Source organism: Ochlerotatus camptorhynchus, unplaced genomic scaffold (genome assembly GCF_037179485.1).
Source record: "Ochlerotatus camptorhynchus isolate MF236.1 unplaced genomic scaffold, CSIRO-AGI_Acam_v1.1 ptg000129l, whole genome shotgun sequence".
Lineage (NCBI taxonomy): Eukaryota > Metazoa > Arthropoda > Insecta > Diptera > Culicidae > Ochlerotatus > Ochlerotatus camptorhynchus.
In genome coordinates, this window is record NW_027040619.1 from 257,272 (window position 1) to 369,432 (window position 112,161).

The following is a 112,161-nucleotide window of genomic DNA, read 5'->3' on the forward strand; positions in this document are numbered from 1 at the left end:
TATCTTGAAGAACCTAGCGATGACGCTTGGCGCCTCCTTTACCAAGACCTTTTCCTCCTTTGCCACAACCAGTCATTGTTGCTTGTTGGGTACACTACCTATCCTGTCACAACCTTCCTACTGCCCGATTCCGAAAATATCCATATTGAAGGGAATTTAGCAGTATTTCCCACTTTTTTGAAACCGGAAGTCACCATATTGGATTAAAAAATGGCGCTGGACATCGATTTGCAATCTCAGACGTCATCCAAATTCCGAAAATATCCATATTGAAGGGTATTTGGCAGTATTTCCCATTTTTCTGATACTGGATGCCACCATCTTGGATTTCAAAATGGCGTCAGACATCGATTTAAGACGTCATCCCGACTCCAGAAATACCCATATTGAAGGGTATTTGGCAGTATTTCCCACTTTTTCTTATACTGGATGCCACCATCTTGGATTTAAAGATGGCGCTGGACATCGATTTTTTGGTGTCTAGACGTCATCTCGATTCCGAAAATATACATATTGAAGGGTATTTGGCAGTATTTCCCACTTTTCCCGATATCGGCAGCCGCCAGCTTTGATTTCAATATGGCGCTGGGTATCATTTTCGGTCTCTAGACGTCATCCCGATTCGAAAAATATCCATATTGAAGGGTATTTTAAAGTATTTCCCTCTTTTTCTGAAACCGGAAACCGCCATCTTGGATTTCAAAATGGCGCTGAACATTGATATTCGGCATCTACATCTCAAAAAATCTATATTATAGGGTATTTGACAGTTTTTCTGAAGTCAATGGCCGCCATCTTGCATTACAAAATGGCGTCAGACATAAATTGTAGTGCTTGTTCCGAAAATACCCATAATACTCAGACATCAATTTTCAGGACGTGCACGTCGAACCAGTTCCGAAAATATCCATATTATAGGGGCTTGGATTACAAAATGGCGTCGGACCAACAATCAATACGAAACTAACGATTTTAAATTGGCTCACTACTTGACTAGCCTATTGATCCCAAGTAAACGATTAACGTACCCCATTCTAGTCGAAATTCTAGAACTACGCAATGTTTGTTTTGATTCGCTATGAATGTTTGACAGATAAAATGAGGGGTTAGTGGATTTTCCTATGTTTCGAGGGGTGAATCGATTAGCTTGGGACCGAACTGAGTACCAGAGCTGAGCCAAAAAGTTGAGCACGTTATTTCGGGACCTTCTAGTCTTAGAATTACCTCTATGGTCGGACATTGATTTTCGGCATCTAAATGTCGTCCCCGTTTCGAAAATATCCATATAATAGGGTATTTGATAGTTTTTCTGAAGTCAATGGCCGCCAACTTGGATTCAAAAATGGCGTTAGACCTCGACCTCGATGTACGCGTAGTACTTGTTCCGGAAATACCCAAATATGATAGTTTTTCTGAATCTGAGAGCCACCATTTTGGATTACAAAATGGTGTCAAATTTATAGTTTCGGGATGTACACGTCGAACCCGTTCCGAAAATACCCATATTGTAGGGTATGTGACAGTTTTTCAGAATCTGAGAGCCGCCATCTTGGATTACAAAAGGGCGTCGGACATCGATTTTCGGCATCTATCCGTCGTCCCCGTTCCAATAATACGTATTAGGGTGGGACAAAATTCAAATTCCAGTATGATTTCCGGGGGCCTTCTGGGTCCTAGAATAACTGTGTAAAATTTCAGGTCGGTCGGTGGAACTATATTTTAGCGCCAGCGGCTTTAATTTTACATAGGATTGTCTATGGGAAAACTTACATTTTCAAATAAAAATCTGGTGAGGAATACACTCAAAAAAATCCACACGTTCCATTCATGTGTTTTCAAATTTGAATTTTGCCACTTGCCAGTCACCATGATATCATGTGAATTACATTCGCATTTCATGGCATCAATGTCCAAAAATCACATGTCCTAGCTGTTGGTGAAATCAAAACAAACTACACCATAATTTCATGTGTTTACTTATTGAAATTTATGGGACCTCCGTATATGATCTGTTCTAATGTTTTCTACTATCGTATTTATCGTGTATGGCACATGGATCTCATCAGTAGCAGGACGAGGGTCAAAAGAAGTATCAAACAGAGTAACAATCAATTCCAATGTTGCTGCTACAGTACACTTACGAGAGATTCAAGGTACCCCACAATATTAATTTACGCTTTAATTTACTGACAATAACTGCTTTTCCCAGCAGCGAGACAGTAGTAGCAACAATCAATACGAAACTAACGATTTTAAATTGGCTCACTACTTGACTAGCCTATTGGTCCCAAGCAAATCGACTAACGTACCCCATTCTAGTATAAATTCCAGTACTACACTATGTTTGTTTCGATTCGCTATGAAAGTTTGACAGATAAAATGAGGGGTTAGTGGATTTTCCTATATTTCGAGGGGTGAATCGATTAGCTTGGGACCGAAGATAGTACCAGAGCTGATCCAAAAAGTTGAGCTCGTTTCTTCGGGACCTTCTGGTCTTAGAGTTACTTCTATGGTAGAACTAAGCACGTATCAGCAGAATCTCGATCACCACCATCTTGATCCTTGGAAAGCCCTTATTTTAGCAAGCCTTTGGTTCACAGAGTTTGAACCGGTTTGTAACGAGGGAGCTTTGCTCGTTCCAACATTATCCGTTCCAGCCTTGGAAGAATCTTTTGTCCGCTTTGCGAATCAATAGAGGTAGGCTTCGCCTGAGCTAAAGCCATTTTACGGACTTCCTGCTTACCATAGCCACGTTTGGGTCCATTAATGGTTGCTTTACAGTACTTTTATTAAAACTTCAATGTTACAGCATTAGATGAATACATTTCTCCAGTTCGAGTGAAATCTCGGACCTTCCTCTTGATGGAGCCCATCAGCGCCCGTACAGTAGAAATGGACACAGAATCAGCGCATTTCTTCCATTTTGCCCGCATTTGCTGGATGTCCTTGACTGCTCCGCCACTTCGTCGAAGTCGCTGCTTTGAAATTGCCCAGTATTTTTCGATTGGTCGAAATTCCGGGAAATTTAGAGGATTCATCAAAATCGATCTTGTTGGCAGCATACTACTCCAGAACCACCTTGGAGTAGTGGCAGCTGACCAAATCAGACCAAAAGATGACTTTGCCCCTATGCTTGCGGATGAACGGCAATACTCGCTTTTTCAGGCATTCTTCGATGTAAACTTGGGATGTCATCATCGAGGATGTGACGAATGGTTCCGTTTTCAGGCCACAACTGCAAATCGCTTGCCAAATCATGGCCTTCTTCGCAAACTTGTCGGCAAACACGAACTTGAATCTGCCCGGCACATCCTCACGTTCAGTCGCGATGTCAAACGTTTGACAGGGAAGCTGCTTAAAATCGAGTTTGACGTATGTTTCGTCATCGATCAAAGTGCAGCCCTTGTGTTTCACCAAAACACGGTCGCACAAGAGCCTTGCACGCTTTTTGGCCACGGAATTCTGCTTCATGTGCTAGTTCGGATGTTTGCTGGCTTTGTACGACTTGTATCCTTCTTTGGCAAAGATCTTGAAAGTTGGCGTTGTACCTTCTGACCACATCTCGGCTCGAAAGACCGGGGTTGGCTTTAACGCATCTCAACACCTTGCTGCGCAGCTGACGATCCCTGGTTCCAGTTTTTTCGTAGGTCCGCTAATTCATTTCCACACTCAGGGTTTCCTTGTAGGTTTTGAGCACTCGACAAACTGTTCAGCACTTTAGCCAGCTTGGAACCGGACCACTCCGGGTTTTCCAGGTGTTTGCGCACAATATTTTTTCTTCTTTCGAGTTCCATTTGACGTTATTTCTGAACGCAATCGACTACTTTGATCAAACTTGCACCACTTGTTCTCAATAGAAGTGTTAACAAACCACTGTCAAAGATTTTCGATTCCCAACACTAGGGGCGTACCAATTTAATTTTAGTCAGCCTTTCGGAAGGTTAACCAAAAATAACATATTTTAAAACGCTTTTTATAAACAATGAAATTTTCGGTAAAAGTTCTGGAAAAACCTGGAAAACTCAGGGAATTTTATTTAGCAAAAGTATAAGAACTGGCTCAAATCTAACTTGAATTTCGAATAATACTCGTCCGAACATCATCAAAACATATCCGTCCATAATCAACTTTCCCCTGTCTGATTCTGAAGACGCTGATCCGCAATTCATCTTTTTCCCGCATTCAATAGAAGATCGGATTATCACCACACAGCAATCAAACCAATTCAATGGCCAATCTAATCATCTGTCGATTCTTTCTCTTCTCTTCATCATCCAGGTTCAATCGACGGAAACATCCCTGCTGCGGTGATACAACCAGCAAAGCTATGACTGAAGACCGGCCGCTGCCGTCGCCATCATTCCCGGCAAAGGTGAACGTCCCACCGCCGACGCCGCCGCTGCCGGACAACGAGACCGGAAACCAGAAACTGCTACTGCTGCCGCTGTCGCCGTCCCAGGTGGAAACAGTGGAATTCTGGTCGCCACCGCTGCATTCGACAGATCCAACGAAGATGGTGGTGTTGGTGACGGAACGACAAATCCACCACCTGGGCAGCAGGCAGACGGTCGCATCCGCTAGGAGGAAATGCTCCGGGCGACGGCACACGGACCAATGGTTATTCAATAAGAAGGACGAAATCGATTTGCGTGAAAAATTACTTAAAATAAAAATATATATTTATCAACAATGTGAAATTCGCCACCTGGAACGACGGTATCGGGATTGAGTCGCCAAACCACCCGAAGGCGAATGCGTCGTAATTTATGATCGCATCTGCTACGTTAAGCGCCGCATATCAGGATCAGCAGCTGACAAATAGAGTGTTATCAATCATTTTCCATCATTTGTAAAAGGTGGCTTGGGTGACCGCCATTGGTGGAAGCGAAACAATTGTACATATAAGCATATTTGTTGCGTGTGCGTGTGTGTCTGTTCTAGGTTAGGTTAGATTAGGTTAGACTAACGAGAATCGAGGCAACGAATTTGATCCCAACTCATTGGGGAAACGAATGGCATACGCAAAGATGATTGTTTGTTTTGCTTCCAATCCCCCGATTCGATTCGTTTTCGCTTTAGGTTTATAATGACGTCGTGGAAGGAGGGCTGGGAGCTTGCAAAAAATGGGATCCGGATGGTGAGAGAGAATCGATCAAATGAAACTGCGCCACTTGCCGTCCGGTTGCTGACAGCCAGCAGAGTGATATACTGACAACAAAGGATTTCGAGTCCGGGTTTTGAAATCGGTCGGTAGGTCTCCCGGGGGAATGGGGCGGGAAATATGCGTGACGAAAGCCAATATATCATCACAGAACTCCACTTGGGGAGGACTTCCTGGAAATGGAGTGGAAAATGGCAGGGATAATTTGCTTGAGTTGTCGAGAACGGCTTGTCTGAGTGGGAATCGGGTTTCGAAGACGGATAAATGGCACAATTTGTTCGGACGCACATGCTGTGGATTTAGGGATGAGTGGTATGGGAGTCGTGCTTTCGGTCGTTCTAGTTCGAAAATCGGGAGATTGATTTCGTTAAAGATAAGAGTGCACAGTGATGCTTTTGAGGTATAACAGTTTATCACTTCACTTAGAAACGGTAGGGACTTTGAAGCAGAGCACTTTCAATCATTGTCTGACCCAAAGCGCACCTAATTTCTGATTTGCAGCTATCCGATTCAGCAAAATGTTACATTTGGCTCCCTCATTTTGATATTCTATGGAAAACAACATCAATAAACATTTAACCTTCGTCATCTACAGTTGGTATAATCCAAAATAAGTAAGAGGTTGTATCCAAGACACGACCGTAGATTTGACATAGAATTACGTACTTGGTATGAATATATTCGATGACTGTGTTAGGGAAACCACTTTTCTGCAGGAAATCGGTGATAATTTTGATCACCATTGCAACAGCTCGACATTTGTGTAATTTTCTATAGTGACATATTGAAAATTGATTGAGTGTTCATTTTAGCAGAATTTTCCAATCGATTAGCTTGTTTAGAATTAAAATCCATCCGCTATTGACAAAGTTATAAGATGTCAAAACCTGACCACATTTTTCCGTCTCCTGTTTCCAACTCGCGTCCTCCCGGCCAGCTCTATCCTCCTCTCTCCTCCCAGCCCCCCTCTCTCTTACTCTTCCCCAGCACAAGGTCTTTTCTCTTTGAGGTGAACTCTTTATCCTCAGGACCCTACATCCCACCTTATTTCTAATTTTAATATGATACATAGGATTCAAGCTTCTTTGGTTCCAGACGCCTTCGCTTAGCTTTTAGATCTGAATTTAATTCTGGTGTCTCGTAACCTCACTCCTAACTTCCCGTTCTTATCTCCTGTCCACCGACAGATAAATTGTCGTCTTTAGCTTCAGGATTTACTAACAGTTCCCTCGCCTGAATTTGTTGCTTTCAACTGAATATCTGCCTTCTTCAAATGTGTAACATGCCGTTGATATTCATTTCCGGTTTCCAACGACTTGACTGTCGTTTCTAATTCCGTACGCTACAAATCGTTCAGATGAAAAATCCGCGTTCAGCTTATGATCTTTCCTCGTCCTTTTAGTATATACACGATATCGCCTTCTTTTATCAGGTTGTCGCGGGCTTTTCGTTGATTATCTGCATATTCCTTTCCCTTTCCCTTAATTAATTTGTCGCGGTCACGAACTTGTTCATCCTCTGTGCAGTATGTCATTGAAGGCAATTTGTTCCTTATCCTGCGACCGAACATCAATTCCGATGGTGACCTCCCAGTGACCGGATGATTTGTGGAGTGGTATGCCAACAAGCTCAGTTCCAATCGCCAATCCTTGCCTAAATTCTGCGCTATTCGTAAACGTTTTAAAATACTCCTATTTTGCGGCTCCACTTCTCCGTTTCCGTTTGCCTGCGGCTAATAGGGAGTCGTGTTGACCAGTTCGATGTTCAATTCCTGACAAAATTGTTTCAACTCCTTACATTCACTTGCTTAGCTGTGGCCCATTATCAGCCCTCATAGAGCATGGGATCCCAAACCTGCCAAAAATCGTTGACAGCTCTCGTATTGTATCACTTGCAGTGATTTTAGCCATCTCAACGACTTCAACAAAGCGGCTGTAATAGTTCACCACTACGAAGAGCCATTGACCTTCTGGTAGAGGCCCTAGAAAATCTATCGCTATTTCCTGCCACGGCCCCGCTGGCATTTGCCTTCGTCTCATCGGTTTTGGAGCATCCGGTGCTGACACAAGTATACAACCTCGACATTTCTTCACGAAGCCTTCCACCTCTCTGTCCATTTTGGGCCACCATACTGATGAACGAAGTGTAGATTTCATCATAGAACTTCCCAAGAACCCGTCTCAGGGCTGGTAGCAATCACTGCTGTTAAAAATAGTGATTTTAGTGACCATTTTGATGAAATAAGTGACCAAATAGTGACTTATAGTTGTAAAAATAGTGACTAAAAAGTGACCTAAAAGTAAATTTTAATGAAAACTCTTAGGAATTTCTGAGGAGCTTCAGAGGAAAATTCTAAGGGCATTCTGAGCACAAATTTAAAAAAGTTTGTGGGAGAAAACGAATCCGGAGCATAAGTCCTTGGATTTTGTTTTTTGAAAATACTAAAGGAGGATTACAATTAAATCTGAAAATAACTCCAGGACATCTTCGAAGGAAATCGGAATTATTTCCTGAAGTTAATGAAACTGCCATGAAGTTCTTTTGCAGTGTGAGAAACTAGCGTGAGACTCACAATACTTCTCATCAAATTCTTAAACTTCCCTGAACTTTTTAGGACTTCCTAAAGTTTCCTAAATTTTTTCAATGATCATGGATCTCCTGTAAACGATTAGCAATTCGCTGAAGTTCTCTAAACTTCTTTAAAATTTATGTGATTTCTCTAATGTTAACGGAACTGCTCTGAGGTTCTTTGTTTTTTTTTCTGAAATTCTCAAAACTTCTCTAAAGTTTTAACAGTCCTCATGAATCTTGTTGTATTGCGCTGAATTTAATTGAACCGCCCTAAAAATGTTTAAGCTTCAGTGAGCTTCTGAACGTATGCAAAGACCTCAATTAACTTTTTAACGTCTCTGAAGTTATCTGAAAATCTGGCAACTGCTTTAAACTTCACACTAATTTACTGAAACTACAGGAACTGGCCTCCCCAATGTTCATAAAAAATCCTGAAGTTCGCGGATCTCTCCTTAAGCGCCATAGATTTCTATAAAGTTCTCGAAATGTTTATGAAGACCACAGTACTTCTGTGAAGTTTTCGAAGTTTTTCTAAATTTCTGGAACTTTTGTTCTACCGCAATTTTCATGGGATTAGAACGAAATAATTAATAAAGTTCTATGATTTTCATTGAAGTTCTCAAGATTTTTTTTTTTGAAGTTCACTTCCCTTAAATTATCGACACTTCTTTAAAACTTCTTCAATAGTCTAGACTTTCCTGGTGGTATTTAAACTGCCTAAACGATTATTGAATTTCCTTAAAGTTCTCAGTTTTCAGTATTTTTTTAAGAACCCACAACTTTACTGAAATTCAATTATTTGCCTTGAAGTTTCGGCAATTTCCCTTAAGTATTATAACCATTATAAACGGTCCCTTATTTTCCCTGAATATAATCCGGCAATTTGTTTGATATAAATATATTCATAATTCCCTGACGCTGCTGAATTCCCTGAGTTTCTCGCAATTTCTTTAAGGTTTTTACAATTTTCTTGAAATTGTTTGAACTGCCCTTTGATTCTATAATCTGTCTTGATGTTCTCGAAGCTTTCCTTAAACTGCTCGGAAATAAATGGAATTCCCGTAAAAACCTTTAAATTTCCCTGAAATTCTCTGGTCTTCTGTGAAGTTTCTGAAATATTTCTGAAGTTTTCATAAATTCTCTGAAGTTTTCGGCATTCGTTTGAACCGGTACAATCCCCAAGGTGTCAAGAACACCATTGCATCCCTTGAGGTTTAATCCAACTCGACTTGCAAGAAAGAATCCTTCACGTCTAGTTTGGTCCGAATCATATTTGAACCAATTCTGGCTAGAAAGTCGTCGATCAATGGCATTGGGTGCCTCTCTCTCTCAAAACGGCTTCATTCACTCTTCGCAGGTCTAGGCAAATCCTCGGTTCACCATTCGCTTTACCTACAACAACCAACGGTGATACCCAACTCACAGGGCCCTTTTTTTTCTTCAATGATACCTCTTTCTATCAGCTCACTCAACTTGGTATAACCAACAATCAATACGAAACTAACGATTTTAAATTGGCTCACCACTTAAGTAGCCTATTGGTCCCAAGCAAACGATTAACGTACCCTATTCTAGTTGAAATTCTATTACTACACTATGTTTGTTTTGATTCGCTATGAAAGTTTGACAGATAACATCAGGGGTGTGTGGATTCATGCAGAACATGCAGGGGTGAGTGAAATAGCTTGGGACTGCTTGGGACCGTTGTTCTGGTACTGAGTGAGCCAAAAATAATAATGATTTTCTTCGGGACCCAGTGGTCTTAGAGTTACCTCTATGGTATAACTGCCTCCTCCAAAGCGACGGGTACCCTTCCCATTGGCTGAAAAATTGGTTTATAAACATCCTTGATCTTGGAAAGCGGCTCCAACTTTCCCGTTACCAGATCAATACCCAGACCAACCTTCAGTATACCCAGCATTTTAGCGGTTTGATCACCCAAAAGGGAACGTTGGCCTCCTTGAATTACGAAAAACTCAGCTACATCAGCTCTGAAGGTTACTAACACTGTTAGTTGAATACTACTAGCATAGCTCTTCAACACGCGATCACTGCCCTTCCCGCAGCTTCGAACGCGAACCCCTGCTGATTTGAATGTTTCCCAAGCTGTATCGGTAATCAAATTTGCTTCTGCTCCTGAATCGACCAACATAGGATGTAGCACTCCACCGATCTTGCAGTTTATTACGTTGGACTCCTTACCCGAATAAAAAGCGTAGTACGTTTTCAGGGGGTTGTGTGTTGGCGGCTCTTCTGCATCCACCGCATTTGATTCTCGCACAGACGAATCACGACTGTACACTCCACTTCTCTAATCCTTCGTCCATTCCACTACACGAATTTTCTTAGTTTCCGGTGATTGGCCTCGAGACTGTTCCTTTCACGTGGACGAAGGTTTGTTCTGTAGTCGGCAACGTGACTCAAAATGCCCTATCTTCTTGCAGCGCTGGCACCATTTTCCTCTGGCTGGACATCTACTATCCGTCGAAATGTGTCCCAGGAATCCACATTTGAAGCATTTTGCTTCTGCACTTCCAAACTTGGATCGAAAATCTCCGGAAAGATTCTGTTTTGTAGACTGATATCGACGCTTTGTTCTAAACTGCACACCATGCATCCGCATCTGCACCTTCCAGCGACTTTCCGATTTGTTCAATATCCTCTACTGACCGATCTTTCTGCAAAATTTGCTAGCGAGGTTCCTCGGATACGCAACTTTCCACTAAGGTGTCCGTCAACATAATGTCAGTAAGAATATGGCGAACCTCCGGTTCATACTTATCCACGCCACAGTCGCTAATTTGCTGTCGAATTCTGATCACGAATTCAGCAAAGCACTCACCTTCTAGCTGTTTCATTCGTCGCAAATGATGCCGTTCCAAAACATCTTGCCGTCCAGGTTGGAAAAATCATCAAATTCCTGGACTGCCACATCATAATACCAACAATCAATACGAAACTAACGATTTTAAATTGGCTCACTACTTGACTAGCCTATTGGTCCCAAGCAAACGATCAACGTACCCCATTCTAGTCGAAATTCTACTACTACACAATATTTGTTTTGATTCGCTATGAAAATTTGACAGATAAAATGAGGGGTTAGTGGATTTTCCTATGTTTCGAGGGGTGAATCGATTAGCTTGGGACCGAAGATAGTACCAGAGCTGAGCCAAAAAGTTGAGCACGTTTCTTCGGGACCTACTACTCTTATGGCGGTAAGCTCCAACTCGGATTAACTTTTAATACCGTCCCTGTTTGTATGATCTGAAAAATGTTTGCTCAGAATTATGTTGATTAACTCTGATGTCGACATCAAACCAGCCGGACATTCTTGATCGGGATTTAATCCGAGGATAATACCGGTTGGAGCTTACCACCATTAGAGTTACCTATATGATAATACCATAGAGGTAACTCTAATACCACTGGGTCCCGAAGAAAATCATTATTATTTTTGGCTCACTCAGTACCAGAGCAACGGTCCCAAGCAGTCCCAAGCTATTTCACTCACCCCTGCATGTTCTGCATGAATCCACACACCCCTGATGTTATCTGTCAAACTTTCATAGCGAATCAAAACAAACATAGTGTAGTAGTAGAATTTCAACTAGAATAGGGTACGTTAATCGTTTGCTTGGGACCAATAGGCTACTAAAGTGGTGAGCCAATTTAAAATCGTTAGTTTCGTATTGATTGTTGATAATACTGCTTCTCCACTGACACAACTGAAAACTTCGCACTGTTCGGCAGAGATTGGAATAAAGCCTGTAATTCGGGTCCTCTCAGGTGTAACAGTTTAGGCCGTTTCTTCTTCTGATCGGCGATGTTTTCTGCAACGAAATAATATTCCAGTGATCTTTTCCAAATCTCCCACTCCTTGTGTAACTTTGTTTTTTTTTTTCAATTTCGTGGCACCTGAAGGGTGGTATGGCGCGAGACAAATCCATCTGAAAACAGCATAAAAATATATACGAAATTATCAGTATAATCGTTATAATAACTTTCCCCTGGCACAATTTGCTCTGGACTCATCATTTTAACAGTTTTCCTAACCATACACAACAACAGATGCATCAAATACTTTCGATTCCTAAATCGGATATCACCTCAGTGTCATCGATTTCCCAAAATTGACTTCTTACACCGATTCAAACTATCGTATCATAATCATCAACTATCATCTCAACATCTTTTAACCACCTATTCCCAAATCGGATCACTTGAGCATAACTGGCTTCCCAAAATCATAGCTTCAGATACGCACTTTCCTATTTCAATTCACAACTTAATCAATCACTTTTGTCTCATCCACTTTGCCATTTAACTTGCAAGTCTCAATTTTCGATTCAACACCCACTTACCAGTTCCCAAACTGGATACTCAAACAGAAACATTCTGTATTAGCTTTTTGATTCCCGAATCCAATATGTAGAATCTGCACTCCGATCAATCTAACTCAATCATTTCATGATTGCAGCAGCATTTTACAACTCAAAACTCGGTGCACTTTACTCATTTATTTTCTTTTGTTTACCATTTCCATTCTGCAGCTCAATTTTCTCTCTTGTTTAGACCACGCAACGAAAACCAAAATCCCAACACAAACATCGTTGACATAATGGAAAACGATTCACATCCCTCATGGCCACGGCCAACACCTTCTTTAGACACCAATGACTTCTTACATCTCTTTGCAAGGGCGTAGTCAGGTTTAGAGCTAGGGAGGGACGAAATTGTTTTTGCTATGTATACTCAGATAGATGCAGGCCCCATAGCCCTTCTCAGAGGCGTCACAGAAACCGTGTATGTATTTCAATTAATATGCAAACGGAGGCGGGTACTGCCCCTTTTTGGAATGGTGATCGATGTTAGTGCATGTAAACTGTTGCGAAAGTCCAACGAATGCTACTGTTGGAGCTCGTCTAATGGATCATCCCAGGATTCAGACATTCGCCAGATAGATTGCGTAGGTAACGGTGGTTAGTTCCGAAGAGTAGAAACGCCAGCGAATACGATGCAGTGGAAAATCAACAGAGTGAAGACGAATCTGTTAATACGTTTTCTCAGCATCGGCAATAATCGCAAACCGGTGCATCCTAAAGCGAAGCGATATATCCTGTACGTCATCTTGCAACACAGGACCAACTATCAACGCTTGATTAAGGGATACTCCACTGTCCGTCCGTAGTTTGGTAGTCGTACAATCCTTTAGCAACTATCAAAATTGTTTACACATGAGCCCCTTGAAAAGCACTGTCAAAAATGACGTTTGACTTTGATTTAGGTGGGCTACATCCCAACTAACGGGAGCTCAACTAAAACGTAGCCCACCTTAACATAGCCAACGAGCAAAATTTGACTATATTTAGATGGGAAAATGTTCTCAGTGTCGTCGATTTCTCACATTAAGTTGAGGTACAAATACTCCGAAATAAACGCAGTATACACCTCATTGAGCTTAGGGTTCCCATCAAGTTGAACGCAGACTTATGCAGGGCAAGAAACCTTACTTACTTACCAATCAGGCTAAGGCCTTGTTGCCCTCTGCTGTCCGAAGAAGTCGCCTCCACTCTACTCGATCCATGGCCACAGTTCGCCAGCCTCATAGTCTGCGAAGGGTCCGCAGGTCACCTTCTACTTGGTCGATCCACCTTACCCGCTGCGTGCCTCTTCTTCTTGTTCCTGTTGGGTCGCTTTCTAGAACCATTTTCACTGGGTCGTCGTGCGGCATTCTTACGACGTGCCCAGCCCACCGTAGTCGCCCAATTTTTGCAATGTGGACGATGGATGGTTCTCCCAGCAGCTGGTGCAATTCGTGGTTCATTCGCCTCCTCCACGTTCCGTCATCCATCTGCACTCCACCGTAGATGGTACGCAACACCTTCCGTTCTTAAACACCAAGGGCGCGTTGATCCTCCACGAGCATAGTCCAAGGCTCGTGGTCGTAGAGGACCACCGGTCTAATCAGCGTCTTGTAGACAGTCAACTTCGTGCGGCGGTGAATTTTATTCGACCGGAGCGTCCTCCGGAGTCCAAAGTAGGCACGATTCCCTGCCATAATGCGTCTTGAATTTCTCTGCTGGTATCATTTTCGGCGGTCACCAGTGAGCCCAAATACACGAACTCATCGACCACCTCGATTTCGTCACCGTCAATCTGAACTCGGGGTGGGAGGCTAACATTGTCTTCCCTAGAACCTCTTCCTTTCATGTATTTTGTCTTTGATGCGTTGATGGCAAGTCCAATCCGCCTAGCTTCAGCCTTCAGTCTGATGTACGTTTCCGCCATCATCTCAAAGTTCCGTGCCATAATGTCAATGTCATCGGCGAAGCCAAGGAGCTGGATTGACTTCCTGAATATCGTGCCACTCGTGTCTATCCCAACTTTTCTGATCACACCTTCTAACGCGATGTTGAACAGCAGACACGAAAGTCCATCACCTTGCCGTAACCCCCTTCGAGATTCAAAGGGACTCGAGAGTGTCCCCGATACTCGAACAACGCACATCACTCGATCCATCGTCGCCTTGACCAATCGCGTCAGTTTATCCGGAAATCCGTACTCGTGCATAATCCGCCATAGCTGATCTCGATCGATTGTGTCGTATGCGGATTTGAAATCGATGAACAAATGATGTGTGGGCACGTTGTATTCGCGGCATTTCTGCAGAACCTGCCGAATCGCGAAAATTTGGTCCGTGGTAGCGCGAGCACCCATGAATCCCGCCTGGTATTGCCCCATGAACTCTTTTGCAAATGGTGACAGGCGGCGGCATAGAATTTGGGAGAGTACCTTGTAGGCGGCGCTCGGCAGTGTGATCGCGCGGTAGTTGCAGCAATCCAACTTGTCGCCCTTTTGGTAGATTGGGCATACGACACCTTCCATCCACTCCTCCGGTAATATCTCCTCCTCCAAATCTTGGCAATTACTCAGTGCAGCGCTCTAGCCAGTGCTTCACCACCGTATTTTAATAGCTCACTTGGTAGTTGAGTTCTTCAGCCGACCGATCTCCTCCTCAACTTCTTGAAGATCAGGGGCCGGTAGCCTGTCGTCTTTTGCGCGTGCTCCAAGGTCTGTTGCCGTGCCACCTTCGTTTTCTGCTGCTTCACCGTTGAGGTGCTCGTTATAGTACTGCTTCCACCTCTCAATCACCTCACACTCGTTCGTGAGAAGTTTACCGTTCAAGTCCTTGCACATATCGGCTTGCGGCACGTAGCCTTTGCGCGAACTATTTAGCTTCTCGTAGAACTTCCGTGTGTCGTTTACACGGTACAGATTTTCCATCGCCTCGCGATCTCGGTCTTCCTGCTGACGCTTCTTCCTTCGGAAAACCGAGTTTTTGTCTGTTCCGCGCTTGTCTGTATCGCTCCACATTCAATCTCGTGCGGTGTTGCAGCATTCTCGCCCGTGCTGCATTCTTCTCCTCTACTATAAAGTTTGCATTCGCCGTCAAACCAGTCATTTCTTCGGTCCGGGATTGCAGTACCTAGTGCCGCTGCAGCAGTACTACCTATGGCTGAACGGATTTCCCTCCAGCCATCTTCAAGAGAAGCTGCGCCAAGCTGCTCTTCCATGGGTAGTGCAACTTCCAGCTGCTGCGCGTAGTCCTGGGCAACTCCGGCGTCCCGTAGTTGCTCAATGTTGGGTCGCGGCGTTCGACTTCGACGTGTGTTATGCACCGTCGAGAGTTTTGAGCGCATGCATACTGCAACTAGGTAGTGGTCCGAATCCATGTTCGCACTGCGGTACGTGCGGACGTTGATAATGTCGGAGAAGAATTTCCCGTTGATTAGAACGTGATCGATTTGGTTTTCTGTGTGTTGGCCAGGTGGCTTTGTGGATATCCTTGCGGGGGAAAAAGGTACTTCGAACTACCATACTCCGAGAGGCTGCAAAGTTCACGCATCATTGACCGTTGTTTGGCCCGATTGCCGGTCTATACATTGCCTCCCGTCCTACCTGAGCGTTCATGTCGCCTATGACGATTTTCACGTCCCGTTGCGAACAGCCGTCGTACACCTGCTCCAGCTGCGCATAGAACGCTTCTTTCTCGTCGTCGGGTCTCCCTTCGTGTGGGCAGTGCACGTTGATGATGCTGTAGTTGAAGAAACGGCCCTTAATCCTCAACTTGCACATTCTCGCGTTGATCGGCTGCCAACCAATCACGCGTTGGCGCATCTTACCAAGCACTACAAAGCCGGTTCCCAGCTCGTTGGTGGTGCCACAGCTCTGGTAGAAAGTAGCCGCTCGATGCCCACTTGTCCATACCTTTTGTCCCGTCCAGCAAAGTTCCTGCAGTGCAACGACTTCGAAGTTGCGTGTACAGCATGCACAAATGAGTGCGATCAACCCAGTCACTGAATAGCCTCAAAATAACATGCAGCATAAATGACTACGCTGATATAGTTATGCTGTTTTTTACCTCCCTCTGAAATTCAGTTGTCTTATCACCGTACGTAGATTTTCTATTGTAGTTTTTTTTTCTATAGCCGTTAAAGTGCTTTTCCTGTTCTACACAGTAAAAATCACAGTTGAGACAGTTGAAGGTGCAATAAAACCACGGTAAAAGGAAAAGATTGCGAAACCATGTCCTGAAGGTAAACGGCACAACCCATCAAAGTGTGTAGCTAAACATTCCAATCTATTCTCGGGAAAAAAGGACCGAAAACAGATTGATTGGATAATCCCTCTAACCTCGGATTAAGGCACCTCTTCTATTCTATCGTCGGCTTCGGCGATGAATACCAGTCCCAGGTTTTCCTAGAATGATATCTCCCCTTTCGCCGAATCCCACCTTTGGGCGAATTCGAAAAATCCATTACCAAGCCAAAATAAAACGCCATTCCCCGTCGTCATCATCATCATAGTGCGGAGTACCTACCTACCTGGAAAATGGAGCCCGAAGAAAAGAATGCAATTTCGTCCGAACCATCGGGCAACAACCGTTGAAATGCGATTATGTAGCTCCTTCCGGGAATTATTCCACCACAATTGACTAAAAGGGGCCGACGGTGAGAGATAATTGCGGAACTTGTCATTGTTATAAAAAATAAATCGAATACATAGGAGCACACGTACCTTAGATGTGACAATTTTAGGAAGACGCAAGCTAAAGAGGCTTAGGTAAATTGGGGTAATTTAATCAAATTGTAAAAAAAAAAATTAAATGTTTTAAATGCATGTGATCGTTGAAGTAATTGCTGAAGCTTAAACGGAAATCTACTACTATTTAAAAATAGATGAAGAAGGGCAAGCATAAAACTTAATATTGAATGTAAATTGGTCGGAATAAAGCAAACGATGAAATATTTTATAACGGATTCTGCCGCTCCCGCAGTTGGAGGTTTCTATTGCTAGAACGGGTGTTTTATTTTCCAAGCGATGACAATCCCATCCGGTAAGGAAGTTCGGATACTGAAAGAAAACGACACTGCGGTAGCTAATGGTTTAATGGTAAAATGTTATTCCGTTCTCTGTTTTGGTTATAAATAAATACGTTTCTATTTACAACGCTTCCGGTCGATTAAGTTCATCTAAAAATATTATCGCTATTTAGCAAAGTTTCTTCCCCGTTCGCTATTTGCCTTCCTGTACATTTGGAATTGTTTCGTGATGCATTGATATTGCTATAAATTTGCTTTGTCTGGTAATTGGACTTTCATGCACTGCTAAAAACTGCGTCGATTACAATAGTGTTTCCTTTATTCTCTAGTAAGGTATTTTACGTTTCGCGTACGATGGTTAAAAATGTGTTTGAGTATGAACTTAAAATTTAGTTGCCCATTGCGACTCACTGAATTCAACCAAGCTGGGCAGAGGCGCGTCAGCATTTATTATATCTTTGAATGGATTCTATTCACAACAAGCGTGTTTGTTAGTGATGTTTCTGGTATGCTATTTGTCGATGAGTTAAAAACCTTCTTCCTAATGGTATTTCCTATTGTGCCTTGGTGATGTATATTGGTTCGTGTCTATTTAATAAGCATCTAAAGGTGATTAAGCTATGTTAATTTACCTAAAAATCTTTTGAATATTTTGCATTTAAATTGCATAACTAGTGTCGGAATTAAGCAATAGTAGAAGTAACATTACTGATTTAAGCTCATTGTGTGATTCTATCTGCCAGTGTAATATATTTCTGTGAATCTTTTTTTTTTTGGATTGTGATTTTCCAACTACGATGGCACTTTTGGTTCCAGTCCTTTAGTATTATAAGATGTAATTTCTATCGGTATTTGAGAACATAATAATAAGTAACTAAGTGTAAAGACAGGTTTGGAAGGGTTTAGAAACAAGGATTTCTTCAAAGTCTCTGCTAGGTTCGTATTTCAATGCATTCAACGTATCAGCTCTGCAATGCATTGCCGAGATTTGAACAGCCGAGTGCAACATATTTGAGTGAAATCTCACCAAAAGTGACGATTGCTTGCTGACATTATGTTTGCACCATCGTACAAATACGGTTCCCGTTTCACCTGTGCATACAATGCCTTGGTTTTCTTTGCATGCACGTAACCTATAGCTCATACCGTAGTAGGCTGTGTATAAAAGAAAATGATTTACTTATAGCGAATTCGTTTATTATTCAGTTCCAACCTGGATCGGGTATCAAGATTGGGTCTGCTTGTTTTCTGACAAACGTCAGTTTGCTCGTTTGTTTTTAAAACCTAGCTCAGGTTGAGGTTCACACTGACAAAAAGTTCGGTTTCGCACTGGGTTGGAACTGGTGTTAACCCCGATAATAAACGAATTCGCTATTAGTTTGACAGCTGCACCATGACGAAGTGGCAGCGTATTCGTGATTTGTCCCACGCGCAAATGTCGTAAAAAGACATTTCAATCGCCGTGGGAGTGTCCCGGTGGACCGTCAAAAGTGTTTTAGACCGCGAAGGTGGCCACAGGTCAGCTCAGGTTCCGAGGGTTATCGCTGCTATCAAAAGGAAGATTCGGGTGAATCCAATGCGTTCAATAAGAAAAATGGCAAAGGAACACGGGATCAGTGACTTTACGGCACGGAAGATCGTAAAGGAAGATTGCGGGGCGAAGTCGAGGGCACGAGTCGAACGATGCAAGAAAATCTTGAACTTTCTTAAGCGAAAAAATCCGGTAATCCTGTTCACCGACGAGAGCATGTTAACCGTCGATCCCGTATCAAATTCCAGAACCGACCGGTATATTAGTTCTCTTCCTGTAAAATACGCGGCCGACGAACACAAGAACGTGTATCTGACCAAGCATCCTGCTAGCGTTATGGTGTTTGGATTGGTGGCTTCCGATGGTAAAAAACAAATGAACCCAGTGTTCATTCCAGAAGGCGACAAGGTCAACACGGAGGTCTACATCGGGATTTTAAGTAAGTATGTTCTTCCGTGGATCAAAGAACAGTACGGTCCGAAGCCAAATGTTGTATTTCAACAAGATGGGGCTCCGTGCCACACCTCGAACCGCACTCAGAAGTGGTTGCAGGAACATCTTCTGTTCTGGGCGAAGGATATGTGGCCGCCATCCAGCCCCGATTTTAATCCGCTGGATTACTCAATATGGCGCGTCATGAAGGCCAAGGCCTGTTTTATGCGCCACCCGAGTACAGCAAGCCTCAGACAAACATTGACCCGTACCTGGAGAGAAATGGATCCAAACTACATTATTAGAACCTGCCGTGCATTCCGGAATCGTGTGGAGGCCGTAATTGCAGCAAGTGGAAACTCGATCGATGATTAACATAGTTTAAGACTCTGAGAAACATCCCCTCTTTGAATAAATAAAAAAAAACCCAAAAACGAAATTTTTTAGATTGTTTTAAATTTTGACATTGCTTAATTGTGGCTCGGTTTCATGGTAGCAGGGTGGCCACTTAATTTAAGTAATTAGAGTTCCGGTTTATCCCCGGTGAAAGCTTGAGTGCATAGTTGTTATATGTTTTCAAAGGTCTTATGAGAATTGAAATGCTAGATGTAAGTATACGTATAACATTTTGCTAACCCACATGTATTTAATGTTCAACAATGTCGACATTCGGAACGGTCAGCGCTACTGGAGCTTCTAGAACGTTGTGGTTGACCAATTTTACAAACAAGGCCAGAAGATAAGTTTCCTTCTAGATACACATGCAAGATGAGACTATTGAAGTTTTCCCATTCTTCCCCAGGTCCCAGAGCAACTACGGTTACTTTTCCCAAGAGCCAGAGCAATTGCTCCTGTAATGACATCGAACCTCCCAAGTAACTACCAGCAGCTACTTGGCATCCACTCTGATTTATGATGGTTTTATAACGGAAATGAACAATCCATTTAGTTTAAATACACAGCATTTCAAAGTGTAAAACATTCCTGGTTAGTAATTCAGTCGAGAAATTTAAAAACTGTCTTGTTTTAAAAATAAATTTAAAGCAGCTCTCAATCCCTCCATAAAACTGTTCTGTAATTCAATCATAAACTGCATTAGCAATTGTTTATTATTGCCTTGATAAAATACCTTTTAAAGTTGTTCTATCATTATAAAAGCAGCAATAAAATCATTTGGTTTTAAATGAGAGCAAAAAGCATACATTGTTGTTGTTTGGACTTGTTAAAGTGTATCATAAAACCCCAAATTACTCTGTTTACAAACTGAACTTAAAAGTTGGATCCTCATAGTGAATAAAAGCAAAACTTGTGACAATGAAATCTCGACGGGTACACGAAGTAGGATGAAAAATTCAAGCGATGTTAACGACCGAAGGGAAGTCAATTTCAGCAACGACTGAGCAGTCTAAAAACAGACCAGCCTTCTCCAGATCGGGCGATCGAAATAACTTGCATTTGTACCGACAGCAAACCACTGAAACTGTCAGTAAGTGGAGATTGGCTGGTTTCCGATTCATAGCAGTGATTTTACTCTACGAAATGGTCAAAATTTCATTCAAGTGTACTTAATTTAAACTGCATCGTTTGATGGTACACTTCAAGAACCATCCGGAAGAAGGGGATCTTCTACAGGAACGATTGAGCTTCCAGCTGTACCATTATATATGCGAAATGTTGCAAAACAGTACCGCACACTTCCTGAGTAACTGCTCAACGCACACTATCGCACAACGCAACTATCGAAAGATAAATAAACTTTGACGTGTAACTTTTTGCAGACGACTTTGCGTGTTTCAAATGATCCTCAATACGTTCGTCATACAACCTTTTTGCAGTAAATCAATCTTGAAGAGCTTCGAAAATACACCCTTCAGAACCTTCTCCAGGATGGGCCAACTAGAAAGATTCTAGTCTTAATGAGGTTTTGGCTGATGCATCAATGGCAAAGCAACTTAGACTAGGGTTTTATGAATGTTGTTTTATAGTAGCTTTGTATTACTTAATAAAACTTAAAATGTTACTTGGACTGGAAGGTCTACGAAGCCAATATCAATCTGCTGAATAACAAAATCTTTGGCCCTCGGTTGGCTCTACCCCGCCATCATCATTCGTCTCTCAAGGACCCAGCTCAGCTATCACAGCTTGTAAATAATATAATCATAAATAATTTGTAAAATATGACTTGATGTTTTTCACCTGATTTTCATCCGAAATTCCATCATATAATTTAATTTTATTATTAGTTGAAAATAATACGATAATCCTATGATTTTATGTTTGATTTGGGATTACTTTGGTTTTCGAGAATCGATCTAAAATAATTCATTTTATGGATGATTGTCATCTGATTTATTCATATTCCAACAGGTGATAAATCGAATGACGATCATCTCAAAATCATCTGATAATAGTTATAGGGCTTGAGTGAGCCAATAACCATTCGATGTCAGGATGATGTTTTGGTTCAGTGTATTCGAGTCGTTTGAGTTGGGCTTTAGTAGTGTGCGCTGATTAAACGTCAAATGGAATCCACCCTTCAGGAACAAGGAATAGAAGTCAACTTTCCAGACGAAGCACTACAATTCGTCACCCCCAAAATTGCAGTGAAGAGAGGAGACCTGCTTTACATACTGCATGTCCCCCACCTGGAAAACTCAACATCAACCGTCATCAGAATCTTTCCACTCATCGTAGAAAACCAGATCATCAAGTCATATCTAAGCCACCTTATACGGCATGGGAACAGGCTATTTACAACAGATACCCCCGGAGATTTTGTACAAAAATCATCAAACATCAAGGAATTTGAAGACAAATGTATTCAGAACATCATGCTGGGAAAACGGTCCCAATGTAATTCCATCGCAAAAAACGGTACAACGCAGCAGCTTGCTAACGAGAACACAGTAATTATCACGAAGGCAAAAAACCACACGTTAAGGACAAATTGCGGACCCGAAGATAGAACCATTACCGGGAATTTCATCGTCATATTTCGATACTGTACAATTCACTTCAACAACCAGTCTTTTACCAGCTCAGAAGTAACGGTTGATACGGAGGTCATCCATGGCGCATTTCATAACAGTTTCATCGAATGGAATTTAACCCGTCAACATGATATCGCAGCAATCAGCGAAACAGCAGTTAACAACCGGCAGAAACTAAACCACGTTTACCTGCTTCAAGATAGACTTCATTTCAAATTATGGACAACGTTCGGAGGATTTTCATTTTCCACCATTGTTGGCTTTATCATCATTGGCGTACTCATCAAAGTTATCTACAAAAACAGAACCAACGGAACGGGACGTTCCTCTCTTAGGGGCGCACTAGTTACGGACGTAACCAACCATCAAAACCTCGAGGATGATAGTCTTGCGGATATTTCTATCAGACTCCAACGACTCCAACAACAATTACAACGGTTGCCAAATCCATCAGCCGCAGCAGCACCATTATCCAACACCTTAACCCCATAGTCAGCAGGTCCAACGTCCATCAACCAGCAACCGAATACCAACCGACCAACATGTGCTGAGCTACACAGCATACATCAGCAAAGTGCAAAGGTGCCGTGACCAGGATACCGGTCATCTGGAACGAGATCTCCAATAACAACGTCGGAAGGACGAGCCATCATCAGCCTAAAGCAGTGCTCGATCAAGATCTAGACGCAACCGTATCACCGTCATTGAAGTCAACAAGATGGTATTCCTAATTCCTCATCCTACGACACTTTACCCTGATTGAATCACAGCAGTTATGGCTCACTGGCAAAGTGATCATTTTTGGAGCTTTGTCCTCCAAGCTCGATTCAATCAGATCCTAATCCCTTTGCTACCTCCCGGGAACTCAGGCCTTGCACTTGGCATAGTCAGGCCAGGGTTGTCTAATATGACACAACCGCCACAACGAGTCTCCCAGCGCCAGGATCAGCATATACGTTAGTCCCATGTCGACTATTCCTATTCCGAATATGTTCCCTTACCTGCGGTTAATCATATCGAACGAAGCACTAGAAGGATGCCATTGCGATCCAACATCAAACTCGATGAGAGCCAGCCACCACTACCAGAGAAGCTAAGGACAAGCTTCCATGGAACCGGCATACATTCAAACAAGCACCATATCTATCAAACCAAGAATAGAAGCAGCAGCATGAACGACCATTACAACAGAATGAACAGAAGGACGCTCAACTCATCAGTCACCATCGCGCATGCAGTTGAGACACTATTGTTTTTAAAATCATGTAGGTATGGATTAGATTTTTCATACGTTCGACTTACTAGTCACTAGGAATATTTTCACAAACTACAAATCGCAACACGTTTAGCTTTAATCATTTCATTACGATTTAACTAAAAAAAAATCTTTGTATTTTTTGGGGGCCGGGATGTTGTGATTCACAACACTTTTGTTCTCGATTCCATGGAAATGTCATATGAAGGGCAAATCCTATGAAGCATCAAAATAGCCATGACGAAATGTAGCAGTGAAATATTTCACCACTTTGTTCCACTGAAAAGAATTGAATCTGTATTTTGTTTCCACTTTGTTTCAAATCACAAATGACGATGGTTTAATTATTATCTAGGTATTATATGAAACTGTATAAAAGGCCAAAGATTTTAAATAAAATATTCAGTAAATCAAAATACTCCGAGTAGGCACGCTGCCTCTCGGAGGCAAGAAAAATCATTAGTTTTGATTGGATTCGCAATTCGAGTTCACTGTACCACCGCCGAGCAATTGGAGTCATCCTCGTTAACCGAAATAAATACAACGTAGGGCCTCATCATTGGATGAATCATACCGGATATTTCAGTAGATGCAGTGACAATAATACTTTTGATACTAACACACAGCTAGGGCGCATTCCTTTCCCCACTAGCTAGGCCTCTGTAATAATTAATTTTGAATACAATCGTCATTCTCAGTTGAGTTCTCAACCCGTGCAGTTCAATTTGTATTTTTTTTAAAAACTTCCTCCGAAGACCAAAGACGTAACTTATATATGAGTGGAATAGGAAATAAAGATGATTCTGTGTAGAGTTACGCTAGAGGTAACTTCATGTGTATCTCTTTTCAATATTCGAAAACCCATACTTAACTCCTAACTGGCGCAGCCAATTTAGGTTTGTTTCAAGTGTCCACGAGGAATAGTTCTTTTGTGCTTTGTGAGCGTTCGCAAATGAATATCGCGAATTAGGGAAGAAACTTGACGGAGCGGAGACGAAACGAGACAAGGACCAGCTCGATAAAAACAGAAAAATGAACAATGAAATTGTATTGCAGCAGCAGCTCGAAGAAGCTGCTCGGCAATTACATGGGCGCGATGCTCAAATAGCTCAGTTACGCGAGCAATATTTCGCAACGAAACATATCAGTGCTCTGCAACAGCAGATGCAGGATTTGATGCTTGAAATGCATAGTAGAGATGCACAAATTGCTAATCTACAAGGGCAAACGCGTCAGCATAGCGAAAATTGACCGCTGTTTAAAACAAAGTCAGATTCCGGACACAATTAGGCAGCTTCCAACATACAATGGCGATGCTAAATTGTTGGCCACCTGGCTAAATTCGGTTGATAGGGTGTTAGCACTTTATGTCAACGTAAAAAATACAGAATCTTACAAAATTTGGTTAAGCCAGATTAGAAACAAAATTACCGATAGAGCCAATGAAGCCCTTCTTAAAAACCACACTCCTTTAGTGTGAGAGGACATTAAAGAAACGTTAAAGTCATATTTCGGCGATAAACGTGATCTATCGACGATTACAGAGAAAATCCCTAACATAAGACAGAAAAACAAATTGCTTGACGATTACTATCACGAGGTGGAGGGCCTATTTGCGGATATTAACGCAAATATTCGTTTAGATCCAGACAATGCAGGAGATTAGGCCGCAATAATGAGAATCTTGGAAGTGAGCATTAGAAATGCTTTCATCGACGGACTCAACGAGAATATCGGGACATACACAAGGAGTGGAAGGCCCAAAGACTTGCTCCAAGTGGGGAATGAAAACACTACCCCAAAGCCACCAGTGCACGAAGATGTAATCCACATTATTAATGCAAACATTAGACAAAGTGCTCACCTGGAAAGAACGGTGAACGCAACAACAGTTTTATCGTACGTAGCACTAGTGATAGTATTAATAAATGTTCTGTACGTAGTATATCACGTAGTGACGAAATACGAAAGAATGAAAACAGAAGAGAGAATAAAAAGGGCCATATCAGTGCCATCTATAGTGTAAAAACTACCCGGTTAGTGAAAAAAAGAAGATGGCAGCAAAAAGAGAAATCTCGGAGGTAATAAAACTCTAAACAAGGGACTTAATGCTAAAATCCCTGTGTTTATAAGGCCGTCAGCAAAATCTGTGAATCAAATATTGGAAATCTTGAACAAAAACAATTATATTCAAATTTTAAAAGTGAGGAACGCATCGAAGAAAATTCAATCTGCACCAAAAACAATCTCTTGGATTATACATTGGATACATGCTTTCCAAATCTGTTAAGAGGTTTACATGGTAACTGTACGTTTAAAAAACATGAGGATGCTAACATAATCAAATCTGTAACAAATAACCATGTGCTAATCAAATCAAAATATGATTCACATGTAACCTCAACCTGTGGTTTCACCGAAATAAACATATCAGGAATATTTTTGATTGAATTCCATAACTGTTCCGTAACAGTAAACGGAACCACTTTTACTAATTTGGAATACATCAAATCAGAACAACCGTTTATTTTACATGGCCTAAGAATTTCAGAACAAAAATTCGATCAATCATTTACAATCGAAGATCTACAAATTGAAAACAGGCGTCAATTATCGGACTTAACACAAATCCACAAGCGTCATACAATAACAACACTTGACATTTCTACATGCAGTTTCATCCTTGGACTCATAATCATAACTTTCTGGTTAAAAACCAATTTCAGAGTAAGGATGTGTAACCGGCATTTAAAGAATATTCCTCAGGATATTCAATCTAACGCAGATCCAAATAATAAACCCAAGCAAACACACCGAGACGTCGCGTCTTTCCGAGGGGGAGTAGTTACGGACAAGATAATCCCTGACATAAGATCTTCTACCATAGTAGCTCACGCATCCGATCAGAACATCATTCCCACATCAGTTCATAATGTCAAAGTATCCCCAGTAACCTACACAACAGATCAACTCATTTTTAAACCAAATTGCATGGGAAAGCAGATTCCCGTAACAGCACCAATTACCCGCACAGCAAATTGCATCGTAGAACCACATCCTGTAGGAAGGAAGCCGAATCCAGTTACATGAATCATCGTCATACTTCAGTTGATACGTTTTCTGCAACTAAGCCGTTCCCACCGATCCACTTAGTAATCAGTTTCACAAGTGAGCTAGAACAGTGCAAATTAGTTATCCAATCCAATAAATTGAAACAATTTTAGTGCTTTTAGGATTTTTTTTAAGTGAGTTGTTGTGTGTTTCAAAATTACTAGTGAAAAGTATTTAAAAACATCTCGTGTAGATTTCTATTATCAAAACATTATGATGGAAGACGAAGAAACGAAGGCCCGCCAAGAAGAGGCATTTGACCACTTTTAGTGGTAAAAGAACGTCTGATCTTGCACTTTGGATATCAGACGTAGAGGGCATCCTGTACCTATACAAGGATCTGCCCAAAACTAGTTATCAGTATGGCCTGCTCGAAAGGACCATTTGAAGGAAAATTGTAGGAGGTAGGAATTCTAATAATATTTTATATAACTGGTCTGAAATTAAGAATTGTCTCATTTTATACTTAATAGATAAAAGGGATTTACAAACCCTTGACTACGAATCGACTTCTGGAAGCACTCAAATTCAGAATGGGTGACAACCCTATGAATTGTAAATCCAAGCGTCAGCAAGAAACGCCTGGCAACGACCAAAGTTGCTAGACGCACATCATCAGCAGAAAATATGCCACCAAATCAAATGATTGAAAAAATGAATACAATTTAAAAAATTTAAAAATAAGATTTCTACTAACAATCTAATACATTCTATAATTATCTTTGTCATTAATAGATGAAAATATCACTCATAGGAACACTAATATCCAAATTAGTAATATACAGTCAAGATCTCGGAATCAAACATTTGAGCAACGATCCCATCCTTATAATGAAAACTGGAAAATGCAAGATACAAACAGGAACAATAAGAATTATACACCCTATAAACCTAACGGATATAGAAGTAACCATGCAATTAGTTACCACACTAGTTTACGAGAAGATTACTAACCCACTTACCCAAATAGTGAGACAAAAACTAAACGAATTATACAGTAATTTTCATAAAATAAAACCCACATCAACTACTAGAAGTAAACGGTGGGACACACTCGGTACGGCCCGGAAGTGGATTGCAGGAAACCCCGACGCACAGGATCTACGCATCATAAACAGCTCTATGAACGACCTCATTACTGAAAACAACAAACAATACCAAATCAATTCACAAATGAACTCAAGGCTACAAAGTCTAACAAATACCGTTAATAAGATAGTAGAAAACTCATACACTAACAAAATAGTTCTGAACGAAATTGAGACACTTATTACAATTCTAAATATCGACACAATTTACAAAATTTTACTGGACGTTCAGGACACTATAATCTTATCAAAAACGTTTACCGTCAACACGAGAATATTGTCTATGAAGGAAATCAACACAATAAGGACGCTACTAGAGGAACAGGGAATAAAAGTGGACCTACCCGACGAGGCATTTTATTTCGTAACGCCGAAGATAGCAGTCAGTAAAAACTCGCTTCTCTACATATTACACGTACCACAACTGGAACCGGAAGAAGCTGATATCATCCAAATTTTCCCGTTAAATATCAACAACAATATCATCAAGGAACACCCGAAGTTCTTAATCAAGTACAAGAAATCGCTTCTCACAACAAGCAAACCAACCGAATACGTGCAACGACATTCATTCATTCAAGAATTCTCAGACAACTGCATTCAACCACTCATACTGGGTAGAGTTGCTCAATGCATCATCAAGACAGATCATCGTATAACACCATTTTAATAACAAACGCCTGAAACAGCACAATCTCATCAACTTGTGGAGCAGACAATAGAAACCTGACCGGAAATTTTAAAGTCACATTTTCACGGTTAAATTTGGGAACACAACATATAATTCAAAGAAAGTAACATCAAAATATCAGTTCATTCAAGCAGCTCTACACAACATTCCAATCAACAGCTGGTTACAGAACGATTTAAATATTACAATCATAGACAACCGTACACTGATCAACAGGGAACTACTTCATCATGTGTCTCTAAAGCAGTTCAATAACGAGACGCGAATTTGGAGTCTTTTTGGAGGATTGTCAGTAACAACAATCATACTGATAATGCTCATCCTTATCTATCTTAGACGGTCAACCGACAGAGTAGCCAGGAGAATATCTAAATTAAGGAGACGAAAACAGAAATCAAGAAAAGAGGAGCTTGAGGAAGTTCAAAGAGTTGAGGATAAAACCCTGAAGACGCTAAGTGCCGAGGACGACACTTTTTCACCCCCTACCAATTGGACACCATATTCGAAGCTATTCAACTATCCCGACTTGGAGTAATTTCAACGACACTGTTGTATCCCGCCGAATTAGAGTTGGCAACCCAAATGTTGAGATCGCAGGGAATTGAGATCACCAGCTACGATCAAACGTATGAATTTCTGGAGTTGGCAGCACTTCATAATGACTCTTCTATCATATTCTTAATCAACATACCAAGGCTGAGGAATGGCAGTTACCAATTACTTCGAATCGAACCCATACCAGTTGATCGAAAGACAAGTAAGATCAACAGCAAGTTTGCTATAATTAGCAAGAACGAATCATTCCTATCAGATGAAAAATGCAATCAAATCGAAAATACTTTCTATGCAACATCGAAAATCTGGACAACGTAACCAGTAACCAATGTTACCACCAGCTACTTTGTGGTAATCCAAGCAAATGCGTGTTCATCAGTGACCCAAGTTCATCAGAGCCTACAATCATCGAAAAAAACGGCATCTTGGTGAAGAACGCTATGATCCCAGTACATCTTCAAAACACTCGTGGATATGGACCAAAGAATCTGACTGGAACGTTCTTCGTAACGATCTAAAACCCGACATTCTTCCGTTACACTCCGTCACGGTTAACAAGACAGATGTCATCGTGGAACCGAGAGCGGAGCTACATGGCCTACAAGCAAACAACCGTCACAGGATAAACCACCTTAGCTACAGCCATTTTCTCATACCTTATCAGAGAAATATGGAGGATTAGAAATTTCATGCGAATTCAACAGCCCAACTCATCGCAGTAAGTTGAACCGGGACGGTTCAATCTAAGAAGGGGGAAGTTAAGTACAAACGCATGCTCTACCTATGATCATCCGATCATGGCATAAATGCAGAATCATCAATACAGCTGGTAGCAACATCGACCAGCTAACAACACACCAACCATCGAGCCAACAGCAGAACGGACGCGGTTCTCCTGACTCAACAAGACGCCTGGCCGCACCCAGTTCTCCTGACCCAGCATGACAACTGCACCGCTGACGACGACGATGCAGAGCGAAGGGCAACGGACGTGGACTCCTGACGCAGCAGCTAATCGACCATCGATCGGTAGGAACAATTTATATTCCAAACTTCAGCATAAGAGTTATAGTTTAAATCAAGGCTAAGGCCCATACATTAGGCATTTGCAAAAAATATATATGTATATCAAGAAGAACCTAAATAAGATGTGTGCATTCATCCCTTTTTTCCTCATGTTGCTACCCCTAATGTCACAACCGGTTGAGTCTATAGTAACCTATGATTGTGAGGGTGAACAAGTGAATAAAACAACAATCTCTCTTATCGACTTGTCGAGTTGTAACCGAAACAATACATTGCCCCAGACACAGGATGTTCAGGTCATCATTACTCAAACATCTAGCCAGGAAGATCTTATGGTCTACCGATGCTTTGTTCAGGCATCACATGTCCTCAAGAGGTGTGGTAAATGACTGGGAGATGACAGTGTTGTTGGTTTCTACTCACAAGTGGTGAGGGTTGAGAACGAGGAATGTGTCAGGCTTGTTCAGCAACGGTGCTGCATCGACAATGTTCCGGTTCCCAGACGTAGGTTCCTATGAGGAGTCCTTTGTTAGTTACGGTGGTCATTCAGCTGATGGTAGTTGTTACCCAGGGGGTGATCTAAGCTATGGAGGAAAACATTGGGAAAGGGTTGTTAGATATACAAACCTTAAAATAACGTTTTCTTCAATTAAGGCTGCAGTAGACTTTGAGGAAAAAGTTGTAATTTTCCCAAATGGAATACGGTGTGAACTTAACAAGGAGTCTTGTGAGCAAGCTGACTATGGTTGGTTATATTGGAAAGTCCCCACACCTAGGTGCAGCAGTGAGGTGGGCAACCAGGCTGTCCTCTACCGTGGTCTAGCCCAACTTGTTACAGTATCCTCAGAAGGTTTGCAATGACAGTTTTATTCAGCTAAGCCATTCGGGTTATGATTTTCAGATAAAATTGGATGAGAAAAGAACCAGCATCTGTGGTTTTAAATCATTCTTCACTGAGCACCCGAGATTGTTTGTAACCATGACTACAGAAATGTCCCCTCCGTTTCCTGACATCAAGGCAGTGGATCCCAAATCTGTCAGCATGATTAATTACATCAACTCAAAGATAGTGTACTCATTACGCCACACAAAAAACCAAGTTGATCAACTCTTCCAACTATTTGAAAAGGACGAATAACTAGCAATATGATGGCAATAGCAAACATATCACCCATACAGTTTGTCTTCGCATATTTCCATGAACCAGGCTACACTGCAGTGGTTCGAGGGGAGGTTGCCTACGTGGCAAAATGCACCCCAGTTCTAGTAGAGATTGAACAAGGGAGGCTCAAACACTGTTACAATGAGCTGGCTGTGTCACATAACAATGTGACCAAATTTATGTCTCCAAGAAGCAGAATCTTAGTGAGGATAGGATCAATAGTAAGTTGTTCAAACGACTTCGGTCCAATGTACAAGTTACACAACCAGTGGGTCATGCAGACACAGATTGGTGTAGTGCCTGAGTTAACAACCCCACATAGCAACGACGCGATATGCTGACGATGGCATCGTTCATGTGGAATATCGTACACCGCCGTTGGCAACAACGATGATGATATCGACGGAGGATTGTTTATGAGTAGACTCGACCGCACGTAGCTAGGAATCGACAAGCAGAGGACCATAATGTAATTTTAATATAGCAATAAAATCAGTTCTAGTTTAGCAGTAACGAGGTGTAGACCTTTTTTAAAAAGAATTCCCGCTGGCGAATTACTTAACTCGCGCATGAGCTTAAGCCATCCGAGCGCACGAAAGAAAGATGCAAAATAACAACCAATTAGGATCGAGACCGATTACTCTCTCCGATACATATCCCGCTCCATTCATTAGAATGGTGAAGAACTAGATTATTTGAACAAAACATTGTAAACATAAAAACCGTTTGGAATAAAGAAATTTACACAGTCTAGAGAGAGTCTTGACAAAAGTCAAAACGATGTTTATGATATCAGTGGATGATGACAAACCCCTTTAAAGGAGAACTTAGTGAAAAAGTAGTGAAGTTTGATGTGGACAAATGGTGCCACAAATAGTGATACGGAAAGTGTCCAAAGTTCAGTTCGGTTTTAGCTAGCGAGTAGTTAAGAAGTTATTTTTTTAAAAGTTTATCACATCCGTATAAACTTAACTCGCATTCCTCTGTAAATTCCGTTCACAAGAAATTACTGCTAACAATATGTCAACGAAGAATTTTACCACGTATAACAAGAACACTAATCCTTCAACGAATAAACAAGAAAAACCAACTAATTTCTCCCAATTTAGCCCAAAAACTAGTAACGACGAACCAGGTATCAAGCCCTCAAGTAGACCAATCGATTAGAAGCAGATTGACACTAAACAAAAAACTCGTCAACAACAACGAATTAGAAGAAAATGATGCTGTTGCCTCAGAAGATGAAACAGAGTTAGCTATAAATTGTTGGCAAACGACGAGCAAAAACCCCGCAACATGAACTTTCTACCATACATCCTTTGCAAAAATACAAAAACCAACACTGAAATCAAAGTGTCATAAGACAATCTTCATTCCCAAAATCTAACACGTTTCCACATTCTTAAACAAACATTCCTTTCAAGTGTTTCTCACGAACCACTTTGACTAAATTCGTTTATTATGCAATTTCCCAGAACCATCAATAAATCAATTGCACCATTCTGTGTGCATATTACCGAGCGGTCCCACGCTAGCAAGAAGATCAAATTACAGACCTACGTGCAGCCTGGGACTCTGCTGCGAGAAGCAACCTTTAGCACATGTTGCACTCCGTACATTTACATAACCAATCATATACCGATCGAGGAGTCCAGACACCTTTTCCATTTATGCACTTTTGTAGAATTATGTAGAGTTAGGAAATGCATAGCTAGAAATAAGTTTTCTTAAATAAAGACCAGCAGTTGGTATCTGACCACCAAACCGTAAAGTTATTCTTTTCGACATGATGACATTATCATGAACAGAATCCGGAACTCGTGAAGAGTTACATGGCGACCGTGACAGGACTTGAACCAAAGTATTACAAGTGTTAATATTTGTTCAAAAGAAGTCAAAAGTGTCATGTTAGTAGCGAAGAAAGCTCGGAAGAAACAAGCAAATTAAAGTGCAAGTGTTAATAATGGGTAAATCACAATCAAAGACCGTATCTTCTACCGGCGATGCCCACGTGAATATTATTAACGAACTAGAAGAAGAGAAATTCTAAATCTTATAAATACCCCCACCATTTTAAAAAAAGATGTGGACGAACAAATTAATGAAATGCTACAAAACGGCATAATTAGCCCTTCTACAAGCCCATTTTCATCTCCCATATGGGTCGTTCCCAAGAAGCCAGGGAAACGAAAAGTGAGAGTTGTCATCGACTATTGTAAACTCAATGAGAAGACGATAGATGACAAATTCCCAATTCCACAAATTGAGGAAATCTTAGACAGGCTAGGAAAATCAGAATATTTCACTACGCTTGACCTAAAAGCTGGGTTTCACCAAATCGAAATGGATTCTAAAAACACAAACTCAAGACAGCTTTTTCAACGGACCAAGGCCACTTCGATTTTACCAGGATGCCGTTTGGTCTAAAAAACGCACCAGCGACATTCCAGCGCGCGATGAATAACATATTACAAGATTTCATTGGCGTAATATGCTACGTGTATTTGGATGATATTATTATCATCGGATACAATCTAAAAAACCATTTAGAAAATGTAGGCAAAGTACTCAAAAAGGCTCTCTGAATTCAATCTCAAAATACAGCTTGATAAATGTGAATTTTTGAGAAGAGAAACAGAGTTTCTAGGACACAAAAATCTTCGATTGGAAAATTGCAACCACCCAAAAAGAAATTAAACAATTTCTGGGACTTACCGGCTACTACAGGCGCTTTATAAAGGATTACGCAAAATTAGCTAAACCCCTTACGAAGTACTTGAAGAAAGACAGACAAATTAATTGTAATGACGAAGATTACAAAAAAGGTTTTGAGAAGTTAAAGGAAATTATAACATCCGATCAGATTCTTACGTATCCGGATTTTACCCTTCCCTTTATATTAACCATTGACGCCAGTAACTACGCGAGTTAGCAACATCGTCACCCGACTTAGCAACATTGCCATCCGGCTGGTAGAACAACAAGTGCAAAGTCCTCACCAGGTGTCAACGAACGTCAGCAGAATTCGTGGGACTCGGCCGCTGGTTAATGAACGACATCGCACCGGCAGCATCGAGGCGCATCAGCAAAATTGACCAACGTGGACGACAGTGCATGGACTCTGCACCGATGGCATGAGGTGCTGAGTAGACATAAAGTTCACCTGTAGCATTAATCGATAGAAATAAAGTTAGTCTTAAGCAGGGTTGCTTCCACTCACTTGCTATAAAAAAATATTATTTGGAATTGTGCAATCATTATATGCAATAATGCTATGTTGTACTTGTACTTGTACTAGTAACAAGAAGAGGTAGTAAAGTATGTGTTTGACTCATAAAACCTATCAATTTCGCTTTGAGAGCGTCACAATTAGTGATCTTATGATTCGTGAGCGTTCACTCAGAGTGAGCGCTCACGAGTCGTAAAATCACTGATTCTGACGCACTGAAAGCAATTTTGACAGATTTTATGTGTCAAACATATACTTCATGACCTCCTCTTGTAACTTACAAGTACTAATTAGCATTATACTATATCATGATTTCATAATTCCGAAAAATATTTTTTTATAGCAAGTGAGTGGAAGTAACCCTGGTCTTAAGTGAGTGTTGAAGTGGGCTAGACGTTTAATCTTTTTCAAAAGAAATCCGTTGTAAGATGGTTGAGAACCACTGACATAAAACAGAACCATAAATTAACCTAAAGGCCATCCGCCTCAAAATATGCTTCGCATCCAATATGCATAACAGACAACTCAATTACAAACATGTGACACTGCAATAGCTATCGTTCAATTCTTTCACTCGTCACCTCCCGCGTAGGCTCCGTCCTCGGGTGCACTCGAACAAAAGGGTTTCAAATTGCACTATCGAGTAGGGCCAATGCCATCCAAATTTCTCTGACTTTGCAGTCTTGTAATTGGTTCTCCAGCCGTCTCTTTTTCTCTTACTGTTAATATAGATAGGCAAACATTGTACGAATCATATATAAGTAAGAATCTTTCAATAAAGAAAATACACTTCAAACTTACTTCTTGACAAGCAATCTACTGCGAGTCATTAGGTCCGTTCTGGTGGATACCGCTCTGGTCCACCATAGTCCGGATACCTATTCGTCTCCGAAAAGACCTTCTCCAAGCAAAGTAAATGAGAACTTGCAACACGGTGAATTCGAGGGATTCAGTGACATGGAGTTGCCACACCTCGGAGAACCGAGGCGATCCACGCGTCCAACGAAGGGCGTCCCGCCTCAACGATTCGGCGACGTCACCGGCGTAACGAAACATATCAGCGATAAACCGCAAAGCTACTCCGACGCGGTCGATGACCCTGAGGCGGCGATCTGGCAGGCCGCGATGCAGGAGGAGATCGCAGCTCTCCAGGAAACCGGCACTTGGGAACTCGTCCCCCTACCCCCTGGGCGCAAACCGGTAGGCTGCAAGTGGACGTATAAGAAGAAGGAAGATGAAACCGGGCAGGTAGTGCGGCACAAGGCGAGACTGGTCGCGCAGGGATTCTCCCAGAAGTTCGGCCAGGATTACGACGAGGTGTTCGGCCAGGATTACGACGAGGTGTTTGCCCCGGTCGTCCGTCAAACGACCCTTCAGACCATTCTCGTACTGGCCAGCCAGCAGCAAAAGTCAGTCACCTGGACATCCGAAGCGCTTACCTGTACGCCGATCTGGAAGAGGAGGTGTATATGAAGCAACCACCTGGCTTCGACCGAAACGATGGTATGGTATGCCGCCTCAAACGCTGCATTTATGGGCTCAAGCAATCCGCCCGAGCCTGGAACAGGAAGATCGACGGAGTGTTGAAGTCCATGGGTTTCAAGCCAGCGAATAGCGACGCGTGCCTGTACATGCGAAATCGCAACGGGGAGCAGAGCTACATCCTAGTGTACGTCGACGATTTGCTCGTCGTCTGCAACTCCGAGGCCGAGTTTGAAGAAATTCGTCGGCAGCTACAAGACAAGTTCAAGCTTTCCTGTCTCGGCGAGCTTAAGCAGTTCCTGGGATTACGCGTCGAAAAGGTTGGTGACCACTACACTCTCGACCAAGCCAGCTACATCGAGAAGATGGTACGCCGATTCGGACACGACGACGCGAAGCCATCAAAGGTACCAATCGATCCCGCGTACCTCAAGCAAAAGGAGGAGACCGAGCTGCCTACAAACGCTTCGTTCCGCAGTTTGGTAGGAAGTTTGCTCTACATCACGGTGAACACACGGCCGGATATCTGCGTGGCCGTCTCCCTGCTTGGAAGAAAAGTCACCCACCCGACCAACCGAGATTGGACCGAAGCGAAGAGGGTTCTCCGCTACCTCAAGGCCACGAAGAACCATCGTTTGCACCTGGGTTCCGGATCCGGCGAAACGGAATGCTTTGTCGACGCCGATTGGGCCGGCGACGAAAGTGATAGGAAATCACATTCCGGGTTCCTCCTGAAGTTCGGCGGTGGTCTCGTCGACTGGGGCACTCGAAAGCAGTCGTGTGTCGCCCTGTCCTCGACGGAGGCAGAATTCGTCGCGCTGGCGGATGGTTGCCAGCAGCTCATGTGGTACCGGAAGTTGCTCAACGACATCAAGCAAGCACCGCCCAATCCGATCATCGTTTGGGAAGACAATCAATCGTGCATAAAGATCGTGGAATCGGACCGTCTTGAACGGCGTTCTAAGCACATTGACACCAAGTATGCCTACACCAAGGACCTCCAACAGCAGAGAATCATCAAACTCCGCTACATGCCAACCGAGCGCATTGAGGCGGACCTCATGACGAAGCCGTTGGACCGAATCAAGCTGGAGAAGCACCGATCTGCCATCGGCGTTAGAAGCCATCGGAGACATCCAACTGACAACGTTGAGGAGGAGTGACGGGCTACACAACCGTGTGGCACCGTTGTCAATTTAAACCACACAATTTCTTTGAGTGCAACATTTTATTTTATCTCATTTATCTCAGTTATCTACACTCGATGTAACGCACACACTGACACGCACACTACTTTGCTACCACTCTGCTACGAATCTAAAACTGAATAAAGATCATTCCATAGTTGTCACCCTTGTGAACCGCACGCGTATCTTTTCTCCGCTGTCCGAGCCAGCTACTCTGCATCAAATTCAAGGAAATACACAGCATTTTCAACAAATTCTGGTCATTATCAATTTAAACGATTACCATTTGGACTAAACATTAGCCCAAATAGTTTCCAGAGAATGATGACAATTGCTATGGCTGGATTCACTCCAGAACGAGCTTTTATTTATATCGACGATATAGTTCTTTGGAACATCATTTGAAAAATTTGACAACAGTCTGTGATCGATTGAGGAAATACAATCAAAACTGAATTTAGCTAAATGCAAATTTTTTAGAACAGAAGTAAACTATCTTGGACATAAAATAACGGACAAGGGAATATTACCTGATGACTCTAAATTTGAGACAATCAAAAACTACCCTGTACCAAAGAACGCAGATGACGTGCGGAGATTCGTTGCTTTTTGCAACAACTACTACCGTAAATTTGATGAAAATTTCGCAACTACTGCTAACCCATTGAACCAACTTTTGAAGAAAAACTCTACTTTTGCTTGGACAAACTAATGCCACGGCGTTAGAACACAATTATTTACACTCTCTCTCTCTTCTCGTGTTCGACCGTTCGACCCATGCCAATGCAGTCTCGATACCGATAGGTGTCATATTGCACAACTTGGTAAGACCACCGGGCACCGAAATTGCCGACCTAGCGAAGATGCATTTTTCAGGCACTCTACTCCAGTTGTCTCACTCTGACTAATAGGTTAATTACGTTAAGCCAAGAACTGTAAGAATTGTAAACCCTATATAAACAAAACCGAAACCAAAAATAGAGATTCATAACCAATCATTTGAAGACTCTTGACTGTAGTCCTTACTGGTGATAGCTTTTCAGCTCACCATAGTTTGGATACTACTAAGAAAGAAAGTCCTTCTCCATTGGAATGATAGAACCTGTCACACTCCAGTGGCTATGCCTTCTTGGCATCCCGTTCCCACTGCTGCACCAAGGCAACCCATTGCATTACCCGGATTCAATCCAAGAAAACTAACAGAAAGACCCCCTCGTCAGCACCCATCTCATTTCACACAGCCGAAGATGTCACTCTTGCCTCCACACCGAAATTTCCAAAATCAAAATAGTTTACCACAACCAAATGTATTTGCTCCAAACAGGACCTTTGTCAAACCACAGCCACGTCCTGAGCCGATGGATACGAGTACAATCCGTACCCATCATTTAAATTACGGAAATCGTCCAGCAGCTCAATGTAGATCAGCAAGTGAATCGATGAGAGCCCACGATCCACACGCCAAAAGAGTTTCAAATACATTGGAGGAACACTTAGATCCATCTGAATGCGAAAAGTGGTACGAGGAACAAATGCAATTGAGCGCAGAATTCTTCAATGAGGAAGATTATTTGGAACCGTTTGAAAAATTTAAATATCAATAATGACGAAACCGCCGAGGAAATCATTGAAACAAAAGAAGGCGAGGAAATTTTTTTAGAATAGATTAGGAACCAAGAGACATAAAGGCAAGATAAAGAGGCTAAAAGGACGTTGAAATTTTTGTTATCATAACTTTCTACCATGAGTAAACTATTTAGAACATTTTTATATTGATCCATAATTCAACTTTAGATTTTTGTATTGTTACTGATGCTGACAAGGAATGGAAACACTCAGAACATGTCCATTAAATACCTACACAACGATCCAATACTAATGCTCAGATTAACCGATTGTAAGATACAAAATGGCTTTGATAAAATCATTCACCCGATCAATATACAGGGCGGACTCGATTATCCGGAGTCTTGAAAAAAATTTCACTCCGGATAATCGAGCCCTCCGGATAATCGAGCGTTCAAAAAAACATTTTTTTTTTGGTCTTATGTGGTCTCATTTAATGTTTTTAGTGGTCCCATTGAACACTATTGAAGGATTATGGAATCGGACCACTGGTTGTGTAGATATGGCCGGAACAAGTTCCGGCGTTTATGGACCATGAGGCTAAATTTAACTTGAAAGGAACAAAACCCATTAAGCGACACATCAAACTAAATCAAAATTTGATATCAAGATCAAAGGTGGAAAAAATTAAGTACCTTGGACCATATTGGCCACTTCCGGACAATGTGAACAGAATCGGACTTGGATAATAACCTATCATGAGGCACATTAAAATCTCGAGATCCTGACCAGATAGAAAACTACTGTCTTCGGCAAAGTTGTTCTAGAGAACATAATCTTTTCGCTGGTGGAGAGCAGTTCAGAATTTTCTCGCTACGTGTTTTCTCACTAGAATACATGTGAAATTATCGCATGTGATATATCTCGAGATCATGACCAGATAGAAAATTACTGTCGTCGACAAAGTTGTTCAGAAGGTCAAGGCCTTTTCGTTGGTGGACAGTAGTTCAGCGTTTTCTCACTTTCACGTGTTTACTAGCGTCGCGTAGTGAGCAAATTCTGAACTATTGAGCACCAAGCAATAGGCTTTGATCTCCTGAAAACTTTGTGAAAGACAGTAACTTTTTATCTGGTCAGGATCTCGAGATATATCACATGCGAGAATTTCACATGTATACAAGCGCTATGTAGTGAGAAAATTCTGAACTACTGTCCGCCATCAACAAGGTTATGATCTCCTGACAGTAACTTTCTATCTCGTCAGAATCTTGATATATTCCATGTTGTAATCAATTAAGTCAAATCCCACGTAGTATGGTCACAGTTTTCGCGGTTTCTATTTACATTTTCCCTATTATCCGCATTTTTTAGGTGTTTACTGTAATCAAAGTTTAGCTTGTTTAGATCAAAACAAGTTTTTTGAGGAATACTCGTTGGTTTCAGATCTATTGGTAACTCAGCAACAAAATGGCAATGGAAAACTCATGTGTGTTGTACAAAGTACAACAGCGCGAGTAACGGAGGGTTAAAGGCCCTTTGGAAATTTTTACCGATCTTCAAAAAATTTGTTCGGTTGCCATTCTCCATGACCCCCCCCCCCTCCCTGATACGTGACGTTATTAGTGAACGGACCATCATGGGATTCAGTTTTTGTATGTTATTGTGGCACATGATATGTTTGATTCCTTTCAGGTCAAAGTTAATCCAAAACGCCTTTACGCCGGATTTTGTAACAAAGGCACACAAACACTTAAAAATATAATCATTTCCCGATCTTGTCAGACTGAGTCGAACGATGAATGTTACTCGTCCTCGGATCGAAAGACGGTTTTCCAAGCGGTTTATGAAAAATAATTTGCAAGATAGGTAAATAAAAATATGACTCCGGATAATCGAGCCATTTTCTCCGGATAATCGAGCCCCGGATAATCGAGCCTCCGGTTAATCGAGCCTACGGATAATCGAGTCCAGCCTGTATTATCAATCGAAAGTAATGTTTTGTTGATAACTAAAATAACTAGACAGTTGGATAGCACATTACCCAGAGCCCAATTAGCAATAGAAAAATCTAGAAGGATGCGGCACTGCACTGGGACACCATTGGAACGGCGTGGAATTGGCTCGCAGGGACCCCGGATGCGGACGATCTTCGACTCTTTAACACAACAATCAACGAACTAATCCAACAAAACAGCCAACAATTCATCATCAACAAAATGGTAAACGAAAGGATCAATGACATAACACAAGCAGTCAATAATTTAATCGGTCAGCAAAATATGGAAAACAAAATTCTGCTAAAGGAATACGACACAATAACTCTGCTACTATACATGGACACGATAAACAACGTTTTAGAAGAAATTCAGGATACAATTTTACGAACCAAAATCTCTCTTCCAAACAACAAAATTCTTTCACTTAAAGAAATACTACTCATCGAATCTGTCGTGTTACGATGTTGTAATATGATACATCTCAAATTACCACACAGATCTTTTCATAAATCACCATAATAAAGGAAACATTTCCATTTCCTTATCCCACTGTTTTAACATAGATAGAAACTGCCAAAATTCATGACCTACTGAGAAACTGCTCAGTCAACTTCGAAACAGTAAAACCTTTTCCTTTTCCTTGTTTACCAACCTACTTTAACTGCTACGATATGCGCGCAATAAGTCTTGCGCATATGCACAGCAAATGTTTTGGCAATAAACCTACCACGCCGCTTCGCTTTTTTTTAAGGTTTATAGTTTACATTCTTTCGGCCTATCCAAATACCAAATAAGAACCTTCCTGATCCGAACCTGCAAATTGAATAAAGAGTCTATTCGTACATGTCAACCGAAAAGCATCTTGAATAATCCGAAGTCCGTATGCCACATGGCAGACCGTGACAGTAGGAAGAACTTGTGACTTGTGAATAATTTTATCAAGAACAGAACAAACCGAACTGGAAAAAGTGTCTAACTACTGAGTTCTAAGTTCAAAGAAAAGTCTAAGTGCTGAGTTCTAAGTTCAAGAAAGAAACGAGTTTAAAAATGGGATCGGAAGAATCCAAACCCAAAACCGGAACACCTCAAGTGACACACGAACAAATAGTCGGCATTATTAATGCCAGTAATGCAAAGTCTACCGAACATAGTGAAAAAACCGCAGAGTCAATTGAAGTAATCGCGTACGTATTAATCGCGGTAGTAATAGCTGGTGTCGTGTACCTAGTGTACAAACTCCTAACAAATTATGAGCGTATGAAAACACAAGCCGCTCGGGTGGATAATGTGAGCAGTGTGAAGAACAGCATAGTTTAACTGCAACCGAACCGGTCAGCCCAAAGTGCGGGAAGTGAGTAGAGAAAAATACCCGCCGGAAGAAAAATAGAATGTGCTAAACGTTAATAATGAGAAGCCAAATTGAAGAAGTTGTCATATGGGTAGTGATAGTGAGTTACAGTTGTATAGTTAACCGTCTGAAGGGTCAATAAGCTAACCATTCCATATGCTGACTCCGTATTCTGTATCCGTCGTATAATCTTCTTCGTTTTTTTTTCATGACAAGCAGCCCGTGCGACACAATTCACTCAGGGCGGTAGAAGGAAATGAGCAAATTGTTGGCAAACTGCTTCACGAAGTAGAGCCGAAGATGATACACGTGTGTTAATGGGAATTTTTTTGTTTTGTCTTTTCTCGATTCATATCAAGCTATGTCCTCATCCGCGTATATTGCAACAAAGTAGGCAAGCAATATATCATTATCCTTTTACCACTCGGATCGAGCTATGTTATAGAGCGAGTTTGTCATGGTAGTCGTAGCAACCGTTTTGTCTGTATCGTTGGTTGCTTTATGTGTTTGGATTCGCTGGTCATAATAGCTGTATGTTGTGATTCCTGTGGTTTTTGTTGAACTCTCTTTTGGTTGGGTAAACGAATTTTAAGTACTAATTTCCTCTTCCTGTTACTGTCGAAAGTCCACTGAATATGCTCATAATCCAAACGTGTTGTTCGCTCTGTTTGAAACTGATGATATCCATTTTATCCCTGTTCCAGATGGCTATTTCATTTTTTAACATATAAAAAGTTCTTTCTCTGCGACCCTGCTGGATCCCTGCAGCCAGGCTTCACGTCGAGTGGAGAAAGCAAAGTGCACGTGCATTTGTAGGCATCAAATGTTAAAATGCCAAACAGGCAATTAGTAGATGTTAGCAGATTTATCAAACAAGCAAGATTCAATTTAGACATATCAGTCGATTGGCAACACATGCTGCACCTGCACAGCATCATCTTCAACCTGGACACCATTGGCTACCAATTGGACACCATATTCGAAGCTATTCAACTATCCCGACTTGGAGTAATTTCAACGACACTGTTGTATCCCGCCGAATTAGAGTTGGCAACCCAAATGTTGAGATCGCAGGGAATTTGATCACCAGCTACGATCAAACGTATGAATTTCTTAATCAAAATACCAAGGCAGAGGAATGACAGTTACCAATTACTTCGAATCGAACCCATACCAGTTGATCGAAAGACAATTAAGATCAACAGCAAATTTGCTATAATTAGCAAGAACGAATCATTCCTATCAGATGAAAAATGCAATCAAATCGAAAATACTTTCTATGCAACATCGAAAATCTGGACAACGTAACCAGTAACCAATGTTACCACCAGCTACTTCGTGGTAATCCAAGCAGATGCGTGTTCATCAGTGACCCAAGTTCATCAGAGCCTAAAATCATCGAATACAACGGCAACTTGGTGAAGAACGCTATGATCCCAGTACATCTTCAAAACACACGTGGATATGGACCAAAGAATCTGACTGGAACGTTCTTCGTAACGATCTAAAACCCGACATTCTTCCGTTACACTCCGTCACCGTTAATAAGACAGATGTCATCGTGGAACCGATAGAGGAGCTACATGGCCTACAAGCAAACAACCGTCACAGGATAAACCATCTAGAAATCATCAACCAAAAAGACAGCCTGGTAAATATAGGAAGTATTGTCATTATGGCCACCTTAGCTACAGCCATTTTCTCATACCTTATCAGAGAAATATGGAGGATTAGAAATTTCATGCGAATTCAACAACCCAACTCATCGCAGTAAGTTGAACCGGGACGGTTCAATCTAAGAAGGGGGAAGTTAAGTACAAACGCATGCTCTACCTATGATCATCCGATCATGGCATAGATGCAGAATCATCAATACAGCTGGTAGCAACATCGACCAGTTAGCAACACACCAACCATCGAGCCAACAGCAGAACGGACGCGGTTCCCCTGACTCAACAAGACGCCTGGCCGCACCCAGTTCTCCTGACCCATCATGACATCATGACTGCACCGCTGACGACGACGATGCAGAGCGAAGGGCAACGGACGTGGACTCCTGACCCAGCAGCTAATCGACCATCGATCGGTAGGAACAATTTATATTCCAAACTAATCAGTCAGTTTTAGTTTAGTTTTTGAAGTGTCCGGTTCGAACAGTGCAGTGCTCGTGTTAAATGTTCGGTTAAATGTAAAAAGGCTTAGTGAATAATAAACGGTTGAATTATTTCAAAGTGCTTTTATAAAAAGTCTTCAAGAAAAAAAAGCGGTGTGCTAAATAAAAACGCGGAATTACGCGAGTTAGCGACGTAGCCATCTGGATGTTTTGGCAACATTGATCCATGTCCACGACGTACGGAAAGGTTACATCAGTGAAACTCAGCGGGCCCGGCAACAGCTAGCTCGGTGATATGGATGCGGATAGCAACGACGGAAACCAGGTGAACCTCCCTCTCGTAAAAAGTTAGCTCGCATTCCAACCCAACTAGACGACCGGGAATATGGCCCTTGTGGGGTTCCACGTATCCGGAGAAAGGCCTGATTGTATCAGGCTTTTCTCCGGATAGGTGGAACCCCACAACTCTGCTAGTAGAGTACATAGATCATTGGAAAATTACACAGAAGCTCATCCTCTCAGATCCCCGATCCGTTACCAAATTTGTTCCGTGCCTCCCGAGCCAATGAAGATTCATTTCCCAATCTACACAGCTTCAACAGTTCGAGTAAGTTTGTGAAAACCGATCTTCTGCTGCCCAATGTTACCAACTAGAGGACAACGATAAACTCATCCCATCCCAGTACCTCAAACGTTCATAAAACATGATGCCACACCCCGGCTAGAGACGATCCCCTCGAACTTCCAGAACTTCCATGGTAAAAAAAAACCCTTCCAAGCATACCTTTACCGACCTTACAAATCCGTAACCGGTCCGGACACGTTAATCGCACTGGACGGCAGATGCATGTACTGCTTGCCGGACGACGGTGGGATGCTCTGGATCTGCGCTGCCTTCTGTAGCTTGGCGGGTGATATCGGTGCGGCCGGAGGATGAGTCAGCTGAGGGCTTGGCGAAACGTTGTTGATGGTTCGGAAGTAGTACTGTTGCTGTTGCTGTTGGTACTGCTGCTGGTGGTGGCTACTAGCCACCACCCCCATTCCAACTGGGCTCGCAGTCGTCGTCGGCGTCGGCGTCGTCACTGTCGTCCGCGATTGAATGCCGTATCCGGGATGGTGCTGCGGCATTGTGACGGCTGACGGAACCTGTTCTTTGAGAGTGCTTACAATATTTTCCAAACTGAATCGGGGGATGTTTCAAATCGGTATTTGGGTTGAATGGATCGGAAGAATTTCGAATGATCACGCGATAGGAAGTGAATGGAATGAAGAAACGGAGAGAGAGAGAGATAGTCTCATGTTAGTAAATACTGACTAGGATCTATGAACAGACACACACACACACAACTACAATGGGGTTAATCTTACGCTGTAATCCGGTTTTCCGACTCCTGCTTCGAGGCCAAAGCATCCTGTAGCTCTCGCCTCAGCATCAACGCATCCTTCTCCAACAACAACACCTGATCGTTGGAGGAATCATCATGCATTTCCTCCCCGAAACCACCACCTCCATTTAACGTCTGGCCGACAAAGCTATTCTCACCGATCTTGCCGCGCATATTGTTACTACCGCCACCGCCGTTGCTGAATCGTAGTTCGTTACTCAGGTCATTGAAGTTATTGCCGCCGTAGAACTCGTCCGTATTGCTTATTCTTCCGTAGTTTAAATGCATACTGTTTCTCCTCAACTTTGCCGCCTGACCAGCCGTGGACGACGACGAACCTGCATAGGAGTCCCGCTCCCGCAGATGGTGCTGATGATGCTGCTGCTGCTGATGCTGGTGACTATTCAGCTGAGCCCGTAGATTGATGACTTCGTTCTCGAGTTTCAGCATCCGATCGACCATCTGGTTCATCTCGGACCGCACCATGTGCATGCTCTTTTTCATGTCTTCCGATTCCTTGAGCAGCCGAAAGTTGGCCTCGTTCATGGCCCACGACCGCTCCTCGATCATCGTTTTCATGCGATCCATCATGGCTTCCTCGCGGACACGTGATACCTCACGGATCTCCCGAATCACATCCGCCACCATTCCGGGGCTGTAGCTACCTGAAACATCCAAATCCCAAATTAGATCGCCTATCTAAACACACTGTCCAAAGATACATTTAAGTTCAAATTTGCCAACTAGGTGCCCTATGTAGACTTATACACTAGATGAAATACCTTGCGAGTGATACGTCGGTGCAGGACTCTGCAGTCCGAAGCTATTGTAACGCATTCCTACTGGCTGACTATTGGTGCTCATACCGCTTATACTGTCTCTACGTTGGCTAAGGCCCCAGTGCGAAGAATGCTTCAAAGCTTCCATCTCCACTAGAAGAGGTGAACAGATGGGTCCGGGTACAGAGAACGTTGGAAAAATGGATAAACGGTGGGATAGGGCGTGGGAAAATTGGTAGGCATCGGAGGTGGTGCATGACAAGAAAGAAAGAAATCAAACAATTAGCTACTCTCACGTATTCATCTTATAGACTAGAGCAATGAATATAGGCAGTAAGAAATCATAAATATGTATAACCAAATTAGATAAAGAAAAAAAAGAATAACAAGCAGAACGCAAGCATGCTTTCGCAATAGAACAGAATCACACGCACGCACACAGTTCAGTGATCACGCACTCTCCCATGGCGGAGTCAAGAAACAGTTTACAAATCTTCACACTACGGGACCTACCTTTGGTTTCATGCAAATTTCGGCAGATTTTCTTATTCGTTTCGTGCAACTTGCTAATCTCCTTGAGCAGAACCACCACCAGATTATTGCTATTGGTGCTCTGATTGATGCCACTGGTTGCACTGGTTGTGGTGCCATTGTATCCACCTCCACCGCCCCCTCCTCCTCCTCCTCCTCCTCCTCCTCCTCCTCCGCCTCCATTGCCCGACGCCGTACTGGTGCTGCCATTATTGTTGTTGTTGTTGTTGTTGCCATGACCGGCCATCATCAAGCCACCCCCACCACCACCGCCACCACCACCGTTCAGGAGGTTCAGGTCGGCCAGCAGGGTTTCCGCCATTTCCAGCTTCGATTTGGCACAGCTGTTCTTCGATTCGTTGTCCGACGAGTCGTTGATGTACGAGTCGGTCATGCTGGAAAGGAGAAGATGAGCGGATCAGAATGCGGTCTACGCTTGGATATGATTGAAATTTCAATGATCACTTTGTTCCCGAACAAGACTAGAAGGTCCCGAAGAAACGTGCTCAACTTTTTGGCTCAGCTCTGGTACTATCTTCGGTCCCAAGCTAATCGATTCACCCCTCGAAACATAGGAAAATCCACTAACCCCTCATTTTATCTGTCAAACTTTCATAGCGAATCAAAACAAACATTGTGTAGTACTAGAATTTCGAGTAGAATAGGGTACGTTAATCGTTTGCTTGGGACCAATAGGCTAGTCAAGTAGTGAGCCAATTTAAAATCGTTAGTTTCGAATTGATTGTTGCTATAACTGCATAATTACAAAAAAATACACACCGTGCCCGGAATCGTGGCAACGACAAAACGCCGAGGACGTGTTAACATTTGTTGTCAGAAAGCGTAGACAGGTTTTGCCTCTGTCATTTAAGTTGACAGGAAGCTCGGTGTAACTTGAAGAAAGAGTTAATGTGGAATAGAAATGAGTAGAATCGAGTGAGCGTGAAGCGTGATAGACCGTATGTAAACAAAATCTGATTGGTTCGGGAATTTTGATACAGCTAGAGGAATAAATAAGAGGTACCTAAGCTCGTTGACGGCATTCTTATGACGGACTGTGGAGAGAGCGAACGACCAGCAAAGGACCACCAGCAGAAGGGATAGCTGCACTAGCGGACCAACAAAGGGAACAGCAGATTCGTGGAACCGTGACTGAGGCTGGAAACCTCGGTCCAGTCACGACAATGGCGCAACTCGGTAAGAGAGAACCGTCCTCTTTCTTGCGAGGGTGCTACTGGCGCTCCCTGTGAGGGCAGTTGAAATTCCCCTGAGGGTAGATGAAATTCCTCCGACAGGGTAGAAGAAATTTCTCCGAGAAGGTAGAAGACAATCCTCCGAGAGGCGAGAAGAAATTCCTCCGAGAGGGTAAAAGAAATTCCTCCGAGAGTGTAGAAGACAATCCTCCGAGAAGGTAGAAGAAATTCCTCCGAGAAGATAGAAGACATTCCTCCGAGAAGGTAGAAGAAATTCCTCCAAGAGGGGAGAAGAAATTCCTCCAAAAAGATAGAAGATATTCCTCCGAGAGGGTAGAAGAAATTCCTTCGAGAAGGTAGAAGACAATCCTCCGAGAAGGTAGAAGACAATCCTCCGAGAGAAGAGAAGAAATTCCTTTAATTAGGTAGAAGACAATCCTCCGAGAGGGTAGAAGAAATTCCTTCGAGAAGGTAGAAGACAATCTTCCGAGCAGGTAGCAGACATTCCTACGAGAGGGTAGAAGAAATTCCTCCGAGAGAAGAGAAGAAATTCCTTCGATAAGGTAGAAGACAATCCTCCGAGAAGGTAGAAGAAATTTCTCCGAAAAGGTAGAAGACATTCCTCCGAGAGGGGAGAAGAAATTCATCCGAGAGGGTAGAAGCAATTCCTCCAAGAGGGTAGAAGAAATTCCTCCGAGAGGGGGAAGAAATTCCTCCGAGAAGATACAAGACATTCCTCCGAGAGGGTAGAAGAAATTCCTCCGAGAAGGTAGAAGAAATTCCTTCGAGAAGGTACACTCGGCTTACTGATTATCAGCAAATGCTCTGACATGTGTCTATTTAACTGGATTTCGGTAATGATAAAAATACTAATACCAAGAGGTGGTCGTAACTCTACACACTTATTTTGTGCCAAATTTTTTCTAAGTGTACCTAACGTGTGCCGAGAGTGCCAGTCATCAGACTGACATGGTTTGTTTGTGAAAAAATAAATGTTTGGTAACCCGGTTCAAATGTTTTCTTTTGACAAAACAACACAACAAGTAGTGGAATCCGAACAAAACCAGAAGATCTCCCCTGGACAAGCTGATACCGGACAAACTGGCTCTCGATCGGCTGCTGGTTATGTTGCAATAGCTGAAACGGGCTCACGTTATCGATGCCGTTTGTGCGATTCTGTTCTACAAAATTTGGGATGGCAAGATTGCTAGCAACTAAATTGACGAAAGCGTGATCGTTGGTCATCGATCGGGGATCTGAATTGGCTGCCGAGATCAACGTTGATGCACGGTTTGAGATGGCCAAGGACATTTCCCAACTAGACGAGAAAAAAACGGGACGAAGCGTTTAAGTTGCTCACACCGGTGGATTTGAAGACGGATACACTGGAGAATGCAACGAACGTGTTCCTGCTGCTAAAGGTTACTTCTGACAGATAAGAAGTTAAATTTTGGCAACTTAGACTAAGTTCTTCTCGAAAACCGGTCGATCGACAGCACGGGGATTTTCGAACATAGAAAATAACTTTCGAAATGTCACTTTTAACCACGAGTTAAATTTAACTCGGCAAATGGTTCACAGCCTTAATCGACTTTCTCTGTCTGTCTCCTAGCGGAGATGCTAGTTTCTGTTTCTCCCCTTTTTGGTTCCATATTCCGTTCATCCTACTCACACTTACTTGTTATGATCCGGAACGGGACTTGATAATCGAGCTTCTCACTCTTGTTAATGTTTTTGAAGAATGCCCTTCGGAAAGTTGTGCGTGGTGTTTGACGGGGTTGACCAATGATGTCAGAAATGTAAAATATTTTTTCTATTTTAATTTTGATTTTATTCGGAGTTTTTACCACAGTCCAGCAGCTTGTACATCGATTTTACTCAACACAATAAAAACAACCATAAACAAACAACAATATTCATCGCTTAAAACACGCAGTGCACTAAATTTTTCAACTTTCCTTTCGCAAATATAAACAATTAACAACACCATTGACGACAACATTGATTCCGGCATCACTGCCAGCCAGATTGATGCGATCCCTCTGTCCTTTTTATTCCACGATTGCTGCTGTCAAATCGACCAATCAGATGCTGGCTCGGATTTGACAGCAAATTGGCTCGAAATCGCAACCCGATTGTCAAGTCCCGTCCCAGGTTATGATTAGACTAGAGTCGGTGTCAGGGGCCTGACTGGCGGCCATGTTTTTGTTGCTATCATCTGCTCTTGTCTTTCTACTTATGACGCTATTTTCCGTCCCTTTCTACCATGTATACGTCAAGCGGGCCGTATTTAAATAAGGCCCGTGATGTTGCCTACTACGTATAGGATTGATATGGGGTTGCCAGTCTCCTGGTCGGTGTATAATGATTCACGTCACGAGAAAAACAGTTGAACTCGCATTACGGTTTTCGAAAGATTCCTTTTCTTTTCACTTAGCAACAGATAACTTCAACATCAACTTCAAATGACTTCTAGAGAGGAAAAAAAATAACGGCTGTAGTTAATCATTACCTAGGGGAAATGTCGGCCTCGGCACTACCTTAACCTATTATCGTCAGGGGGTAGACAAAGTCCTAGAGCACTCAAATGTGGCCAATAGATGCTCTGAACCACAATGTGGATACATGCCAAAATTGAGCTCTCAAGGATGTTGTTTACCCCCTGACGATAATATTTAGGTTATAATACCTTGCCGAAGCCAACATTTTGTCAAATTATCTTAACAAAAAATAGCAGAAATTCTCATTACTGATCGTTATCAAACATATCCCATGACAATTTAATGCTGCGTGTTTACGATCATTTCAAGCATAACTTTTCAAAAGGACGTAAGTCGTAAAAATAAACAAATCGATATTTTACATCTAACCGAATTTAAAATACATGCTTTTCCTACGAGTTAATGAAGAACAAGGTTTGAAATTGTAATGCATTATGGAAAATATATTTAATGAACGCCCTATGTGACCTTCTTTCATTGTTTTTAAAATGGTGTTGATACACCCTTTTATTGTCAACATGACTTAACTGTTAAAATTTGATGATAACACAAAAACTGCAGATACGCTCACAGTGAAGCGTCGTATGTGAAAAAAACAAAGCAACCACTATCAGTCAGCAAATGCGTCAAGTTTGTTTGTTTGTTTTTGTATTTCCGGGAGCAACATGTTTATTATTTCAAAAGTTAATCGTAAAGAAACGTATAACATCTGACTGACCCTCTCATCTCCGCTTTTAACATCGATTATTTCACAACTCTGGGTAGCAGTGATGGAAAAAATCAAGAAAATCCAAAATCAGGAACGGTCGAAAATCACTGCTGATCTTGAGATCAGCAAAATCACAAACAGAAAATCACGGCGGATTTTATCTTAGCTGATCTTGAGAGTAGCAAAATCACGCAGCAGAAAATCAAGGCTGATTTTAACCTTAGCTGATTTTGCGGTCACAAAAACCAAACGGAAAATCAATAGATTGGAATTACAGTCAAAGTAAAAATCTGACATCCACCGCCATTTTGGAATTCAAGATGGCGGAACAAAATCCAATGTGACCGCCCCGGACAGGGAATATTCATCTAAACCCATGCAATATGGGTATCTACGGAATGGGCTCGATGAGGGGAAGCGAAAAATTGACATCCACCGCCATTTTGGAATTCAAGATGGCGGACCAAAATCCAATATGGCCGCCCCGGACAGGGAATATTCATTTAAACCCATGCAATATGGGTATCTACGGAATGGGCTCGATGAGGGGAAGTGGAAAATTGACATCCGCCGCCATTTTGGAATCCAATATGGCAGACCAAAATCCAATATGGCGGAACAAACTCCAATATGGCGGCCTCCAGACTAGGAATATGCATTTAAACCCATGCAATATGGGTATCTGTGAAATGGGCTCGATGAGTGGAAGTGAAAAATTGACATCCGCCGCCATTTTGGAATCCAATAGGGCGGACGAAAATCCAATACGGCGGCCCCCGGACTAGGAATATGCATTTAAACCAATGCAATATGGATATCTGTGAAATGAGCTCGATGAGTGGAAGTAGAAAATTGACATCCGCCGCCATTTTGGAATCCAATATGGTGGACCAAAATCCAATATGGCCGCCCCGGACAGGGAATATTCATTTAAACCCATGCCATATGGGTATCTACGGAATGAGCTCGATGAGGGGAAGTGGAAAATTGACATCCGCCGCCATTTTGGAATCCAATATGGCAGACCAAAATCCAATATGGCGGAACAAAATCCAATATGGCGGCCTCCAGACTAGGAATATGCATTTAAACCCATGCAATATGGGTATCTGTGAAATGGGCTCGATGAGTGGAAGTGAAAAATTGACATCCGCCGCCATTTTGGAATCCAATAGGGCGGACGAAAATCCAATATGGCGGCCCCCGGACTAGGAATATGCATTTAAACCAATGCAATATGGATATCTGTGAAATGAGCTCGATGAGTGGAAGTAGAAAATTGACATCCGCCGCCATTTTGGAATCCAATATGGTGAACCAAAATCCAATATGGCGGCCTCCAGACTAGGAATATGCATTTAAACCCATGCAATATGGGTATCTGTGAAATGGGCTCAATGAGTGGAAGTGAAAAATTGACATCCGCCGCCATTTTGGAATCCAATAGGGCGGACGAAAATCCAATACGGCGGCCCCCGGACTAGGAATATGCATTTAAACCAATGCAATATGGATATCTGTGAAATGAGCTCGATGAGTGGAAGTAGAAAATTGACATCCGCCGCCATTTTGGAATCCAATATGGCCGCCCCGGACAGGGAATATTCATTTAAACCCATGCAATATGGGTATCTACGGAATGAGCTCGATGAGGGGAAGTGGAAAATTGACATCCGCCGCCATTTTGGAATCCAATATGGCAGACCAAAATCCAATATGGCGGAACAAAATCCAATATGGCGGCCTCCAGACTAGGAATATGCATTTAAACCCATGCAATATGGGTATCTGTGAAATGGGCTCGATGAGTGAAAGTGAAAAATTGACATCCGCCGCCATTTTGGAATCCAATAGGGCGGACGAAAATCCAATATGGCGGCCCCCGGACTAGGAATATGCATTTAAACCAATGCAATATGAATATCTGTGAAATGAGCTCGATGAGTGGAAGTAGAAAATTGACATCCGCCGCCATTTTGGAATCCAATATGGTGAACCAAAATCCAATATGGCAGCCCCCGGACAGGGAAAATTGATCTAAGCCCATGCAATATGGGTATCTACGCAGTGGGCTTGATGAGGGGAAGTAGAAAATTGACATCCGCCGCCATTTTGGAATCCAATAAGGCGGCCAAAATTTAATATGGTGGCCCCCGGACTAGGAATATGCATTTAAACACATGCAATATGGGTATCTACGGAATGAGCTCGATGAGGGGAAGTGGAAAATTGACATCCACCGCCATTTTGGAATCCAATATGGCGGACCAAAATCCAATATGGCAGCCCCCGGACAGGGAAAATTGATCTAAACCCATGCAATATGGGTATCTACGGAATGAGCTCGATGAGGGGAAGTGGAAAATTGACATCCATATAGATAATAGATACCCATACAGCATTGGTTTAGATGCATATTCCTAGTCCGAAGGCCGCCATATTGGATTTTGATTTACTATATTGTATTTCAAAATGGCGGCGGATGTCAATTTTCCACTTCGCCTCATCGAGCTCATTCCGTAGATACCCATATTGCATGGGTTTAGATGCATACTCCCTGTCTAGGGGCCGCCATATTGAATTTTGGTTAGCCATCTTGGATTTGTGGGAGCCATCTGGGGTTGAAATCCACCATTTTAATTTCATCCGGAATGTTGACTTGAATTTCGGAATTGCCCAAACTGTAAAATTTCACATATCTTCTAATCCTATGATTTACGATGATTTTGATCTTGGTTGATATTGATGCTGGTTGATTTTGAGAATCGAAAATCACGGCTGATATTGGTCGAAAATCACGTGTGATTTTCGTGGTGATGATAGCTTGTGATATTGGTGCGTGTGATTTTAGGTGATCTTGATCTTGAAAGCTTGCTGATTTTGATTTTCAGATCTTGATTTTAGCCAACACTGCTGGGTAGTTATGTAAATAAACCAACCAATCGACAATTCCTCAATGCTTTTCGAGCTGCCGATGTATCTTCACTGCAAAACAAAAACCGGTGTATCTGATTTGACGTATGTGAAAACCCTTCTGTCAAATAGACGAATCATGCAGGGTGTATGTAACAATCAAGGTGTGATACCGACGAATCAATCAGGGTGTATGTGAGTAGTACACAAGTAAAAGGTGTATGATTTTGTTTTATCAAAAGTCTTGCCCGTGTTTGCAAAACTCGACATTTTTCCCAATTCTCTTAAACGCTATCCCTTTATCCAACTAATAGCACAAACAGATTTTAAAAAATAGCATTAACTTTTAAATAGCATTTAATAATCTCATATCAAGAGCCACAAGGGGAAAGTTTACCCTACCCGGTGATGTTGATGGTTTGCGTAAGTGTCATGTGGGTGGCAAGAAAAGGGCATAAGAAGGTTTGCTTACAAAAAGCTTGTATGCCCTTTTCACACGTTGTTCTTGATAATGACATTGCTATCCAATGTTTCTAATTTCCTATCCAATGTTATATCCGTTCTTTTGAAAAGTTATGCTTGATTTCTTCGATTATATCAAGACCAACAATTGAAATGGCCTTAACTCCAGTTTGTAAACAAACCTTATTAGGCCATTTTCTCGCGAACCGAAACCTTCATTCGCAAACCTAAACCACAATCGGGTAGAGGAGAATTTCCCCTACCTGTTCATTATGTTGGTTTGCCTTTGCGGACTTCGGTTCGCGAGAAAATGGCCTTACAAAGTTTGTTTACAAAATGGAGTTAAGGCCATTTCAATTGTTGGTCTTGATATTTTATATTTTGTTGCAAAAGGCCTTTTTAATGCACCAGCAACGTAGTGTGCCACGCGAATTCCAGAGGAAACATCAACCAAACCGTTTGTTTACATAAAAATAAAGATTTTTCACAATGCAAATTAGAGCATTTTTCATTGAGCATCTTTCCATCGGTAATTGTCTTTTTGTACGAGTTTCCACAGATCTGAACTGATTTGCACCTAAACTATTCACGCACAAGAAATCCGGAAGATCATAACCACTAAAGCACTAGGGTAAACGTTCCTATAGTTGCGGTACGTTAGAAGCGTTAGGTTCCTATAGTTGTGTATGGAGACTCCATACACAACTATAGGAACCTAACGCTTCTAACGTACCGCAACTATAGGAGCGTTTCCCCTATTCTAATTTTCCATTTTTCTCAACAAAAATATTCCAGAAGACCAGCAGGATCCTTGCAAAAACGATACAGAAATCAATTTTTCAACAGATCAAGTTTTGGAGCATCTCAGATGAATAAATTTATCAGGAAAAGTGAAAAGTGTTCCGTTTCCTATGCCTCACGGCAGAAATTTCTGCTCACAACACTCTTTTTGACGTTCTCCTATTCACCACCAGATGTTGAATCGATCGCTTAGTTTCTATTAAAAAGGCGTATACCTTTCGTGGGCCGTAATGTTTGTTTACTTTGCACGATAGGTTGCCGGTTTGACAGTTCAATAGGTAGACTTGGCTTCACTCTTGGTGTGACTCATTATCCACCAACTCTAGATTGGACTATCCAATGTATGAGGTTGAAGGACTGATGGCTCGGTTCGAAAGTCCAAAATTGTGCGTGATTTGTTTTAATCTTTTCCCCGCCCACAAAGGTTTTAAGCTTCGGGAAGCCTTCTTAAGACGGCCTACCGATAACTACTGATAAAAGTTTTGAAAAGCTACCGATAATGAAAAAAACAAATCTGGCCACCCAGTCCCCAGGGTTCATTTTCCGGTCACAACTTCGAATTAATTCTGATAAGACGTCTATGGGTGGTTTGGAAAAAAAACGGAGCTCTAAGATCAGTTTCATGAATTGACCAGTTTTACGGATGTTCTGGATCTTCCACAGGACCAGACTTGTGTCTTCTTGGAAACTGGATCGCCCCAAAAGGTGGCCAACTATCTTCTTAACAACTACTCCAAATACATCAGGAAGTTAGCTCTTCAAATTGCCGTACAATCAGTTTTTGGTCCCAATTAGCTCAAATCTCATATGACACGTGTATTCGTTAATGCCGGATCGACTGCACGATAGGAATCCATTGGCATCAGTACTATAGGAATCCGTCAAGAACGCATCCGCACTATAGGAATCTTGACTGTAATTATGTATATGATATGCAATTGATTCATTACAAGCAACATGGCATGTTTTATAGCCAAATTGTGGCCTACAAGACTATGATAAAACCAAACAAATGTTTTAAGTTGATCACTAGGGATCATATCACTCGAACTTTGCCGTGGAAAAATATCTTGAATTTTCTTCTAGAACCTCGAAAAAGTAGGGCCTTATCTATGCTCTCCTTAAAAAATTCAGCAAACTATCGCCTAGTTTTCTTAAAATTTCTGGTGGAAGGTCGTCCAAAAACTGCTCAACTATTAATAAGGCTTCATTTTAAATCTCAATGATCAATTTTACTGCTACGGCTTAATCTAAAATTATCGGGCAAAACTAATTTTAAAATTTTTACTAAGGCAGGTGCAAAATACATAGAAAAATAAATCTAAGCACATTGAGAGAGGGACTTAGGCGGAGAGCAATGCTTACAAAATGTAAAGGACTTTGAATGTTTGACTTTGAAACTATTTGTCTGGAGTAGGTTTTCAGCGTGTTAAGCTTGAATTATGACGTACAAGAATACTGTCCTAAAAATAATGTCCTCTTACTAAAAAGAAATCCAATTAATTGTGAATACAATCATTTAATATCAAACCAATTTCAATTGCTCAACTGAATGAATTCAACTCAAATCAAGGAAATCATCTATCACGCACCGAGAATTAACAGCCAAAACATTGATGGAATAATTTCATCGCCTTTGTCTGCCTCGGTTGTGAGTCACTCCCCCAGTGCTGGGCCGATTAAAAATTCAATCAGATAGATTCCGCAGAAATAAAACCGACTCATCACTTACTGGGCTCAACTCGCCAAAGTGAACGGACGGCCAGGGGGAGGTGCCTTGAACCAGAATCATCAGCCCGATTGCCTCTCACTTCAATTAATTAATACTCACCGCAAGCGATTAATAAATTGTTTAACCATCACTGCCCGGACTGTGCGAGAATCACAGCAAATCCACAAACGCAAAATAAAACGCACCCGATTAAACCACAACCTCGGGCTTGTTTTCTTTTCGCTATCGATATTGTTCAACGACTCCGCAGAAAACGGCTATCAATTTCGGCTCCGCCGACCGCCGATGGCCGTTTTTCCACCGTTTACCGCGAACGACAAAAAAACAACAACGGTTACGATAATGATGATGATTTGCGTACCCGAACGTAACGCACTCGCGCGGTGGGGCTCCAATCACGTTCCAATTGACCAGATTTCCAAATTGGCGGAGGCCAATTTGGCGCGGTAGTCCACGACTTATGGCTTATTTTCTTTGTTTATTCCGCGAGCTCCGCGAAAACCGAACCGATTTGATGATCGAACACACGCGAGTCCACAGCCACCGAGGAAAACACTTCTACTCACATGCGTTACCGAAACGGTAATGATCGTTCGTTTGGTTTGGGTGAGCCACGCTCACTAACGCGAGCGAGCTGCCAACCGACCCGACAGCGTGCAGTAGAAGGAGGCATCAGCTAAGAAAAATTTTATTCCAGCAGGTGATCATGGCTTTTGTGGACGGCGAATTAACTCCAATTCGATTGACGACGGGTGTCAAAGCGGTTATAGCAGCACTTCGTGTCAGTTTTCTTTGAATGCTGAGACATTTTTGGACGCTTTCGGTTTGCAAAAGGTGCTGGTCGAAATTGGAGAAGCTATACCTCAACAGAAATCCAAAACTAAACGACCGTTTTTCGAAGCAAGAAAGGTTGAATCAGCTTTTGATCGGAAAATATATGAACACCCGAAACATTACAACACCGACAAACCGACATGCAACTTAATCTTAACTCTTGATACAGAATTCGTAACGGCCGATTAAAATGTGCAGCGATGCCATCTGTCAAAACCATAGAAATTTTGTATCTAGATAAAAATAATTTGTCCGGAATAGATTGGACGCGAACCAACTCATACACTTTGTACGCGTGTTCGTGGCTAGGATAAACATTTTACGCGAACACGGTGGCAGATGTCAGATTTGTGCCTTGATAAGAAACTTCATGGTACTTTGTATGGTCATTCATGTCGGTTTGTCGGTGATTACATTATAGCTTGGTGCAGTTAAAAGCTGAACGCATGCAATCGTCTATATTAGGGTGCCAATTTTTTCGGCTTGTACACTGGCCTAATCCCTTAGGGGTGGTGCAAAATCATCAAAGTTTTAGGTTTTTAAAAGTCAAAAAAATGGCCTACATTGAACGTAAACTAACAAAGCCATTCTATAAAAGAAAGTTTGCTCTATCAGATGGTGGTGTTAGATTTCTTGGTTGTGCTTTGATTCTCGAGGAATTTGCGTTTAAAGCTATTGTTTACGTTTGGTTGTTCCGCCTCTTTCAATTGTTGGTCAAGATATCATTCGAAACCATGCCGGCGCTGGTGGTGTAATGGTAAGCGTGACTGCTCTCTCACCCTAATGAATGGCAATCGATGTCCGTCGGTGATTGGCACTAGATTGCGGAACAAAGACCGACGTTAAATAAAGGAAAGAAGATCATTCGAAACCATCACTACTGTCTTACCTGTCGCATGACGAATATACGCAGTATCCGGGAGGAAGATGAACTCGTCTAATTTTGCATTGCAAATGCTATGTTAAATTAGACGAGGTATACGTTGTATCCGAGGGACCGCAGATACAACGTATATTCTTTATGAGTCAGGCAACACACTAGCATCTAATACAAGCTACTTCAAAACCTACCGAATCTGGGTAGAGTCCACTCAGATCGGTCAAAACTGAACCTACCAAAAATTGGGTAAACTATGTTGGAATTGACAAGTTTGTCAAATGAACAACGTCGATCGGATTCATGTCGATGTTGTCCATTGGTCAACTTGTTCAGTTTTGACTGATCTGGGTGGATTCTACTCAAATTTGGCTAGTTTTGAAAAAGCGTGTACGTTATGCTTCACTAGGGTGGTTCACATATTTTTGATTAGGGTGGTTCTTTTCATATTTAAACCCGTATTGATCCACCGGGCAAGTGTATAGTACTGGACAATCTCGTTTTGATATGATCTAGATAAATAAATTAGGCCCTTCTTTTAGTTCTTGTTTGTCTAACAAGACTATCTCGTTTCTGATACTATTTTGAGAAAAATTAGTCCCTAGGTTGTGCTTTTATTTGTCTCGGTTCTAGTTCCTTCCGTGGTTCCTAAAACATGACCAGTGTGGTCCTGGGCACTTCAAATGACTACCATGGACGTAGGACCTATTCTAACATCAATCGAGATTTCTAAATAAACATTTCAATAAGGGGGGGGTTCATTTTGAGGCTCCTAAAAAGATATGAATTTCTGATAAGCCACCCTCTAGTTCGATTCATAAACACAAAATATGATCCTGGGCAAAAATTGGCAAATATTCATGAAATAAACATTGCCAGTAGCTTGTGCCATTTTTTTTCTCGAGTGAGTGAACTCAAATCCATCCGTGTACTCGTCTATAGGGAACTGCATCGTCAAGTTAACCTCACTATTTGTAACCTCTGGCAATTCGTTTACATCGACTTAGAGAAAAAAAATATATTCGCGACGCGTCAGTATGAAAATGATCTTAACACTGAAAAAAACATAGTAACATATTGACAAACTTGAATTATGTTTGCAGACGATTCATTGAAGCCTTGTTTATCTGATAGCTGCTGTGACACTTCTTCTTCTTCTTCTGGGAATTAATCCAGAAAAAGGAAATAAATCTCTGGAACAACAATATTTGGGAATTTCATTAATGGCATCTGAAAACTCTGAGAATTTATTTTTAAAAATCCGGGAAATTCCATTCCAGAATTCCGGAAATTTGATCCAGGAGTTGTGAAAATTTTATTATGAAATCCAGAAATTCTGAGAATTTTATCTGGGAATGCTGATAATTCCGTTAAAGAATTCTGGAAATTTGATCCAGTAACTGTGAGAATTTTATCCAGGATTTCTGCGAATTCCATTAAACAATTCTGGAAATTTGACAGAGTAATTCTAAGAACGACATCTTAGAATTCTGAGAATGCCAGCCAGAAATTTTGGGAAGTTCATCTGAAAATTATGGGGACTTAATCTGGTAATTCAGAGAATTTGAATCGTGAATTCTGGAGACTCCGTCCGAGAATTCTGAAAATTCCTGCGAGTTATCATGGTTATGACATCAATATATTTTGGGTATTTTATACGAAAATCCAGAGGATTTCATTAAAGAATTTTGGATTTTTGATCCAGAAATTCTTAGAACAACACCTTAGACCTCTGCGAATACCAGCCGGCGATTTTGGGAATTTGATCCTAACATTCTGGGGACTTAATCTGGGAATACAGAGAATTTTATTCGTGAATTCTGGAGACTCCGTCCGACAATTCTAATTTCTGCGAGTTATTATAGTAATGAAATCCAGAAATTTTGAGCATTTTATCCAGAAATTCAGAGAATTTCTTTAAAATTCTGGAAATTTGATCCAGTAATTCTGAGAATTTTATCTGGAAATTTTGAGAATTCCATTAAATAATTTTGGAAATTTGATCCATTATTTCTGCATACGACATCTAAGAATTCTGGGAATACCAGCTGAAAATTTTGGGAATGTCATCTGAAAACCCTGGAGACTTTATCTGGGTTTTCAGAAAACTTTATTCCTGGAATCTGAAAATTCCTGCTTGTAATCATGGTTATGCCTTCCAAAAATTCTGAAAATTTTATCCGAAAATTCTGAGAATTTGATCCGAGAATTCTGAGAATTTCATTAAAGAATTCTGGAAATTTGATTCAGAATTTTATCCGAGAATTCTGAGAATTTCATTAAAGAATTCTGGAAATTTGATTCAGAATTTTATCCGAGAATTCTGAGAATTTCATTAAAGAATTCTGGAAATTTGAATCGTGTAATCGAGAACATTTTAAAATCCTTGGAATGTCAACCGAAAATTTTGGGAATGTCTTCCGAAAATTCTGGGGACTTTATTTGGAAATTCCGTCCAAAAATTCAGAAAATTCCTGCGAGTTATCATGGCTATGACATCTAGAAATCCAGACAAATTTATCCGGAAATTCAAAGAATTGTAGGGGCGATCCCGGCGTAGTGGTTAGCATCCATACCTCTCACGCCAAAGTCACGAGTTCAAATCTCACCCCCCGACAAGTCACGAATGACCCAAGAGCGTTAAAGTGACTATAATAAAGAAAAAAAAAAACAAAAAAAAAAAAAATTATCAAAGAAAAGCTGGAAATTTTGGGAATTTCATCCGACAATTCTGGGGACTTAATCTGGAACTTCAGAGAATTCTATTCATGAATTCTGGAGACTTCATCCAACAATTCTGCAAATTCCAGAATTTATGAGAAATTATGAGAATTTTATCTAGAAATTCAGAACAATTCTTGAAGAATTCTGGAAATTTGATCCAGTTATTCTGAGAATCTTGAGAATTCCTTTAAAGCATTTTGGAAATTTGATGCAGAAAATCTGAAAACGACATCTAAGAATGGTGGGAATGAAAGCCGGAAATTTTGGTAATGTCATCCAAAAATCCTGGAGACTTTATCTCGGTATTCAGAGAATTTTATTCGTGGATTCTGAAAATTTTATCCGAAAATTCTGAGAAATCCATTACAATATTCAGAAAATTTGACGAACTAATGTTAAGAGATGAACTAGCCTACGACTAAAAATCTATCTAATCAAGAAAAAATGACCCAGTAATTCTGAGAACGACTGGGGTCTTTACCTGGGAATTCCGAAAATTTGATAGGTGGATTCTGGAAACTCCGTCTGAGAATTCAGTAAATTTCTGCGAGTTATCATCGTTATGACATTCAGAAAGTATGAAAATTTAATCCGGAAGTTCTATTAAATAATTCTGGAAATTTGATCCAGTAATTCTGAAAACGATATCTAAGAATTCTGGCAATACCAGCTGAAAATTTTGGGAATGTCATCCGAAAACCCTGGAGACTTTATCTGGGTTTTCAGAAATTTTTTTTCCTGGAATCTGAAAATTCCTGCTTGTAATCATGGTTATGCCTTCCAAAAATTCTGAAAATTTTATCCGAAAATTCTGAGAATTTGATTAAAGAAATAAAGATAAAGAATTCTGGAAATTTGAATCGTGTTATCGAGAACATTTTAAAATTCTTGGAATGTCAGCCGAAAATTTTGGGAATGTCTTCCGAAAATTCTGGGGACTTTATTTGGAAATTCCGTAAAACAATTCAGAACATTCCTGCGAGTTATCATGGCTATGACATCCAGAAATTCGGACAAATTTATCCGGAAATTCAGAGAATTTCATCAAAGAAAAGCTGAAAATTTTGGGAATTTTATCCGACAATTGTGGGGACTTAATCTGGAACTTCAGAGAATTCTATTCGTGAATTCTGGAGACTTCGTCCGACAATTCTGCAAATTCCTGCGAGTTATCATTATTATGACATCCAGAAATTATGAGAATTTTATCTAGAAATTCAGAGCATTTCTTGAAGAATTCTGGAAATTTGATCCAGTAATTCTGAGAATTTTGAGAATTCCTTTAAAGCATTTTGGAAATTTGATGCAGTAAATCTGAAAACGACATCTAAGAATGGTGGGAATAAAAGCCGGAAATTTTGGAAATGTCATCCGAAAATCCTGGAGACTTTATTTCGGTATTCAGAGAATTTTATTCGTGGATTCTGAAAATTCCTGGTTATGACACCCAAAAATTCTGACAATTTTATCCGAAAATTCTGAGAAATCAATTAAAATATTCAGGAAATTTGACCAACTAATGTTAAGAGCTGAACTAGCCTACGACTAAAAATCTATCTAATCAAGAAAAAATGACCCAGTAATTCTGAGAACGACTGGGGTCTTTACCTGGGAATTCCGAAAATTTGATAGGTGGATTCTGGAAACTCCGTCCGAGAATTCAGAAAATCCGTGCGAGATATCATCGTTATGACATTCAGAAATTATGAGAATTTTATCCGGAAGTTCAGATAATTTCATTAGAGAATTCTGAGAATTTGATCTGGGAATTCTGAGAATTCCATTAAAGAATTGTGGAAATTTCACCCGGTAATTCTGAAAAATACATCGAAGAATGCTGGGAATGCTTGCTGGAAATTTTGGGAATGTCATCCAAAAATTCCTGCTAGTTACCATGGTTATGACATCCAGAAATTCTGAGAATTTGAGCCGAGAAATCTGAGGATTTGGTCCGAGAATTCTGAGAATTTGATCCGGGAATTCTGAGAATTCCATTAAAGAATTCTGGAAATTTGAATCGTGCAATCAAGAACGACATCTTAGAATACTTGGAATGTCAGCCAAACATTTTGGGAATGTCTTCCGAAAATTCTGGGGACTTTATTTGGGAATTCAGATAATTTTATTCATGGATTCTGGAAACTTCGTCCAAGAATTCAGAAAATTCCTGCGAATTATCATGGTTATGACATTCAGAAATTGTGAAAATTTTATCGGTAAATTCTGAAAATTCCATCAAAAAAGTCTGTAAATTTGACCCACAATTTTATCCGGGAGTTCTGGGAAATCGATTAAAGAATTCTAGAAATTTGAATCGTGCAATCAAGAACGACATCTTAGAATTCTGGAAATTTCAGCAGGATATTTTGGGAATGTTATCCGAAAATTCTGGGGACTTAATCTGGGAATTCAGAGAATTTAATTCGTGGATACTGAAAATTCCTTCTAGTTACCATGGTTATGACATCCAGAAATTCTGAGAATTTGATCCAAGAATTCAGAGAATTCCATTAAAGAATTTTGGAAATTTGACCAAGAATTTTATCAAAGAATTCTGAGAATTCCATTAAAGAATTCTGGAAATTTAATCTTGTAATTCTGAGAACAACATCTTAGAATTCTGGGGATTTCAGCCGGATATTTTGGGAATGTCATCCGAAAATTCTGGCGACTTAATCTGGGAATTCAGAGAATTTAATTCGTGGATTCTGAAAATTTCTGCTTATGACACGGTTATGACATTCAGAAATTGTGAGAATTTGATCCGAGAATTCAGAGAATTCCATTAAATAATTCTGGAAATTTAACCCAGAATTTTATCCAGGAATTAGGTGAATTCCATTAAAGAATTCTGGAAATTTGAATCGTACCATCACGTTCTTCTTAGAATTCTTGGAATGTCAGCCGGAAATTTTGGAATGCCTTCTGAAAATTCTGGGGACTTTATTTGGGAATTCAGATAATTTTGTTCATGGATTCTGGAAACTCTGTCCAAGAATTCAGAAAATTCCTGCGAATTATCATGGACTGAATGTCAGAAATTCGGACAATTTCATCCGGAAATTCAGAGAATTTCATTAAAGAATTCTGGAAATTTGACCCAGAACTTTATCCGGAAATTCTGAGAATTCCATTAAAGAATTCTGTAAACGAATGGATTCTGGAAACTCTGGCCAAGAATTCTGAAATTTCCTGCTAGTTAACATGGTTATAACATCCAGAAATCTTGAGAATTTCATTAAATAATTCCGGAAATTTGATCGATTAATTCTGAGAATTTGATCTCGGAATTCTGGAAATTCCTGAAAACAACATGTAAGAATTCTGGAAATGCCAGCCGGAAATTTTGGGAATGTCATCTGAAATATCTGGGGACTTTATCTAGGAATTCAGAGAATTTTATTGGTTGATTCTGAAAATTCCTGCGGGTCATGAACATGATCATCCAAAAATACTGATAATTCAACCCTTGAATTCTGAGAATTCCATTAAAGAATTCTGAAAATTATAATCTTGTTATTCTGAGAGCGACATCTTAGAATTCTGGGAATTTCAGCCGGAAATTTTGGGAATGTCATACAAAAATTCTGGGGACTTAATCTGGGAATTCAGATAATTTAATTCGTGGATTCTGAAAATTTCTGCTTATGACACGATTATGACATTCAGAAATTGTGAGAATTTGATCCGAGAATTCAGAGAATTCCATTAAAGAGTTCTGGAAATTTGACCCAGAATTTTATCCAGGAATTATGTGAATTCCATTAAAGAATTCTGGAAATTTGAATCGTGCAATCAAGAACGACATCTTAGAATACTAGGAATGTCAACCGGAAATTTTTGGAATGACTTCCGAACATTCTGGGGACTTTATTTGGGAATTCAGATAATTTTATTCATGAATTCTGGAAACTCCGTCCAAGAATTCAGAAAATTCCTGCGAGTTAGCATGGTTATGACATCCAGAAATATTGAGAATTTCATCGAATAATTCCGTAAGTTCATCCGAAAATTCAGGGAACTTTAGCTGGGATTTCAGAGAATTTTATTTGTTGGTTTTGAAAATTCCTGCTAATTAACATGGTATGACATCCAGAAATTCTGAGAATTATCCGGGAATTCTTAGAATTTCATTACAGAAATCTGGAAATTTGGCCCAGTAATTCTGAGGATTTCAATCGGGAATTCTGAGAATTCCATTAAAGAATTCTTGAAATTTAATCCAGTAATTCTGAGAATTTTAATCGGGAATTCTGAGTATTTCGTTAAATAATTCTGGAAATTTTACCGAGTAATTATGAGAACGACATTTAAGAATTCTGGGAATTTCAGCGAGATATGTCGAGAACGTCATCCGAAAATTCTGAGGACTTACCCTGGGAATTCAAAGAATTTTATTCATGGATTCTGGAAACTCCGTCCGAGAATTCTGAAAATTCCTGCGAGTTATCATGGATATGAAATCCAGGAGTTCTGAAAATTTGATCCGCGAATTCTGAGAATTCCATTAAAGAATTCTGAAAATGTTATCCAGTAATCTGAGAATTTTATCTGGGAATTCTGAGAATTCCATTAATGAATTCTATAAATTTGATCCAGTAATTCTGAAAACGACATCTAAGAATTCTGAGAATGCTAACCAGAAATTTTGGGAATGTCATCCGAAAATCCTGGAGACTTTATCTCGGTATTCAGAGAATTTTATTCGTGGCTTCTAAAAATTCCTGCTAGTTACCATGGTAATGACATCCAGGAATTCTCATAACTTGATCCAAGAATTCTGAGAATTTGGTCCGAGAATTCTGAGAATTCCATTAAAGAATTCTGGAGATTAGACCAAGAATTTAATCCGAGAATTGAGAGAATTCCATTAACGAATTCTGGAAATTTGAATCGTACAATCAAAACCGACATCTTAGAATTCTTGGAATGTCAGCCGGACATTTTGGGAATGTCTTTAAAAAATACTGGGGACTTTATTTGGGAATTCATATAATTTTATTCATGGATTCTGGAAACTCCGTCGAAGAATTCTGAAAATTCCTGCGATTTATCATGGTTATGACATCCAGAAATTCTGACAATTTTATCCGAAAATTCAGAGAATTTCATCAAAGAATTTCGAGAATTTGATCTGGGAATTATGAGAATTTCATTAAAGAATTGTGGAAATTTTACCCAGTAATTCTAAAAACAACATCTAAGAATGCTGGGAATGCCAGCCGGAAATTTGGGAATTTCATCCGAAAATTCTGGGGATTCAGAGAATTTAATTCGTGGATTCTGAAAATTCCTGCTAGTTATAATGGTTATGACATCCCGAAATTCTAAGAATTTCATCCAAGAATTCCATTGAAGAATTATGGAAATTTGAATGGTGCAATTAAAAACGACATCTTAGAATTCTTGGAATGTCAGCCGGAAATTTTGGGAATGTCTTCCAAAAATACTGGGGACTTTATTTGGGAATTCAGATAATTTTTATTCATGGATCCTGGAAACTCCGTCCAAGAATTCTGAAAATTCCTGTGAGTTAGCATGGTTATGACATCAAGAAATTCTAACAATTTTATCCTGAAGTTCAGAGAATTTCATCAAAGAATTCTGAGAATTTTATTTGGGAATTCTGAGAAATTCATTAAATAATTCCGGAAATTTGATCGACTAATTCTGAGAATTTGGTCTTGGAATTCTGGCCATTCCATTAAAGAATTCTGAACATTTGATCCAGTAATTCTGAAAACAACATTTTAGAATTCTGGAAATACCAGCCGGAAATTTTGGGAATGTCATCTGAAATTTCTGGGGATTTTATCTGGGAATTCAAAGCATTTTATTGGTGGATTGTGTAAATTCCTGCGGACTATCATGTTCATGACATCCAGAAATACTGATAATTCAACACTTGAATTCTGAGAATTCCATTAAAGAAATCTGGAAATTTGATTCAGCAATTATGAGAATTTTATCCGGGAATTCTGATAATATCATTGAAGAATTCTGGAAATTTAATCTATTTATTATGAGAACGACATCGAAGAATTCTGGAAATTTCAGCCATCCGAAAATTCCGGGGACTTAATCTAGGAATTCAGAGAATTTTATTCGTGGATTCTGGAAACTCCGTCCGAAAATTCCTGCGAGTTACCATGGTTATGACATCCACAAGTTCTGAGAATTGTATACAGGGATTCTGAGAATTCCATTAAAGAATTCTTGAAATGTAATCTAGTAATTCTGAAAATGTTATCCGGAAATTCTGAGAATTCTGTTAAGTAATTATAGAAATTTGACCCACAAATTTAGCTCTTAGCTGGGATTTGAAAGAATTTTATTCGTGAATTCTGAAAATTCCTGCTAGTTATCATTGTTATGACATCCAGAAATTCTGAGAGTTTATCTGGGAATTCTTGGAATTCCATTACAGAAACCATCCAGTAATTCTGAAAATTTTATCCGGGAATTCTGAGAATTGCGTTAAATAATTCTGAAAATTTGACCGAGTAATTATGAGAACGACATCTAAGAATTCTGGAAATTCCAGCCAGAAATTTTGGGAATGTCATCCGAAAACTCTGAGGACTTAATCTGGGAATTCAGAGAATTTTGTTCGTGGATTCAGGAAACTCCGTCTGAGAATTCTGAAAATTCCTGCGAGTTATCGTGGATATGAAATCCAGGAGTTCTGAAAATTTTATCCGGAAATTCGGAAAATTCCATTAATGAATTCTGGAAATTTTATCCAGTTATTCTGAGAATTTTATCCGGAAATTCTGAGATTTCCATTAAAGAATTCTGGAGATTTGATGCAGTAATTCTTAGATTTTAATTCGGGAATTCTGAGGTTTTTATCTAGGAATTCAGAGAATTTTATTCGTGGATTCTGGAAACTCCGTCCGAAAATTCCTGCGAGTTACCATGGTTATGACATCCACAAGTTCTGAGAATTGTATACAGGGATTCTGAGAATTCCATTAGAGAATTCTTGAAACTTAATCCAGTAATTCTGAAAAATGTATCCGGGAATTCTGAGAATTCTATTGAATAATTCTGTAAATTTGACCCTGTAATTATGAGAACGACATCTTAGAATTCTAGGAATGCCATCCGGAAATTTTTGAAATGTCATCCGAAAATTCAGGGAACTTTAGCTGGAATTTCAGAGAATTTTATTCGTTGATTCTGAAAATTCCTGCTAGTTATCGTGGTTATGACATCCAGAAATTCTGATTATCTGATAATTTATCCGGGAATTCTTCTAATTCCATTACAGAAACCTGGAGAATTGATCCAGTAATTCTGAGAATTGCGTTAAATAATTCTGAAAATTTGACCGAGTAATTATGAGAACGACATCTAAGAATTCTGGAAATTCCAGCCAGAAATTTTGAAAATGTCATCCGAAAACTCTGAGGACTTAATCTGGGAATTCTGAAAATTCCTGCGAGTTATCATGGATATGAAATCCAGGAGTTCTGAAAATTTTATCCGGGAATTCTGAGAGTTCCATTAAAGAATTCTGGAAATTTTATCCGGAAATTCTGAGTTTTTTATTAAAGAATTCTGGAAATTTTATGCAGTAATTCTTAGATTTTAATCCGGGAATTCAGAGAATTTCATAAAAGAATTTTGGGTAGGGGAAATGTTGGCTTCGGCAATACCTTAACCTATTATCATAGACAAACAGACATAACACATTGAATATTTCTCAATGTAAAACATCGTCGCTAAAACATTACTGCCATCTGTTGAGTACACTGTGGTGGGAAGTTCGCTGATTAGATGGCGGTAGTGTGTAAACATCAAACGCAAGGAAATTGACTATGTGCGCCACAGGTGGTGGTACTACCACCTACGATACTTTTAAATTGATCGTTAAATGCTTATTCGATGAACAACTTTCGAGTGTTATGTCTGTTTGTCTGTGCTATTATCGTCAGGGGGGTAACAAAGTCCTATAGCACTCAAATTTGGCCAATAGTTGCTCTGAAACACAATGTATCATGCCAAAATTGACCTTATTGAGGTTAAGGTATTGCCGAAGCCAACTTTTCCCATTAATTCTGAGAATTTTATTTGGGAAATCTGAGATTTCCATTAATGATCTCTGGAAATTTGATCCAGTAATTCTGAGATTTTGAAACGGGAATTCTGAGGTTTTTATCCAGGAATTCAGAGAATTTTATTCGTTGATTCTGGAAACTCCGTCCGAGTCTGCAAGTTATCATAGTTATGAAATCCAGATATTCTGGGAATTTTATCCGAGAGTTCTATGAATTCCATTAAAGAATTCTGGAAATTTGATCCAACATTCGGTAGACCCCTGACATTGAAATTTTGGGAATGTCAGCCGGAAATTTTGAGAATGTCATCCGAAAATTCTGGAGATTTTAACTGGGAATTCAGATAATTTTATTCGTGGATTCTGGAAACTCCGCCCGGGAATTCTGAAAATTGCTTCCGGCAATGGCAGCAAGGAATCTTGTTTGAACCTCTCCGGTTGCCGGTGCTGTCCTCTTTACCAAATCACTCCATCGCAATGGCATTGCCTTTTCGTCATAATTGGTTATACAAAGCGTAGGTCTATCTGTGATGTGCTCTGTTCGCATACGTTTCAAGCCAAATAAAATGTAAAACAAACGTGTTGCGTGTTGATCTCTAACGAGATGGAGGCCAAATGGATACATCGAATCTACAATCCTGCCATTGAATCGATCACCTATCCTGGAGTTCTGAGAATATTATCCGAAAAAAATATCCGGGAATTACATCCGGAAATTCTGGGTACACTTCCCGGGCATTTTGAGAATTTCGTTAGAAAATTCATCCAGCTTTCCAAAATACTAAGGAATGCATGAAACGCGTTCAATGATCTCACAATATGATTTATGTTTATAAATATCCAATCAACTTTGCATGACCGCACAATCCGCGATAACTTCATCTGAACAAACAAAATGAGACTCGGTCGCAGACGCTTTCAATTTGATATTTAAAGTTTGTCACCATGCAGTCATGCGGTCCCAATCCCCCCCCCCCTCCGCCCACCCACTGCATGCAACCGCAAGGAACGTCGATAAAGAGACTGCAAGCAAATACAATCAAGAAACACTCGATATCTGTACTCACATTCTTTGCGCGTTCAGCAAGTCTTGAAACGACGAACTCTGGTTCCGCTGCAGTGGAGCCCTCCGTCCCAGCTGTTGTAGTTGTTGTTGTTGTTGTTGTTGCTGTTGCTGCTGCTGCTGCAAGCTCTGATAGCTGATCCGCGGAGGAAGGCTTGCAAATTCACTGCCGTCGTTGAGCAAAAAATTACTATTGACACCGAAGCGGTAGGGATTCTGCTGTTGAATGACACCACCAATCACGCTGCCGCCACTTAGGTCCAGCGGTAGTGTCTGTTGCTGCTGATGATGCAGCTGAGTTGGCGAAAACAGTCCGATATTCGATGGCGATGACGAGTTTGGCGCGTCAAGGTAGCTCTGTTGAGAATGGAAATTATTTTTATTTGAGCCGATGGTGACAGTTGTGAGGTGTGGCACGGCGTGGGCGGAGCGGATCATACTCACCAAATTGGGCGGAAGCGACAGTGGTTCGCCTCCCTTCAGAGTGGGACTGTCCAGCTGATCCGGCGAGTCCTGGCTGGTGGCGTTCTCCAAACCCCGGATGGCATTGGCCAGCCAAACGTCCAAGTGTTTCGACGGGTTGAACGAGGGCGGTTGTTGTTGCTGCTGCTGCTGTTTGCTGGATGATTTTTTCTCTGTTGTGCCGCCAAGGAATCAAATAACAAAAACAAACAGAAAACAAAATCCATTATTCAGCGAGGGTGGCGTGTTTAAAAACGGATCGACTGGGAGAGGGGGGCGGGGGGATAGAAGTTACGTGCTCTGGTGCTCTGTAGATTAGTGGTGGTGTGGTAGTGAACCTCTTTAACACTAAAACGCGCAAATATGTATTTTCACCTACGATACGTACAGTTGTTTTTTTTTTTTATTCGCACAAGGACGCCTGACTTCGATGTTGAGTTTTTGTTATTTCGCTGATTTTTAAAACGCCGCGGGCATGCTTTTCGCTCTGATTCTTCATTGTTGTTGAGTGCGATAGCTTTGCCAATGCCATAACCTGAACTTGTCCGTTGGCGGTTCGCAGGCAAGCGATCGGTGGATGCCAGAGGAAAATGCTCGGATAACCTGACTGGCTGGATACCTACCTTATGCATAGCATTTACATACACACAAATGGCATTGTTTGCATTCTGATAAACCATTTCGTCAACTCTTTCCCTCCATATGATCCATGAAATTTTTATGCGTGGGTTATGGTGGCGTATGCGGACCGAACGACTACTCTGCAGAATCATAAAACTTTATATCTCACACACTCGACACTCCTAAATTGGGGTGGACACTCAAAGCAGAGAGACATTTTTCCGATTTGGTGACAAATTTCTTTTGGCATTTAAATGTTTCAAACAAACTTGATGAAGATCTATGAAGCAAGTGCGTAAGCTGTGTCTACCGGTCGGTTATTTATGGAACCATTGAGTGGGTGCGTGCATACAGCAGGTTTCAATTTTTTCAAGCACGAAATACACTCTAGGAAAAATGCCGTTTTTTGTAAATGTCCGTACTAAGATTATTTCACAGCTTTCTAAGAAGTTTTACCGAAATCTCAACAGCACCGTACGGTAAACGGATCGGCGATTTTTCGCAAATTTCCACAGATAACCACAAGAAAAATCACCGAACTGTTTACCGAACGATCAGCTGTTGAGATTTCGGTAAAACTTTACAGAAATCTGTGAAATATTCTTAGCGTGTAACCTAAATGACGTAGGGTACATGTCCCTAACCTCGGTCTAATATGATGCTTTCATTTACATATTATGCCATATCCTATTTAATAATTGAGCTTCAACAGATATTTCAATGCCAACATACAAGCTTAAATATCCTTATTATTTGGATGTTACCAAGGTAACAATTTGATGCTTAACAAGTGTTGTTTAATCGTTTTTAATTCAGCCTTAGTATGAATAATTGTTGTACATAGACCACTTTAACCTTTGTTCAGCTTTTAAACATCTAAATCTAGTGAATTTAATCAGCCGAAAGCTTAACAGTTATATAAATTATAATCTTTTTAAGGCATTAAATAACAGTCTTTTCCAACCCTTGTTCAGCCTTATAGTTCTATTTAAAAATAATAATGGAAAACCGCTTCATATCTTAAATATTTTTACGGGACTGCAACAAACAAGGTGCTGAATAATTGTAATTGCATATTTATATTGTTATTATAAGTCTAAACATTACCTTTGCATTTCGGAATTCGAACCGGCAGTCGCTGATTCATAGGCATTCCTCTCATTTTCAAGTGTAGTTAATACAATGTGGACCCAAGTGCGCGATTTATTTCGATGGTCATGGGGAAGCTATTTTAGTGCCATAATTGAGTTGTATTTTTGGAATGCTGTCTGAAAATTCAGTGCAATATAGCAGTCAAAACACGGAAATACAAATGTTTATTCTCCCGACGTCGTCGCATCCCACTTCCACCTGGAGTTATTCCTAAAAACTCCTATACCTTGTCTCTACTGCTGCCGCTGCTTGGGATTAGAAAGGTAGGCAGTGAATTCAGAAAAACTAAAATGCTGGAAATACAACGAGTGAAACTGACTACATTTAACAAATCAGGCTATCAAAGTATTTGTAGTGCATTGCTGATTTGTGGAGCTAAAATAAGGCTTGTTCAATCTTTAGATCAGTTCCCTTATTGAGGTTGAATTAGGGGAATACAATTAGCTTCATGCACTACTAATCAACTATACATTCAGCCTGCCTAATCAGCTTTGTACACCTTAAATCAACCAATAACCAGCTTCTGTTCTTACTGTTCAGCTTGAATTGTTACTTGGGTGATTAGGCACGATGGAAAATTGTAAAACTCACCATTTTAACATGAAAACTCTTCAGGTACGTGGATGAATGTCGGTCTACTGTACTCAAAATGGATCTATAAATGGATGCAACTTTGGTCTATCGAAGATGACCCTCCTACAAATGTCCGACATCTGAAATCGCGCTTCTTTTTCATTCCTTATCATTCATACGTAACCACATTGTTGACGTCATCTAAACTTCTCGCGTAAGAACTGATGAGGAAGAAAGAGCCAGTGTTTTTTTTCCGGTTGATCCAGATAACATAAACCACGATGCTTTTAGAATCATCATAAAAGCCAAATCGGGATTTTCACGTCCGGTTGTATTGGTGCGATATGTGAGAGCGTGTTAGAGAAAATCCGAGGAAAATACATAAAAAATCGCTGTCAAGCTCATTTTGACAGATCTAATTTCATACATTTTTTAGGTTAGCCAGAGGAAAATAATAAACAACTTTACACGGCGATATACCCGCTAGTGTGCGTTCGTTAAACATCACTAATCTCTATAGATCATCTAACGCCCACACATATCATGAACTGTCAAGTCAATTCTAGATCAACATGTGAAATGGACCTATGTTCCAAATGTAAACAATGGCTTTAAACGTCGATTTCTCGCGGATTGAGACTCTTTCAGGCAAACCAAAAGCAGCATCTGGCAGAGTTAGTTTGCTCGATCAAAGGGTGTAGTTAATTCGCGTGGACGTGTTGTGATTCATGAGCAATCGTGTAAAGTCATTATTTACATTCGGGTCCTAGGACCTTACAACATGTTGCTCTAGAAGTAATAGCACCGAAGGGCCTAAATCGGAATTTTAATGCACGGCCGATGAGATCGACTGAAAATTGAGTGGTCTTCCACTCATAATCTCAAACATGTAGGTCAAAAAATAAATCCATTAGATTTTAACAAAACTTTCATGAGATCTCATAATTGGGAATCGCACCACCAAATCACATGAACCTTACAGGGGTTACTCAAAATAACTAGGATAGGCAAATTTTTGGTCAACTTTGGAGTATTGTAACTTCGTCAAATATGATCCGATTTTAAATCTTCCAAGAGCATTTGACTGAAAAAACTAATATTGTTCTACGGTGTAGCAACGAAAATAATCCTGGTCACCGGATACCGGAGATATTCCGCGTTTCCGGAGGGCTTGTCTAACTTGCTAAATTTTTGGTGAAATTTTATATATGATGCTGGTTAAATATAAATATTTTTAGTAAATACAACGAAAGAAGAACCATTTCTAAAGCGAATCACATACCAATAACTAAACTCGGCCTATAATCAACGGAGATATGGCCATTTCCCTGGAATCGGTTCTGGTGGAGGGTTCTGAATGCGGGCAGATCATTTAATCACTCAAAACATGCCGTGCGACAGCTCTTTCTGTATGGTTTCTCGTCATTAGACTTTCGATAAACTTTAAATGCATCATTGGTCACATTGGCTACTCTCGGAACATCCAGTATGCCCCCGGGGGAACCTCGAGCAGGGGACAATTGCATTTTTACACCAAAACATGCCATGCGACAGCTCTTTTTTCATGGATTTCATGAATATGCTTTCTATAGAATTTAAGTGGATCATTGACCACATTGACTTTTCCGCAGTCACTGGAATGCCCTGGGGGGAACCTGTTGTAGGATGCAATCACATTTTTAGACAAAACAATTGCATTGGGGAGCTCATTCAGGAACCAGCAGATGCCCCAGTATAACATGTAAGAGGAAAATTGTATTTTCACTTCACAATGCCGTTCGGCAGCTCGAACTATCTGAAGTCTTGAAATGGACCATTGACTACTAGCAGTGGATAGGGATATTAGGTCTTTAAACTCTGGTTGTAGACCAATAAAAGTATCTCTCTTGTTTTAATGTAAGGTGTAGCAAGAGCACAACAACAACTCTTTAATGAACAAAATGAATGTCGACGTCAGCTCTAGCACTTTTGTGCTAGCTAGTGACCATCAGTTAGTGCCATTTCCTGCATTTCAAATAAACAATAGTGACAGTGCGAATAAACCATTCTTATTATAAATATACCACGCTTTTAATAAATAAATAATATAATAAACCACGCTTTTTATCTGGGTTATAATAAACCACGCTTTTTATCTGGGTTCCAAAGCTATTTCCTATTTGCAAAGCTATGTATTATTAATGAATTATTATTTATAAATTAAGAATGTCATTTAAAATTGTAGGAAAATGTTATAATGGAACCGTCTAAAGGGTGTCCACGATGAAATTGCCACACACAAAATGGATTCGCAAAATTCGAGTTTTCATCCGATTGCCATCAAATTTTCAGGGATTGAGAAATAACTATTAAACTTCATTTTACCATTTTACTCGTATTTTATTTACAGTCCTTACACAACCTGTGAATCAACCGTTTTTTGCATGTAAACCCATACTTTCTTCAGTTCCTCGACTGTCTTCACTACCTTAGGTCGTTTAAGAAGGTGCTGCTTCATAATCGCCCAGTACTTCTCGATGGGGCGGAGCTCCGGAGTGTTGGGAGGGTTGAACATTTTCGGCACGAAATTGACCTTATTGTCCGCATACCACTTCAGCACGTCCTTGGAGTAGTGGCATGAGGCCAAATCCGGCCAGAAGATTGTTGGGACGTTGTGGGCCTTCAGGAGAGGAAGCAGTCGCTTCTGGAGGCACTCTTTTATGTACACCTGTCCGTTCATCGTGTCCTGGGTCACGAAAGGTGCACTCCGCTTCCCGCACGTGCAGATGGCTTGCCAAACCAGGAATTTCTTCGCAAATTTGGACATCTTCTGAGTGCGGACATGCTCCGGAACGCTGAACTTATCCTTGGCCGTGAAAAACAGGTTGCCGGGGATCTGTTTGAAGTCGGCCTTCACATATGTTTCGTCGTCCATGATGCAGCATTCAACTTTCGTCAGCATGTTGAGGTACAACTTCCTGGCACGGGTTTTGGCGGACTTGTTCTGCTTCTCGTCGCGATTAGGGGCCTTTTGTACCTTGAGCGTTCGAAGCCCAGCCTTAGTTTTGGCCTTCTGGACAAAACTTCGGCTTAGGTGCAGCTTCTTAGCCACATCCCTAACGGAGGCGTTCGGATTTCGGTTGAAGGCCCCAACTACGCGGTTGTGATTTTTGGTGTTGTACGGAATACTTTTTCCTTCACTTCTGGGCTTCCGATCGGTGGTCAACCGTTCCTCGAACCGCTTAATAACTCGCGACACCGTGGAATTCGCGATTCCCAACGTTTTAGCGATGGAACGATGCGAGAGATCCTTGTTCTCGTGATGAATGCGCAAGATTTTATCACGCACGAGCTCTTCTTTCGACTCCATTTCCGCGAGTTTTAATCACAGGACTTTAAAACTTGCAGGATGTAAATAATGCACTATGAACTAAATCCACCCAAATTTTCATTAAATTCCAGGCCTGGTAGTGGGTATGTGATGTAATAGTAGTGACTATAGTGACTAAAATTACGAAAATAGTGACCAAACAGTGACTTTAAACAAAAATAAAGTGACCAATAATGACATTTATTGATCGGAAAGATATGGTTCCAATCATCCGTTATTCCGGTATTCTTCATACTTTTTAAAAATAAAAAATAAATGATTTAAGGATCACATAAGTTTGTTGTCGAAACATAAGTATGAATTGAATAAGCAAGAGCACGTTCCAATTTTAACCTCCATTTCCTCACTCTGCAGATCACGAATTTGTTACACTAGTTTACAAAACAACATAAAAAGTGTGAACTTTAGTGGTTGACCAACGTTTCTAATGTAAAATCCTACGCTGAATTCAATGCCGTGGTCAGAAAAAATTAAAGTAGAGCCATTTTTGAGATATACAAAAATTTTGATTTTTTGAATTTTGAACAAAAGTACGATTACTAAAATGTCAATATCTTTGGAACTAGTGCACCAATTTTAAATCTTTTTTTATGAAAGTGAAGCTAAATAAATTTTCTATCGTTCACTAGAATATTATGTCTTAATTAAAAATTTAATTTTAAAGTCATTTAAAAATTTACAGCATTTTTTTTTTATTTTTCCTGCGAATTTTCCATAAAAATCTTGTTTTAATCAACATTTTTAATGGGATAAAAAGATTCAAAAAATCATTCCATAATTTATTCTTAAAGTCCATTAAAAACTGGAGAAAATGAGCCTTTAATGGATGAAATCGGTTGGACACTGTCGAAGTTATGAAATTTTTTGTAAAATCATGGAAATTGAATGTTCCAAGATTGGCCGTTGTCCCGCTCCTAGGTTCATGCACCACTTCCAGTAAGCCTTTCTGCGGACGTGTACGCATACGGTGCATTTCACTAACACTACCAGCTGTCACGCAAAATTAAATGGGATATTTTCAACAATATAATTTACGCTAGTGTTTGTGAGACCGCTCGGCGAGAACCTAACGCAACCAACTCAATTTGACAGCTTTCTTTCTTTAACATTGCTTAACGATGTATACGACAAAACGTGAATTCAAGTGTAAAAATGATCCTCAAAAGTTTTGTTACGCGTGTGGCAACTATATATTTACAAAATCGGTCAATTTCACTGCTTCGTTGCAAACTGCATACAGGCTTTATTTAAAATTGATCCTGGAGACTTTGACGAACCGTGGATTCCAAAAGTATTATGTAGTTCGTGCAAAACGTGCTTGGCTAGGTGGATGTCAGGCGCAAAGTAAATTGATTTTTTGAATAACTTTCATATAAACAATTTATGTACAGCATGGTAGTGCTTTGTTCTTTCCTGATCGACATTATCTTACCACAGACAAACAGACGTAACTCTTTGAAAAACTTGTTCTTGAAAACATAGTATCTCAAAACATATGACCTCAGTAACGACATCTATCTGGCTTCTCGCGGAAAACAAGCTTGCTCGCTAACTCGTAAACAATATTGCATAAAATTTCTATAGAATATATAGAAACGTCAAAGTGATCCGATGCCAGCGCTGCGGCGAGTAGTTCGCGGAACTGATAATATTCAAATCAACCGTTAAATGCATGAACGAAGATACACAATGAAGAGTTACGTCTGTTTGTCTGTGATCTTATTTCATCTATTTTTGATAAGTGTTAATGCCTTACTTACTAGCTCACTTATTTGTTATCTGTCAGTCGCTATTTGTCCTTTGACATGCCCACCATATGGCGTCGACCGTTTTGTCATGCAACGGATTGTTATTTCTGCTTGACAAAAGTTAAGCAACAAGGACGTCACAAAACAGTTGAGTATCCACAAGTGGCTTCTATGACAAAACCTGTTCCACATTCAAGTTCGGTCCCGTATCCTGTTTATCTAAAGCGGAAACGAGCGCCCTCTGTTGAATCGACCGTTACAAAAAGTGAGGAGGAATTCAAGGAGGAATGCGAGGAAGACTTCGAGGTGGAATTGGAAAGAAACCCAAAACTGTTTACACAATCCGAATTTAATGATTTGGTGCGAGATCTCGACTTATCGAAGGAGAAATCCGAATTGCTGGCATCACGCTTGAAAGAACACAACATGCTGAGCAAGGAGGTCAAAATTTCTTGTAACAGGAATCGTCACAAGAAATTTGACAAATATTATTCTACAAAGGACAAGGCATGTTTTTGCCATGACGTAAACGGCTTGTTTGAAGAGTTTGGTGAGCCATATGATCCAGCTGAATGGCGTTTATTCATCGATAGCAGCAAGTTGAGCTTGAAAGCCGTTATACTGCATCAAGGGAATGAGAAACCTTCTATTCCATTAGCTCATGCCGTTAATATGAAGGAAACGTATGAATCAATGGCTCTATTGCTCAATTTGATAAATTACAATCAACACAATTGGAAAATTTGTTCCGATTTTAAAGTGGTTGCCATGTTGACTGGATTGCAACAGGGATACACAAAATATATGTGTTTTTTGTGTAAATGGGACAGTCGAGCTCGTAAGGAACACTACGTCCGAAAAGATTGGCCAAAACGGGATAATTTCACAATTGGTAAAGACAACGTTAAAAATGATCCTATTGTGGTAAAAGAACGCATAATACTTCCACCACTACATATAAAACTTGGGCTATTCAAAAATTTCGTCAAAGCGTTGCAAAAAGAAGGGCCGGCATTCCAGTACTTGAAATCAGTATTTCCAAATTTATCTGACGCAAAGATAAAGGAAGGTGTATTTGTTGGCCCACAGATCAAAAAACTGCTCAATGATTCCGCATTCAATACAGTTTTGACACCAGATGAGGAAGAAGCGTGGAAATCGTTCCAGCGTGTTGTCACAACCTTTTTAGGAAATTTCAGAAGCCGTCGATGAATTGCTCAAAAATTATGAGAAAATAGGTATAAATCAAAAATATTGTGTTTGTTACGTATAATTAATTTCAAATCCTTTTATTTCACTGAACACAGGTGTGAATATGTCTTTGAAGATACATTTCCTACATTCTCACATGGATTTTTTCCCGGAAAATCTTGGTGACGAGAGTGATGAGCACGGCGAACGTTATCACCAACAAATGAAGATGATGGAACGTTGTTACCAAGGGTTTTGGGATGAAGCAATGATGGGTGACTATTGTTGGTTTCTGATTCGAGAAACAAGTTCAAAACATCGAAGACAAAGTCATTCGATTCTCAATCATTTTTAATAAAACCTAAATAAATTTCTTTTGTATCAACTCGGTTTTAAATCCTGATATGCCTTAATCAAATTGATATGTAGAGAAAAGAATCTCCCATGAAAACTTTACACGCGATTTGGATGCTTACAACGACACCTAGAAAAGAAACTCTAAAGCTGTTGTATTTCAGCAACATTTTTAAGTGTTTCACAAAAATGCTCATAACTTCGACAATTTTCAACCGATTTCATCCATTAAAGGCTCATTTTCTCCGGTTTTGAATGGACTTTAAGAATAAATTATGGAATGATTTTTTTTAATCTTTTTATCCCATTAAAAATGTTGATTAAAACAAGATTTTTATGGAAAATTTGCAGGAAAAATAAAAAAAAAATGCTGTAAATTTTTAAATGACTTCAAAATTAAATTTTTAATTAAGACATAATATTCTAGTGAACAATAGAAAATTTATTTAGCTTCACTTTCATAAAAAAAAAGATTTAAAATTGGTGCACTAGTTCCAAAGATATTGACATTTTAGTAATCATACTTTTGTCAAAAATTCAAAAAATCAAAATTTTTGTATATCTCAAAAATGGCTCTACTTTGCTTTTTTCTGACCACGGCATTGAATTCAGCGTAGGATTTTGCATTGGAAATGATCATCACCTTACCGAGTTCAAAAATGCTGTAAACTAGTGTTATTAGATCGTGAAATCGGCACAGAGAAAAATATTCAAAGTGCCGATTTTAGACAGAAATTTTTGAAGATATAGGATATATATGAAGCGATGCATTTAGCAACATGAATAACTGCAGTCTAGAATTAAATGTACTTAGATCTAAGTTAGCCATGATTATATTAATAAAAGATCCTTCTCTTCTTTGAAGTCACTATAACGAACTGGTCGTCTTTTTACTCTGCTCCATTCCTCCTCCAAGAATCATAAAGTCAGGGAGAACTTTTCTAGATCACAGTTTAAGAAAAAATCTCATTATTATGGCTTGAGGAAAATTTTCCCAGATGGAATGATCACGGACATAAAAACACAATTGAATGCGTCTAGGACTTAAAATCTCGATCGTGAAAAATTAGAGATTTAGGAATACATTTTAGAGTTAAAAAAAAATCTAAGACCTGAACTTACCTTTTTTACCGGAATATTAGTATGGAACAAATACAATACAATTTAATGGGCTTAAAAAGGAGCTCAAAGATCTGTGACATGATTTTTTTTCTCGATGTTTGGACGGATATTAAAGCTACCGAGGGTCAATGATTATTCAAATTTCTGGCCTTTGAACAAATGTTGAGAGCTTGAAAATTTTCCTAGATCATTTTTTGACATTATACATTGAACCAACGAGAAAGGTAATTTTTACCTGAAAATTCAGGTAACCTCTACAAAATAGGACTTCGATGACATGGTAATGAATTCCACTGGATTCACTGGTCCAGTCCACGTGTGATGATGGCAACGGAAGAAAGTGCGCGTTCGTCGTTGTTGGACGAGTTGGAATTCCCAGGCTTCTTCTTGTTTTCAAGCGTTTTATAATTTTTATAAATTAACACCCATTTATAAATTAAAAATAAAATTGCAGAATATGAGTAAATTTCCATTTTTTACGGGGCGCAGTGGTTAGCATCCATACCTCTCACGCCAAAGTCACGAGTTCACCCCCAGACGAAGGACCTAAGAGCGTTAAAATGACTATAAAAAAATCTAGAATGCAATCATTTAATGACTCAAATAAATCGAAATATATATCTAGAGTCTATCACCAATTCACTTTATCATTACTGCAAAATCCAGTAACATCTACTTGCTGATTCCCGTAACTTTTAAGTGATGGCAACTTGAAGATTATCGGAAAGTCCGATAAAATTTTCGTGAAAATCAATTGATTTCTATGTGAATCACTCATATGTAATCTCTCCCCCAAAACACGAAATATTCACCTGAAAAGTATGATGAAAAATATGTCCGTGCCCATTCAGGAGAATTTTACGCAACTTTTTGTTGCAGTGTAGGCTTGGATAACTTTCAAGATCTGAGTGTAAAATAGCCAGAATATTGGGTCTAGAGCTTTTTTAGAAATCTCTGAAAATTTATGATAGGTCTGACAATTTCAAAATAAAAATACATAAAATATTAGATTTCGTGAACAGTACACGTTTCCATATGTTCACAACTCTTCTTGTCAGTCTTTACTCTGAGTTTTTAAAGTCAAATTATTTACATTGGTCGTAAAAAAGTGACTTAAATGACTAAATTTTAAGGAATAGTGACTTTAGTGACTTTTTGATGAAAAAAGTGACTTTTTAGAGACCGACTTGAAAATAGTGACCAAGTCACTAAAAAGTGACCTGCTACCAGCCCTGAAATTCCACCCAACGGTTAAAAAGTTAGAGAAATTTCATAGTGTGGCAATTTCATCGTGGACACCCTTTAATATGATGTTGTACCACCATTTGGTTCAATAACAGCTTGGATTCGGCTGGGAATTGATTCATAAAGTTTTTTGGATGGCTTCTAGTGGAATGTTGTACCATTCTTGGATCAGAAGATGTTCAAGCGTTTTCAACGACTATATTTATATTATATTTAAATCCGGCGACTGTTCTGGCCATGGCAGGTGTGTAAAGTCCTCGCCGTGTTCCGCACTACAGATTCCCCCAGGGCATTCCAGTCAATGTGGTCATCCCACGAAAGGTCAATGTGGTCAATGATCCACTTCAATTCTATAGAAAGCATATTCATGAAAATCCATGAAGAAAGAGCTGTCGCACGGCATGTTTTTGAGTAAAAACGCAATTGTCCCCTGCTACAGGTTCCCCCCGGGGGTATCCCGTGATTTCGAGAGCTGCCAGTGTTGTCACTGATCCATTTGAAGTTTAATGAATGCCTATTCATGAAAAACCATGAAGAATGAGCTGTCGCACGGCATGTTTTGGTGTAAAAATGCAATTGTCCTCTGCTCCAGGTTCCCCCGGGGGCATACCGGAGGTCCCGAGAGCAGCCAATGTGGTCACTAATCCATTTAAAGTCTATCAAAAGCCTATTCATGAAAAAGCTTGCAGAAAAAGCTGTCGCACGGCATGTATTGGTGTAAAAACGCAATTGACCCCTGCTACAGGATCCCTCGGGGGTATCCCGTGATTCCGAGAGCGGCCAATGTGGTCAATGATTCATTTGAAGTTTATGGAAAGCCTTTTCTTGAAAAACCATGAAGAATGAGCTGTCGCACGGCATGTTTTGGTGTAAAAATGCAATTGTCCTCTGCTCCAGGTTCCCCCGGGGGCATACTGGATGTTCCGAGAGTGGCCAATGTGGTCAATGATGCATTTAAAGTTTATCGAAAGTCTATTGACGAGAAAGCATGAAGAAAAAGCTGTTGCACGGCATGTTTTGAGTGATTAAATTATCTGCCCGCATTCAGAACCCTTCACCAGAACCGATTCCAGGTAAATGGCCATATCTCGGTTGATTATAGGCCGATTTCAGTTCTTGGCATATGATTCGCTTTAGAAATGGTTCTTCTTTCGTTGTATTCACTAAAAATATATATATTTAACCAGCATCATATATAAAATTTCACCCTAAATTTAGCAAGTTAGACAAGCTCACCGGAAACCCGGAATATCTCCGGTATCCGGTGACCAGGATTATTTTCGTGGCTACACCGTAGAACAATATTAGTTTTCCAGTCAAATGCTCTTGGAAATTTTAAAACGGATCATATTTGACAAAGTTACAACACTCCAAAGTTGACCAAAAATTTGCCTATCCTAGTTATTTTGAGTAACCCATGTGTCCAATGAATTTTATGTGATTTATGATATGAATATTATGTGAATTTCAGATAAAAATCAATAATTTTGCTTTTGGAAAAATATCATGTGCATTCCCAATGGAAACTATATGAAAACTTTTTTCAGTGTACGCAGGTGTGTGGAAGCTGCCTTCCTGCACATTCGATTGCCGTCAATGGATGGCAATCGATGTCCGTCCGTGATTGGCACTAGATTTCGAAACAGAGACCGACGTTAAATAAAGGAATGAGAAGAAGAAGAAGAAGAAGACCGAATAAGATAAAACCATGTTTCACGTATCCAGTGACGTTTTCTTATCGGATTCCCCCATCGGAGCTACAGAAGCTTTGTAGACGCAAATTGACGTACCGTTTCGACCCGTTTTGCCTTCGGGACTTTTCAGTGGAGTGAAAAGGTAAATAAACTATTCGCAATGTTACTGGAAACTGACGTTTGATTATGAGATTTTCCTACAGGAGTAAAGAGTTGCAGACTCGTCGTCTACGCAAATGTTTTCACCAATACCAATATAAAGTCATCATATAAATTTCGTAGGCCATAATTACTGGAGTTTATGGACAGAAATGAAGTGTGAAAGTTGACGACCTGTCCAGGGCTGGTAGTGATCGCTGCGGTCAAAAATAGTGATTTTAGTGACCATGTTGAAGAAATAAGTGACTAAATAGTGACTTATAGTTGTAAAAATAGTGACCAAAAGTGACCTAAGAGAAGAAAAGTAGTCGTTATAATGGCACACCATATAAATGTTTGATGTTTTAGACTTATTTAATTAGAATCTCAAAAACACTTATGTCCGATTAAACCCTTTAAAGCGATAGATTAAATAGAAAGTTTATGGCTAAGCCCACGGTATTAATCAGGGTGTCTACTAATTGCAAAAACCTTGAAAACCTGGAAGTCTCAGAGAATTTGATAATTTTATTACTAAGGATATTGAAATCCAAGCATTTAATTTTTCTCGTTATTTTCATTCACACTTTGAACTTTAAAGCTCCACAGGGGATAAATCTTCAATAACAAATAAATTGAAAAAAAAAACAGTGGCTTGAAATGTTTTTGATTTTTTTTTTATAACTTGCATATTTCCTAGAAATTTTAAATTTGAACTAGTTCTGGAGCTAAAACCCATAATGCTTCAAGAAATTTTCAAGAATCTTAAGTCAAATTCCATGCACAGTTTTAAAGGCTCGTGGAATTTTATTATAATTTCTAAGGACCTCATTCTAAGGGAGTTCTGGGAAAAAAAACATCAAATGCAATCTGCTTTCAAGGTAGTTCTGAGGAATTTTAGATTTCATGTGAAGCCTGATAGTTGTGAGTAGAATTTCAAGAAACCCTGAACTGAATTAAAAATACATTTTAATGGAAACGCTTAGGAATTTCTGAGGAGCACAACTCCTGCGAACTGCAAAGGAAAATTTCAAGGGATTTCTGAGGATAATTCCATAAAGTTTTTAGGAGAAAACAAATTCGGAGCATAAGTCCTTGGATTTTTTTTTTTGAAAACGCTAAAAGGAGGATTACAATTAAATCTGAAAATAACTCCAGGACATCTTCAAAGGAATTCGGAAAATGAATTCAGGAGAGGTCTTCAGAACAACTAGAAAGTTTCCAAATTTTTCCTGAAGTTAATGAAACTTCCTTGAAGTGCTTTTGTAGTTTGAGAAACTAGCCTGATGCGCACAATACTACTCGTCAAATTCTTAAACTTCCCTGAACTTAATAGGACTTCCTAAAGTTTCCTTAATTTTACTAACGATCATGGATCGCTTCTAAAGGTTTAACAATTCGCTGAAGTTCTCTAAACTGACTTCGCTAATGTTAACGGAACTGCTCTGAGGTTCTCTGTTCTTTCCTGAAATTCTCAAAACTGCTGCAACGTTTTTGCAGTTCTCATGAAGCTTGTTGTGCTGCGCTGAATTTACTTTATCCGTCCCAAAAATGTTTAAGTTTCTGTGAACTTCTGGGAATCAGGGAACTGCTTCAAATTACCCATTAATTTTCTGAAACTAATGGAACTGACCTCTCCATGAAATTCCTCCAATTTTGGTAGCTTACTAAACTTCTTTCAAATGCACCCGCATTTTGCTAATGCTTATAAAAAAATGCTGAAGTTTGCGGATCTCCCCTTAAGCTCCATAGGTTTCTGTGAAGTTCTCAAAATGTTTCGAAGACCACTGTCCTTCTGTGAATTTTTTCTAAATTTCTTGAACTTTTGTGCTTCCGCAATTTGCATGAAATTTTAACGAAATAATTAATATAGTTCTATGATTTACTAATTTAAAACTACCCTCCCCTTGGCTAGTTTTTTAACCTGGACGTTGGTGGGCGGGCCTAATCTTATGCTTCATAGTGGAGCGTTGGAGACGGTTGGTTTAGGTCCGGCATCGTTGGCTCATGCCGTGACAGAATAGCGTCATGAGCATGCGATGAGGACTACTGAGCTTCCCCTCTCTGATGAACCATTGCATAAGAGAACCAAAGTTCTAGCCTGAAGTGATAGTATCACACTTGTTACTCCTTTATTTGAAAGCCGCGTTGTAGTACGCTTACGTATAGGCACTGACGTTGGGTGCGATACTGGCGGGTTTTGCCGCAAATCACTCTTATTTTATTTATTTTTACGCAGATAGATTTATTTGGGTTTGCAAGGGAATTATACTATTGAAATATTTCAGAAAGTGCCCAACAGTGCTCCTTCTACTTGCGTGACAAGCTTTCGTTGTTGTTTTCATTAAGGTATTACTCAGGGAACAATGTTAAACACCATTTTTGTACATGGTATTGCAACTAATCTTATATGTGCTTCATTTTGATTTGGGATAAGTGTTTGAACTATGGCTCGGGATTTCCACTGTGGCGTGCTTCTATTGTGACATAACCATACGTATTTTTGTGGTGCGACATAGTGGGAACGTGTGAGCGTAGTTGAAGCATATATCCTATGTAATTTAAAAATCAGCTAGGAAACTAACTTCAAAGTGAAGCGTTTTAGTCACTTGAAGGTGTCACCTGGGACGAACTAATATATATTAAATATAGGTCAAAGTCAAAAACAACTTGAAACACATTAAATTTTAGATTACATTCACAAGTGCAGGTACTTAATAAAGCATGGTAGGTAGATTAGAGATTTCAATTATTTATTAAATTAGACTAGAGATATCATAATCATCAAACGAACTTAAATAAGAAAATTTAGACAGCCTAGTAGCATTAAGTGGATTAACAGAAGAGTAAGGATGGGGAGGGTCCGCTTAGGGAGGCAACTAGCCTTTAAAGCAACTGCCAACTAGCCTTTTCATGTATTGTCTGTTTATTTTGATTATTGCTTTAAAATATCAATTTGGTATATATGTGAAAGGATGAATCAGTGGGAGATGGATTTTCGGTTTCTTTACATTTAGCATCACTATGTGTCATTTCCTCAAAACCCCCCAATAACCAGCCTCTTCAATCCCTTCCTTTTCCCATGGCGTTCAAATGGTCAGCATAGACTATTCAGCCATTACCCGTCCTTTATCCTCGGCTTTGGATTGACTTGCGCTCCCATTGCCCCACCAAACGCTGCAACATGAAAATAAAAAATGAAAATGATTTACTAATTTTCCTCAATTGATCAGTATATTTTAAGAACTCGCAACTTTGAAGTTTCGTAAATTTTTCTTAAGTATTCTAACCATTATAAACGCTCACTTATTTTACCTAAACTTATCTATGCTTACCAGAAGTTCTCTAAATTGCAAATTTTCTGACATCTATTCAAAATTCCCTTACGATTTCGTTTCAATCAAAGAATTCTTGGAATACCCTATAATTCCAGGGAATTCCTTGTAAGTCGCTGCAAATTTGCTTAAGTTGATGGGATTATGCTATCTCGGAACTTCGCTGAATATCATGAAACTATCTAAATTTATTAGAAGATCTCTGGAATTTCTTGAAGATATAGCTGCTTGCTAAAAGTTATCCCTTTTTTTTTATTGATTCTCTAATCAACTTAGCCAAATTTTTGCATTTTTTTTTTAAGTTCTTGAAATCTTTATGATATAACACCTATAAATTACTCTTACGTTTTCCGGATGTTCACATAATTTTTATCACGCCTCAGAAATTCTCTAGGAGCTTTGCTGAAGTTTCCGGAACTTCTTTAAGGTTTCTACAACTTCGTTGAAATTATTTTAACTGCCGTTTGATTCTCTGATCTGTCTTGATGTTCTTGAAGCTTCCCTAAAGCTCTCAATTCTATTGAAGGTGAATTTCCCTAAAATTCTCTGGACTTCTGTTAAGTTCCTGAAATATTTCTGAAGTTTTCATAAATTCTCTGAAGGTCTCTGTACTTCCCTGAAATTCTCGGAACATCTTAAGGGTCCTCAATTTTTTTTCTGAATTTACGATTATAGAAACTAAAGACATGGGAACTGTTCTTGAGATCTGAAATTCCCCAACGATCTCTAGATCTAGCTTTTCTGAGGTGCTTAGAACTTCTTAAAAACTTGCACAATACCCTTCAAGTTTTCTATATTTCTCAAGATCGCTTAACACCTGGGATGTGCTCTGAAATTCTAGGAACTTCACTGAAATTCTCAGCATTTCCTTTCATTCCACAGAACTTCTTCAAACTTCCTACAATGTGTTTGGACAGCAATGAAGATCTCTAATCTTTGATAAAGTTAATTAAGAACTTGAAATAAATCATTTATTTGTTTTCCTTAATTCAGGCACTTTGAAATTAAATATCTTGAACTTGTACATGGAATACAAAACTTTTAGATCTTGGACTTACTCAAATGAAGTACGTTTTTTTAACTTTATTAAAATGATAAATTAAGTAAGTGCTAAACTTCAACATTCAATGGATTTTATTGTAAAGCTGTTTCTTTAAAACTGATTGCCATGTTTTAAAAACGTTTGGGTTAGTTACTGTTGTTTTTTTTTTATCTTCCAAAAAAGCATATTTTGAACGCATTTTAAAAATAGCATGGAATTTATCTATTAAAGTTCTGGAAAAACCTAGAAAACTCAGGTAATTTTATTTAGAAAAATGAGAAGACAATTAAACGTCACAAAGCAAAGAATGATCAATCATGAAATAAATTCACTCTAAAAAAGTTGAAAATAGTGTCTGATTACAAGAAAAAGTGACTTTAGTGACTTGACCTTAAAAAAGGAGACTTTTTAGTGACTGGCTTGAAAAAAGTGACTTGCTCCCAGCCCAGCCTGTCCCAACGATGCCCGGCTGGAGGTGAAAGGCTTCCTGCAGCGTCCCTGAATCGATTTTAAGATACATATGGGGCTGTTCATAAACTACGTAGACCCTCTTTTTTTTTCTGTATTTTGCTAACGTAGGTGAAAAAAAAGCAAAGTCAATAAATGATATTGACTGGTACCGTTTGGTTGAATGCGACCTAACACTTTTATCATTTTCCAATAGTTAATCATTGATAAACAACTATCCTAATTATACCAAACAAATTTTATAATCGATCTGATTAAAATGGTGTAATTAAAATAGAATTTCATTCAAAAATTACCATTACTATTTCGTCAAACATTTTTTTTTTCAATTCATTCACATCAGCAAAATATAGAAAAAAGGAGGGGCATAGAATGCTAATCTAAATGTTTAAGTAAGAGAAACGTAGAAAGTTTTACTGCAGTCATCGTTTGACTGCCGAGTGTTCGTTGCGTTGTACACTGAAAACGAAACTAACTCAGTGGTTAACTTTTACTCATTTGTTCGTCACTTTTACTCATTCGTATGGAACATTTTCTTAAAGCGTAAGCTACTCAGCGCATGAGTAGCCTACGCTTTTAAAAATTTCTTCATACGAATGAGTAAAAGTGACTCACTCTCTGACTCTCACTTCTGTAAAGGGTTGAGTTATGAAATTCACTTTATTCCAAAACAATATCCGAAACAACTAACTAGAAAATCGATCAAAAATTTTAGTAGTACGTCAATAATGCGGTCGTGTCTTGTACACCACCCTCCAACTTTTTTACATATGCTGCACAAAAAATACGTTCCAAGCCCCGCCCCTTAGAGAATTTCTCTCCGTTTTCTAAGAATGGGGCGGGACAAAAAGTATATTAGTAGTTTGCTTAACAATAATTTCCTAATTTCCAGGAAACAAGTGAACGTCAAAGCACTAAAAAGTGGCCCTGAAACTGATAGTAAATAGATAGCGTTGCTATCTCAAAATTGACGAAAATCCATATGGGACAGATATATGATTTTAGGCAGCATATGGGATTTCTAAAGGGGCGTCTGCTGATAAAACAGTATTCGGAATCGATTACATGTCGACCAAATCCGTCGACTAAAAGCTACGAAATACGCAGATTGGTGCACCACAAAAGGCTGACTGAAAGTAAATTGGTACACCCCTCGCACGCCGCTAGCACGCTTCTAGTGTTGGGAATGACAGTGGTTTGTTTAAACTTCTCTAGAGTGGTGCAAGTTTGATCAAAGTAGTCGATCGCGTTCAGAAATAACGTCAAATGGAACTCGAAAGAAAAAAATATTGTGCACAAACACCTGGCAAATCCGGAGTGGTCCGGTTCCAAGCTGGCTAAAGTGCTGAAGATGCCGAAAACAACAGTTTGTCGAGTGCTCAAAACCCTTAAGGAAACCCTGAGAGTGGAAAGGAATCAGTGGGCCTACGTAAAAACTGGAACCAGGGATCGTCAGCTGCGCAGCAAGGTGTTGAGGTGAGTAAAGGCAACTCCGGTATTTCGATCCTAGATGTGGCCAGAAGGTACAACGCCAAGTTTCAAACGGTGCGGAACATCCTTACCAGGGGAGGATACAAGTCGTACAAAGCCAGTAAACATCCGAACCGGTACATGGAGCAGAATTCCGTGGCCAAAAAGCGTGCAACGCTTCTCGTACGACCGTGTTTTGACTTTGATCGATGACGAAACATACGTCATCCCGGTGAAAAGTTTTACATCGCGACTGGACGTGGCAATGTGCCGGGAAGATTCAAGTTCGTGTTTGTCGACAAGTTCGCGAAGAAGGCCATGATTTGGCAAGCGATTTGTAGTTATGGCTAGTCACATCCTCGACGATGACATCCCAAGTTTACACCGAAGAATGCCTGAAAAAGCGTGTATTGCCGTTCATCCGCAAGCATAGGGTCAAAGTAATCTGAATTGCCCGGAATTTCAACCAATCGAAAAATACGGGTCAATTTTAAAACAGCGACTTCGACGAAGGGGCGGGGTAGTCATGGACATTCAGCAAATGCGCGTAAAATGGAAGAAATGCGCTGATTCCGTGTCCGTTTCCACTGTGCGGGCGCTGATGGGCTCCATCAAGAGGAAGGTTCGAACTGGAGAAATGTACCCATCTTATGCTGTAACTTTGAAGTTTTAATAAAGGTACGGTAAAGCAACCAATAATGGACTTTTTAAGCTTATTGAATCACAAATTACAGGTCTTTTTGTACGTACCAATTTAATTTTAGTCAGCCTTTCAACTACTGACGAGCCACCCGATGTAGTTGGTGTTTCAAACAGTTGATTTCTGATGATTTAGTCGGCACCCGATTTCGTCTGCTGTTTACTCAGTTGACGCCGTTTTAAAATTCCATATACCAACGTCGATGCAACATTTGTCGGATCAAAATCGGTCGACTGTGACAGTTCTCATCTGTCAAATTTGTTATGGGGTATCTGAAAATCCAGCCAAGAAGTCAGCTGGCAGAAACTTTCAGTGCCTCCATGCTGAATAAAATCACCGAATTCAGCTACAGGTAGAAGCTCCGGAAGTCTAGTATCACCCCTTTTTTTCGCCACCACAGACGAATTTCAGGTTTTTAATTTTCATATTAAAATTCAAATTAAAAATGAAACCACGACCAACAACCCAGCTAGTCCAAATAATATCGGTGGTGCCGCGGTGGTCGTGGTCAGTTATTCCTCTTCACTCCACCCAGGTCCGTCAATCACCCTCGCATATCTTCGACTCTGCACGACATTCACACTCCCTCTGATTCTGCGAGTCATGTGACTTTCCGTGTAACCTCACCCGCCATGACTTTTGTCGTCACACGACTCGCATAATAGGGGGGAGAGGAGACAGCGTCGTCGGCAATGGTCGCTGAGCTAGGCTAAATCACCATCAAAGTAGAGATATCTCCCAGGTCAGAGATATGCACCAACCGAAATACGTGTGAACTGGAGCCAGTAGCGTCAAACTAAAGTGCGCAGACTGCCGGCAGTGGTCATGTGGGGGTGGACGCAATGCCGTCGCGATAAGCTGCCACCGGGATCGTCATTGACTTTTACGTTGTCGTTCTTCTTCGTCGCGTTGTTCGCATTTATCTTTATTCCGACACCAAAAAATAAAACCACCGAGGCTGATGATCAACACAAGATAGCGCACGGTCGTCGCACAAATGCTTCCACCCCTCTAAAGCAACTCACGGTCACTTAAGGTATTTTGAGGTCTTTGGGTTTCACTACCACCACCACCACCATCACCACTGCTAATCAATACCAACCAAGAACGACTATCGTTCGCTAGATATTGGGAAACACGAAGGGAATTCTAATTCAATTAATTAGCATAACAATTTTCTCACCGTTACCGTTGATGGAGCTGTTGCGTTGCTGTTGCTGCTGTTGTTGTTGTTGGTGTTGCCCGTTGCTGCTATTGCTGTTGATGAGCTGCGAGGCTTCCCGGTGGAATGATGACGACGAAGACGACTGTTGCTCCGGTATCGTGACCCCCGCGCCGGACGAATTTCCCAGCTGCAGATCGGACAGGCTGGAGACTGTTATTTCATCGAAACTGTTGGGAATCGACCATCAGCGGCGGCACCGGGAACGGGAACATGAAACAGAAAGAACGAATCGAAACAAACTGTTGTAAGCTACTAATCGTGCGCAGAGAGAGAGAGTAAGTGTGTGTGTATGTGTGTTTGTGTATGTATGCATGGTGGCGAAGAAAACGCATTAACTGTTCGCGAGAGCTATGCGTTTATGCAATTATACAAACTGCGAAGTGGAAGGCAAAAATGCTCAGGTAGGTACCAGCGGCAACAGTGAAAACAGGGGCCCCGGCTGATCCATTCGTGTAAAATCGAGAAAATTTTATTTGGACATAAAAATGATCATCAACGATGCAGGAAGGGAGTTGCCGACGTCGAGCAAGCAACTGTAATGCTTGTTGGCTTTAATTAATGAAGAGGGAACGCCTCCAATGTGGCCATCCATGGCCAATTGGGCCAAATTGGCCCTATCTTAATGCAATCAGGTGCAATGTTTTATGATGCAATTACAAGTCAAATCAAGAAATGATACAACGAGAATTGAATAAGCTTTCCTGAGCAATATTGTTGATGCCGCGGATAAACTTGCATGACATACTATGAACATCAGCATTATTTGTATAATATATTATGAGCACATCCATGGTCACACTTGTATGGTTTTCGGATTTGCTCATAATATATTATACAAATAATGTTCCGTCTTAGAGTAAAAACGGAACAATCTACTACCCTACGTTTCGACTCTCTATGGAATTCAAGTTTAATGTTCCTAAGTTTAAAAATTCAGACTAGGCCGTTAAATCTAACCTAAATTACTAAACCTGTTGACCGACACATCACAAAATGCTTCAAACAGGATCTCGAAAATTGTTTGGAAATGATCCAATGTAGATTTATGTAAAAATACGACACATATTGCCCTTCCTTAGCTCAGTCGATGAAGGCGTAGCTTTAAAGCAAGACCTTACTGGATGCGGCTGGGTTCGATTCCCGGTTCGGTCTAGAAATTTTTCGGGTTGGACACATTCTCGGCTGCCCTGGGTATAGAGTATGATCACATAACATATTCAAGAGCCAAATGTGAAAACGGCATAAATATATGCTTATTGTAAGGCCCTTTTCTCATATTATGTGGAACTTGAACCTTGAACCTCAAAGTTTGAAACTCTTTAGTTTTTTTTTTAAAGTGTTATACATGGATAGCGATCTGTCAAAGTATGTATAGCAGAATGCGAATGACCCAGAGAACCGAGGGGATAGTCAATGATTTCCAGAAATTTCCCAGTATTATGATTTTTTTTTCTTTAAACGACATTCTATAAATCTTCCCTAATAAACAGGTACCATATACTAACGATATCGACCTCGCGATTGTTATTGCACAGGATTGTTGTACGCTTCAAATTTTCCGTGTTTATTTGTCACTACCTACTGTTTTTTTGTACTTTGTTTTAATCCCTAACGTGTATAAAGTGCGTGGGAAGTGGAGTTCTACGCAAATATTAAATATAAGGTGCTATTTGTGGTGTTGTGGAATCGCAACAATACAGAAATTCTCGACCGGCCATTCCTTTCATCGGTTTCGCTTTCCTCGCTGAAGAAAGATCGGAGCGCCATCTTCATCTGAACGCCGGAGTCTCGTAATAGGGAAATATCGAATAACCAGAGAGAGAAGGATTAGTATTTTCCATTTAATTCCACTACTTTATTTGCTTATCCTTGACAGATACGCGTATTTCGTCTACAATGTGCAGACTTCTTCAGTGTCTTGTACTAATACTCGAGTATTAGTACAAGACACTGAAGAAGTCTGCACATTGTAGAGGAAAAACGCGTATCTGTCAAGGATAAGCAAATAAAGTAGTGGAATTAAATGGAAAATACTAATACTTCTCTCTCTCATTATACAGGTATTCCACTAAGACGCCCACATTCATCAGGATCGAATAATCGTCGCGCCACCTTTATCCGAACGTTCGAAGATTCGTAGCACTTACGACTGCATCATGAGTAGTGCTGCTGCTTGCGATCGCTGTGCGAAGACCGTGAAGGATGAAGAATTCATCGAATGTATGGGGTTCTGCAATCAGGCGTGCCATTTGAGATGCCTTAATCTGAACATCCCATTCCTTCGGATAATTCGTGAGAAAAACAACGTGTTTTGGATGTGTGACGAGTGTTGCAAACTGATGAAGTATGCTCGCTTCAAAAATGTTGTTTCTTCCTTTGGCAATGTTATCTCCATGGTTATAGGAAACCAACTGACCGGTATTTCTGAGTTGAAAAACGAAATGGTGAAGAACAATTCTCAGGTCGCTCAACTTGCCAACATGGTAAATGCTTCAACTCCCTGTGTTGCTGGTCCAAATCGTGATCGCCCATCGAAACGCCGCCGAGATGACACGGAAACACCGATTAATACGACTTCTGGAACTAGGGTGACTGGTAACTGCGAACCACTGGCTGTTAACCCTCCCTCGAGACTGTTCTGGGTTTATCTGTCACGATTTCATCCTAGCGATGTGGTCGAAAAGTTCGTTCGTGACGGCCTGCATACTGAGGAACCAATTAAAGTGATCTCATTGGTGAAAAAAGGTGCTGACCTTAGATCGATGAATTTCATTTCTTTCAAGGTTGGAGTTTTTTTGGATCTCAAAGAGGAAGCTTTGGACCCTGGAACCTGGCCACAGGGAATAGTATTCAGAGAATTCGAAGATACTCAGGGGAAAAACAGCATGGATTCCCCCTGCTGCCCCAGCACCTCCTATTACTTCAGCGATTCCCGTTAGTACTCCTACTGTTACACCTTTCGGGACACCAGTACCTCTCAGCACTCCAGCCCCTTTAGGAGCCCTCAACACAACAGACGACGCCTAATCGCTTTATCCGACGACATAGGGATGCAACCGAGACGCACCGTAGAAAGCTTGATGGAAGCCCTAATTGCCCCACCCAGTCCCGCCAACTGCAGCCTGCGTTCATCACACATACTTCGACGCAAAACGTGGCGGCTTTGCCGTCTTCTACTTTTCCGGTGGCAGGTTCAACTTCTCAACCGGGACGCACTGTGGAAAGCATTGTGGAAGCCCCCGGTTCCTCTATCTCAGTCGCGCCACTTCCAGCCAGCGCTCGTCATAGCCGTCCCGGCCCTGAGTTTAGATGCGTATCGGGGGTCTTCCAACCTACTATGTCCGGCAAGTATCCAATCGATTACGATTCAACAGTGCCTGGTGTCAGTTCGAATTTCAGCGTGCCGGATGCTGCTGATGAAGGAAACGTTGCAGCTAGTCACCCGGAACGCACCGTAGAAAGCACTGTGGAAGTCCCTAATGCCTTCTGCCGCTTCCGTACGCGGAGCGATGTTCCTGGAAATCACGGGGGCGACAGGTAGCAAACGAACATTACTATTACCAAGAGGATACTCGCCATAGTGAACGGGTTGAAAGACCCCCTCTCCACAACCGACCACAGGTCCGGAACGTCTGTGATGACAGACGTTCCGGACCTGCGGTCGGTTGTGGAGAGGGGGTCTTCCAACCCGTTCACTATGGCGAGTATCCTCTTGGTAATAGTAATGTTCGTTTGCTACCTGTCGCCCCCGTGATTTCCAGGAACATCGCTCCGCGTAGCACGGATATACGCCGAAGAGAGGATATCACCATGTACTACCACAACATCGGTGGAATGAATTCTGACGTTCACGAGTACCTGTTAGCTGTATCGGACCGTTGCTACGATGTAATAGTTTTAACCGAGACATGGCTAGACTCTCGAACGCTTTCCAGCCAAGCGTTCGGATGTGAGTACGAGGTATTTCGCTGCGATCGAAACCCGAACAATAGTCCACTGGTAGCGGTGCCCTGATTGCTGTTCGGTCCGAGTTGAATGCTATAGCCATGTGGAACTGTGTTGAACAGGCATGGGTAGCTGTCAAGCTGAGCGATCACACACTGTACTTATGTGTGATATACATTGCACCCGACCGAGTTCGCGACATTGAACTGTCGATCCGTTTCCACCATATTAGATTGTGCGTCACCTATCGATGAGACTATTGTTCTGGGCGACTTTAATCTCGCTGGTGTTTCGTGGAAACCATCCCACAGTGGCTTTCTCTTTCCGGACCCCGCTGGTTCTGCTTTCCATCCTGCATCAGTTAGCCTTCTCGACAGCTATACCCAAGTAACCATAGGTACGTTATTTCGCCTTTTTGGCTATATACAGCTAAACATCGGCTATACCAGAGTTTGTAAGTTCTGATGAGGCCCGTATATAGCCAAAAAGTCGAAATAAGGTGCCTATGGTTACTTGGGTAGCGCAGCGACGTTATCGCAAATCAATCCCGTGGTTAACGAGAACAATCGTAGCTTAGACCTCTGTTTCGTAAGCGCTCAGGATACGGCTCACTTCATCTCGTCGGCTCCTTCTCCACTCGTAAAGAAAGTTCCTCATCATCCTCCTTTGGTTATTACTGTTGAAGACAATCGCATTCGGGATCTCGAAGACATCTCCACTACGGTGTCTTACAATTTCATTGTAACACAGCATTGCCGATGTGCTGTCAAGCATTGTTTGGGAAAACATACTCGATTCTGATAACGTCGAAACTGCTGCTCAAACTTTTTCACGTGTCTTGGCTTATGTCATTGACATACACGTACCTAAGAGCGTTCACTAGATTGCATCGCACCTCCCTTGGCAGACGAAGGAATTGAAGAAGCTGAAATCGATCAAGAGAGCCGCGTTGAGGAAATTCACTAAATATCGAACGATGTCCCTGAAACGTCACTACGTTAAGCTCAATTATCAGTTCAAGCGAGTCAGCCGTCAATGCTACGTGACTCTAGCAGCAAGCAACGTTCCACTTTCCGGTCAAGCTCTGGGTGGAATTGTTGTCAACGCTGAAGTGATAACGACTGCCGCACTAAAACTAACGCCTTCTATCAACCCTGGACCGGATGGTGTCCCTTCAGTCTTTCTGAAGAAGCATATCGCTAACTTACTGTCACCGCTACAACATCTGTTCCGATTGTCAATATCGTGTGGCATTTTTCCATCGAACTGGAAATTTGCGCATATGTTCCCTGTGTATAAAAAGGGTAGTAAACGGAACGTGGATAATTATCGTGGAATTACATCGTTGTGCGCAATTTCGAAGTTATTCGAGTTAATCATCATAGAGCCTCTGCTCTCCCAATGCAAGCAGTATCTAAGTGAAGATCAGCATGGCTTCACCTCTGGTCGATCTACTACCACGAATCTACTGTGTCTGACATCGTACATCACGCAAAGTATGGTTGAAAGGTCACAAACAGACGTCATCTACACTGACTTTTCTGCTGCTGTCTTCGATAAGATAAATCACGCCATCGCGATCGCCAAATTGGATAGACTTGGGATTAGCGGAAATCTCTTGAGATGGTTTTGCTCATATCTCGCCGATCGTCAGTTGGTGGTGACTGCCAGTCCGACATTTTCGCGGCTACGTCAGGAAAACCTCAAAGAAGTCATCTGGGACCGTTGATTTTCTTAATTTAGTTATCGATCTCAATATCTCAAAATCTACTTACGGATCTGCTCGATCGATGAATGTCAATTCCTCCAACGTCAGTTTGAAGCGTTTGCCAGCTGGTGCCATTTGAACCGAATGACAGTAAATCCTGCGAAGTGTTCAGTCATCACTTTTACCCGACACCATTATTGAACGTGTGAGCCATGTAAAAGATCTAGGTGTCATCCTGGACTCTCAACTTACATATAAGCAACACATCTCGTACGTCGTCGACAAGTCGTCAAGGACATTGGGCTTTATCTTCAGAACAGGTAAGAATTTCTCCGACATCCATTGCCTCAAGTCACTGTATTATTCCCTGGTACGTTCCATTCTAGAATATTGTTCTGTAGTTTGGAGTCCGAACTACAACAATGGTACTGAGAGAGTCGAGTCCGTTCAACGCCGCTTTCTGCGATACGCGTTGAGAATGTTACCTTGGAGAGACCCGTTTCATTTGCCCAGCTATGAAAGTCGCTGCCAGCTGATCGACTTGGAGCCTCTTCGCACCAGAAAGATACTTCAAAAGCCCAGCTTGTCGAGAACACGTTACATGGCAGAATTGATTGCATGGCAATCTTGGAGCAAGTAAACATTGACGTCCAACCCCGAATGCTTCGTAACAATGTTATGCTGAGAATGCCACTACGTAGGACAAACTATGCAATGAACGGTGCAATAGGCGGACTGCAGCGAGTATTTAAGCGGTGACCGGATGGTAGTGACCAGACAATGGTGGCGTCCGGATGATGAGCAGCCGGATGGCAGTGGCCGGATGGCAGTGGCCGGATGGCAGTAGCCGGATGACAGTGGCCGGATGATAGTATGGCAGTGGCCGGATGGCAGTGGCCTGATGGTAGTGGCCTGATGGTAGTGGCCGGATTACAGTAGCCTGATGGCAGTGGCCGGATGGTAGTGGCCGGATGGCAATGGCCGGATTACAGTAGCCTGATGGCAGTAGCCGGATGACAGTGGCCTGATGGTAGTAGCCTGATGGTAGTGGCCGAGTTGAATCATTGGCGGTTCAGCGATCGTGATGGTGGCCGGTGTTGCTAACAGCGCAAGCGGGATCGCGACATGCGCAAACACCAGAGATGGTGGCTGGTCGCACCGGCACTCGACTCTTTTTTCGAAGGCTACATCCTGACTCCCAACCTTGCGTCATCATTACACTACTCTTCGTTGGCTCAATCACTCTTCTCTTTTCTCATACTTCCGCTCTCGCTCCGTCCAGGTTTAGTGGATCTCGACAACCACCACTGGTTTAGCATCCACCATCAGTTTAGCTGTTCGTTCGCTCAGCCTATCGCCCATATCACCCACCAGCGCATTCAAAATAACCGGTGCAACCTGACTGATTCCCTAATATATTTATATCTATTTCCCATGTCCATTGGTTACTTACGAAAGAAATGTTACCCGCCGGTAACACTACCATGACAAAACTCGTTAAATAGTGCACCTAAAACCGAGCTTGTTTTGGTGGTGGGTGGCAAGTTTGTCAATGGTCAAATGCCTGATGCTAAGTGATTGCCAGACCTTCCATTACCTGGAGATTAAATTAAATCCTACTTGGAAAATAGTAAGTCGTACGATCGGTCTTTCCAGGTTGAGCCTCAATCGCAGATCAATGGTGTATCGAATAGGAACGCTCGCTTTCTAGACCTTGCTCTGTCTAACGAAGCGGCAACTCTGGCATGCACCGTTTCGGATGCCATAGAACCTCTGATCTTTCTTGATGCAGACCACTCTGCTTTAGACGTTCGGATGAACCTCCCAGCGCCAATCGTTTTTGAGGATTGTTCCGAAAGTAATCGTACATTGGATTTCCATCGAGCCAACTGTGTTGCGATTAGTGCTGTTATTTCCTGAATCGACTGGCGACCATTAGAACTAGATAGATGAGTTGACGATGCCGTTGAATATTTCAATCAAATGAGTTTAGATATCATGGCTGAATTTGTACCTATTGTCCGCCCCGCACCAAAGCCACCGTGGTCTAACGGTCACTTGCGTCTACTGAAACGGTATAGGGCTAAATCGCTGCAAAGATACTGCCAAAATCGATCGTACATTACGAAGCAGGAGTTCAACCGCACAAGTAACGACTATAGGAAATGCAACAGATTCCTGTATCGACGATGTCTTCCGTACGTTCTGGTCGTTTGTATACTCTAAAAAGAACGAAGTCGGTTTTCCATTGTCAGTTCATCTCGGAGAGCAAGCCGCTAAATCTGAACCGGAGAAATGCCACCTTTTTGCTCAACATATCATGAGTTCGTTTAAGGAATCTTCGGCCTCACCAAATCAAGTCACGATTGCTATAAGCGATTCTCCAACAGACGCATTTGAGCTCCGTCCGTTTCACATCAGTGTCTTCAAAGGTTGAAACTCTCGTTTGCTGCCGGGCCAGACGGCATTCCTGCGTCCGTTCAGAAGCTGTGTTCGGAGTCGTTGCTCACTCCCTTGGTGAAGTTATTTAATCTGTCACATTTTCGTATATGTTCCCGGTTCACAAGAAAAGCGATAAAAGGAATGTCCACAATTACACAGGCATCACATCACTATGTCACTATGCTCCAATGTATTCGAGATCATCATCAATGAGGCGCTCTTCAGCTCTTGTAAAAATTACATCACTCATGGCTCAGGATGGATTCAACCCAAAACGGTCAGTAACAACCAATTTGACCGAATTCGTGTCGCTCTGCGTTCGGTCCATGGACGCTGATTACACTGATCTCAAGGCTGCATTTTACCGTGTAGACCTCAACATTCTTTTGAACAAGCTTGAGAAACTCGGAGTGTCTGGAACCTTCAACTCGTGGTTCAAATCTTACCTTACAAACCGTTCACTGTGCGTTAATCTGGTCTGAGCTTAATCTGGTCTGAAGCAATCTGGGACCCCTGCTGTTTTCGCTTTTCGTCAACGAGCTTTCGTATCTACTGCCACCTGGATGCCTGCTATTCTACGCTGACGATGTCAAAATGTATGCTGATTGTGAGGAGTTGCAGCTCATTGTGGATCGTATGCAGAGTTGGTGCTGTGGTTGTGGGTAGCCGAGGGTAGTCAACTTCAAGAAAAAATTGAAAGATATTTAAAATTTGAAATGGCTTGCGCTGTGGACAACCGAGCTAACCTAACCATTGCCTAACAGTTAGCTCCATAATACTCAATATATCATCTATAGAACGCCATTTGATTCACCCTGCTATTCTTATAAAATTTCGAATAATTCTCGCTGTATTATCTCGTCAGTATTTATACTACAAGGTATTCTTAAAAAATTCTAATGGAATAATCTTGGGAACTCCCTTCTTATTCTGCTCAAAATTGGCTTGGACTGGTTCCGTGAATTCCTTGGAAATGATCCTCAGAATCCCCTATGAACTCTTCTTTAAGTTCTCTAAAGATGATTATAGTCACAAACTCCTTAGTAGGGGAAATGACTCTAATGTTGGCCTATGGATCTAAGGTTGAGCCCATCACTAAAAATCTGCTATTTATCAATTTTATCTAAATGAACGCGGCAGTGGGACGGTACTAATGGATATTTTTGGTCGCTGTTGAAAATTTAGTCGATTGCTGAATTTATGTATGGGCCCATATTAGGGGAATTTAGGCCGACATTACATCCCTTTCCCTTAGGTCATTGAAATTTATCTCAAATCTTCTTTGAAAATTTACTTGAATCTTTCCTCTAAACTAATCCTAAGAGTGCTTCTGGAATTATCATCTGAATTATCATTGGATTATTTTCAGAATTCCCTTTGGATTCTCCTTCTGCACTTGTAACTCTACTAACAAGTAACTTGGTGAAGAGCTTTGAGTGGGTTGGTTTAAATATTTCCTTTAAATTCCGTTATAATTGCTTATCTTTTGACAGATACGCGTATTTCGTCTACTACTTGCAGACTTCATCAGTGCCAAGTACTCAACACCACTGAAGTAACTTGGATTTCTACTTAGAATTCACTTTCATTTCTGCTTACAAATCTACAAAAAGTCTCCTCAAAATTTCTTAGCAGTTTTAGTAAGAACTCTCTTTGAATTCTCTTTGAAATTACCTTGCAATGCGCCACAGAATTCTCAGATACTCAGAATTCCCTTGGAAATCTACTCAGAACTACCTTGGAAATCTCCATACGTTTCACCTGTAATCTGGAGTTCCTCAGAACTAATTCAAAAAGAATCCTGAATTCTTATCCTTATTCGCATTGATCCTTTGATCCTCCTTCGCGATTAGAATTCGTCCTTGAAATGACCAATCCTATCTATGATCCATGTTCCTTGATATGTCCTATTCCTTTACTGCATCCAACCTGGTTCAGTCCATCCATTCCTCGGAGATTGCAAATGAACGAATGCGTTGATGCTCTCACCCATCATATCAAATCGGTTTCGGCTGTGGTGATAGCTTGAGGGTGGTTTAGTTTGTAGATGTCCTTTGTCTACTATTATATCCTTCGGATTTTCGAAGCTTAGCCTTGTCAGTTCTTTGGTGTGGTATTGATCTCAATCGAATTATTATCGAGCGTTGGTTGGATCCTATTGGCATGCGTTTATCTATTATCCTGACTCCCTTTATCAGTAGATGAACCCACCAAATCCAAATATGTTGTTGGTGTAGTGGTGTGAGTCGATTGTCTTCAGCATGATTGATGCAGCTCCAATTCCTTTGCCCCTTGATTCCGTTGGACACCCCCCATGGTGTCCATGGCGTGATCAATACCCTATATTCATCGGATTGTGTTGGTGTACTGCTCGGTGAACGTCCTTTGTTCATGAGCGTTGATAGGTTTGGTGGCTTACAATCGTCTGTGAGCGGTTGACAGTGCTTATTGGTTAGCGTGTCGAGTGCTCTGGATGGTGAATGTGTGACCATTGCCGGAATTAGACAATGAACTCCCGTCCGTTCCCTGGATTATGCACACCCCAAGTGTCCATATGCTTTTCCTTGGTTAATTTGAGCCATTGAAGTAGGAAGCGGACACGCCTAGTGCCCTGGTCCGTAGGTGTAGGAAAAGGTCACCCTTTGAGTCCGGGTACCATAGGAGATGTTAACCGACGCCCCTAGCGTCCCTTCGATGAAATTGGAATCGAACGTTTCATGTTCCGTTGGATTGGTGTTTGACACCCTGTGTGCCAGTGACCCATAGAAATGGAAACATACACCCTGTGCACCCGTGGTCCGTTGGATGGGAATTCTTGGAACCGGGAATGTTCAAGACTGCCCTTGGCGTGCTGAATCCGTTGGATGCTGAATGAACCGAGGATTAACCTTGCCAGTGTCTAGTGAAATTGTTGATTGGTTGACCTTGTTGTGTATTGGCGACCTTCCGTTGTGATGAGCTGCCCTGCACATCATTGTGAACTTTGGGTCATTCGTGACTTGTCTGGGGATGAGATTTGAACTCGTGACTTTGGTGTGAGAGGTATGGATGCTAACCTTTACGTTGGGGTTGCCCCCTGGAGTATAGATGTTGGTGGCTACCGTAGTTGTTTCAGCATAACGTTCATCCGTATTTGGTTTGATGTCTCCGAGGCGATGGATGGCATAACAGCCGATTTGGTTAGTATCGAAAAGAGAGGTTTGTATGTAGTATTCTGTCGAAGTCCGATCGTAGTGGGAGTAAGTAACATTGAATACGAGCCACTCCGAACTTTGTTGATCCTAGATGTTCCGAGGATGATTGATTTCAATAACCCGAAACTTCGTGAATCCGTGTACGACGACATCCGACTTCGATCGAACATGAAACTTCGAGATCCAAGCGACGGTGACCGTAGCTCGTGGTTCTTTGGTATCGTTCCAACCGGTGGATGTACTATTTGTGGTTGTAGTGGTGCGATGTTCACTTCCAAACCATTCCGTAGTGGATGCTCGATTTATGGATTTAAATGTATCCAATATGTTCGCCCTCATCGAACAGTGCGGTTAATCGCTCCGGATCGTTGAATTGCAGTAGATCGAAAATCGTTAAGTTTCGTGTTAGTGGTATTCCGTGTAGCCTCGACTGGACACACACTAAATAATAGTTACCTGTGGAAACAGGCATTCCACCTGGGTTGAATCGGTCGTAGTCCTTATACCAAAGATGGATCGTAGTGATATTAATGATTCAAAGTGAGTTGCCATTGTTAATTGCATTCAAGCCCTTGTGTGATTCAATGATGGATGATTGCTTGTGGTGCAAAATCCATTTCTTCACGACCGATAGCTTCCGATATTGGTTGGTGCTTATCCTCAAGCGCATGGTGCTCAGTGGTTTCCGCAGAGGAATAAATGGAGAAGATACATCGAAAAGATGTGTTAGTGTCTTGAAATCCTATTTCGGCAACCGTTTGCCTTGAATCCATTCCAGTGTTTAGCGGTATCCAATCAGAGTTGATTGGTATACTGCAATACCGATCGTTGCAGTAAGTCTCAAAGTTTGTCCATATTGTTGATGGTTCCCGATGAGCAGTGTGTTTTGGTAGATGAACATGGTTGATTTTGCAATGACAGTTCGAAGCGTTAATTCCTTGAATTTGTCGACGTGGTAAAGGTTTTCCATTTTGGCAGATTGCACTATGCCATTGTGCAAATTCCGTTGTGGTGATGGCGATGGACGGTGAAATCAATCCAATTGTCTATGTTGCGATGGCGACAGCCATTCTGCGCACCATCTGATAACCCCTATTGCACTCCATTCTTTCCGTATTGAATTGCATGCATTCCGTGGTTATCCAAATCCGTAGTCCGTTCCCAAGCTTAGTCCAGGTCCACACTATCCGGTTCGAAGGACCAAATCTCGGGGTGGAGTCCTTGGGAAGTTGGTTCCTTCGTGGACTGTATAATGTAGGTGGTGCTCCACTCCTCCAACACGATGGTGGCATTGATGAGAACGGTTGATGTAGGGAAAATACTGCACTCAGCATTTTTTTTTTTTGCTGAGATACAGAACCGATCACTTTCTCCATAGACATTAAACACGTACAAACACATAGGCAACGGTTATTTTCCACTAACTGTCATGTCATTTTCAACTTACGACATTGGACAATACAAAGAAAGCCCGTAACAGTATAATTAACTTTTAAAAACTGTATTGAATGACATTCATTAACCTCTGTGTTTCTTTTTCACCTCTCGAAATGCTGCATAGGGGAAATCAGGCTGAACGTTGCATTCTAAGGTCCTAAGTAACATTAACAGGTTCTTTTCGTCAACTTTCTCTTTGGCCATGTAAAGACATAGCCAGGTATTTTCAGCTTTTATCTAGCATCGAATACGATACACGCAACAAGAAACGGTTATGTGCTCAAGTTATTAACGATGGAGAAAGTCGACGAAGAGAATCGATCAATGTTACTTAGACGTAATGCATTGTTCAGCTTGAAATGGTCTGAATAAATTTTTCGCTTTAGGACGGCCTGTATGTCATGTGTCTGATATGCTTCCTTGATCTCTTGTGAAGAGCAAACCCACAACGAACAGCTGTAATATTGTTGTTAGAATCTCCAATGGATTATACACATTCTTTACAACTTACAGTGTACTGCATTTTGTTAAACTGTAAAATGATACTGTTCCAAATTTACCGGGGCTACGCTGATTATTTCCACAATAGATACGCATTTAGATTTTTTTTGGAAAAAAAAAAAGGGCACCACCGAGCAGCTCAGCTTTTTATTTTACTGGATCCCAGTGAAAAACTTGCCGAGATTCAGCTAACAAACGGGAATTTTTTCAAGATCTTAGCTAACAAACATAAATTTTGCTGAATCTCGACAAGTTTTTCACTGAGATCCAGCAAAATAAAATGCCGAGCTGCTTGGTGGTGCCCATTCTCGGCAAAAAATCTAAGAGTGTAAGTTCACACTTTTTTCCCATCATGAAAACAATTCTTCTAGAAAATAAAAACTAACTTCTGACAAGTGAATGATATTAAGTCTGTCTATGGTAACGCCATCTGGTAGCTCATTGCTACTTGATTATCTCTTTTAAAATAACGTTTATGGAATTTGACACACGTTGAAATTCAAGCTTGAATGGCTGTCTGCGTCTATATCTTTATACCACATTCAGACTACAGACTTATAACATGTTATAATATGTATCATCAAGAAAATTGCCATCAAGATCAAGAAGAGAGAATTATAACATGTTATAACTGCTCAGTCTGGCCAGTGTTTTAGAATACCATATATTCTGAAACAACCACCGCTTCAGTGTGAATTTCTATCAAAAATAATAAAAAGAAATACAGCCTCTAAATCTAGCACAAACTGCCATCATTTCTTCCCCATTAACAATTCTCCCTCGTTCCTTCGCGCATACAACAACTTGCGGTATTTGAATGTTTGTGAGAAAGCCGATTTACCTTTTCTCCATGACGAATGACTCCGGCTCTTCGAGTTATTCAATTTGTCCGTCGTTCGGTCCGTCCTATGCGGCACACAACATCAATCCCTCTTGTTTCCTTATAGTTGCCAACATCGAATAACATTGGCAACCGAACACACCTGGCCGCGGTTGCGTGAAATATCTGCAACGACCATGCAACCAGTAGGTATCGGTACCACTACATCAACCAAAATAGTTACAGCTCGTTTGCTCGCTGGTTCGGTTTCGTTCCGCTGCTGATGTCACTGGAATCCAGTCTGCTTCAGCTTTGTTTTGATTTCGCACCACTCCGTAACTGCACTGACTGCGTGTTCAGAATTGCATTCCACGCACTGACGAACTACTTTGCACTGAGCTTTTCTTCGGCTTTGAAAGTGATCCACTTCACACTTCACAAAAATTTCACTCCATTCCCACTGTCAACCGACTTTCCAAGACCCACTTCTTGTAGTCTTGAACGTGGAGGTTCCCACGGCAGTAATTTTCCCGTGCCCAAGCACACACACTTTCCAGCAGCGATCTGCTTTCCTCTCCCACGGTCTTCGTCACCAGCTTTGTTTTGTTACAGTGTACTAGTTGTACTAGTGTCTACCTCCCCCAATCGCTGTGATGATGTTTTTCCCCCTTTCCACAATTTCACTTAATCAACATTGAATGGCTCGTGCACTCACACCATCACACCGCCACCATAGCCCATAACAATAACCCCTAAATCAACTGTTATTGCTACTAATTCTACGTCGCAGCACCACTGCGATATCCGAAAGCCTAAGCCCCGAAAGCTGCAATCACACAGGCTGGAATGGAATCTGCTCCGAAACAATTAATCGGAAAGAATCGATGGAATTTCCTGTTTAGCACCACGATACACTCACACGACAGGAAAAAAAAGGTCCAAGAACGAACGCGACCCGCAGTGGACCAAGTTCACCAACCGAATAATAATAGCACACACTGTCCAAAAATTCGAAAGGAAACTCAAGAAAAACTAATAATCCAAACGGCTGCAACGACGACGACGACGACGTCGAGGATAGATAGGTACAGATAGACAGAGCCGTCGCGAACCGCCTGCCGCTGCTGATGGCTGATCCGACTCGAGAGAAGAATGTATATCACTTGACACCGTTTTTTTCCTCTCTTGCTGTGTTTCTCCTTGTTCCGTTCATTCGTCCGGCAGAAGGCTGGTTGATGGTGTGTCATTCGCCGCGCACCATCTGACGTTTGATCGTTTTGCTGTCAGGCGAATGCAAAAGGGAAACGGTGCAAACGATGAATGAAAACTGTTGGGAGGTTCGCTTCTGCGCGCCAAAAGTGGAACCTTGCAAATGTGAGTTTTGTGTGTTCTACACGGTCGATCAATCTAACGCAGAGATTTGCAGAGTGGTATACACAACCGGTGAACACTCGTGTTTATTTCAGTTACCATGGAGACGTAATTTGTGATTAGCCCCGGTCCCTTTCAAATTGTATCATTATTTATGAACGGCCTTATATTTGAAATGACGTTTCACATTCATCTAGTGATGTTCGATTTTCATTCGAATAATCGTTTAATCGATTAACGAACCGAAAAGTAAACTATTTATAATCGGTTAGATCATGCCGATATAAGCATTAACATCTCCACAGGATCATCACCGATCGTTTCAAACATATGCTGCACTCTCATTGGTGGAAAAATGGCAGCACAGCGAACAAAAAATAATCGATTAGTTGTTAATCGAGTAATTAAAAAATGAGACATCTCTGGTTTTGGTGTGATTGTTTTGATAAAAATGAGCGCAAAATTTCATCTCTTCCGAGGGGGCAGCAAAACCACAAAATTACCTTGAATACGGGGGGTTCTCATTGGATGAAAGGGACCGTGAAAGAAGACACTAAAATAGAAAGTTTTTCTTCCGACAGTTTCATCTTAGTATTCATCTTTGGTATACATGCTGAAGCACGTTACACACCAAAAATCAGAATCGAATTCCAGCATAAATACATAATACTAAATAACAAGCAATGCGAAAATTTTGCTGGTTGTGCAGCTACCCTCATGATCTGTCAAATTATTATTTATATTCTCACGTTTATTGTTTTCATGGATCGAAGTGCACTTTACAACAAATTCTTCGTGCACATTACTAGCCGCATTTACCAGGTATAATGAAGTAACTTATTCAAATTTATCATTCATTCAATTGAGAAATATTATCCATTTGATAACATTAGACAATTAAAAAGCAAGATCTCACTGACGAAAAAAGATAACGGCAATCAAATGTCTACTGTGTTTTGTTTTAAATAAATAATCATCATGCATAACACAGTTTACTTATTCTCTAAGCCAATTATCAAACCTAATCAATTTAATAAAATCAATTAATTTTGCTGGCTATACAGCAAAATGGTTTTCACTTGAAGTTGCTGAAAGAAGCAGTGAAATTTTACTGAATTTACAGTAAAGAGCTGTCACATCTGCGACATTGTATTTTGCTGGTCGTTCAGCAATCATATTTCGCTGGATGCATTACTGTATTTACAGCTTATTTAAAGCTTATTTAAAGCTGCTATACAAACTTAAAAGTACACCCACCGACAAACCGACATGACACTTAATTCTAACTTATGCCAGAAATCGTAAATGGCCGATTTAAATGTGCAGTGATGCGAACTGTCAAAACCATAAGACTTTTTGATCTAGATAAAAATAATTTGTCCAGAATAGATCAGACACGAACCAATTCATAACTTTTGCATGCGGGTTCATGGCTTAGCTAAATATTTCCCGCGAACACGGAGCCAGATGTCAGTAGTGTGCTTTGGTCAGAAATTTTTATTGTTTTTGCTATGGTCATTCATGTCGGTTTGTCGGTGGTACACCATCAAATCTACACGCAGAAAAAAATATTTTAAACGTAATAATATTTGACGTAAATTTAATAAGAATTTCATTTTGTTCATGTTTGTTTATTTCACTTTGTTTTTAAAACCCATGGATTGTTAAATCAAAAAGAAAATCTTTTCGAATTTACAAGAGCTTTTATGGTTTTGACGTAAGCTGTCAAATTTGGCAGCTGGGTCAACAAAAAATATGTTTGTTTTTAAAAGAGATTTCTCGTTGATTCAATCATATTTATTTTACTAAGCCTAAAAATATACGCAGTAGAAATAAAAATATGTTTATTGATTCAATTTTTAATAATTTGCGATTATTTTTATGTTTTGTTTTCTATTTGTTACCAACAGAATTACAATTAAATTAAAAAAAACTTTCCGGTTCATGAGTTGATGGGTCGATAGGTAGGGTCCAGGTGTGGGAGCGGCCTTCCTGGCGTTGGGAGCATTGGTACTCAGTACTAAAAATAAGATCGGCGGAAAAAATCAAGGAAAAAAAGAAAAACTGTTTATATTTTGCAACAGCAGCATACTTACTTACCTCTAGAGCTGAATCAAACGAGAATTTTTTTGTTATTGTTTACATTTTTGTCCGGGTTTTCACGAGGGAATGGTTGGTAGTTATTTTTGCATTCATGTCCCGGGGAATTGACACAACAAATAAATGTTAAATTAAAATTAACTATTGTTGGCTTGATAAAAGAATATTGTTATTTTTACAATAGTTGCAGTTGAAGAGTGGCTTATGAAAACAAAAAGAATCTTATTTTGAATTTATTTGAATAAATATTATCGAAACAATAAAATGCAATATAATTTCAACCGGAATTGTTTGGTTCAATGCAAACAATTTTCTGTCCGTGCAGACCGCAACCAAATTCGTTGAAATTTGGCACAGTTGTTGGGGATCTCAATACGCACCGGAAAAGTACTGGGGAACAGGAGGTTGTTGTCGTGACGCAGCTCTCACGGGTGCTGCTGTTTCTGTTGCTGCTGGTGGTCCGTCACCTCCAAAATTCGTTATAAGAATAACTTCAACGAGCTTAGGTACTTCATATTTATACCTGCTAACCTATCAAAATTGTCTAACCAATGAGATTCTGTTTACATGCGAACTATCACTCACTTGATTCTACTCATTATTTATTCAACACTAACTCTATCTACTACATTCTTTCCCTCTTCTACTCTCCTTAATTGAGGAAGGGGGGGCATTATATCCACCCATTTGGGGGAATTTTATCTACCCTCTCGGGGGACTTTCATCTACCATCTCAGAGATATTTCATCTATCAGGTCATGGCAATTCTAACTATTTAAAAATTTCCTTAGTCCATCCATCAAGTCATGGCAATTCTTACTAATTCTAAATTTCTTCAGTCCATCCATCAGGTAATGGAAATTCTTATCTACCATCCGTCCCAGAATTACCAGGTCATGGTAATTCTATCTACCATCCATCAGGTCATGGTAATTCTTTCTACCATCCATCAGTTCATGGTAATTCTTTCTACCATCCATCAGGTCATGGTAATTCTATCTACCATCCATCAGTTCATGGTAATTCTTTCTACCATCCATCAGGTCATGGTAATTCTATCTACCATCCATCAGGTCATGGTGATTCTATCTACCATCCATCAGGTCATGGTAATTCTATCTACTATCCATCAGGTCATGGTAATTCTATCTACCATCCATCAGGTCATGGTAATTCTATCTACCATCCATCAGGTCATGGTAATTCTTTCTACCATCCATCGGTAATTCTTTCTACCATCCATCAGTTCATGGTAATTCTTTCTACCATCCATCAGGTCATGGTGATTCTATCTACCATCCATCAGGTCATGGTAATTCTATCTACTATCCATCAGGTCATGGTAATTCTATCTACCATCCATCAGGTCATGGTAATTCTATCTACTATCCATCAGGTCATGGTAATTCTATCTACCATCCATCAGTTCATGGTAATTCTTTCTACCATCCATCAGGTCATGGTAATTCTATCTACTATCCATCAGGTCATGGTAATTCTATCTACTATCCATCAGGTCATGGTGATTCTATCTACCATCCATCAGGTCATGGTAATTCTATCTACCATCCATCAGGTCATGGTAATTCTTTCTACCATCCATCGGTAATTCTTTCTACCATCCATCAGTTCATGGTAATTCTTTCTACCATCCATCAGGTCATGGTAATTCTATCTACCATCCATCAGTTCATGGTAATTCTTTCTACCATCCATCCGGTCATGGTAATTCTATCTACCATCCATCAGTTCATGGTAATTCTTTCTACCATCCATCAGGTCATGGTAATTCTATCTACTATCCATCAGGTCATGGTGATTCTATCTACCATCCATCAGGTCATGGTAATTCTATCTACTATCCATCAGGTCATGGTAATTCTATCTACCATCCATCAGGTCATGGTAATTCTTTCTACCATCCATCGGTAATTCTTTCTACCATCCATCAGGTCATGGTAATTCTATCTACTATCCATCAGGTCATGGTAATTCTTTCTATTATCCATCAGGTCATGGCAATTCTATCTACCATCCATCAGGTCATGGCAATTTTTTCAAAATAATTCTTCAGTTCTTTAGTCATTCCACTATATTTACACTATCGTACCAACTGTGCCATTGTCGTGACCGGACCGAGGTTTCCAGCCTCGGCCACGGCAACACGAATTAGCGATGCAGCTCTCACGGGTATAGCGAATCAAAACAAACATTGCGTAGTACTAGAATTTCGACTAGAATGGGGTACGTTAATCGTTTACTTGGGACCAATAGGCTAGTCAAGTA

The 112,161-nt window shown here is 40.7% G+C and overlaps 1 protein-coding gene across 3 annotated transcripts; it reads right to left on the reverse strand.

Moving 5' to 3' along the window:
• Nucleotides 1-44,347: 44,347 nt before the first annotated feature.
• Nucleotides 44,348-107,485, reverse strand: LOC135700141 (GATA zinc finger domain-containing protein 10-like). 3 transcript variants are annotated; one of them, XM_065220559.1, is made up of 8 exons: nucleotides 106,426-107,484; nucleotides 92,322-92,524; nucleotides 70,892-71,082; nucleotides 70,452-70,804; nucleotides 46,559-46,971; nucleotides 46,049-46,198; nucleotides 45,250-45,931; nucleotides 44,348-45,061 (listed from the first exon to the last, which is right to left on the reverse strand). In XM_065220559.1, exons 1-8 carry the CDS (start codon nucleotides 106,434-106,436, stop codon nucleotides 44,677-44,679), a joined length of 2,388 nt encoding a protein of 795 aa, XP_065076631.1. In that variant the 5' UTR covers nucleotides 106,437-107,484; the 3' UTR covers nucleotides 44,348-44,676. The 3 variants fall into 3 exon arrangements, with proteins under 3 accessions (XP_065076631.1, XP_065076630.1, XP_065076632.1); XM_065220558.1 differs by having other exon boundaries at nucleotides 92,316-92,524; XM_065220560.1 differs by having other exon boundaries at nucleotides 44,825-45,027; nucleotides 45,425-45,931; nucleotides 92,316-92,524; nucleotides 106,426-107,485.
• Between the last annotated feature and the right edge of the window lie 4,676 nt (nucleotides 107,486-112,161).

Excerpts from the sequence above, each read along its gene's own strand:
- LOC135700141 (XM_065220558.1), bottom strand. Across the intron at positions 70,805-70,891 it reads TGTCGCTTCCGCCCAATTTG|AGCTACCTTGACGCGCCAAA; the intron begins GTGAGTATGATC and ends CATTCTCAACAG. Across the intron at positions 46,972-70,451 it reads TTGCTGAACGCGCAAAGAAT|CATGACCGACTCGTACATCA; the intron begins GTGAGTACAGAT and ends TCTCCTTTCCAG.